The 141,197-nt window shown below is 42.4% G+C and overlaps 2 protein-coding genes, 1 long non-coding RNA gene and 2 pseudogenes across 4 annotated transcripts in view; 2 read left to right on the forward strand and 3 right to left on the reverse strand.

Moving 5' to 3' along the window:
• Positions 1-2,795: 2,795 nt before the first annotated feature.
• On the forward strand, positions 2,796-41,190 carry LOC146759831 (AF4/FMR2 family member 4-like; annotated as a pseudogene). The gene is made up of 22 exons (XR_014932063.1): positions 2,796-2,914; positions 10,001-10,127; positions 12,654-13,445; positions 14,716-14,760; positions 15,685-15,771; positions 20,281-20,317; positions 22,038-22,086; positions 23,396-23,416; positions 23,967-24,021; positions 25,027-25,064; positions 25,404-25,566; positions 26,082-27,017; positions 27,698-27,786; positions 28,878-29,115; positions 30,991-31,088; positions 31,661-31,724; positions 31,873-32,018; positions 32,412-32,483; positions 33,592-33,685; positions 34,200-34,243; positions 35,082-35,302; positions 35,879-41,190. The product of XR_014932063.1 is annotated as an AF4/FMR2 family member 4-like (transcript).
• A 565-nt stretch (positions 41,191-41,755) lies between these two features.
• LOC146759832 (liver-expressed antimicrobial peptide 2-like) lies at positions 41,756-43,641 on the reverse strand. The gene is made up of 3 exons (XM_085509703.1): positions 43,512-43,641; positions 42,972-43,108; positions 41,756-42,029 (listed from the first exon to the last, which is right to left on the reverse strand). Exons 1-3 carry the CDS (start codon positions 43,566-43,568, stop codon positions 41,993-41,995), a joined length of 231 nt encoding a protein of 76 aa, XP_085365829.1. The 5' UTR covers positions 43,569-43,641; the 3' UTR covers positions 41,756-41,992.
• Positions 43,642-47,370: 3,729 nt separating this feature from the next.
• LOC146759833 (cytochrome b-c1 complex subunit 8-like) lies at positions 47,371-48,094 on the reverse strand. Its single transcript, XM_085509705.1, has 2 exons — positions 47,899-48,094; positions 47,371-47,580 (listed from the first exon to the last, which is right to left on the reverse strand). The coding sequence occupies exons 1-2, from the start codon at positions 48,050-48,052 to the stop codon at positions 47,486-47,488; spliced, it is 249 nt and encodes an 82-aa protein (XP_085365831.1). The 5' UTR covers positions 48,053-48,094; the 3' UTR covers positions 47,371-47,485.
• A 1,097-nt stretch (positions 48,095-49,191) lies between these two features.
• LOC146759834 (growth/differentiation factor 9-like) lies at positions 49,192-52,024 on the reverse strand (annotated as a pseudogene).
• A 75,675-nt stretch (positions 52,025-127,699) lies between these two features.
• Positions 127,700-141,197, forward strand: part of LOC146759835 (uncharacterized) — a 14,260-nt gene continuing 762 nt past the window's right edge. Inside the window, exons 1-4 of the long non-coding RNA XR_014932065.1 lie at positions 127,700-127,804; positions 132,426-132,510; positions 133,804-134,021; positions 140,726-141,197. The exon at positions 140,726-141,197 is cut by the window's right edge and continues 762 nt beyond it. This is a non-coding gene — a long non-coding RNA (uncharacterized LOC146759835). The remainder of the gene's footprint in view (positions 127,805-132,425; positions 132,511-133,803; positions 134,022-140,725) is intronic.

Below are 141,197 nucleotides of genomic sequence, written 5' to 3' on the forward strand. Positions count from 1 at the left end.
AGAATATTAAAGATATCTTCAGGGCACAAGCACACCCCTGCAAATGCTTCTTCCTAAATAGTCTCAGAGACAGCATTTGGTCACAATGCTAGAAGGCGGCACTGGTGGTTTCTATTAAATTAAAGAAACCTGCAACTAAAAAGGTTTTCCTGTATTTTCTTTTGTTTTCTTCTCTATAGCAGGTACAAAAGAAATGCTTAAAAATAGAAAGGCTTCAAGCTGGTGCTTTTCATTCCAAAATGGAGGAAGACAGGCGTTCTATTTATTAGGAGAGTCTGATAAGAAAGTGGAAAAAGGCTTTTTACCAGGGTCTATAGCAACATAAGAAGGGGCAATGGTTTCAAAAGTGAAGAGGGTAGACTCAGTTTGGACATGAGAAAAGTTCTTTATGATGAGGGTGGTGATACACTAGAACAGATTGTCCAGTGCAGGTTGTGGGTGACTCATCATTGGAGTGTCTAAGGCCAGGCTGGATGGGGACCCTGGGCAGCCTCATTTAGTGAATGATGTCCCTGACCATGGCAAGAGGTTGGACTGGATGATCTTTAAAGCTTCCTTCTATACCCAAACCGTTCTATGATTCCATAGGGGAAACCATTTTATTACTGCCTCTGAAAACTCAGGAGATATTAGAACTGTTTTCAGAAATAAATAAGTGAGAAAAATACATTTCCTCACTATGACTTAATCACAAACAGAATTTAACCTTGACCCTCACCTGGCTTTTGCTGGCAAAGCAACTTACAGCTGTCAGCTTGTTTGGACAATTTAATGCCTGTCCCCTTGTATGAAACAGACTTTTCAATGACTGCGTATGCTGGTGTGCTGCTGGACAGTGGGGAAAGGGGTGTTTTTTAATTTTTGAAGATTTTGGAACATGATACTGGTGGAAATGAAAACAAGTTTAGGGCTATCTAAGCTGTTTTGGTCTGGCAGGGAGGAAGCTCTTCACTGGCAATTGACATAGTTCAGATGTTGGCATTCAGTTCATAGCACTGTCAGGAAATGTGGGTGGGAAAGCTGTCCTCAACGGTACAGTCCAAAGACTAATTTGGGCATTTGGGGAAGGCTGTGTAGAAAAGATTCATGTCTTAAATGTGCCCATTTGCCTTCAATTCCAGAAGCAGAGGATGCCTTTATCAACAAGCAGAAGGTGCAGAAGGTGGTGAAGGCTGCACCAACAGAAAATGCCACGCTGAGCTGCGAGGTGGCCCAGGAGAAGACGGAGGTGAAGTGGTACAAGGAGGGGAAACTGATCACCTGGAGCAAGAAGTTCAGGGTGGAGTCAGAGGGCAAACAGCGTCGGCTGGTGGTGAGCCAGGTGGAGAAGAAAGGTGCAGGGGAGTACAGCTGCGAGGCTGCTGGCCAGAAACTCACCTTCAAGATTCATGTCACAGGTAAGACAGGTGTTGTCTGAAATACAGCAGAGAACAGTAAAGTAAAATCTAGTTTCCATTATACAGTGATCCAGGTGCAGTAGTCTGTGCTGAGGTTTTTTCCCTATACTTGATTGCCTGGGTTTGTAGCAAGTATGTGGTTTTAGTATGGCACAAAGACCTGTTTCAGTCTGTAGAATAATAATTACTGATATATGTACAGTGGAAGCAATATTCAAGATATTATTCAAATCTCTCCTGTGCCTGAGATCCCAAACTGTAATTCTTGTTCACCGAAACATTTGACTAAGATAAGTATGTGCAGTGAGGCTGCAGTGCATGTTGTACGTGCAGCCTTTCATGGCAGGAGAAGCAGGAACTTCTCCTAGTAGTACACTGCCTTTTTACTATGCCTTTATGTTGGAGGCTGCATCTTGATAGGTGAGTCTGCTACTCACAGTAAGAGACCTGGTAGAGCTGACTATTGCCAGAGCTCAAAGTAAGATAGATATCTGCAAATCACACACAAAGAAGAAAGGACTGCGTTGGTGAGCATATTTCCTTTGTGCCTTTGACAGTCACAGTTGTGGCAATGGTAGATGCCATGAGGAGTCTGTTCAGGAAGCCAGGAGTACTGTTCTGGGTCATGAAAAGGCAGCCAGTGGTTTGACTATCACATGTTTATGTGTTTTGATGTTTCACAGTGGGTCTTAAGCAAAAGGAACTCAGGTTTTGGTTGCCTGCAGGACAGATGTTCTTTTGGGTTCAATATGTTTGCATAGTGACTTGCAACCATGGGACTGGTGTTCAAGGACCCTCTTGGTTCCTTCAGTTCCTAGGTTCTTTCTTGCCTAGATTTGACACTTTGTTTCAACAGAAGAGCTGATATTCTCTATGAAGGCTATTAGTTTGGGCACAAGTGGTAACCTAAACCTGTTCCAACCTGTACACACAAACCTGCAAGTTGGTCTCATTTCAGTCCATCAGTCAATACTTTTTCTTTTCTTCCCTCAGAGCCAAAACCTGTGTTTATAAACCAGGAGAAGGTGCAGAAAGAGCTGAGTGCTGCCCTGGCAGCAAGTGCCTCCCTCAGCTGTGAAGTAGCACAGGATCCAACCGAAGTAAAATGGTACAAGGATGGAAGACTGCTTGCCTCCTCCAGAAAGTTCAGAATGGAATCTGTGGGCAAAACACGGCGTCTGGTTGTGGAGCAGCTGGAGAAGAAAGATGCTGGAGAATACATCTGCGAGGCTGCTGGCCAGAAGATGACCTTCAAGTTGGAAACAACTGGTGAGCATTCGCTTTGGGAGCACTAAGCAGCTGTTTATGTGGCTGAGAGGAAGAGGAAGTGAGCCATGCCAAAGGAAAGGTGGTGTGGCACAGCAATGCAGTTGAGATCAAACCCAGCAAACATTTCCAGATTGATGAGGAAGGGGTCAGAAGAACCCTGACAATAAGAGGGATCCGGGCTGAGGATGAGGGAGAGTACTTGTGTGAGTCCAGAGATGACAAGAGCAGCATTACCATCACCCCCAAAGGTATGTCTCTGGAAATGAAGGCTGACAGTGTGGAAGGATCCTTGGCTTTCCTCATCAGCCATTACAACACTGCAAACCTGAGTTCATCTGTGTGTTTATGCGGTTCTCTGTGTTAACAACCAAGTACAAAACTTGTCTTTCTCTCTAAATAACTGTGGAACAACTGCTTCTGAAGAGCACAGCTGTTAAGTGGGCAAATCAGCCCTCAAGGCTGGAATTAAGCATCCCAAATGTAAGATGGGATTTATTTTACCCCTTCTTTGCCTCTTTTCTTCTTGCATCTTTGTAGATCCTTGCAAGGAGGATCTCCTCTACACGCAGGAGATGTGAGTGTGAGTTATGGTGATCACTTCCTGCGAGTCATAAAATCTGATGCTTCCAATGAAATCATTGACTCTGTTGGCTCTTTGAAGGTGCTCATATATAATATGATAGCAGGCTTTGAGTATATAAAAGGCTTTTAGAAAGTGGAAGCAAACAATCTGTTCTCTGTGCAGAAATTAGGGACTTCAATTGCAATGACAAAGATGCAAGTTCTACAACAGAAAAGCTTTTTAATGGTTGGATGAGTGGATAAGTCATTTGGAGGGGCTTTGAAGCCTTCACGGTGGGTTTCAGAAAAGGTTAGTGAAATATCTGGGGCACAAAGAGCTGAGCATGTCCTGGAGCAATGGAGAAGGGCTGGATGATTTTTGCGGGTATTTTCAGCCGTAGAATTTTGTGTTCTGGTGGTGTCAGTACATTCCTTCGTACCACATGGATGGGTTGGTTTGTTGCATTGGTTCAGACTTTTGTACTAGGAGCTCAGCAGTGGTTAAAGCTCACACTTCTGCAAAGTAAACAAGCTCCTGCAATTCGTCTCTACTCTGTTTTAGCTGTGGATTAGCTTGACAGTTCCCTTCCATAAGCTTTATGGTTCCCTTCTGTAAGTCTGCTTACACAGACTGAGTTGCTTAACTTTAAGTCTTGCTCCAGGATTTTAAGCATATTATTAGCAAAAAATATCACAAATAATTTCACCAACAATTCTCCCCACCCATCTGTAGCTTTCTTTTTTTTCACTGGAAGGTTTTACACTGGCAGATAGGGTGAGCATGTAGAAACAACCCCATTAATTCTGACGAAGCTCTGATTTCTCTGACTGGCCTTTGTTTTGTGATTCTGCATGCATGCCCTGTAGCTAAAGCCTGGATGTCTTCCCCAACACCTTCAGTCTCCCATCCTTACTTAAGTTACTCCATTGTAAATCTCTCTGCTAGTCCAAGAGAGTTTTTATTTTACCCCTTCTGTGAGGCAGCAGCTGGATGGGAAGGATGAGATGAGGACAAGGTTGTTTGGGTGGCTTTTTTTTTTTTTTTTTTGCCTAAGAGCCAACTGGGAATCAAAGATACCAAAAATTAAAGACAAACTGTGTCATACCGAGCAGGGTTTGTCAAATCACTGGCATGCACTGTTAGGACAACTTCATCATCAACATATTCTGGGCTGACAGTTGTCACAAAATTCTGCTTCTGTGTCCCAAAATGTGCACTTATCACTTCTATTGGCAGTTGCTCATCTTTTCTCCAAACTGAATGGTTGTAGGAAATAAAACAGACAAGCAAACAAACCAAACAACCTGCAGATATTAACTTGCAGCTGATTGTCAGTGCTGATCGTTGGGCCATGTGCAGCACTTCACATCCTTCTGCGGCCAACAGAGATTGGAAAATACATAGACCTTCAGAGACTACTTTAATTTCTAGATGCACTGAATTACCCTCTAGAGTGTCTTTCTGAATATAGAAGGAACCACGGGTGACTATGATCCTGATTTATATCTAGGTTCAGGCATACTGTTTCAGTTAGGTTAGATGAATAATAGTTCCAGAGAAGATAGGGAAATACAGCAGTTCATTGATACCACGTGTCGGAAGAATGCAGCTCAGTGCTGGGCAGTTTGCTGCTTCATTCCCTCTTACAAGTTGGACCCAAGGCTGGAAAAGACCACTGAGATAGCTGAGCCCAACCCAGCCCACCCTCACTGTACTTACTAACCACGTCCCCAGTGCCACATACCCGTGGCTCTTGAGCACCTCCAGTGACTGTGGTATATCAGTGTGGTTGCTTCAGCTGTGTGAGTTTTCACCACTGGATGTTGTTCTAGCGAGGCAAAAAACCCAAACTGATGGAACAGTGTCTATACAGGAAGCAACTGGCTGTCCTGATGGCTGCCAACAGTTTTGCACAAGGTGTGTCATGCAAGCTTGCATGAGTCTGGTTTAAAAACTTGCAGTTCTGATGGAAGGAGAGGATGTTGGTGCAGGATAACTGCGGGATTTGTGCTCTCCCGACATCCAGTTGCAATCCCAGCTTATTGTTGCTATAGAAAACAGCTTCTCTGTAGACAAACTGAGTTAGTACCATTAAGTGGCTGAATCCCTAAGTGATCCAAGGTGAAGCATGATCCAAACTGGAATTTAGCTAATTGTAGTAGGGAATCCAAGCCTTAATGAGCTGAGTTATTTAAAGTATGAGTCTTCCATCTAAAACAGCATTGAACTGTTACCCTGGTTGATGATAGAAGTGAGAGTTTAACAGCAGAAGTCTGAAGTTATGCTCCATATTTCTCATCACTCAAGAGAATATTTGAATATGTGAATTCCTTTGGCTATGTTAGAGCTCATAATGAGGTCAGCTGATGTTCTTTAAATGCTCGGAGTCTAGCAATGTGGGGAAGTGGACTGCTATTTGCTGTTGAGCTTTAGGCTAAGAAGCCTGATTTTAGAGAACAGTGGACTTCCCCTTTCCCTTCCTCTCTCCTCCCCTTCTCCCTGGACTGATCCCGCATGGTTTGTGAATGATTTCAGAGCAAGGTAAATGAGGAATAGCCATGTGAAAACCTGTTGTTTTACTGCACTGTAAATGACACTTAGTCAAAAGACAAGTGTGTGTTACAAGCTTATGATTGCAGGAGATCCTAGAAACAACTCAGCTGCTCAAACCTGTAGTCTGGCTGAATATTTTATTGTCAGTTTTGGTCAGGAGGAGATGCTTGAGTAAGACAAATAAAAGGTCATGGGTAAGTTGGTCCTTCTTGTGATATACTTCTAGGCTTTCGTCAGGGAAAAGCTTAATTAGTCCAAATAATTATAGCAGAAACCACACCAAGAACATGAGAGTGAAATTTCAACTTTCTTGACGTGACGGTAAATTTTACCCCATTCTGCCATTCCCCAAATGTTTGTTTCCTTATGTTATGGTTTTGCAATTTGGTTGGTGTTGGTATTCCACATCAGAACACCATGCTAATAATGGGAGTAAAGGGGACAAGTTTTTTTTCTGTGAACTGCCTTAATGGGCATGTGGGGTGGGGCACTGGAAGGGAAGTGAGGAAGGGGACGGCGTTGCTGGCGCGGCTCCCTGCGAGGAGACAACGTGGTCAGACCTTCCTGCCTTCCACAGCTCCACCAGTGAGATTGGGGACTTGGTATTCTCTTTGTTGATACTCTCTTGTTGTTTGTTTAGCATTATTAGGTTATTAAACTGCCATTCGTTCTCAGATCACCTTTTTTTCTCCCTCATTTTTTGTTAGACCTAATCGCAATCTCCCTTCCCTTCCCCGTCTCCCTAAACGCACGTGGCCGGGCCGGGCCGCGCCACACTGCTGCTAGAGAAAAGGGGGGGGGCTTTTGTTCCTGCTGCCCCGGGTTTGTGCCCACTGTCCCGGAGTGAGCTCTAGAGAGAACTTCGTGACACCTACAACAGCAAAAATAACTTCTAGTTCTAATTTTCAATCTTTAAAAGTTGCCTTGGCGTTTATAATAAGGCATTCCCATTAGCTTTGGAGTGTTCACCTGAAAGAAGTGATTGCTTTTTCCTCAATTCAGTCTCAGACTAAATATGTGCTACACTTTTTGGCATTTCTGGGATCGCTTTTGTGAAGGGATCTTGAAAACTATCCTAGTCAGTTACACTCCCTACTGGGTTTGTTTGTGTAAACACACACAAAAAAGCTTTCTCTGTCTGGTGTTCTGCCCTGATGTTGTGTGCTGGGCGCTGCACTGAGATGAGGCAATTGAGCTTTTTCCTATAGACTGAAGCCAAAGGTGTCTGTGATCTCTTTGATATTTCAGATGCTTTAGTTTTTATTTACGCACTTTGTCACTCCGACAGGAAATTCTCCAGTGACTCAAACAGTTAAATACCATTAGAAGGATTTACAGCTTTAAACAAAATGTTTCCATCTGACTGGGAGCTAACTCAGGCCCAAGCTACTGAGATTTCAGAATGTTTTTAAATTGTGGCATAATAAATATCCAAAGACATTTCTCATTTCCCAAGATGGTCATGTTTTACAAATGTTCAGATTCATCTTGATTTGCAGAAATGTTAAGGTCCTAGTTTTTCAATTTTAATTCTGCAGTTTTATAGGGTTTAAGTCTGAAATTCCATTCATTTAAGGAGGGTCCACAAAAGGAAAGATTCAGAATATAATTTTCTACAGGTATTCAGTTGGTTGTTTCCCAGGAAAACACTCAGCTAGCAGAGTGCTGTAGGTAACAGAAGAGTCCTACTATCTTTGTACTTCCATCTTATTCACTCTATATTACCATGTGAATTAATACGTATTTAGCAGTGTTTTGCTTTGGGTGGTGTGGTGCTGTACATGCAGAAAAGGATAAAGGGTATGGCTTACTCTCCTCTTTGTACTTTATGAGAAATATGGCTGCAGGAAAAGCCCACTTAAAAAGGTTAAGTACAGCTTCATGTTCCTTTATGCTGTTACAGAGTGTTTTTGTGTGCAGTTAAGCAGTTGCGATGTCCCACCCCAAGAATCCTACTTCATTTCACTGAATGAAAATTCATCAGGATAACAGAGGCCAGGTCAGGGTAGAAGCACTTAGCTGCACTGGCATGCGTGCTGTGCCTTGGAAGTGTTCACCCAAATGTTCACATGCTGTGGACATGACTCTGTATACAAGCCTCAAGACAAAGTCTTGGCTAAATATCAGATATTTTTCTCATTGTGAAGACAGGAAATCCTGGGAACTAAAATCATATTCTCCTATGACATTTGTAAACACAATGGTAATTTTGAAGGTTGGCATGGATGATTTTCAGCTTTCAGCTCTGGATCATTTCATGCATTTTTGACTTTTTAAGGAGCACTTCATTGCACAGATTCATGGCAGGCATTTGCTGCTTCTTCGCTCTGAAGAAGTTATGACTCTTTAACTAGGAATATAAATGTAGCATAATGCATATTGAGAGACCCAAGTGAAATGTACTGGGAGGAAAAAAAGGGTAACAGCATATTAAATCAAATTTTCCGTCTGTCTTGGGATATTTAGTGGAGAGCAGATTTAAACTGTTTTGCCTCTTTTGACCTTTTTACTCTTATACTCAAATAGTACTGTAACTCCCTTTATATTTGTTTTTATATCTTTGTATAGTACACTTGTTTTTTTCAACAGATGTTGATACAGTTTTGAAAGGTGATGCTCAGTGAAGATCCTCGTGTTAAAGTGTAACTCTCTACTTGTGAAGTGTAATTATCTTCTAAAGGGATAGCTGCATATGATTCATTATCTTAGTGCTTTTTATTGAATGAACTACCCACAGGTAGGTGTAGATACTCTGTTCCCTGCCAAACATTTTGCCTTTGATAGTAAAATGGCATAGATCCTAATGGTTGGCTTTAACAGGTCACTATCTGTGATTAAGTCTGACATTTGTTGCTGTTTATGTCTTGGATATGCAAGAAATCTGAAGGAGGAAAAAAGAAAAAGCTGTTTATACCTCCAACTTTCAAGGCAGGTTTACTTTCTGCCATCACTGTGAACATTGGTTGTAGTTTGTAGCTTGGCTGCATTGCAGCGTGCAGGGCCCTCCCTCAGCTGGCAGACTTGCATTCACTTGCAGTTGCATGAGTTCAACTGATTTTAGCACAATTAGAGAAGAAGTGATTTTCATATGTACGTTAAAAGTTAGCACATTCCTAGGCTCGATGTCAGCGTCACGTTGGATGATGCTGATGCTTTTAGCTTGCTTACAGTGCAGGTATCTCAGGGAAATGCAACAAACTCACACCCTAAAGCATCACACATTTAAACTTACACCGGGGATTTCTTCTGGTTTTGATGTGCCTGTGGGCAGAGCAGTAGGAAAAAATGAAGCCAAGTGAGTAAGAAACTGCAGTGAAAGGCTCAAATGATTTTAAGGTGAAAAGCACAAATAATGTTTTTTTAAAAGCTGAGTGGTAGGTGGAAGTTGTGCCCAGAATGGAACAGCTGGTTTCATAGAGCTTTCAGATGAGCTCTGTGGCAGGATTATGATGCTGTATTTCTAATAATCAGGCAGCTGTCTGAAAACATGAAATAATGACTTTCTGAGCAGACACCTTTTTCATTTTACACTTAAATTGGAATAGTATTTATGTTCTGGATGCACCTACCATCATTTTGTAGATCAAGAAGCCACTTTTATAAATCTCTTAATGCAAAGTACAGCATGACACGTACAAAAAAGAGTTAGAGACCTTATTTATACCTTATTTTGTTTACTCCTGTAAGTCCTGGTGCTTTATGAACCTCAAAGGAAATCATTGCTGACTTGTTTGTGGATTTTGCATTTCTGCAATTTGACACGTTGCTGTTAATGCAAGCAGCAAGGCCAGGCTTCCAAGGAAGGTTTGTAATATGTGAGATTTCTATGTTTTTGATCTACATTTTTGCAGTAGAGCACTGTAATGTGTGCTGTCTGTTGGGCTACCAGAGGGGCCGATCCTTCTGGATTTCCTGGAGCCTGGACAACTCCTGACTGCTGCATCGCAGTGCCAACAGAGCTGAAGGCTCCAACTTCCAGTTGTTTGCCTGAGGACTCTGTGATTTATTTATTTAAGTGCATAAACTGTCCCTGTCAGGAACAGATTGTAGGTTATAGCTGCTCTAAATGTGAAATGTTTTAAGCTGGACAAACTTCTTTTCAGTTTTGAGGAGCTGCAGTCAGCGGGGGGTTCTTGCCTGGGATCTCTTGCAGAACAGGGTGTGCTTCCATCCTCCTCTTTCCTTCTGTGACCAGGGAATTGTTGGTTGTTTTTTGCAGCAACATGAACCGTGAAGACCAAAATGTGCTGCGTATGAAAGAAAGGGAAAGGCGAAATCAAGAAATCCAGCAGGGTGAAGAAGCCTTTCCACCCAACTCTCCTCTCTTTGCTGAACCGTACAAAGTTGTGAGTTTCTGCCATTTGTACAAATGTGTTTTTTTGTTTTGTAGTGGAAATTGTAGGGAAATATGTGCTACAAATCTGTTTATATCTGAAATCTTTTCAGGTCCCAGTTGTCACCTTAACCAGCATTTAAGCAAGTATTGAAACTAAGGATGGACAGTTAGTTACTAATCATCTCCATAGGCAGATTTATGCTAATACTTATGAAGCAGGGACTATTTTCAAGGGAGGAAAGGGATAATGAGACAAGATAATTTATTTTTTGAAAAAACCTTTTTTCTGCTTCTGCTGCAGTGGTCATTAAGTGGTACCATTGAAGGTTTTCATTATACAGTTCAAAACTCACTTTGAAAACAAAGCCATTCCCTTATCTCTGTTTTGTTTGCGGGAGGTCAAACATTGCAGCTGAAGACTTTTCTCCCTCAGGGGGGAAGTTGTGAGTTTTTTGATTCCTGTCTTCCCTTCTGTTTGCTGTGCCTGATAACTAAAACCTACAAGTATGAAGCTAACTAAAGCTGGTGGGGATACAGTAAAACTGATTTGAAGGGCAAAAAAGAAACAACAGAAAAAACCCCAACTGGTTTTTCAGGAAAGAACCCCTATAACTGTGTTGGCAACAAGTTATTCCAGTATAAATACCAATTAAAAATTACATAACTGAGTGGTGAGGTTGAGCTGATGTTATTTTACTGCTAAGTAAAGCGTTGTCTGACCAATACATTATAGACTTTAAGGTGACAATGTCTACAGTTCTTAAAGTCTTCCATGCAGCTCACCTATACATTCTTTGAAGCACTGGTTAGTGTTTCAACTATTCTTGGTCAATTTAAGTGGTGCTGTACAGAAGTACTACTTAAAATCCCTGTTGAAACTTGGCTGAAGGCCTAGAATTTGGCTGCAGATTAAATAAATCCACTTTCTTTGCCCAGAATGAGAATTGGAATATAAGAAAATAACAGAACTGAGTTTATGAAGTGATTGATCCATTTATTTGAAGCCAGCTGTAATTCATCTGCCTCTCAGGGGAAAGAGGAAATTTGAGGGAGAAAAAGATGAGCAGAGGGAGGGAAAGAACTGCATTACTGTGGTTGGTTGGGGAGAATTGGGTCACTGTGACTCTTTGTAGGGGTTTAAGATACAGGGATCTTCAGGCCATTTAATTAGTATTTTTCACTTGTGTGGCTGCTTGCCTGTTTCCTTCACCTTCTAATGCATGGGACTAAAAACTCTATTGACTGTGTAGATTTTAACAACGGCTTCATTTTTTAGAGAATAAGCATGGATTGGGCATCAATAGACACTTTTCATTTGGCTTTCTTTCTATCAAAATAAGTGTAAACTGTCAAAATAAGTATGAAGTATTGCAAAGTATTTTGGTCTTTTTCCTTCTCTTCTCTGCCTGTAGGGATTTAGTCATTATTTTCTATGAACAGGTGTCTTCTCAGCCTCTGCTAAGACAGTGGTAATCTCCTCTGTATAGGAAATCCTATTTGACGTGCAATCAAGAGGGCAGTTTTGAAGGGGCCTGTATGCAGAAGAACACATAGAAGTGGTTTTTTATTTGCTAATGGCAGTTCTTTCATTCAGCCCTTGGTAGTCTTTGATAAATAGATATGGCTGACATTTTAGTTTGCTTCCTTTCACCTGCCTCCCTAAAAAGCAATGCTTTAAATAATGCTTTTCTTAGAGTTCTGTGTCCTGGGTGTTTTTGTGTCTTCCCAGGCTGAAGGATAAATCTTCTTCACAGATACTTTGTTGGCCATATGAAATAAAATGAGAAAATGATAACTGGGCAAAGTTGCATTTAAATTTGATCAAAGATTTTAATAGAGTTGTTAGTTACTTCTTTGTTTGAAGCACACAGACAGACTACTTTTTAAGTTATCCAGCTTTTCAACATTTAAGAATTCATGATGAAAAGGAGAGAATAAGGATTAATGAAAAGAAATAAAGATCAGAAACAGACTTTGAAAATAAATACCTTCCAATTTTCAGATAGTCAAATAGAGAAATAACTCAGTGGTGCTGTTGACCCTTATGGTGAGTTTCTGTCAGCAGAGGAAGTTGGGCAGCTTATCTGCCATCTTTCTGAGATGGTGTTGGTGTACACTGGTGCTGTTTTTATAACACTAAAAGGTTTAAGAATGTGGGGCATAATCTGTTCCTTACATGGCTCTGTTATTATGGATAACTATGGGCAGTCAGTTCATACTGGGAGCAACAGCTTCTCCCATAAAAGGGTGGGGAAGGTGGAAAACACCAGTGTGATTTTTCAGTAATTAGAGATCAGCATAAGAAAAGGATAAGTGCTACTGAAGTACATCTTTTCTTCATGCCACAGGGAGTGAAATTACTGCTTAAAGAACAAAACCTGGGAATTGGGAGCACTAACAAAAAAAGACTTGGATGTTAGCCATGATTTTAGCCTTAAAGTTTAGATTAATTACAATAGTTGTCAAGTCAATTAACCAAAAATGAAATTGTGTATTTTAAAGCTGTGTTTTGCATTTTCTTTAATGTTTTTCACAGACCAGCAAAGAAGACAAATTATCTAGTCGCATTCAGAGCATGCTTGGTAATTATGATGAAATGGATGATCTTATAGGAGATAGATCGCTACCAAAGCCTGTTGGAATTCCCAAACCTACCGTACCATCAACAGCAGATGAAAAATCAAACCAAAGTTTCTTTGGTGATCAGAGACATAATACTAGTTCACATCAGAGTAGCAAATGGACTCCTGTAGGACCAGCACCCAGCACTTCCTCGCAATCTCAGAAACGGTCCTCGGGTTTACAGAGCGGCCACAGCAGTCAGCGTGGCAGTGGCAATAACACTAGCAGTAGTGGCCAGAGGCATGACCGTGACTCGTACAGTAGCAGCAGCAGTCGCAAAAAAAGCCAGCATGGATCGGAACACTCCTAATCCCGTTCTTCCAGCCCTGGGAAACCTCCTGCTGTTTCTTCATTAAGCTCCAGTCATTCGAGATCTCATGGAAGCGATCATCACAGCAAAGAACATCAACGCTCAAAATCTCCCCGGGATCCGGATGCCAACTGGGACTCCCCTTCACGTGTACCCTCATTTTCAAGTGGACAGCACTCTAACCAGTCTTTTCCACCTTCACTCATGTCCAAGTCCAGTTCAATGTTACAGAAACCCACTGCTTATGTAAGGCCAATGGATGGACAGGAATCCATGGAACCAAAGTTATCCTCCGAACACTACAGTAGTCAGACTCACAGCAGCGGTGTGATTGAGCTGAAGCCTAGCAGCAAGGCACATCTAACCAAGCTGAAAATACCTTCTCAACCACTCGATGTAAGTTGTTATCTATTTACTGGATTCTTGAATGTCAGTCCCTTTGGGCTGGGATTTTCCAGCTTCTTTAAAATCCCAATAAACTTAGTTTATTGTAAATTTTATATTTTGTTAAGTAAAGCATCTTAAATTTCCACAGTGAAGGCCTGTATTTTCACTGGGAAATGCACAAATGCTTCTTCCATGTGGAGATTGTGGCTTTTGTTAAGCAAAGCCGATGAGATGTAGTGAGAAAGGCTAACCTAACCCAGACTAACAAGTTTTCCTAGAGTACTTTAAATTATAGTCAGAAGTTGGTAAAATAGTAGGATACTCACAACTATTTTGACAACCTGTATGCGTGTATTGTCTTCTCTGGGAGCCATGTTGCCCTAGACAAGAGATCCTCTGCCTAACTCAGAATTTCATTTGAAGAATGTAATAATTTATAGATAGCCTCGCCTAAGCAAACTAAGGTAACCCCAAAGCACACCAAACTGAAAAAGGTTCAGACTTCTCATAAGGTGTGCTGAATACAGAACACTGTTGGGCACAGAAATTGACTGTAGCTCACATACAAGGAGAGTGCCTTAGTAATAAAATGTCATTGCATCTTGTACTGTTTGACAACCATTTGTTTCTGGAATTTCAATAAAGAGCAAAATAAGATCCAGGAAACAGATAAGGAGAGCTGAAAAATAAATTATTTCCATATTCTGGAAGACTTCACATGTTAACATTAGTGCAGTAAAATGTGCAGTAACTTTGCTTCCTTTCTGTTTGTAGTGTCAGGGATGCAAATGATTTATAGTTTCATAGTTATTGCTGTTTCTAGTTTCATGCTGTCATCTATGTTTTACTTGATAATGCATTTTGTCATTACTGCATATTCATGGTCATCCATTTGAGTTCAGATATTATCCAGTCGCGTCTTAACAGGAATGATTGAAAGCTATGAATTTTTTCCCCCTCTCACAGAAGTTTTTAGTGTCTCTGACTGCTTAAGATCACTTTAACTGTCAAATGAAAAGTAAGAGATTACTGTGGCAGTTTTATAGATCTGATGTATTTGCTTTTCATAACTGGATGTGACTCATCCTGTAAAAATCTGAATCTATCTGATATTAAAATTAATGTTGCTGAAAAGAATTAGCAAGATCTGTTTGTATCTCTATAGAGTCTAGATGAATCATGATAAGGACTGAAGTTTATTTTTAACTGCTTCATACCCCTGGGATCTTTTAAAGAAGGTCTATTATAGGAGACATTAATCTTGAGTTTTGATTTCTAGGCATCAGCATCTGGTGATGTGAGCTGCGTGGATGAAATTCTAAAAGTAAGTTCTCTGGGCTTTGTTCATAACTTATTTGTTGAATACACAAACGTTACTAAGGAGGTGGAAAGTGCTCTGCAGTGGATTAGTACCTTTCAAATTGGTTTGACTGCAATTCATTACAGGAGGACTCCTCAATCAATCCTCTAAAGTAGGTAGACTGGGGAACACTGGAAGCAGAGCTGTGTGTGCTGGGCATAATCATCTCCTGGGTTTCCATGTTGAATTGCATTTCTTCTATCCCAGCCCTCTGCTATTATACCCAGAGTTAAACATTTCTTCCACCAAAGTAGAGTGTTTACATTCCAGTATCAGTTTAGATTATAATATTTTTTTTCTATCCAGCAGCACACCCTTCTTCTTCTACCTGTGTTATTTTCTCAAATCTTTTTATCCCTTGTGTGACCCTTGTTCATGTCTGCTGTCACAAAGGTGTCACTGGATGCCCTGTGAGCATTTGCATCACTGACTTGCTCTGATCTTCATTACTCCACGGTTATTGCAGATGCTCTGAGTGAACACAACACACTTTCTTTCTGGCTTCAAGCTTTTGATTTATCACTTTTCTCTTCAAACTTTCTGTGCTTCCCTTTTCCAGGTTTCTTCTTTTTACCCTTAGTCTCACATATGTTCTTCACAGCCTGAAGTAATCAGACTTTAGTTTCTGTTTGGGCAAATCAATTCCATTGATTTGTGCCTTTCTTGTTTGGTTGCTATGTCTTAACTATCTGTTCTCATGGGTAGAAATTCTTTTTATGCAAAATCTTCATTATACATTTGGGAAATGAAGATTTGAATATAAAGCTTAGTGAAGTATGAACAGTGAACTGCGAATTGAGAGGTGGTTGCTGTTCAAACCAGGATTGTAACTTGGAATCTTTGTGCTTTTGCTTTGCTAATAGCTGTTCTTTTTTGTTCTGGTTACAGGAGATGACCCATTCTTGGCCTCCTCCGCTGACTGCTATTCATACACCATGCAAAACTGAACCATCAAAATTTCCTTTTCCAACGAAGGTCAGTGTTGTGGTCAAGTACTGAATGCTGTTAAAAGAATAGATCCTTTTAGAGGTCAGGATTTTGGAACTCTTTTATATTGAGTTCTGTGTAGTTCTGTGTTTGTTTCCATACCTGGAATCTTTTTATCTTCACAACATTGTCGCATCTTCACAACAATGTTCTTACAAAGAATGTTGTTTTGTTTCCTCTGGTTTACACACACAGAGTGATTTGCAAAGACACATGTGGGGCAGCTTTCCTTTTTGTATTAAATTCTGTTTCATAAATTCAAGCCTTTTAAAGGTAACTGTGAAATTTTAAAATGCCATGGAGCCTTTTTCTTTGTAGGGGGAATACTTTGTACCATTGTGTACAGAAGCAAGTATTGCTTACCTCTATCTGGCAGGCAGTGGTAAATACTAAGAAATCTAAATGTACTTTTCTGCTTAAACTGAACTTTCCTCATAGTTTCGAAGTCCTCCCAGGGCTGGGTCTTGCACCCTCAGCAGCAGTGCTTTCAGTCACACTGGCACTGGTGATTGTTTGCCTTGAAAAGCTGCTCTGTAATCTGAAGTATTTTGTTGGCTGATGAGTGTGCAGGGGAGATAGTTGTGGGTTGCAACTTTAGCAAGTACAGTTTGGTTTGAGGCAGCTGACTAATATATGAAATCATGTTTTACTTCCTGTATCTACTGATTATCAGCAGTTGATTTAAGTTGAGAATAGAATTCTTCTCAAGACTCAACATATCTCTGAAATGGGTTGCTGATGTGGCCTAATGCTGTATTGCAGAAGTTATGGATGCCTTTTAAAACTTGCCTTCCTAATCATGAAGGCTCCACTGTTCCTGGTTTTGAAGCACCATTTCACTGCTCTTTGTTTCCTGTTTGATCCAAGTTATTCCCCAAACCATTCAGTGAAATACTTTAAGATTTTCTCCCTGAGATCTCTAATGAAATGTTGTAACAGTTTTTGCTGTTACGTAAATGCTCTGTCGTCAACTTTCTAGTCCTCTTAACATGGGGATGTTTTTGAAATTACTTTCCCATTTGAAAATCAGCTTTAAACCCCCAAATAAACAAGTTGGATTACTCTTTAATAACAATCCAGTTTAAAAAGAAAGTTGTTCTGTAATTTAGATTGTTTGGCCACAAGTAAATGTTCTCATGAGTGCCTCATAGCAGTTATCTCAGGGTGGGAGAGATGTTGGAGCTGGTGATGTACCAGGAGAGCAGTGTGTGAATGGAGCTTTCCAAAAGGCTCCGACTACAACTCATGGTTGCTTTTTGGCCAAATGTTCCAGGCTGTGTGTTGTAAGTGCACATCCACCAAAGTGCCACAGGCTGACAGAAGGTTGGATGGTCCTGGTACTGTCACTGCCTGGGTAGCCCAGAGCTATGGGCAGCTTTGGTGTCAGCAGCCTGTGTTGCCTACGTTCTTCTCTCAGTGGCTGTTTGATTCAGGGGGGGAAGGAAAGTGTGCAGAAATACAAAGGCCTTTGTGCTGCAGATAGGAACTGCATAATATTGCACAGCCTTGTTGACGTCTGAACACAAAAGGGAGGCTGTGTTTTTCTTTCTGAATCTGTCAACCTTGGATTCTGTTTCTTCACAAAGTTTGCGAAAAAATTCCATGTATGGCTGCCCTGAGCCTTTCAACTTTCTGCCAGCCTATTTATTTTGTGTGCATACATCTTAGCCATGGAACTTTGTCAAATTCTCTGTTTCCAAAGTCTGTAATTTCCTCTGCCTTCTCCCCTCTGTCATTCTTGGCAGTGGGATTTCTCCAAATTCCAGCAAGTTAGTGAGCCGTAGGCTTGTACAGCCTAGACCCGGAACAGAATTCAGAAGGCTGAACACAGCGCTGGTTTACTTGAATCAAGCCACACTGTTCTAGAAAATCTTATTCTCCTTAACTTTCTATTTATTTACAAGTTATATGCTGCAGCATCTCACAGCATTTCTCTTGTGTGCAGAAGTCTGGTACACTTTGCCTACATGTAGAAAATGAGGCTCGTTTTGGTGGATGGGTGGATTTTATGTCTAAGATTGCTGGCATAAGATCATTTTCCCTGTGTGCAGCAAGTGTTTGCAGGGACCCAAAATCCTGACTGGGGCCTGTCTGCATTACTATAAATATATCTTATAATTATCAGGAAGTCTTTGAATCAGAAGATAAAACTTCATGAAAATAGGTCATAAAAAGTTTTATGGGTGCTGTGAAAAACAGATTCCTGACTCTTGATAAAAATGTTATCCCATCACCTAACGCTCTGTAATTTCATCCTGTGTAAGTCTTTAAAGCCAGGGGTTCACAGTCAAAAACTGCAGAGCAGGAGGACTGGTGTGTTTGTAAAATATATTCAGAAATGCAGCTGTTTCTTATTGGATGGAATCTTTCCATCATAGAACAGGGAGTGTGATGTCACTGACAGCTGTTATGTCTGTGTACCTGAGCGGTGACCTGCAGACATCTCTGAAGAGGTGCACTGGTCTCTGGGTTTGCTCAGTGTCCCGTGCTGTAGTAGTTGTGAAGGCAGCAGTCAGTTGCGTCGATCCCTTGTGATCCTTGTGATCCAGAAACTTTATTCTGAGAATTAAAAGTGAGGTCTGACCTGGGTTGTCAGATATTAAATGGAAATGGATCCTATTCACCACAGCCAAACCAAAAATGGACAGGTAAGAATTATGTACCTGACTACCATTCTAATCACCATTTTGTGTCAGAGTCCAAGCAATGGTTTCTTACCTGTTGAAGTGTCTTCCACTTAACTTCAGCAATCTGCTGTGCTTTTGTGAAAAGCATTTCCATCCTTCAAAATGTTTCTTCTTTCTCAAGAAATTGGACTTGAAAAAATATATATTTCTGTTTATTTCTTTATTAATCTTTGAGTTTCTGAGAGACGTGTATTCAGAGGCAAAATAGATGGTGAGTTATTTGGAAGAAGTTGCACATTTAAGCATAACACCTCGTTAAAGTGCCCTTAACTGGAATACTGCCTTAGAAATAGGAAGCTGGCTGAGGTAAGCACTGAGGCAGACACTTTCTGTAGAATTTATGGTATGTACATTGATGAGAACAGTCCCAGTTACTCATCTTGTGCTCAGCACAGCGCAGTCATTCTGCATATGTGGTATTTTGATTACTGTAGGGTCTTTTTTTTGGTTTTACCTACATTTTATCAGGTACTTTTATCAAGTATTTACCTACTTGTCTTAGTTGACAGGAAAAAGGAAACTGAGGAATCATGCTTGTACTCATTGAACCTGTGTGAAAGATAAGAATCAGTTTGTATTCTGAAGAGAGTACGGCTTTTGCTCTCTGTTGAAGTAAGAAGACTTCTGCAACTTGATCTTGACTTTGCAGTTTAACCATAGGTTGATTTTAATGTCTCTTCTTTCAGTCAGTAAAGATGAAGGGCATTGGGAACATCTTAAAGTTCCCTAAGAGGTTTTGTTTTTGAGAAAATTGCACTCTTTCTCCATTCCACTGACAATACTCATTCAAGTCATGATTTCAACTGCTGCCACTTTTGAAATAAAAATGTTAAAGGAAGTCAGATATATGTAAGTATGCCTTGCCATGTAGAGCTTTTGTGTGTTTATGAAGTTACAATTGGAAACTGCATTTATAAATTGCATCACGTCACTGAGCTGGCTGTTTGTGAAGACTGCTGTACAGCTGTGCCCCAAACCCCTGCAATTCACTGTCACAGAGTACATCTATCAGCTTGGTGAATTGACTCAAACATTCTCTGTTTTTATGCGTAAGGTCAGCAGTTGTCCTCATTTTAAAAGGAGGTCAGGAAGGTCCTATTTTAAAATGGCACACTAGCTTAGAAGTAGGTTTTCAGTAACACAATACTCTCTGATTATTTGTTGATTTATTTATTTTTTAACATTTCAAGTGTTTGATAACGTACTGTGTTTCAGGAGGCAGAATTGGGTTTTCTGGAACAGGAATACAGAGATCTTACCAGTGCTAGAATTGGCGAGGCTCTGTCTTTCAAGGCTAGTTTCATAGACAGCAAATCCACTGTATATCGAGGCAGGTATTTATCACTGTCTGTTGGCTTTTATACAGCCAGGTTGCTCAGTTACATGAGGATTTGGATGAAGGTGAGAAAGGGAAGATAGGGTTTGCAGAAGTTGCACAGTTTCTGGAGATTCAGGTACTGTGTATGACAACTGCACGTGGCCCATCTTCCAAGCAAGCAAGCAGGGACAGATGGGTCAGTGGGACAGATGAGCTAAGGATGCTCTTCCCATGTACTCGCTGCTCTGTCACTGCTGGGGAAGGCAGCTTGGGCCCAGGAAAGGGCTCCCTGTTTCTGTTTGGTTGTTACCACTGGGTTTTGTTTTTAGCATGTTGGTTTTCTTTGGGAGTAGGTGTTGGTTTTGTTTTGTTGTTGTTTTTTAAAGGATATGTGCCATCCTTTAAAGTCAGAACAATAGCTTGATTATGGCATGATTTTTGAGATGTTAAAATTCCCTTTGAAAAAACTCCTGTGATCTTTTGTTCCCTTAGGAGTCTCAACAGTCCAGTTTTGGCACTGGAGAACAGAGTAAGTACATTAAACTTCCTTTCCTATGTGCAGTGTTTTTGTTACAACTGAGTATTCTTAGTACCCCTTAAGAAGTCAGGCCATTAGATCATGAGACCTCTCCAGGCTGGTAATGGAAGGGGTTGCACGTAAAAATTGTCCGTATTTTCTCAAGACTTATGAAATAAACACTTGATTTTATTTGTGGCTTCTTGCTGAGAACTGGAAAGTTAATAACTGTTGTGTAACTCACTCATAACTTCTAGAAAAGGGGAAAAAAATAAAATTGTTTCTTTAAATTGTTGTTATTTTTTTAATTCTCGAAAAATAGGCTTCCTTGGTTGATATGATTGAAAATAGCTGAGTGTGAAAACACCCACAGAGAAAACCCCTGGGTATGCTGGAAAGCAACGAAGTTCATATTTTAATAGAAAAAGCACAATGCATTTTCTTCCTTTTTCTTGTCCACTTTCGCATTATGGATATGAAAATTGAAGAGAACTGCTCAAGAATTGTTAATATTCTTGAGTGTATTATCCCAGAATGTATTTCCAAAGTCTAGACAAATGCACCTTTTATTCCTATTTGACTGTGTCTTCATTTTGAATATTACTGAAATGAAGCATTTAACCAGGTAACATATCTGGCAAAAATGAATTAGATTTGTGCTGTTGCCTTCCAACAGTCTTACCAGTCCCTGTCAAAGTGATTAAACAGATTAAATAGTAAAAGCGGAATGGTTTATTCTTAGGTATTCACAAGCAGCTTAATCTAAACTCCTAATACAGTGGGGAATTAAGGAAACAAATTAAAACTTAATTCCATAAGGCTAGCCAATAGGTTACATTCTGGAAACAGCTGATCTTTAGGTATGTCATCAGGGAGGCCAAATAGATAAAAACACAGAACCATTTCTCAGCTCCATTTTCAGTTTTCTGTGACACTTCCAACAACCTCAGATATTGTTTCTGTTGTGCTATGTTTAGTAATTTACTAGAACTAAAGAACAGGGAAGGAAAAAGAAGACAAACCAAAAAGCAGATTATATCACAGTGTTCTAACTGTAGGGTTTGGTTTATGAGTTTGCTTTTTGGATTTAAAGACTTTTCATTCACTAAAAAGCTGCGTAGGAATGCTGAAACAGATTAAAAACTTGATTTAATTGATCTCCTCAGCATGTAGAGGGTAATAGAATAATTTTCATGGGAGGGTTTGGGCTCTAAGGTCCCTTAGATGCCATCCAGTTCCAAGCTTCCCCCCAGACCAAGCTGCCCAGGTCCCACCCAGCCTGGCTTCAGGGATGGAGCACCCACAGCTCTCTGGCAGCAGTGCCAGGGCTTCCCCACACTCTGACTAAAGAATTTCTTCCTAATAGCTAAGCTAGACCTATCCTCTTTTACTTCAGGATTGTCACTTGTATCCTACCTTGATAGAAGCAGAAGTTTTTCACACCTTCAGAAACATATTAAGTGTGTGTTGGTTTAGACAGCAACGATTTAAAAAAGCCTTCTAGATTTTCTTGATTAAGGTCATTGCTTCTCTTGGCAGTCTGTCTCTGCTCCTCTCTCACTTGGTCAATGTGTGAGAGGCTGCACCTGACGTCAGCTGGTCCCTCTTTCTCCTGTTCACTCCGCCATTCTTGAGTTTGTTTGGCTAAGCCTGTTTAGTTCTGTCCACTTTGCAGTGACTGTTTTGCTGTCTGTGTTCAAAAGAGTACAGCGTTATTTCTTTTTCCTTCTAGAACGATATAATCCTTCATCAAAAACATCCAATGGCCATCAATCCAAATCGTAAGTAGCAGTTGAGAAAACATTTCTCACGTAACAGTCAACTTTTAAAAGATTCTGGAAGTAGCTGTTTCTTTACCAGAATGTGTCAGTTCTTGCACACTCTTTGTCATGCTTTACATTTAACTGACAGGAGAGGGAAAAAAAAGTTGATTTCAACCTATTTTCAGGAATAGTAGGGCAAATAATGGCACACCGGTGTAACAGGTGCGCTGTGCCTTCCTTCCATCCCCCTGCTTTCTTCTCAGCTGTAGGATACTGAGCAGGAGTTTGGCCCTAGGAATTGGCTGGTGAGCTGGAAGTGTATCAGTGTGTGAGAATGGGCAGGATGGGACAGGATTTACTAAACGTGCATTGCTAAGCTGTCAGCTGGAAGCAGCTTGTTGCAGTTGCACAAATAGGATGAGGAACTGTTCTGTTATTAGAGGAGACAGTAAATTAAGTTTGAGATCTAGTTAAGTTTGTACGAGTAGTTACTCATTCTCTTAAGTGACTGACAGGCATTTTTATTAGTTGCGTACACAGACCTAACATTATGCTTCATTAATCAGACATCAGAAAGAAAAAATAAAAAAGCAGCAGGAAGAATCTAACTGTCTTCTGCCCTATTCATACCTGAAAATTGATTACATTCTGTTTAAATACAATTTCCAAACAAAAAATGCCCATTCCACCTGATGGAATGTTTACTGAAAGCAACTGCAGATTCTGAAGGTATTCTAAGTTAGTATTTGTGATGCAGTTACGAAATGAAGTTTAGTTTTTCTGTTTACATTTTTAGTATTAATAAGATTAAAAAACAAATCATCTGTGAGAAAGAAATGAGAAATAATTGAAGAGTGGCTTGTTCATTTATTTATTTATTATAGACTATGTCAGTTCCTTAAAACATGAGGTTTCAGATGTTTATACACAGCCACTTCAATAAGTGGTAGCAGTAGGAGTTCATCATTTGGCTTTTCTTTTGTTATAGCAGTGTAGTCCTCTATGAAAGGGCTGTGCTGGTTCCAGAATGGGAGGGTGTAGGAAGGTGCAAGAACTGGAGTTAGCACTTCACATTAGTTAAAGTGAGGTGCATGGGAAGAGGGGTGAGGAGATGTTTGCTGTGTCAATAGAATTTCCGATAAAGCGATTGTGCTCTGTTAAGAAAGCGTTAAAAAGTGAGATAAATGCATCTTTTGATAAGGGTAGCAGCTGAAAATAGATGTCTAAGTAGATTCTCGAGGTTGCTGTTTCTTTTCAGATTATAAGTAGAACAGCTGTACTGTGAAATTGGGAAGTATTCTAATCCTTTCTTATCTTCTTTCTCCAGATGTGAATTGAACCAGACAGAGTAAGACGTTTTATTTTTGTAACGAAGGTGTTTTTAAATAAGCACAAATACCCCACTATGTTTTCTTTGTGTTCCTGTACTTTCAGTGTCATGAAATAGTATGTGTATGTATGACTACCCTAAATAGGAGCAATTATACCTTTGAAGAATAGTAGAAAATTTATGATGTCGAACAGTTGGGATTTTGCCACTAGACATGAAGCAATCACATTTCTTAATTCAATGGGAAACAGTATTCTTGTCCGTGGTGTGTAAGAGGTTGAACGCAGATGTTTTAGCTCCACCTGCATTAGTAAAACGTGTCAGAATTCCTTTCTAAACTTTAAAGAACGAACAAAGGAATCAAAGCACTACAGCCCGTAGTTTTCTTTAAAGAATGACTTAACTTGCCATTCTTAGACATTAAATGTTTTAAATGGTAACTTGTGGATTTCACCCACACACCCAGCTCTGTAGCATAAACAGTAACTTGTTGGAATATAGTAGAGTGCTTTGAATGTAATTAAATTACAAAAAAACTTGTCTCACTTTCTCCCTTTTACTTACTTAGTATGTTGAAAGATGACTTAAAACTTAGCAGTAGCGAAGACAGCGATGGAGAGCAGGTATGTTCACAAGATACCAAAGATTCAGTAGAATAAACCAAGTGTATTGATGGTTTGTTACATCAGCAATGTTCAGTAGTCCAACAGCAAACTGAACAGCTGAAGGAGAATTTGCAATTGAGCTACGAAAAACAATTAGCAAGTTTTCAAACAAACTTCAGGTACTCTAAAATGCAAATGTGAGGAAAATGATCTGGTTTTGTGAGAACAGTACTTTTTTTTTTACCTAGGGACTCATGCTTTGATGATTTCAAATGGGCTTTCTCTAAATGTGGAATGGAAACAGAGTCAGTTTCCTAACACACACAATGGGCTGCCACCTAAGGGAGAGCCCCTCATGTTCTGTGCTGGCTAAAGAGTGCATGGCACACAGATGTCCATGCAGCAACTGTTCGGGATAAGAGCTGCTGTGTGTGTCTTTTACTCCCAGGTTGTTTCTGTAACTATAAGTCTAGCAGCTCCTTTATTTTTATCGTATCTTTTGCTCCTTGGCAATATTAACTGTGCATCTCCAGCCAGAGATGGTGTTCAGCCTGCTGAATTAAACATACCTCTTGAGTCTGTGCTACCCAGCAGAAGTCCATGCTGCTTTTTTTGCTGTTCTCAGTTCCGCTGTTTGTTATTTTTTCACATGGAAAACTTGAAGATGGTGCATTTAGTTGTTTAATTACTGGGGCATGGAACATTTCTGGAATAGCACAGTAAAAATTTGTATCATCTGGTTCTAAAACATGGCATGGGGGAGTGGAGAAAATAGGAAATCTCAGAACTACTATCAGAATATGGAGGGTTCTGAGATGACATGTTTGTGGTAAAAGCTTGGATAAAAGAACTGTGATTTATTTTTCCTTTTGTACAAGCCAAAGGCAGGCAAATTTAAACCTCTGTATTTCTGAATTAGAGCACTCTTCAGGCTAAGTATTTAGAATCTTTAAGACTTGATATCAATACTTTGCAGTGTAATTGCATATGCTTCTAGAAGCCTCATGCTCTTCTTAATTGCAGGACTGTGATAAAACAGTTCCAAGGAGCACACCTGGAAGGTAGGCATTCCTTTACTTTCTATGCTGCAATCCAATGGTAGTGATGTTTGGTCCAGTCAGCGCTTCTGGCTTGATCTCGTTTCTAAAATCAGTGTTAGTTGTTTGTCTTTGATTAGACCAGAAGGTGATTAGAGTTTAATCAGTGGCCAACACATATTCTGCAAATATTATACTGACAACATTGTGAAGGGGGGAGGGGAACAAGGTGAATTGTGCTCAGTTGAACTCTTTAGCAAATGTTAGTTAAAATATTACATTTTATTCTTCCTAATGGAAGAACTTCCAGGATGCCTTTGCACTGAGTAATGTTTGTTTATTTTTCTTCCTTTTTGTTTTCAGTAGTTCTGAACCTTCACAACATAACAGTGAAGGAGCAGATAATTCAAGGGATGACTCAAGCAGCCACAGTGGGTCTGAAAGCAGTTCAGGATCTGACTCTGAAAGTGAAAGCAGTTCCAGTGATAGTGAAGCTAATGAACCATCACAGAGTGTATCCCCTGAGGTAGGATTTGTCACGCATTTGGGCTGTCATCAGGCATTAATCCTGAGTTTTAAAAGCAGAAAAAAATGAACATGTTCTCGGTCTCTTTGTTTTTTTTTTAACAAAAACTTGTCAAGTGTAGAATTATTTCCACATATTTCCACATATTCTTTTGCTAAAGTACCTGTAATTTGACATGATAACTATATTTTCTATAAGCACACATTTGCTATTTGAGGTGATTTTTACCATAGTTATCTGTTGGAGTGCAGAAGACATGGGAACAGTAGCTTAAAAACCAGTAGCTTTTAGTCTGGAATGCCATGGCAGCAAGTGCTTCCTGTGGACTGCAGTTCTTCTGATTGAAGGAAAAAGCAGACCTGCTATCTGTAGTTATATGCATTTTTCATTAGTTACTGACCTCAGATGCTCGAGTGCACCGCTTGCTTTGGCTTGCAGCACAGTAGGGCTGCAGAAAAGATGGAAGCCACGTGAAACACTGTATCTAACAGTGCTTTATTGAAATTTGTTTTTAGCCGGAGCCACCGCCAACAAACAAGTGGCAACTGGATAACTGGTTGAACAAAGTTAATTCACATAAAGTGTCACCAGCTTCTTCTGTGGACAGCAACATCCCATCCTCACAAGGCTACAAAAAAGAGGGACGGGATCAGGGAACAGGAAGTGGGTACGCTGATCAAAGTGGATCCAAGGACTCGATTACTTCAACACCAGGGCGAGATTCCAAACCCACCCAAAAGGGCTCAGAGAGCAGTCGTGGCACGCAGAAATCACCTGCCCAGAGTGACAGCTCAACACAGAGGAGGACCGTGGGTAAAAAGCAGCCCAAGAAAGCAGAAAAGACATCTGTTGAAGAGCCTAGAGGAGGTCTTGAAATAGAAAGTGAAACCCCAGTAGACATGGCAACAAACATACCTTCAAACAGGCATAAGGCAGCCACTAAAGGTTCCAGAAAACCTAATATAAAGAAAGAGCCCAAATCTTCCCCTCGGCCTACAACAGAGAAAAAGAAATACAAGGCTTCAAGCAAATCTGCCCAGAAATCCAGGGAATTCATAGAAACAGATACCTCATCCTCTGATTCAGATGAAAATGAAAGCCTGCCTCCTTCATCACAAACACCCAAATACTCCGAGAGCAATAGGACTCCTGTTAAATCTTCCATGGAGGAGGATGACAGCTTTTTTCGGCAAAGAATGTTCTCTCCTATGGAAGAGAAAGAGCTTCTTTTACCACTCAGCGATCCTGATGAAAGGTACCCACTTATTGTGAAGTGGGTACCTTCACAAAATGGATACCTGAGCCTCTTATCAAGAATACCAGGGAAGCCTTACAAGGATGCTGATGTGCCCAAAGTGGAAAAGAAAAATGTGCCAGAGAAGCATGCAAGAGAATCTCAGAAGCAGCCTTCTGATAAGAGTTCCACAGAAGGCAAAAGGAAACATAAACAGGTAACAGTATCGTAAATAAAATCTTGCCTGTTATCTTAGCCTTTTAGTATCTTGCTAAAGGGGTTAAGCATATGGCCCAGTAACCAATGTCATACCTCACTGCAGTGGCTCAGTAATTTAGGAGATTACTTTGCCTACCTATTCTATGTAGAATAAATTGATCCTTCCTGTGCCGTTGTAATAGGGAATATTGGAGTTTTCATTCATGAAAGGCAGACGGTTGTACCTTTAGATGTGTTAGCACTGTAGCTTGCATTCCTGGAGGTAGCACAGATTGTGTATCCTCTTAAACTCTTCAACTTTAGGATTAGGTTTATATAAAAATCTGGTCTTCGACATCTCTTACAGACTCCATGGGTTTTACAGTTCCTGGCATTCATAAGACACCTGTGTTTGACTCCCCAGCATAAAATCTGATTTCGTACCAAAGCCTTTGGCAGATTTTTGTTATTTCATAGTGATATGCGTGTTATAAAATGAACAACTTGAGACTGCCACTTTTCAAATATATGATACAAGGTAGTTGCTTCAGGGGATGTTTCTGTAGCCTGTACAGGTATTATTCTGTACGCTGCAAGACGCCCACTGAATTAAATCCGTTAAATGTGAAAAATTACTGTCTTCGTGAAGCTGTAAATGTAGACATTTATCTGGATGTGTTTCTTGTTTGCTGTATTCAGAATGAGGATGAAAACAGAGCCAGTGAAAGCAAGAAAACAAAACTGGAAGAAAAAGCTCCATCAGGACACAAGACTTCTAGCAGTAGGGAGTGAGTATCTTGCCTGTCTTTTCAGCACTGAAGGCTCAGAGTGATCAAGGAGAAGACTCATGCCTGTATCCATCTCTCCCTTACCTTCTTCTCCTTCCTCCACAACAAAATGTCTCCTTACTAATCAGTGGGTAATATTTCATGGTTTCTGATTCTTCAGTTTGAAGTTTCCATTAGTTGTTGGTGGAAATTCATATCCATAACTGAAAATATTGACTAGGTAAACCCTACTATGAAGGGTTCACCTTTTTCAGATCAAACAACAGACAGCTGGTATAATTACATCATGGAAAAAAAAATTCTCTACAGCGAATATTTGTTGAATTACTGATGTGTGAGAAGCTGCAGCTTCTGGCTACAGATGCTAGAAGTCTTTGTGAGTTAAATGCCTTCTTTGTTTCTGTTAAGAAATGTAGAAAAAATGGATGCTCGTCTGTCATGTTTTTTTTCCTTTAGTCCTGATATTTTGTTTTGTTGCTGGTGTGATTTTCTGAAGGGCACTTGGTTAAATGCAACAAGATGGTTTTTCAAAAACTTCATGTAAATAGTTATTTTGTGTACTGTTCTCTGTGAAAAGGGATGCCAGAATTAGCAACTGGAATCCTCAGCAGCCAAGGTAAGACTGTACCAAAAGGCCAATGGCTTCTAGAGAACAGTTATCTGGGCCATCTTTTTTCTGAGCTGTTAGGCTGACTTGTCTGCAATAGACAGACTGGCGCTAACGCTGGCATTCATTTCTAACATTACAAGTGTTTAGGGTGTTTTTAAGAACTGTTGAGGGATGTGGTTTTATGGTTAGAACTTGCCTTCTGCGTTTTCAGGTCAGAACAGATAAAGTGGTGAAAACTAGTTTAATCAGGCTTCGTAACGTTTAGTTACTGTGGTGATAATTTCCTTCCTCTGAATCTGTCTTGCTATGTTTAACATTAAAAATCTTGTTTTATTATTTTTTTGGGGGGGGGGGGAAGGGAGAGGGAAAAGGCTTAAATGGGGGAAGGGTGTGGAGAGAAAAAAAGAAGTGATGCTGGATTTTTGTTTTATTTCTATTTTGAAATGTAAAAAACAAAACTGAATGTATTCATTTTGTCCAGGTCTTTAAAACCAAGTGCTGTTAAAGAGAAGGATTTACTGCCATCTCCTGCTGCCCCAGTCCTTCAGAAGGATTCCAAACAAGAGCACGGGTCCCGGAAGAGGACAGCCAGTCAGTCATCATCCTTGAAGTCAAGCAGCAATGTTAGTAAGGACAGCAGCAGTGGCAGTAAAAGCTGCTCATCTTCTAAACAGAGGAAGATAGAGGGAAAAGGTTCTGGCAGTGCTAAAGAAACAAAGGTAAAGGGCTTGTTCTGTGAATGCCTTGAACTTATTTCTTGGCTTTGCATTTTGACGTGCAGTGTCATCTAAATAATTTGCAGTTGTTGAAATGTAATTAGTTTCAGATTTGCCTTGTTTCGTACCATGGTGCTTAGACTCTAAATTGGAAAATAACTTAGGAGAGATTGTCGAATGCTAATGTTTATTCCTACCAAATATTTATGTTAATTACTAAAGTGCATTTAGTCATCTTTTGATGACAGATGCTGCGTATTTGCTGTTTAATTTGTTAATGAGAAATATCACTACAGATCTGCTCACACTGAATGAATAATGAGGTTACTCTTATGTCGCTGGAGCAAGTACAGATCTTGTCCTCGTTTTAAGGAGAACAGGAGCTGGGTCCGTGCACAGTGCTGAGATACAAAGCTGTGGCTCTCATTTTTCACCCTAGGATTCTAGAAAGGTTCATCTGATTCCAGATCAGGATGGTACAGAGCTCTCTGTGGTTAGAGTAGAGAAAACACTGTGGAAAAGGTGATGCAGAAAGTGTTTTTTAAGCAACTTAGATTAAGAACATATGTAGTTGAAGGGTTTCAAAAACATTATAAGATGATGATAGTGTAAGGTCATGATATGTAATGTGCTTTTTCATTAGTATATAAATGTGTATTACTGGACAGGAGTAAACTTGTGAGCACATCTGGGTATCTTCATAGAGTAATTTCTGTTGTATAACCAGATTTGAGTGTAATATGTTCAAGTTGGAGGGATTTCACCTTTATCTTTGGGATTCCAAATGTACCATTTCTCCTTGATTGCTCTGAAGTGTTCAGGAAGGGTAATTGATTTGGGGAGGAGTGAAGCAGCAAATTGCCATCGGCAGTGGCAGAAAGTAGCTTAGTCATTAGGGTGGAGTCCATGCAATATTTAAACTGGGAGACCTGCTGGATTAATTTACATGCCATTACTGTGAAATTTTAGAAACCTGGGAAGGTTGTGTGCATCGGTGTCTGCACTTACAGGAAGCCTGTAGATAGCAGATTTGCATCATAGACTGCTGCTCTGGCCTTTCCTTATTCATCAGCATAGAACTGTCCCTAAACCAGCTGTTAACTTGTTTGATGTTTTTCTTTTCATACTTTGGAAATGCTGCATTTCCCTGCATGTTTTGGTGGTGTTTTATGTTACACTGGTAGTTAGGGCATTGCTGTGCAAGTGCAGTGCCTCGCAACTTTGAGATCCTTCTGATTAGCAAGGATTAGATAATGGCAAGTTATTAAATACTCTGTGTAATTGGCCTTTGGTCACGATGACTCCAAAGAACTGAAAGCACACTGAAGCTGGGAAATTGCCTTATGCTGTTGATCTAGTGAGAAGAGATTCACTTAGAATTCACAAGATGTTTTGATGTCCCTTCTTTAGCCTGAAGTGTCACATTGAGCCATGTAAAATTAAGGGGAGCAAGGGCAGCGTGTTGTGAAGACAGCTGTTATTTCTCCTTGAAGTTGGTGTTTCTGAAATACTAATCTTTTCTACCCAGAGACATTCAGTAGTTTATTGTTGAAAGACATGAGAAGTCATAGAAGTATATATAGACTCTTTGTTCAGAGTGGAAAATCATGATTTAGCAATAAGGGAGATCTCCTAGTGTAGTAGGGCTCAGCTTAATTATAGCCTCTGTGTCATCCCCTGTGCCAGCATGAGATGAAAGCCTCAGGGAAACTGTGTTATTGTATGGTGAATGGCAGTTAAAGCAGCTACTAAACTGAACTTACTGCTTACAGAGTGTGAAATCATGGGAAAAATGTGTACAGTAAATTCCTCTTTGTCTTTGAGAATATAAAAATAAAAAAAAGTCTTGACATGATTCGGTGACCATTTTCCTTTCAGGAGAAGATTCTGAACAATTCATCAAACTGCCCTCCTGTTTCTGCTCCATCTACAGAAAGCTCAAAGTCCAGAAGAGCAAAACTTGTTTTTGATGACAGGTAAGAAAAGCAGAGGGTGCCTTTCCCTTTTTGGGGGTGCTAATCTTGCAGCACAGTGAGCTCTTCTGTGGAGAAGGGTTGTCCTGTTTGCTGCACAAAAGATGCTGAATACTAGTTCATGCTCTGGAGATCTGCATGCTGTTCTGCAGCAACGTGCTTCTCTGCCTGCTTTGTGCACCAAATATTTGGCAGATGGTGCACTCCTTGAGGAGAAACTCTAGTCTGCCCTGTGTGTTCCTGCAGAGCGTGGATGGACCAAACAGTAGATCTAAACAGTCCAGGGTTGTCCTGTTTTTAAGTGTTGATGTATCCATCACACACTTTCAGGATATCACTGCTGCCTGTTCTCTTTTAACAGAGTCTGCTTTGCCCATGGTGAGCAGTTGTTGTCTTTGGTAGCAAAGAGGAGCCTTCATTTTTTGAACCCAAATGGGATTGTGATGCAGTACCTCCTGTTATTGTAACTTGAGTTAGAGGGGGATGAAGTGAAAGCTGTAACATTAACAAACTTTTGTCATAAAGGGAAGTACAGAGTAGGTGGTCTGACTCCTTAAATGTGTCTTCTATTGTAGGACTTACTCAGCTGATCATTATTTACAGGAAGCAAAGAAGTTAAAACATAATGCAGATGCATTGGTAAGCAAATCTACAATGTTTATCCAGTATTTGCACATTATGCTGGGGTTTGTTTACTGCTTGTGCTGTGTTGCTGCCTGTCTGTACTAGAACTTTCTGGTATTTCCTCTCAATATTTTCCTTATTTTTTTTTATCCAATCTTCTCAGTCTGACAGGTTTGAGAAGGCTGTGTACTACCTAGATGCAGTCGTGTCATTCATTGAGTGTGGGAATGCATTGGAGAAAAATGCTCAGGAATCCAAGTCCCCGTTCCCTATGTATTCAGAAACTGTGGAATTAATCAAATAAGCGCTGTAAAGCACACACAGAACTCAGATGGTTGGGGAAGAGGGCTGGAAATCAAAGCTTCTGCATTTTACTCATGTTCTGCCACTAACTTTTGGAGTCCCTTGCTCTGCACTAAGAACGGATCACTAGCCACTTTGTTCCAGTTACTGAAGCTTCAAGTGTGTTCTTGAGGGCTGAGATCCTTTATTCCAAAGTTTGTGATGTCTTAACAATTTGTGACATGTGCAGAGCAGAACTATTCCAATTATTGCCTAGCCACGTTCTGTTTAGGGTCTGAGGGAAAGACCTGAAACAGTGAAGGAGTTGAAAGTTGAATTTCATAAGAACTTGGTGGCTGATAAATGATTGTATAATGTTTCATTTACTTGATAGTTTTCTTGTTGGTGATTTGTTTATAGGTACACTATGAAACTGAAGAATTACTTGGCACCAGATGCTACGGCTGCAGACAAAAGGCTAGCAGTGCTTTGGTACGTGTATCCTGAACTCTATATTACACACTGATTAATTACACACACAGATTTCAGTCTGTGAAATGCTGTCTTACACTGAGTTTTCGGGTGTTTTGAACCAAATAGGAGTTTTCTGTTTGACTGTTCAGTACCATTGATGCTATAGATCGATTACTGTAAGGGCTTGTTAACAACAGCAAAGTCTTTCAGCTATTAAGAAAATGACTGACTGACTTCAACTTTGACTTCCATAATGTTCAGTCAGTTACTGCTTTTATTTTAGAACGCGATGTCATTGGTAACTTGTCGCATGCAATGGAATTGTTAATATGGCTAAAAATGATAGAGGTGCCTTTGTGAATTTCATTATCCTTAGTGTTTTGATAAAGTTACTGTTGATGAACTGAGCTCTTCATTTGCTCTCTTTGTAAATTATAGTGTTCCAAAATAACAGACTACTGTTGAGTTGGTTGCATGGTCAGCTGATGTTGGGCTGTGACCTAAATGCTTCGGGAAACTTTGAGATTACATTAACAAGCAAACTGTTGTCTGGTCTTGGCTTTAATTTTAGTAAAATAACATAATCAGAGCACACTGCTTTACTCATTTGAATGAATTTCCAGTTCTGTTTTGAAACTTTCTTGGAAAGGAAATTATCTATTGGATTTGGGAGGAGTAGCAGAAGGAGGGTTTGGGGTCTTTGCTGTGTGTTCACACAGTGATATGGCAAAACTTGAAATGGCTGTTAAGAATTGTCATTTGCCTTCTGGACTAATTAAATGGCTGCAGCAAGCAGTTGAACAAAGCTGACTGTGTCAGGTGGAAAAGGGAGGGGTGACTATAGCAGCATGCACCAGATTCAGTGTGTCCTGACATGAGAAAAAAGTGAAGGCTGTATCAGTAAAGTCACTGCAACCTAGTTTCAGCTTAAGGCACAAAACTGTTCTTTACTTTCTTGAGAAGTAAAGGTGGTGTGGGACTGTGTCTAGTTACAGTTTGACAGTTGGCTGTTTAGTGTTGGGAGAGAAAAGCTTTTAAAAACATGGGTACTCCATTTTTGACTTTTGGTATGTTGTGATAAGCTTGACTTTAACTGGAAATGTTTTGTTGTTCTGTCTTTGGTTAGTCTTCGGTGCCAATCTCTACTATACCTAAGGCTTTTCAAACTGAAAAAGGAAAGTGCACTGAAATATTCTAAAACTCTGACTGAACATCTGAAGGTAATTGGATATATATTTTCTTCAAATATTAAAAAACTAATCAAATTGAAGCTCTACATTACTTAAAATTCCTCTGCCTGGTATTCAGATTGCTGCACGTGAGCTTCCAGTATGCCCTAATTTAGGAATGGACCTTGAAAGTACATTCAAGCTGAGCAGTTTAAAGCTGGGAGGATACAGCATGACTATGATGTCATCAACCCATTGGTCCTAATGATAGCTTCCTATTAATATTTTGGTGCAGCTTTTAGTAAATTTAGTTGGCTTCAAAGAGAATTTTAATTTTGTTGTTGATATAACAAAGTTAAAACTTTGCTGATTTGTGTCTTAGTCATCAGTGAAATGGATGCTTTTCCCAATTTTGAAAGTACTTTGATATTATTTAGGATATTTTGATATTATTATATGCTTAAAAGAAAAGCCATGAGAACTCATGTTCAGAAATGAGCAATTAAACAACCAGATAAAATATAATTAGCTGAGGTATAAACATACGTTTACTTTTTCCCAACAGAATTCCTATAATAATTCTCAAGCACCGTCACCTGGTATGGGAAGGTAGGTAGTGAAAGTTTACCTGTATTTCTATGTTTATAGCTCATTCTCCACATAAACTGTGAGTTTGAGGTGCTCAAAGAGCAGCTTTTACTTTCTTGAGCTTCTGTTGTTTTTGTTCTAATTTCTAATTGTTCTAAGGTCTAGATTTTGATCCCTTTGTTCAGGTAAGTGTTCTGATAAGAGGTTGAGAAATGTGCTGTACAGAGATATTCTCAGGCAACTCCTTGTTGGGAGGAATGAACAAAAAACTTCTCAGTGTGTCCTTAACACACAGGTCACTTGTCTCAGTGGTTTGTTGTTTTATGTAATGCTTTTGCTCTCAAAACAATAGCTTTATTAGTGCTGCAGTGATGCACTTGTAGCCCAGATGGCTACAAGTGCTTTCACAGTAAGCTCTTCCATGGTACAGCAGTTTACTTCTGTTCTTGAAACCTGACAACAGACTTTTTATAGATTACTCTATCAAAACAAAACAAAAACCAGAATTTTAGGAGGGCATTTCAGATATGCATCATGTTATTTGAAAATACAACAGCAGTATAATTGCCTTGCTTTAATTTTTTCATTATTACTATGTGAGGTTCAATTTATTTATACAACAGATTTGATTGAAAGATGCTGCATGTTGATTTGGCTGTGAGGCTAAAATACAGGAGCTGGAGGAACATGAGAGGTTTTCAAAAGCTCACTTGTTTTAGGGCCAGTCCTGAGTTCTCAGTGTGTGAAGTAGGAGTGCCTTAGCATCCCATGTTCTGAGCTGTAGGAAGACATTTGCATGACACACCTGACATATCTGTGTGCGTGTTTTACAATGTAATGTTTTCCTTTGGATAAGCAGCAAGCCTGTTGGTATGCCGTCTCCAGTCTCTCCAAAGCTGTCTCCAGGGAATTCAGGAAATTACTCCTCTGGGGCAGCCAACCCTTCAGGGAGTGGGTCTTCGGTGACGATCCCCCAGAGGATCCATCAGATGGCAGCCAGCTACGTCCAAGTTACATCCAACTTCCTCTATGCCACTGAAATTTGGGACCAAGCTGAACAGCTGTCTAAAGAACAGAAAGGTAAGGGTAGGCAAAGGCAAGTTGTAACCTAAGATGTATACATTGTGTTAAATTCTAACAGGTTTTCAATTTTGGAGTTAACAGTGCATAATGATAAATAATTGGGTCCTTTGTAAAAGAAAGATGGAAAGTAATTCCTTTGGTGACAGCGATGCTCTGGGCTGGCTGTCCTGGTTGTCAGGTGGTGTTGGAGATCTAACATTTCCTACCAGCTATGCTTAAAATAAATAAATAAGTCTTGCATTTCCTGCAAGTTTTTCTCTTTAGGAAGTAGAAGTTGGTGCATTTCCTTTTCTGAAATCCTGGAGTGAATATACACATTCGAGGGAGAAGGCCAAGAATGCTTTGTAACAGTTAGGCCACAGTGTAATTATGCTTACCTTCTGCAAAACAGTAAAGAAATGGGCTTAGAAAGGATCTCTTTCTCTTTCTTCTGCCATCTTCAGCCGTCTTTCATTTCTTTTGCCTTGATCTGCAATGTTTGTGCTGAGGTGGTGTTCTTTTAGGGAGAGCAATATTTCACTTACGGCAGCCAATGAGAACGACTGTGCCTAATTTGTGTTTCTGTTGTTTTAGAGTTCTTTGCCGAACTGGATAAAGCTATGGGCCCTCTGGTTTTTAACTCGAGCATCATGACAGACCTAGTGCGTTACACCCGTCAGGGACTACACTGGTTGCGCCTGGATGCCAAGTGATACTTCGAACTGAAGGAATGGAAAATTGAACACATTTTTCTTGCTGCCTCTGATTTATCTCCACAACACTGTGTCATGTCAATAAGGAAGACTGCCATAACACATTGCTTAGTTGACACTAAAAACAAAGAATGCTTTCACATGTCTCCCATCTTGATTTGTGTTTTGTGTTTTAACCCAAAACGATCTTGTTAATGAACTCCTTCAGTATTCCCTTTTTAAGTTATTTAAATATTTTTAAATTTGCGACATATAAAGGTGTATCTTGGCTAATCTATCATGGATGGATCTGTCATTGGAATTCCCGTCACAATACGTAAATAGTCGGTTTAAATCCTATTTATTTTAATTTTTTTAATTTTAATTTTGAAAAGCCCAGTTTTTGGGTAGTTTTTAGCTGTTTCTTCCCTAAATTTTACCCTTCCAAGTACTTAGGAAAAATTAAACATAGACACTTTATTTAAGTACTCTGTGAGCTTTGTTACTCTGTAATGTCTTGTGGTGGTAGAACCTGTAAAAGGAATTAGGATTGATAGGTTCTAACGTGTAGAAACACCATACTTTTCATGCCTAATGCCTATGATCAACTAATAAATGACAGCTAGAGTTTTATTATTGCAGAATTTGTACTAAATAGAAAAAATTCCAGATATTCTTCTACGTATTAAAATACTTCATTTAAATGAATTTTAAAGAAATTTATATGGAAAAATATTTAGCTGGTTCTGACTTGGGTTGCTTTCAAGGCAGTTTCAAACCATTGGTTAACACTATAGCAAATCATGAAACAATTTGCATTCAATGTAATATCAGAGTAATGGTGTAGGAATGAACTTCGGTCTGATAGGAAAGGCATATAGGAAAGGTTTCTGAAATGGACAATCTTGTGCTTTTTTTTTAATCTCTCTTCATTTAAAACGCATTTTGTTTGTCATTTTTTGACACTTGCAAAATCAGCAGTTTTGTGGTGAAAAAAACCAACAGTAGTTAAATTCCTACTAGAACTGCCATTTGCAACTTTCTCATTGACTGGAAAATCAGGAATCTTAAGTAGAGACGGAGGTCCATTTTTTTTTCTGCCTGAAAAAATGTCTGGTGGTTAATGGACACTACAGCATGACAGTGCAACAGCCATTGTGGGGTGGGGGAGCACACCTGCTATTACAGGGAAGTTGTCTAATCGTTTTGATGCAGAATGGATTTAAAACTTGTATTTACCCCATGTTAATGAAGGTCCCATTCGTGTTTGATGCATTTGATGGAGCAGAATATTCATTTGAGAGGGAAGCGAGTTGGTGTAACAGAAACAGTTTGTGGAGTTGCAGTCGACTGCTCTCAAAACCAAAGTACCTTTCCACATGAGGTGCTTGTCTGAGTCAAAGGTTTAAAATGCTACTGCTTTCAGTATTGCTTAGTGCCCCTAACATGTCTGGTGTGCCTTATGCCTTACTTTTAGATGAAGATTTTATGAACTGTTTACAAGATGTTTTACAGCAGGACCAGGTGTACTGTATGCAGTGGTCTTCTGCAGTACTTGGGTAAAATTCCATTTCTTTTTCAAAAGTACCAGTGTCTGTCATGCAAACTGACTTCTCATTGCAGTGGTCTTCTAAAGAGTCAAGCTCTGAATACTTTAGAGTGCAATTGTGGAATGCTGCTTTGTTTTATCTCCCATTTAACCCTTAGTTCTGTACCAGAGATGAACGTGCACGTTCAGGAAAAAATATTGCACTAAAGTTTTGTGTCGTCGTGGTTAAGTGCCAAAATCATGGCAACCTCGAAAGAAGGAATAGAATTCTACGCTACTTAGTACTGCAGTATGTCCTATGGGCTTTAAGAGTTTAGAAGTTTTGAAATGAGTAACCTACTAAAAGGTAGCTGCATATTCGTAGAGCTTCCTTTGTGTTCCAGCGTGTTTTGTACTTCCAGAAGAGCTTTGCTACATACAAACCAACATGTGTTTGGTTAGCGGACCTGTGACTTTTCCCGTTAGAGCTGAATCACTGATCAGGTCTGTTGGTTGGAGCATCCTTTTTATTAAATCACTGTGCAAGATCGCATTCTTTTCGTGTTTGCTGTTAGAGACAAAACTCTGTACCCTCAGACTCTGCATCCTGGTTAATAGGACACTGTCAACTAATTTTTCCTTTAATACTCTAAAGTGCCTAGCACTCTTTTGACGCTATATAAAAAATACCTTTGTAGGAGTTGCATTCATAGTTGTTTTTTTTTGTGTAGTGCTGCACCGGCCGGTCCGGCTGCTTCCAGCTTGCTCCTTTGTGCACCGTGACCATGACTGTAAGCAGGAATGGTCTCATCTCTGGGAATTTATTTTCTCTTTTTATTTCCTTAGAGTCCCACAAATACCTTTTGGTGTTACACGCAGTTGTCTCTTACAAAAATGTTTTGCTTGTCCCCAGGTCAATGGGTCTTTGGGTAACTGAAAGACTTCTTACATTGTGTTAAAATGTGGACCTGAAATGGCTGACAGAATCCGTCACAGGGAAACATTCCCTGGAGTGCTGCCCAGGTTTTCTGTCTGTATGGGAGATACACAGTGGTCTTGTTATTTGAAAAATGCCTTACTCATCTGTGGCTATTTCAATCAGAGACACTTAAATTTCACGCTTCCAAAAGCATATCTGATTTGGGCTTTACCATTGTTTCTAAGACAGAAGTTGTGTACTTTGTCAGATTTCATAGCAATTAAAAAAATGCAAATACTGAATATGCTTCCATCCCGGTGCCACGATGCAGACTAACAGTCCAACTCTGTCCTTTTGTTAACCTCTACACAACAGCAGTGGAAATGCAGACAGCGTCAGCACTAAGGCAGGCTGCGCTGGTGGCTGAGGAGGGGATCCCTCACTCCCAGCTTCCTCAACGATTCCCTAGATGATTGGATCTTAAGCACATATCAACACTGAGATCTTAATTCCCTTACCGAACGTGGTCCCAGTTGGTGAATCTTAAAAATGGCTTAATCAGACTAGGCTTGCTCAGATATCACTATTATTTGGATTTGCTGTGAAACTTGCAGGTTCCTAGATGGTAAGGTGCAACCATTTATACTTATAAACAAATCTTCAGGACACCAGAGTAAAACAGCCCGATACTTTTATTTTGATTTGAAACTATTAGCCATAAAGTAGAGCGTGTGAATGGCTCTTCTTGGCTTTTGATGGCAGTATGCAATTTGTATTGTATGTGTCTTTTAATATATATGTATATATATATGAAATCAGTCTGTCCAAAGTATATGTTATACTTGTTTTTAGATTATGGTGCAACTGACTATATTGATATATTATTTATTGAGTGCTGAGTCACCATCTTACTGGTGATAAATCTTGCATATTATACAGGAGTGCAATGTATATTCCTTTAGATTGCTGAGGCTTGATTGCTGTGATAACAAAGGAAAAGAAGAAGAAAAAAAAAGCCCTGAAATGTATTTATGAATGGCCCCAACATACAGAGTCAGTACTTTATGGGAATGATGTGCTTGCCCGGGGCAAGTAAAATAAAGCCGTAGGCAGATAATGATGTAGTTTTCCAGAATGGGAAACTATTGGAAAAAGAGACTACCTTTGCTGTATTTAATATTTCAGTTACCTAACAGATATTTACTGTCACCGCAGCGTTTATGTTAAGGGCCTGAGCAAGTCAAGTTTGAATTACCCACTGGGGAGTAAGCAACTTCCAAATTTCTAGATTTCTGACAAAAATTTTGGTCAGGGTTTAAATTATTCCATCTAATGAAACAGTGTTATGGAAACCTGTATGTTAATGCTGGATATCTTGAAGTGTGAAGACTAGCCAAAGCTTTTGGTGGCCAACTCAGACAAATACAGAGCTGTTCCAGGAGGCAAATCTCCACAGTGTGAAAGTTACCTAAAAGCAATCAATCAATCAGGGAATCGTGATGTATGTCAAACTCCATTACTTTTCAAGGAATTGGTTTCTGATGCCATGATGCCATTTGAAAGCAGCGGTATTGGGGGTGGGGGGAGGCAGGGAGGGAGGGCTTAGCGATGTAATAAGTACATTTTTCTCTCAATACGAGCTCTGGTTGTTGCTAGATCAGCTATCGACAGCATTAGTTCTTTGCTCTCTGCCGATCTCAGCTGAGTTTCAATCGAATACACTATACTGAACAATTTGAAACGCTGTGTTACAGCGTTAGGGTTTATATAGGCCATCTTTATGTAAAAGTTTTAATTTCATCTGGAAACTTAATGGAAACGTACCTACTCCTGTCATACCTCTCTGCGTTTGCTATTGGAGCTGATACGGGCAAATTGGAATGCAGTGTTCCCCGACTTGGTTTTTATATGCAGCCCGGGGAATCGGTGCTGTTGGGTGCACAGTACTTCTGCAGCGCTTCTTTTCGGCTGCATTGATGTTACACATCTGAAAACTCAACTCTAAGGACCAGGCGTGACTTTTGCAAGCACAGTTCCTGACATTTGTATCTGGTCCCCCTTTTAAATTGTTTTAAGAAATTTTGTATATGGAGGATAAAGTGCTTATATATTTATTAAAAATCCTTTATCTTAATTGAAATTATTATTTGATGAAGAAGGGTTTTTTGGGGGGAGGGTTTGTGGGTGAGGGAAGGTAACTTTTCACCTGTCTCTTATAAATGAAGCCCTTGTGAATCATACAGAAAGGTACTGCTAGTAACTAATGGGATGTCTCTGTTTCACACTTTGTACATGACGAGTCCATGTGTTACGTTTTGTTTCTATGGGAATATTTAGGCGTCCGTCTTCAACCAAAACCTAAAGAAACACACCAACTGTGATTTTATTTGTTGCAATACATTTGAAATTTCAAAGGGTACTTTGGGGCTCAAATTAGGATTTCTAAGTCAGTATGTGCATTTCACGTAATAAAGCTGTTAATGGTGAGCAAAGTATTATATACTAACTAGATTTTTTCCACATCTGTATAGTATATTCTATGTATTTTGTGGTATTGAGATTATAGAAAGTTTAGTGTCTGAAACATGCGTTTAATGTGTATTTTTAAACAAATTTATGGCAATTAAAATATTTGGAGAAAAGGGTATCACATTTCAATTTGTAAAGATCTTTTTAACTACTGTGTCATTAAAATGCTTTGTACAATGCAAAACTGTAACTGGAGAAACTAAGTTTAATAAATATCAAATAGATTTTCTGTATTAAACTTCAAAGTGGTCCTGTCTGTTGAAAGGGCTGCGTGCTCCCTGCTGCTGTATTTTTAAGCAGAGGTTTCTTTTTTGACCCCAGCACTCTGCATAACAAGGGAAGATACCATCCAGTATGTGAGGTATGTTGAAATAATGGGATTATTCAGACGGGGAGGTCAGCTTGGGACGTAGGCAATTTTGATTAGAAATAATTTAAAAGTAAATACTTCTTCCAGTTATCACCAGATATATTTAGTATATTGAATCTGCTAGCACTATTATTATCAGTTTGTTTGCTCTCTCTTCTAACAGGCTTTTATTTGAAGTCCGGCTAAGAGTTCAGCTATTGAGACTGAAATGAGACAGAAGCGTGATCAACTTTACACACTTGCCAGGTTGAACGATAAATGTCTAAAGACCACTGTGAAATAAGCACTTCTGCTTGAAGTGCCTGATGTGCCGTCAGCAGACACTGTGGTCACAGGATGCAAGGAAAAACCCAGGTAGTTTGCGGAATATAAACTTTTAATACGCACCTTAAAATAAATATATATATATGAACAATTACAAACAAAACAAACATGAGATGCAGAGTCCTTTTATTGAGCTTGGCCATCCTCAGTGCGTGCTGCAGAGGTACAACCCTGGTGAGCGAATGCTCTCCATCTTTTTGAAGTCCTTTTACCAGTTCCTGTGGCAGGAAAGTCGAATGTACTTGTTGCTGATTTGCTGTCGTAGCTTCTGAGTGGTCAATAAATACGTCACAAGTAGAGCTGAGCCGTGGCAGCAGTAACAGCAGTGGGTGTTCTTAGAGGCAGGTCACTCGGAGGCAGTTCTAAGGAAGCAGCGGTTCTTCCTGGAGGACAAAACATCATCAGGCACTGACAGCTCAGACTGGCGGCCATGTAGGGCTTACACAAGTCTATCCAGCCCTAGCGGTGCTCATCTTACTCAGCCATTGCAGCGGTGCTGCTGTTATCTCACTGACTTAATTCAGTTTGACTTTATTCGTTTTACATTCTTTGCTTCTCATGGTAACTGCAAAGAACAGCTTACCCAGGTCTGACCCAGTAGTCAGATAGTGGCGTACAAGTTACCCATAAGAGACACCTTTCTGTCTATTTATCTTCCTGTAGCTGCTGTTACAGTTCATCCATACTAGTTGGTAGAACCACAAGAAGCATTTCAAATGCATGCAAAAGAGGAGCCTGACTACCATTTCCTGTAGCATTTGCATCTAGATGATGTATATGTTCTGCTCTTCTTCCATTTGCTTTCTGGCAGTACAGTAGGTGCCACAAAATCAGCTTTCAGTCACCAAGTAACTTCAACATCACTTTTTATATGGATTTGGACAATTTACTCATACTTCGTGTGCATGGCAACTGAGGAATTTTTGCTTTAGTATTTTAGCTCTCTTCAAAATGAGAGCTGAACTAGTCCCTTTTAATTAATATATGCTTTAAAGTGAATTATTTTGGCCTTAAGGATTAATTTTTAAGGCCTCAGTACTTAAATTCAGTCTCGAACTCTGTGTTCTTTTTCTCTTTCTAAGATGACTTTTCTGGGGTTGCACTGCAATGGCTCAGGCCTGTCATCAAGGGCACTTGGACTCTGTTCTGTTGGTACTGCCAACAGAAGAGGTCTCAATCTATTGCTCCATCCTTATTCCTGGCATCTTTTTCTTTTATGCACAGAGTTAATCTCATATCTTAATTGATTGAGAAGAAGTAGGAACTTCCTCCACATAACACAGTATCAAACGTCTCCAAGCCATGATTTTGATTAGGGTTAGTACCTGCATAGCATTGTAATGCATTCACTGTTATCTCTACATGAGGCTCCAACGGGTCTCAGTGAGACTCCTCTCCAGAAAGGTGTCATCCGCTTCTGTCTCTGGAGGGGCTGTGGTTGGTGCAGGGAAGCAGAGTGTGCCTGGAACAGAGCAGCCAACTGTCAGCAACATGCAGCAGCAGTGGGCAGAGGGTCATTTTGATGCTCGGGTCAATCATCTTAAGCATTACTAAGTGAAGGACTTTAAATCTTCCTTGTTTTCAGACATTGCTCTCTTAAAGCATAATTGTTTGTATCCGAGTCCTAAAGAAATAGTTATTAAAAATCAGCATTTTAGTTACTTTGGGAGGGAAGGCACAATTACTCTGAAAAGTAACTGAGCAAGTGACCCATCTTCACTAGGCAGACACTCTGCTTCTTTGGGATGCTGAGTCCCCCAAAAGAGCTCTACCCACACTGCTGACTCCTGCCAGTTCCTCTCGTTCATGCACGTCTTTGCTGTCTGACGTCTGAACTAGCACTTCAAACAGTAATCTGTGCTTACCTGACTGAGCAGCAGTGAGAAGAATAAAAGGAATGCCATGCTTTTCCAACAGTGCATCTTCACAGGATGAGCTGCCACTTCAACTGTAGGAGCAGCTGTGGGTGGAGGAGGTTGGAAGAGCCCCGAAAAGAACTTCCCAAGCTACAGCCAGATTTTTATAGACTTCATTCTCTTATCGTTGCATCAGCTGTCAGTCATTACAGGAACAAAGTTCATTTAGGAGCAAGAGGGAATTACAAAGTTAGCATCTACTGAAGCGATCTGGTTCAAGGCCTATCTATCTAGCTAATGATTTACTCTCCTTCCACTTGTACTTTGTCTGGTCAGCTTACCAGATTTGCCAACTGTTCTTTCTTTAACACCTATCTAGCATGTTACCAGAACTCCCTTGTGTGCCTGCAAGTAAAAGTGTGGGTGGCCAACAGTCTCATGGTGAAGATCAAAAAGCCATAACCTTATTTGACTTCTGTGACATTCACAGCATGCACAGCTCTGAGTTTGCCAGCTGGGAGGTAAATACTGCTCTCCTGAGAGTATTTTGAGCAGAGAATCAAACTTTCGACTCTGCTTCTCATTCTTGGTGTGTGAAAGAATCACAAGCAAATAATTTAACCTTTATTCCCACAAAGCAGTACTTGAGAATCAGATATAATATTTTCCATGTGGGGTTTGGAATGTCAAAATAATGTTATTACTTGGTAGGTAAATCACAGATCTGTCCTTTCAAGGATCCTCATGTGCAGTTAATCTCTAGATAGCTAAGCAAAAAAGTAGAAGGGATGGCTGCAAGGATTTTATGGAGGTGAGTTGCTCTATGTAGCAAGACTGGTTTATGGAGATGAATGCTCTCTGCTGTACTCTGCCTCTGTATCTCATAGTCTACCTCACGATTCATCTTCTGAAAGGTGCCTACAAAACTCCCACTGATGTGGACAGGCAGACTGTAATTAAGGGAAATCTTAAACTCTTCTGTGGTGATAGAAGATTGCCAACAGCCCAGAGAAAATAATGTTTAAAAAGCACTACATACTGCTTCCCATTTCTTCCAAAATATCAAAGTTGAAACATGCTTCCCCCACTTGTCTCCCACTGAGACAAGTAGGAGTAGGTGTGTGTCTAAGATTACTACTCTGTAAATGCACCTTGTCACTATTTACTCCTTTTTGGCTGTGATGCTTCATGCACCCAGCTACCACGTATGTCCAGGTTTACTGTATCTGTCAAGGAAATGACTTTTTTCAGTTGCAGAGTAGCAGAACACCAGTATAGCTGTGTCAAGCTCTGCACGTAGATTTGGAAGCAGTCTGTTTAAAAACAAATATTTCAGGTACTGTACAAAATAATTGTGCTTCAGCTACATTATAAATCCAAATGTGAATGCAGTAGGCTACAGTTTTCTGTGATTGCCCAATATGGAGGCATAAGTGCCAGCGTGGAAGGCAAGTTACATAGATTAAGATAATGCCTGCTTGGTTGTCAGGTTCCAGCCTACAAATGATTACTGCGAAGCCCAAATTTCACTGGGATTAAATGAAAGCCCTTTGCAGCATATTGCCTCCAACCCACTGCAGGAAGATTTGCTCCTTTCCTGGCGTTCCTCTTACATTTTCCCACTTCCCCTTATTTGTCTTGCTTCCCTGTGAGGAGGAATCAAAACTGGTCTTTATTTTGCATTCTTGGGTCTCACATAATCACTGCAGATCAAATAGCTGAACTTCAGTGTTGGTTGGTTGTTTTTTTTACATTTTGCTGTGAATTTCTCAACTGTTTCTTCTACTGAATCCTTTCTTTACATACAACTGAGTTTTAATTACTGCCTTCACCTGTGGAGCACAGGTTTGAATGGCATCTCAACTCTAAGAGCAGTGCCTCCAGCATGTCATTGTTTCTCAGCATTTTTTGCTAGCTAAAACTAGTCGTGTGATGATACATCAAAATTGTTGTGTATTATAAGTTCTTTATAGTGTCTTTGTAGTTGCAGATCCCTTCTGGGCTGCATCTGTTTCATCTGTGCAAGAAAAAAAAGGGACTGATTGTTTCCATGTGTGCAAATGCAGTGCAGTCCAGATGTCTGTTGCAGGCCAGTAGATAGCCACTGCAATTGTTTAAACAATTGAAAAGAATGTAAAACATTGCTGTGTTGCCACTTTTAGCATTTAGTGAAGGAACATCAAAAATAAATGAGGGGACAGATTGATTTTCAGCTGCATTGTTCAGACTCTGAAATGCTGCTCAGCTGAGCTCCCACGTACCACCTGGCAGGTGGGAGCCATCACTGCAGCAGCATGTCAATGTGCCAGGTTTGCTTCTTGCTCCCTGCTGCACGGCTGGGCCCGCAGGCAACTGCAGAGATGAGAACAGCTCAGCGGGATTGCAGCAGGCGCTGCCAGCAGCAGGAACAGACAGGGAGCAGCTCCAGCCCAGCTGCTGACCCTGCAGCATGAAGGTTAAAAGCCAGGGCCTGGCAGCGGTGCTGTCGCTTGAAGCTCACGGGGCTGCTGGGTTGTAGGTAAACTCAGCAGTGGCAGCTGAACTTGCCACCTGTTTACAGCAGTCTAGCAGCTGGTCTGGACATAGTTCAGCTGTCTGTGAATGGGAGCAGAGACCTCACGAGAGGCTGGGCTCTGTTCTGAGCTGCTCATGCTCAACAGAACTGCTGAGAGGTACCAAAAAGGAAGTATTGACTCAAACTCCCACAGTACGAAACCTTAGATGTCCTGTTATTCAGGCTACGAATCAACTCCTGTTGCTGTTTGAGGGTAAGTAAATAAGACCCAAACAAGAGTTCTGAATGAAGTATGGCTGCCGACATGTTTGGCTGCTCAGAATTGGAGAACCCAGTTTATTCTTCCCTTGCTTAAGTAGAAATAGAACTGAAATAGATTATTTTTAGCAGAACTTACAGCACTGAGTAGCTTGCTTTGCTTGTTTCTGCCAACCTCAGACTGCACTTGGGAGTACAGAACAAGAAAGCCTGCAGCTATTGGAAGTGTATATTCACAGCTTGCTGAAGTGAGAGACTGAGCATCTTTGACTTCCAGACAGCTCAGCCCTTAACCCACAAAGGATCTATCACAGAAGAACGTCACACTCTCCAGATTAGATAAATTTTCAGTACCAGCTACAGGAATAGCGTGACAGGGAGATAAAGGTGTTACTTTGCTTGAATTTGAGGCAGACAGCTCAACACTAAGAAAAATAAAAGATAAAGGAATGGGCCAAATGTTCTGGACTTTGCAGAGGGAAACGTGTCATACATGTAAGAGCCCCGGGGTGAATTTTGTAGTCATGCATTTGAAAATTTAATGGTAGTAATAGAGTTCCTTAAATCATCTTTGGGTGTTAAAATAATCCTTTTACTTCCTTGTAGTTCCCTAGGAACTGCTTTTAATTCAGCCAGTTAACGCTAACCAAACATCAGAATTGCAGTTTATCATCTGATTATTATTAATAAATATGATAACCTGGTAACTGTATAAAGGATCAAAGCTCATATTCAATTCTGAACCATCAGTCAGGCTGGGCAATTTTTGTCAGTATCATATCAGACTGTTCTTCACAGGTACACAGACTGGAATATGTTCTAATTCAAGCAAAAAGTGGCCAGTGAGAGGAGGATAAAAGGATCAAATTGCTCACCAATGCTCTGCTATTTCTCATCACCTGTACTGTAGCCAGGGCTGCCTTCAACTGAATACACTGAGAAATGTATCTAGAAAATAGAGTCAGAGAGAAATGTGAAATAAAGCAATTTGAGCTTAGAGGATTTTAGTACTGTTATCTCTGTATGGCATTCACCTGACAGATAACGGGGTATAATTCACCTTAAACAATGTAAGACACAGACTTCATATAAAGATACAGGCCAAAGTTAAAGTTTATTAGGCATTATTATGTATTATCTCCCCGTCCCTCTGGTTCCGTGAATGAGCAATGGAACAAGTAACGCAGAGCGGTGACACTGAGCGGTGCAGTCACTGGTTGTTCTCATAGTCAGCAGGATTCTTCCTCTTCAGCCTCTCAAACTCTTGCATGCCCCACGAGTACAGCAGGTAGGCGCCCAGGAAGGCTGGAAACGGAAAGGAAACACTGACACAGGGCACGGCACAGAGCAGCACGGGCTGCCCGCTGTGCTTCTACGGCAACACAGCCATGACACCTCGCTATAAAGCCCCATTGCCACCATAAAGCCCCACTGCCACCGTAAGGCCCCATTGCCACCATAAGGCTCCATTGCCACTATAAGACCCCACTGCCACAATAACGCCTCATTGCCACTATAAGACCCCACTGCCACTACAAAGCCCCATTGCCACCATAAGACCCCATTGCTCACTGTGCCCCCCCGAGCTCCATCGGGCCCCCGCTCAGCCCCGCTCCTACTCACGGGGCGCCACCTTGAAGACCTGCGAGCTGAAGCGCCGCCACACGTTGGGCAGCCCGTCCGAGAAGACGTTGGGGATGGCGCGCTGCTCGAAGGGCGACAGGCTGTACGTGATGATGTGCCGCACCTGGGCCAGGTTCCCGAAGTGGATGCCCATGGCCGGACCGTGTCACCTTGTCACACCGCCCCGCTGCAGCGCGACTCAGAACGGAACCTCACATGCTGCTTCTGCTTCCTGGCGGTGAGGCGGCCCTTGGTCGCCATTGGTTGCAATGGGTGCGTTATCACTGCGCAGAGGATGCGCCCTCGGATCCATCACGTTTCTGATATGAGGTGATACGTTTCTGTAGCTGCCCCCATTACAGCTTCCACAGCCTGAATGCTTTGTCCTCCATTGACTTTTCCACACTCGTGATAAAGAGCGAATAACTTCACATCTCCGTGTTCGCTTCTGCTGAACCAGCTGCAGGGTGCGCAGCATCTTTAATCCCCTAAAAACGCCAAAACGCCCTAAAAACGGTGAGAAAAGGCACCACAGGGCGCTTCCACGATCTGTCACTGCTGAAAGAGCCGCAGCCACAATGTGAAAGGAGGCGGCTTCAAATACACACACGTTTGGCAGAGCTCAGCTCCCATCGTTTGGAATGGATCGGTGGGAGTGGCGTACATTCATCAAGCAACCCTTTTTAAAGCCAATCAGACACAGCACCAAGCTGAGGCAGGACTTTGTTTGACGTGGAACCATTTCGCCTGGAGCCCTTGGTGAGATGAACCTCACACAGCGCCAAAGTCAGCACTATTTTTAGTTCAGCAGCTTCAGGCCAACGCAATGGGCAGAGCTGGGCTGTGTCAGGCAGCACCGCAGCTCCAGGCTCATGCCGAGGGACTAAAGCACGTCTGCTGCCCTGCCAGTGCCCTGTGAGCCATGTACAGTCCTTGGGCTCCGTGCTGTCCCCACCAGGCTGTGCTCCCAGCCTAAGCCCCACGGAGCCGTGTGAGTCATGATCTAATGTTAAGGGCTGGTAGAGAACGGGAGTTTATGCAACAACATGCTCACAAATTGTTTTAAAAGCTATTCTTCGCAACTAAAAAAACCCCCACACTCAAAACAGCACCATATTCTATTAAAAAATCCCTACCAAAAGCAGCCCCCTTTGTGTGAGCTGCAGCCAAAGCTCTCTTAGCTTGAGTTGTTCTCATCCTGAAACAAGCATTTTCTGCAACATTCCTACTACAAGAAAAACACTGGGGGGGGGGGGCTGGAAATTTGGAAAGGAAAAAGAATGAAATACTGAGAATAATTTTAACATGAGCCTTTCCTCTTATCCAGAAGCTTAACAGAAGTGCCATTACAAAGGATTTCTTTATATAAAGTAAGACTAGCAGACACTGAATTCAAGTGATATGTGTGATAGGCACTCATTTTATTTATTATTAAATCTGTACCAAAACAGCTTAAAATAGGCACCTGGTAGTTGAAACCACTTCTGTTCAAATGCAACATTATTCCAATAAAAAGATATTTACATTTATTTCCACATTCTAGAAAGCCCGAGTGGCTACAAAAACAGTGCTATTATATAAACACCCACTAATTAACTCCATGCTCCTATTCAGTTTGAAAGAGCCGTCAGAATTACACAAACACCACAAATATTCTGAGATTACAAAACACCTAAAGCAAGTGTGAAGCAGGTTAAGGTGCACCCCCTACCGACAAGTGCATTTAGTAGCTATCATGTCCTCGTATTCTTTGTAGACTATGGAGCCATCAGGCTCTATGGTCAGGACGCTCAGAGGGCTGTATTCAGCAGGAACACAGGAGGGCCTGGGAACAGAGGAGTCCAGTTTCTCATATATGAGGTTCTGCACCATTGTATGTACAGGTGTATGTGTACACCGTATGTACACCATAACGGTGCCCAACCACCCTTGGACAGTCACCCTTGCAGTACTGAGGGCTGTATCTATGCGGTGCTATGATCCATTTGTCCCATTTTAACCGGCTGAAGCTTAAACGGAAGCTGTGAAGCTCGCACTCGTTTTGAGGAAACAGAAATTGTTTGAAATATTCACTCAGGTTTTGAGGCGGAGTTGCTGGAGCTTCCTTCAGATTCTCTTCCCTTCGATGCCTGGATGCCCTTTTAACCTGCGTGTTCTCTCTTCCTTTGTCACCTGTCACATCAGCAAACAGGCTGTTCCTCTGCCTGGGCCGCGCTGGGCTTTTCCTTCTGTGTCTAAGTGAGTTCCACCTGTGATAAGCTTGCTCGCTGGTATCGTTTAGGTAAAGAAGAAGAGAAGGGGGGACCAGAGCCCTATTAATGAGATTATCCTGGTTAGTGATATGTTGTGGGTTACCCATCAGACAAGTGAAGTTCACAGCCATATGAATATTCCTCCTGTTAGTAGCAATGAGAGGCTGCAGAAAAGAAGTCACATCAACCTCAATCCACTTGCGCTTTCTAACTTCAAAGTGCAGGCTAAAAGCTACAGAGTGTGAAATGCTGGGACATTCTTGGCTAGAAGAATCATGCTCCTTAACAGCCAAATGGCACGTGCACGTAAAGGAAGAAGTGGGAACTGAGGTGTCAAATGAGTAGAGCAAGACAGACTTGAGTAAGTGCTCGAGAGCAGTAACACGGTCCAGGTTGAAGAGCAGATCCACTGAGTGAAGGTCTCCTGAAAAGAGAAACAAAGATCTTGCACAGTTAATGCATCTTGATTTGCCACCGGTACATAAATGCTCTGACATAGTGGATCACCAGAAATTGGTAAGCAGCAGAAGAAACCAATTTAGATGCCCATATTTTTATTATATGGAATGTCTACTTCAGTCAGAACCAAAACTTATCAACAAAACCAAGAAGGCCCAAGGTTTCTAAGAGGCACTGAGTGCAGTTAAGGAACAGCACACAAAGTTGGCAGTTCCAATGGGGAAAAAGGAACCAGAGCCTTTGGACTGTGCAGGAAACCATGAAATGATGTAAGTTCTAACGGGTGTGCTGCCATGTTCCCTTTAAAACTTTAGATTTTTAGCATTAGCTGCAGTTATTGTTCCTACTCACACATTCCTGACCAACAGCTGCCAGTGATGCTGACTAACAGCAAAGCAGAAAGTCATTTCTGTCAGTTTGCTTCTCTCTCATGAAACAGAATGACAGCTTCCAAGCTATTCTGAATGCATATTTCTGTCTCATTTGTCCCTACTGTAGTACACGCTGTTTGTTGTCATTTCCCATGATGTTATTTGTATTTACTGCAATTTCTGTCTCATTCTGAGGCTGGTGAAGCCCCATGCTGGCCTTCTCTCCAGGTGTAGAGCTGAATGCTCAGCACGCTGCTTCTCTTACTGCTCAGCACTGCTGCTTTCCTGAGTTAGAGATTGTTCTTTGGTAGACACAAGTGCATTAAGTGATCTTCAAACACAGAGAAGCAAAGGGTTAAGAGTCAGATGTGGTCTCTGTGGATCTTAATAAACTTACAACTTTATGTTAATGATTTTTTTTTATCTAAAGTTATGAATTTCAACAGCAGCCTCCAAATTTGCTCCAAGTTGATTTGGATTCAGACCACTGCTTTAACTGCTGCTGTATTTAGGAGACATTGGCATGAGGCTGCCTGTTAAAAACCAAAACGCCTCCAGCAGCCTGTGCTGTAAATCACCTACCTGATCACCTACCTGTAATCAGGTCCCTGTGGCAGTGCTGGCACTCAGAACACGGGGTGAAAAGTCGAACAGTGTTATAGAGGTGGCTCTTGTGGGCCTTTGGGATTCCCTCCTTGGTGGCGTACATCTTATACAGCCTCTTCATGTACCGCAGGGCTCGGGAGTCCAGCTGGAGCCTGGGGGTCCCACGTTCCCAGCTCTGCCATCCCTGGTCGGACAGCACTTTGAGCAGGGGGGGCAGGAGCGCACAGCCTCGGCTCGCTCCCTTGGGCAGCCGCAGCAGCGGGTAGAGCTCGCGGAGCTCAGGAGCTCTCATAAGCCCGGAGCCCTTGTCTGGAGCTGCGCGACCCCTGGAGCGGGGGGAGCACTGGATGCTGAAAGAAAACCAGTGAATGCAGCAATAGAAACAAACGCAGACCCTCCAGGTACCCTCCATGCTCTTCAGAGCTGCAGCCTAACAACGCCTCCCCCAAAATATTCAAGAAAAACGAACACACACGAGTGCGAGCCCTTATATATGCTTCAGCTGTGACTCTAAAGGGAGGTTTCTTTGTGATTAGAAACCAAAGGGGAAGATCCGCAGCTGGCTGTGGAATCCACGTGCATGTGTGTGTGGCCGGGCTGAGTCTCTGCACGTGGAAGCGTCTCACCAACAAACGCTGCTTCTCAGGGTTAAACTTCTCCACCTGGTGAAAACTGCAGCGCACCATGTTCGTGGATCAGCCCCCAGGGGGAGCCGGGAGCCCAAGTGATGCCGCCGGTCCGGCTGAGTGAGCGCGATCTGCCGGCACTCCGGTATCAGGGTGTTAGCTGTTAAAGGAAGTTCAGCAACAGCACCAGTTATCATTGCTAAATATATATAAGATGCTAAATATTGTTGCTCCTAAAGATTCCATCTGGAGTAGTAGTGAGTGCTTGGTGTGTTTAGAAACTCGTTGAATGATGTAAGGAAAGGGGTGGAGTTTTGTTTTACTTAGTAAGGAAAACGTGTTTTCATGCCAGATGGTTTTAATTAGAGCTGTGCTATCGGTAATCTAGTGAAGTGTCACCTGTAATCTGGCTTTTGCATCTTAGGGCTTCTAAATAAGGTGTGCTTGTTCAGAGAATGCTTAATTAACTTACAGAATTCATTTGGAATGGAAGATTTAATTCAGATACCAATTTTGGAGTGTTATTGACAGCTAGTTAGCTGAGAAGGGTCATAAACACAGTGCAGCTAAACAAGCAGCTGTACCACCTGCAAGGACAGCAAGAGCAACAGGATGCCCTGTGATGGTGAGAAACTAGCCATGGTTTTGTGAACTCAGCAAGGGAGTAACTATCAGGATGATAACTCCAAGTTGCAAAGATACTTGGGGATGGTATGTAATTGGGAACCAATGATGAGCTCCGCTTTTGCACTATGTATGAGCTAATTATCTGTATTATAAATGTACACGCAGCCAAGCAATAAATGAGATTAGCTGATCATATGTCAATGACAGGTGTGGTCGTTTGCTTTTCTCCCTCCATCTCCAACAACCAATCTCTAATGTGAAACAACATAACCTTTTTGCTTAGATCTCTTAGAGCTGTTCTGACTGTGATGAGATAAGGGGATGCCATCAGGTCTAAGGCCATCTGTGTAACAGCGCTTTGGATGAGGTCGGTACTTCTGTTTGTTTTAAAAATGCATCCTTCAGTGACACCTGAAGAGCTGATCTGCTGCTCTCCTGTGCATGTAAACCATTCCCTCCCTGTGTTAACGTCAGACAAACATGATGATGGTTTCTGCTGTTTCATGACTATTAAAGCTGCTCTCCAATATCTTTTCTTTCTTCTTCCTTGGGAAACACCAAGTACCTCATTTGTTTCTCACAAACTAATGGCAATCTTTGAATTTCTATGAAGCAGAGAAGACTTGGTGCTTTGCCCTGTAGCAAGATAATGACATTTGTTTGTTTCCATGAGAGAGCGGAAGCATCAATTGCAGGTGCAGCTGTTCTGCCCCAACCAAGTGCTTTACTTGGGCTTGTTGGGCTGATTCAGAGTACTGTGAAATACAAGAAGCAACAGGTGCTCTCTGTAAGGTCCCTTGATAATGCTGTAGGTCTGTAGCTAACTACTTCTACACTGTAACTGTGAGCTCAGTGCCTGCTGTGGAGCTGTGTCCTGCTCTGAGTATGAAGCTTGCTGCACGCAGTGCTGTGATGAGCTGTGTTCTCCATGCCAGGAGCAAGGCACACTGCATAGGTGCACTGTTGCTCCTTTGGATGCATTACCAGCAGGAAGCTGAGCATGTAGCACAGCATTGAGAGACTGGGCAGTTTGTACCACTGGAATTAATAACTGTTCTTGGCAGGGTAGTCAGTCAGTTGGTTCATTTAGTAGAGTTCAGTGACTGAATAGGCAGCAATGTGAGAAAAGCTGTACTTCACCCTTGGTGAAAACAACTGCCTGGCACAGCACGGCCCTGCTTTGGCCACTGGAATGGAGCCTGGCCCTCCTCTGCTCGTGGGCTGCTGGGGCTGCTTGGCTTCATCCAGTCCCTTCAGTCCTGCTGCAGTGAAGGTATGTGCTTGTGGAGTGCTCACTTAGAGCTCTTCTGTACTGAAATCTTGGTTTACAACTCATCCACTCATGGCTTCCCATCAGCCATGTTATGTGAGGTGATAAATGTTGATACGTAGTGTTCAAACATGGCACTCACATCCTCACCCGTTCAGCCTATACTGCGTAGAAGCTGGTGGGTCTCTCCTTGTTGTAATCAGGTGTTCATTAAAAAAGAACGATGAGAGCTCATTCCTTGGCTGCTCAATCCAACCAGGGCCATGGGGCAGCTCAGGCTGTGCCCTTTGTTAAGGAGGAAGGCAGGAGGTGAGGTGGTGGCTCTGCAGTGCTGCTGTTAGCGTGGATTCTTTGTAGGGCGATACCATGCAGTGCTGTCATCAGCTGCATGGTCTGGGGAAAAGCACATGTGGTTAGAGTGTGCTGGTTGGTCATTAAGAACAACCAAAGTGCTCGTAATATATGCAGAGACAGGTTGGCAGAAGACCTTCACCCTTTTCTATTTTACTTTTTCTATATAAAGGGGAAGGACAAAAACCCAAATGAACCCCCTCCTGACAAGCCAGGAGGTGGGTGCTGATGCTTGGCTTTCTTCCTCCTGTTTTTGTGCTGCTACAGAGCTGAGATCTGCCATGTCCTCACGTTGGAAGGTACCTACAAGCAGCAGCACGGCACTGATGCTGCCGCTGTCACCTGGCGCAGGGCAGCTGATGGGGTAGGTAAATAACAGTACCCACGTGTGACGTTTTTCGGATGTTTTAAAATAGTTTTTAAATAAAATAGCAATTCCAGCCGTTCTGGCAGCCACCGGCTGGTAGGAAAACAAGGAATCGTTCGTTTTGTTGTGCTGCCGTGCGTGTCCTTGTGTGACCCTCAGCCATAAAAGCACTGGGCTGTGAAGCAGCCCCTCGTGGCCGCTCCGAACTCCACGGACCGGAGCCCACGCCGTTGCTCCGCCCGGCGCTGCCCGTTCCTGCGACTTCGGGGCGGCCGCTTCGCCCTTTCCCCGTGTCCGTGGGGGGTTCTCTTCCTCCTTTCTCCCCAGCAGCTCCGCTCCAGCCGCACGTGTCTCCCCGTGACCCCACCTCCGTGCCTCCCCGGGGCCAGGCCGGCAGAGCGCAGCGCTGCGGGGATTGGGCTGAGAGGGGTCGGCTCCGCTCCGTGAGTTGCGCCGCTCGGGTCCAATAGCTGAGAGCGCGTGTACCCATCTGGAAGCGATTTGGGACTGACAGAGGTAGACGGATTTGGGAAGGGCGGAGGGGGAGGGATCGCTTATGCAACGATTTGAGGGGCCGGTGAAACCCTGCAGTGCTTGGGGAAGTTCCGAAGTTGTGCTCTCGGGAGCTGCCGTGCGGGTGTTACTGCGCTGATTCCTGCCTGAAGTGGTCCTGGCTGGAAACGGACTCTCGGAAATCCCTCCCGGGGATGCTGCTCTCATCTGTACAGCGCTAAAGGTACGGCGTCCTGTTGTCTGCTCAAAATGGTCCTGACGATGATTGTGTCTCATGTGATGTTATCTCCGCGGTGAAAAGAGCCCTCTGTAGATTGAATAAGCGGCGTTACGTGGCTAAGGCGGCTCTGCCGTGCATCGACATGCCGTTCTCTGGGCTTTAAAATCTGTGTGGTCGCGGTCTGAGCCGCATCGCTAATTCCTGCGGTCACTGCGGGGTCTCCTCTGAGCAGCAAAGGTCTGAGCGCCGGGACGGGGCAGGGAGCGAATACACTGCGCTGCTGAGATCTGAGCACTTAGTTGTGTTGTGAGATGTTCGGATGTGCTGTGTTTAAGAAGTGTCTCTTAGCAGTGTGTGTGTGTGTGCTTCGGTGTGAAAGTCCAGGAGAAAACGTTAAAACTCATGAAACGATTTGAGCATGCAGCTGGAAAACAGGAATCCAAAGTGAATGAATCGGGCAGAGGTGTGGCTGGGAAGGAAAGGTGTTTGCAGGGGAGGGGAAGAAAATCCCAGCAGACTTTCCAGTGATTTGGGAGAGCAGATGCAAATGATTTACTTATGAATCTGCCTGGGAGGTTTCGTGTGCTCTGATGCTGCCTCTTGACTGCTGTGTTTGGTGCTGAGCTGCGAGTCTGAGCACGCGTAGGGCCGGGGATGTGGGAGTGCTGCCGTGCTTCTGAGCCACCTCTGTGCTTTGGAGTTGAACTCTCCTGTTCAACTTTGAACAGTGAAGTCAGCTTTGGAGTTGAACTCGCTCGCTGCCTTGTCCTGACTTTGCTGGAGTTTGTTTCAGCTGATAATTTGCACTCTGGTTGTTTACTCGGTCTGGGTTTTTGGGGCAAAGTTAGCAGAACAAACCCTGTGTCCCTAACGATGATCTTAGGGGATCAAATGCTGTCTTCCCTATTTTCAGTAGTTCTGAGCTGTCACTGAGCAGCTGCGTTTCCCATGATTTGGAGAAAGGAACTAATTTTTGTTTTGCATGGATTTGCATTAGGGATGCACCTTTTGTTCTTCCCTCTGAAGATCCTCCCAAGTCTGGCCAATTAATAATCAACAGAAAATGCACTCGCTTTGATTTTCATACCTTAAATGTCTGAAGATTGTCCTTATCCTACTGGAATCTCCAGGAGCTCCCAGCCATGGCTGGGCTGACTCTGGGCTCATCCCAAGAGATAAATGACCCGGCTGCCTCCAACCCGTGCCTTCAGGTGCAGAGCCCGACTGTCACTGTGGGCTCCTGGTGGGCATTGGCCACACTGGAACTGGGGGTTCTGACACTGTGCCCCAGGACCTGGCAGAGCTGAGCAGGTGGGAATGGGGCTGGGAGGGGTGGGGTGAACACAAATGGAGTAGGAGTTCTGTGAATGTTCTTTAAACATAATTATAGACGTGTATAATTTCCATACAGACAGCTGAAAGCAATGAGAAGGGGGGAAAAAAGAGCTAATCACAGTTAGTTCCTTTTTGTTTGTGATGTTTTCTTAACCTTAGATATTAAAATGAAGCTTTAATTTCTTTGAAAGTTATCTGCAAAGGAAAGACTGTGCTAGAAATATGGTTGGTGCCAAGTCTCAAACACACTCCAGTTTCTATCACCTTCCTCTACATCATCTGCTCTTGTGACATCAGCTCGCCATTACTGCAGGTGTATGGCAGACCTGGAGATCCACCTGAACTTAATGCTCCTCTGGAACTTAATTTTGTACATTTTCAAAAGTGATCAAATGTGTTTAAATATTTCATGACCTGACAGGAACGTTTCCTGATAGTCTTTGCTGTCAGAAGGGTGATGATTCTGTGGGTGAGGATTCAGGCACTGAATACTGGAGGGTGCTGAGGTGTCAGTGAATGGGCTGAGCTGGGGGTGAAGTTGGTCACAGCGCTCCTGGGGGTGTCCCGCTCTGGTAAGTTCAGGTTCCTCTGGCTGTACAGTGCACACCAAGCTGGAGTGGAGGGTGGGTAACGAGAAAATTATGCCCAAATACAGCCCTGTGTGTTGCCACAAATGATGCAGGATTTACATTTTTCGTTCTGTGCGTATGTATGAGCATAGGCTTTATGTTTGAGAATGAGATATTTGTGACTTTTTGATGTGCAGATGGTCACAGTGCCTGTACTCATTGTCAGGGGTGTGCAGTGTTACGGCAGCGCTTGAGCTTTGAGGCTCTTCATGAGGCGAATGAAAAACAGGATAAACATAAAGTGAATGAATGTAAATAATCAGAGTAAACAAGCAACTATAAGTCACTACAACTATTAACAACTACGGACTTGTCAATAATAGATGTGGTCACTTTCTTAGTTCCAAGTACTGATCTCTTTGCTTCCAAGGGGAATTCCAGGGATGGCCTTGGGAGCTGTGGATGGTCAGTATGTAAAGCTCAATGTTATGTCTGTAGTGATGTAATGTGATGTCTGTTTGGAGACCTCTGATACTCTTTAGAGTTTGGTTGGTAGAATAATAGAACTTTTACTTCTGGAAATGTGCTCGAGCTGCCTTGCATGATGGCTGGGTTTTCTTCAGAAGCCATGTCCAAGGGCCATTGGTTCCACTCCTACTGGGTTCATGTACTCATCCATTCCAGTGCAGTAAATTAAAGCATAATAACAATAAATACATGTTATCAGACGTCATCCAGTGCTAAACGGTACTTAATACCCAAGAATCTTCATGTTGTGTCTCTCTATGCACCCTGGGCACTTTTAGCCCTAAAGAACAGCAAGCTGCCAGCTCACACGGCTGTTTGCTTACCTGTGAGGGTGGCGGAGCTGCCCCAGCCAACATTTGGAACTTAATCAGGTAATGCTCCTTTTCTTTATGTCATCTGCTAGCTGCATTATTTATTTAGCCTCCCCACAACAAAGACACCATTGTTTTTGAGTGTTGCAAGAGAAAGCAGCATGCCTGCCACTGTCTGTGACCATACGGACACCCCTGAGCCCCTCATTTCTTCATTTCTCTAATGCAGGGGAGGAGCGTGTCCTGATGGCAGAACAGGCAGCAGCTGGGGGGCTGTTCTATGGGGATCCTGTCCCAGAGGGACCCTGGTGTCCTTCTCTGTTTACTTCTCTCACATTCTGTGGTGCCTGTGAGAGAAACAAATGGGCCACGATTGCCTGGGAGTGATGGAGCAGCATCCTGCACTGCTCCTCAGTGCTGCCACTGTGCAATCCCCAAGTGTTTCTTTAAATGTAGTGACAAGCTTCGTTTACATTCCGGCTCAGTAATTACCTGTGAAAAAAGAAAGCACAGAAGTTGTGAGCAGCAATGCTTTTGTTGGACAGAATGTCCCATGAGCTCCTTATCCATTGCTTCTCTGCACAAATAAGATATTGAGGTATTTGCACGGGATGAGCTGTGTTAAAAAGGGTACAACAAAAGGGTAAAACATATACAGATTATTCAATAGATGTATACCGTGTTCAGCATAATCTTATTAAAATGAGGTTTAGACATTAGGAAGAGGTCATAAATGTAGCGAAAAACTGAATGTGTTTTACTTTAGGGGATGTTAATTACTATCTTTTTCAATCCAGCCCCTGACAGCAGCGAGGTGTCTGCTATTTCCATTGGTATGGTTTGCACTTCAGTGACTGGAGCTGCTTCCAGGCTGTGGCTCAGGGGTCTCTGGTGGTGTGTGACAGCTGTACCCAAGGAAGTTCACTTAATTTAATAAAATATTAAACGGTATCATTGAGCCCATTGTATGCCTATCCAGGCTGCTGCAGCCCTTTGGTTAAGACACTAAACTGTCCCTGCTTGGGGTGATACAATGTTTGGTGCTCCCCAAAAATTCTTCTCCATAGGTTCAAAGAGATTGGGCACTGGATGTGTAGCATTTAAACATGCTTACAACTTGCTTTCAATTGGGAAACTTGTTCAGCTAAACGTTGTTGTAATGAGTCCTTCAAATATGATTTGATTGTTCTGACCTAAAGACCCACAATTACATATTTACTGGGAAGAAATCCCATAACCTGACCCAGTCAAAGCCCACAGCGGAGGTTTCTGTGGCTGTAAGTGTGGCTGTGCTTTCACAACACAAATCTTTGGCCTCAATACCGACATTTCAGGTAACTGGTATTGGTGCTCACTCTTCCCTGGCACACAGCTGTTTGCTTCTGCTCCACGCTGCGGCTGGAAGCCCTGTGTGCTGTAACTGCCTGTACTGCTGGAATAGGGAAACCATCCCCATGGGAACGAGGGCAGGGGAAGCCTGGCTGCAGAATGTGTTGTATGAAACTGGGGTCTGGAGGAGTGCAGGAGCATTGGTCTTTGATCCGGGGCACTTCTGTATGAATTAGAGCAGTGGTAGTGCCCTTTGTATTGCTTTTTGTGCATAACCAACCTGCTAACAAAAAAATTAACTATGTCTTAGGAAATGCTGGAGAGCTACTGATTATGTTTGCTGGAAGGTTATGCAGCAGGATTAACTCCTATAGGAATTACTGGGCAATGGTAAAAGGTACTGAGTGCGCAGCTGCAGCTGCACGGTCCTCTGCCCCTCTCACTGCTCTGATCGCTCAGCAGTGCAGCTGCCAGGCCTGGGGTTAATGAGGACTCTCAGTGAAATCATCTTCTCTGTTAGGCTGCTGTTATTTGGATGGTTTGGGTTCGTAAAGCCCAGGATCGTTATGTTTCCTTCCTCTCTCTGATACCATTGACCTAGTTTTTGAAGCTGGTAACTCTGAGCAGCCATCTGTAACCCAGCTGATACCAAGTAATGAAAATAACAGAGAGGTAACAGCCCGCTGGGTGGATTGAAGCTTTATGGGGAGCATTTGCTGTTTGTATTTCCACTGCTCCCCCTCTGAGTTTTGCTTTCTGACCTGTGGTGTGAGGCAGAGGGGGGGTCCAGGAGCAGCATGGGCTTACAGCAGCACTGCTGCTTTGGTGGTGTTAGTACTGCATGGTTTGTGCTAAAAGAGAACAACAGAGCATGAGGTGCTGGTCAGGTGAGCTGGCAGCAGCCACCTTTGTTGGCTGTTGCTGTTTTGTGCATTTTAACCAGAAATACAGCTCAGTGTCCTCAGGAGCTGCGTGCACGCACGGATTAATCCATGGCAAATTGCTGGGCTGTGCTTCCACCCCTGGGGTAAACGGTTCCAGGTATACTGAATACCTCTCCAGGTAAAAGCAAACTGTGGCCTACATTTTGCAGCCAATGGGATGGAAAAGAAGGCATTAGCAATAGCAATGGTGGCATACCACCTAGCTTCTTTTGACTCCAATTCATACTGGAGTTCTAGCATGTCTGGTACAGCAGCACTTAATGGAGGTGTAACTTCATTCAGGCCACGGTAATCTACCGTCAGCCTCCATTCCCCACTGGTTTTACGCACTGGCCATATGGGGCTGTTAAAAGGCGAGTGCGTTTTGATAATCACTCCCTGATTTTCTAATTGGCGAATTAGCTTGTGAATGGGGAGCAATGAGTCCCTATTGGTGCGGTACTGCCGTCTGTGAACCACTTTGGTGGTAATTGGTACCTCTTGGTCTTTTACCTGGAGCAACCCCACAGCAGAAGGATCTGACAGACCAGGTAAAGCTGACAGCTGCTTAACACCGTTTGTGTTAACAGCAGCTATCCCAAAGGCCCATCGATACCCCTTGGGATCCTTAAAATATCCCATCCTAAGGTAATCGATTCCCAGTATACATGGAGCCTCTGGACCAGTCACAATAGGGTGTCTCTGCCAGTTTTTACCAGTGAGGCTTATTTCGGCCTCCAACATAGTCAATTCTTGGGAACCCCCAGTCACTCCATGGATATATATTGGTTGTGTCCCTTGGTGACTTGAGGGCATTAGGGTGCATTGTGCACCAGTGTCCACCAAGGCTTTATATTTCTGTGGTTGAGATGTGCCAGGCCACTTAATCCACACAGTCCAGTATACTCTATTGTCCGTTTCCCCCCCCTGGCTGGGGGCAGGGCCCCTCTATTGTTTACCTCGTTGACTTGCAGCAACTGGAACTCTCCCCTTCTTGGAAGAGTTCACCTTGGTAGTTGTTTCACCTTGTAATTCTTTCACTCGTGCCTGAAGTGCAGAGGTGGATGAATTACACCACTTCTTCATGTCCTCCCCATGACTACAGAGGAAAAGCAACAAGGCAAGACGTGTAGTCTCATTGTTGATTCGAGGTGACTTATCATTGTCATTTGCTTGAATACGAGGACGTCTCTTTTTAATGGTTGAGATTTTCGATGATACAGGTCGAGAGGAACTCATGTTGTTTAGCTTCCTCAATAGGCGATTGTGGAAATCCTGGTTTCCATCATCTTGTACCACCGTGGATTCATCTACATCAGGCACATTAGCCAATTTGTCAATAATATCATTTTGTGTTCCCTCCACTTCGTTTAACCTTTCCACAATTTTGACAATGGCTGAAGTATACAGATTAACTTCTGTGGCGCTTATAAATAATCCAAGTTCCTGAAGTCTGCCAATTAGTTCATTCACAAAGGGTTTCCTGTCCCCTTTGCCATATACTAATGCAAGTGCACTGGCATGCTTTTCTGGAGCTGCTTTTGTAAAGTCACGCCACATTTGTCGTGGAACGCGGACTGCTTCAGGATCATGTAATTGGTCTGGATCATTACGATTGAACTCGCGGCTGTATAGCATTTCCACCAGAGCATTTTCTCTCAAAAATTGGATACCTTTCTCAATATCAGTCCATTTCTTTCTCTCAGGCTCCAAGTCCCATTTAAAAGGGGAGTCTATCTCTTACCGCTATCAACATCCGCTTCCAGAGGGTGTAGGACCGATTTTGGCATGTGCCAATACCTCTGTCCACACGTGAGTCCCTGGAAATGCTACCCAGTTGGCGAGCTTCACTGCCATCGAGCCACGCACTGTTGGCACCATTGTCCCAGCAGCGAAGTAACCAAGTGACCATATTTTCTTTTGGCTGACGTGTGTAATCCTTTCTTAGATCTCGAATTTCACTCAGTTTAAAAGATCGATCAATAATGGTCGTAATATTTTGCTCACCTTTTGCTCTATCAAGAGTCCCAGGTGTTGATGGTGGCAACTGTGTTGATGAGGCTGCCCCATCTATAAGTTTGGACTTGAGAAATTCTTGTAAAGAAAAAGTAGCTTTTGGCTCCTCTTCTGACTCTGACCCTGACCCTGATGCTTGTGTTATTTCCTCCAGGTAACCCTCCTTCTTTTTCCTCTCTCCTAACTTTCTCTGCTCCTCTAACTTCTTCTGCTCCTCTAACATCTTCTGCTCCTCTATCATCTTCTTATACCCCTCTAACATCCTCTGCTCCTCCAACTTCTTCTGGTCTTCTGACTCCCCCTGCTCTCCCGAGTCACCTGAGTCTCCTGAGTCCTGCTCTCCTAACTCCCTCTGCTCTTCTAACTCCTTCTGCATTTTCTCTAACTGAGTTGAAACTTGTTTTGTCTTTCACCCTCTTACAGGGGCAACCAACATTGTATCTGGTGTCCCCGATGGTTGGTCCAATTGGACTACATGTGCCCCCGGTGGCTGGTCAGATTGGACTACATGCGCCCCCAGTGGCTGGCCCAATTGGATTACATGTGCCCCTGGTAGTTGGTTAAATACATTCAACTCACCCTGGAGGGCACATAGCTGGTCTCGGAAAGTGTTCCGCTCAAACTGGACGGCACCAAGCTCAGTCTGGAGGCTGTTGTAGTTGGACTGGAGAGTGTTGTACCCGAACCAGAGGACGTTATGCTCGGCCTGGAGGGCAGTGTGCTCAGTCCGGAGAGTGTTGAGCTCGGCCTGGAGGGCATTGTGCTCGGTCTGAAGAGCGTTGTGCTCAGACTGAAGAGTGTTGTGCTCGGTCTGGAGGGTGTCACAATTGGGTTGAAAGGCATCGTGCTTAGGCTGGAGGGTGCCGCACTCAGACTGGAGGGCGTCATACTTGGACTGGAGAGTATTGTACCCGGACCGGAGAGCGTTGTGCTCAATCTGAAGAGTATTGTGCTCGGTCCCGAGGGCATTGTGCTCAGTCTGAAGAGCGTTATGCTCGGACCGGAGGGCATTATGGACAGACTGAAGAGTGTTGTGCTCGGACCGGAGGGCATCGCAGTTGGGTTGGAAGGCATCGTGCTTGGCCTGGAGGGTGCCGCACTCAGACTGGAGGGCGTCATACTTGGACTGGAGAGTATTGTGCTCGGTCTGGAGGGCATTGTGCTCGGTCAGGAGGGCATCGCGCTCAGTCTGGAGAGTGTTGTACTCGGACCGGAGGGCGCTGTGCTCGGACTGGAGAGTGTCGTGCTCGGACCGGAGGGCGCTGTGCTCGGACTGGAGAGTGTTGAGTTGGGATTGCAGGGAGCTTTTCTCATCCCAAAGTTTTTCTGCGTCAGCTCTAAGATTCTCTTTCTCATACCAGATTGAGTCTCGTTGGTACAGGAGATCTTTTCTCGCAGCTTCAAAAGCTTTTTCTCTCTCTACCTTCTCAGTCTAAAGTTTTTCTGCCTCAGCTCTAAGACTCTCCTTCTCGGCCCTGAGACTCTCTCTCTCAGCTTCAAAAACTTCCCTCTCAGGAATGGTATTGAATAAGGCCCGATAAGCATTAGCTAGGCCCAAAATCATTTGTGCCTCCTGAGATCTGCCTGAGCCACAACATTCCTGCCTCAAATATGCAATCAAACTCTCAGGGTTCTTCAAGTGTTCAGGAGTGAAGCTCCATAACACTGAAGATGTCTGTCCTTTGAGAATCTCTTCAATTCCCTGCCACTCAGTATTCTCTGGTTCTAGGGAAGTCTTCCTCCGGATGTTATAAATCCAGATACTGAGTGAGATTATTACAATAATCAACAGTAAGATCAGGGAGATTAAGAGTGTGGCCCACTGATCATTCAAAAACTGCATAAAGGATTCATAGAAAGAAAGAGGAGCACGCTTAAAAATCACCATTTCTGTATAATTAGTTGCATTAGTTGCTCCCTCTGGAGCTGTACGCAGATACGAAGTGAGCATTGCTAACCATGCTTTCAATCCATTATACAATTGTATAGCTCCATAAGAAAAAGTGGCTAGCTTAAACATGACCCAATATGTTCGGAGCGTCTCAAAAAAGGAACCAATGGCACACAGTCCCTGGTAAAACAAATTTAGTAAACATTTTTTTTTCCTTTTTTTTTCTTCAATAGAGAGGAAAAAAAGTAAAAGAAAACAAAGCTCAGCAGTGTTTATAAAATATACCGGAGTATTGGCAGTCCGCCTGGACTTTCAAGGTCAAGCTCGCAGGTGCAGAATCGCAAACCTGAGATAGCTCCTTAACAGGGAAAAAAACTCGTAGCTCTGTTAAAAGCTAAAAGAGCAACAGAAGAAAACACAGAAAAACAGCAACTCAATTTGCCCGCATTCAAAAGGGGAGAGAGCGTCAAGGATGGGGAAGCATCAACAGCTGTGCCGTTATCAATACCAACACCCCGTTCTCTCATGAAATTCTTTCATTCCTACGAGCCAACTTGTAATGTTTTGCATGCCATCTGACACTCCAGTTCTTCAGGCATTGTTGCCTGTAGGTAATATGAGAAGTAGTGGTTGTTGGTTGTTGAATTGTTTCATTTTTTAATGAATTCTGATGGCAAACAAGCAGCGTTCCCTTTGATGAGACTGTACACCAGGCTGTGACAGCTTGTGTTGTGATGTGAGGTGGAATTAGATGGAAGAACATTAGAAGGGGGAAGATTGAGTGAGGGACTGACTGAGTGTTGGAGCTCAGTATGCTTCATAGGGAGCATGGGAATGATGGTGGAGTTCTTTATTCCATAGTGAGGCTGGAGAACTTTCTGTTCACCAGATGTGCAGTAAACCAAGGGTACGTACTACCGTGTTTAAGAACCAGCTGTGTTGTCTTAGGAACGTGGTGTGAATAGGCACGGAAAGATTTTTGTCTGGTTTTGTCTTCTGTAGAGACATTTCAAATGCCTGCAAAGAAGGAAGTGTATAGGTCCCTACTTAAGAGCGGTTGTACAGGGATGGGCTGCGGATCTGGAGTGGTAGAACCGAATGGTCCACTCGTAATGGGAAGAAGCGTGTTGTTATCCCCTGTGCTGGGTAGCCCAGCTGCGGTCCCAGCGCTCCAGCTGTGACCTCCTCAGGGCTGAGCAGAGGGCGGGATAACCGCCCTTCACCCACGGGTGGCACCTGGCCTCACGCAGCCCAGGACAGCGTTCGGCAAGGCAGCCCGGGTGGGTTCCTTGCAGGTTCAGCCTGGTGTCCAGCAGGACTGGTGGTTCTGCTCCAGCTGGCTGACCCCAGCTGTAGCACGGCCTGTGGATGTTGGTCCCCAGGAGCAGAGGTTTGCCATTGCCCTCTCTGAAGCCCGTGGGGTTCGTGTCTGGAATGCAACAGTGGCAGCAGTTGCACGGCAGTAGGAAAAAGGGGAGAGAGCGTCAAGGATGGGGAAGCGTCAACAGCTGTGCCGATATCAATACCAACACTCAATACTAACACTTTGTTTTTCAATTGTTTTCAATGTTAATTTATTGTTTGCAGTCTTTCTGTTTTCTATTTGAGGTTGAATTGGACGGTGATGACAAGGGTCCGTTGGGGCCAGTGTGTGTCCCAGGTGCTGCCTGGCCCCCGCCTCCTCAGCTGCCCCATGGGCTCTTCTATTGCTGCCGGCGGGGTGGCCTCTTCATTGATGGTGCTGAGGCCTTAAGAAGGGTTTTTAGCAAGACTAAAAGGTAAAAACAAGAATAAAAGGGAAAAGCAAGACTAAAAGGGAAAAGCAAGACTAAAAGGGAAAAGCAAGACTAAAAGGGAAAAGCAAGACTAAAAGGGAAAAGCAGCAGTGAAAGCTAAAAGCAGCAGTGAAAGCTAAAAGCAGCAGTGAAAGGGAAAAGCAAGACTAAAAGGGAAAAGCAAGACTAAAAGGGAAAAGCAAGACTAAAAGGGAAAAGCAAGACTAAAAGGGAAAAGCAAGACTAAAAGGGAAAAGCAAGACTAAAAGGGAAAAGCAAGACTAAAAGGGAAAAGCAAGACTAAAAGGGAAAAGCAAGACTAAAAGGGAAAAGCAGCAGTGAAAGGGAAAAGACTAAAAGGGAAAAGCAGCAGTGAAAGGGAAAAGCAAGACTAAAAGGGAAAAGCAGCAGTGAAAGGGAAAAGAGTAAAAGGGAAAAGCAGCAGTGAAAGGGAAAAGCAAGACTAAAAGTGAAAAGCAGCAGTGAAAGGGAAAAGACTAAAAGGGAAAAGCAGCAGTGAAAGGCAAATGCAAGACTAACAGGTGTCACGGGTTACTTAGATCTACCTATGCCCGTGACATGGGAAGCCACCCCGTGGGCCCCCCCCCGGGGCCCGGTAAGTAGGGGGAAAAGGCGAGTGGGATAAAACAGCAACAATCTAAGGAGGAAAAACTTATTTTACTAAATATGATATCGAAATACAAGATAACACAATATAATATAATTGAGGCTAACAAATCGAATGAAACAGAGAGAGAGAGTCCCCGAAAACCGAGAGGCCTACTGTGAACTCTAGGCAACACGGCTGGAACGCATCCCACTCTCCGAGAAGTTCGAGAGAAGAAGGAGGGCACTCCAGCCTGGAAACGAGATTATATAGAGTCCTGGTCCCGTAACTTATTGTTACTCCTCTTGTTCTCTGGGATATGTAGTCTTCTTCTGTGGACTGCACATTCAAGAGAAGTATCAATACTTGACATTATGTTATGATGTGGAATACTGATAGCAAAATTACAAAATTACAAAACCATGACAGGGAAAAGCAGCAGTGAAAGGGAAAAGCAAGACTAAAAGGGAAAAGCAGGACTAAAAGGGAAAAGCAAGAATAAAAGGGAAAAGCAGCAGTGAAAGGGAAAAGCAAGACTAAAAGTGAAAACCAGCAGTGAAAGGGAAAAGCAAGACTAAAAGGGAAAAGCAGTAATGAAAGGGAAAAGCAAGACACAAAAGGGAAAAGCAGCAGTGAAAGGGACAATCAAGACTAAAAGGGAAAAGCAAGACTAAAAGGGAAAAGCAAGACTAAAAGGGAAAAGCAAGACTAAAAGGGAAAAACAAGAGTAAAAGGGAAAAGCAAGACTAAAAAGGAAAAGGAAGAATAAAACAGAAAAGAAAGACTAAAAAGGAAAAGCAGCAGTGAAAGGGAAAAGCAAGACTAAAATGGAAAAGAAGGAGTGAAAGGGAAAAGCAGCAGTGAAAGGGAAAAGCAAGACTAAAAGGGAAAAGCAGCAGTGAAAGGGAAAAGCAGCAGTGAAAGGGAAAAGCAGCAGTGAAAGGGAAAAGCAGCAGTGAAAGGGAAAATCAGCAGTGAAAGGGAAAAGCAGCAGTGAAAGGGAAAAGCAGCAGTGAAAGGGAAAAGCAGCAGTGAAAGGGAAAATCAAGACTAAAAAAGAAAAGCAACAGTGAAAGGGAAAAGCAAGACTAAAAGGGAAAAGCAAGACTAAAAAGGAAAAGCAAGACAAAAAGGGAAAAGAAGCACGGAAAGGTAAAAGCAAGACTAAAAGGGAAAAGCAGCAGGGAAAGGGAAAAGCAAGACTAAAAGGGAAAAGCAAAACTAAAAGTGAAAAGCAAGACTAAAAGGGAAAAGCAAGACAAAAAAGGACAAGCAAGACTAAAAGGGAAAAGCAAGACTGAAAGGGAAAAACAGCAGTGAAAGGGAGAAGCAGCAGTGAAAGGGAAAAGCACAGTGAAAAGGAAAAGCAGCAGTGAAAAGGAAAATCAGCAGTGAAAGGGAAAAGGAAGACTAAAAGGGAAAAGCAGCAGTGAAAGGGAAAATCAGCAGTGACAGGGAAAAGGAAGACTAAAAGGGAAAAGCAGCAGTGAAAGGGAAAAGCAGCAGTGAAAGGGAAAAGCAAGACTAAAAGGGAAAAGCAAGACTAAAAGGGAAAAGCAAGACTAAAAGGGAAAAGCAAGACTAAAAGGGAAAAGCAAGACTAAAAGGGAAAAGCAAGACTAAAAGGGAAAAGCAAGACTAAAAGGGAAAAGCAGCAGTGAAAGGGAAAAGCAGCAGTGAAAGGGAAAAGCAGCAGTGAAAGGGAAAAGCAGCAGTGAAAGGGAAAAGCAGCAGTGAAAGGGAAAAGCAGCAGTGAAAGGGAAAAGCAGCAGTGAAAGGGAAAAGCAGCAGTGAAAGGGAAAAGCAGCAGTGAAAGGGAAAAGCAGCAGTGAAAGGGAAAAGCAGCAGTGAAAGGGAAAAGGAAGACTAATAGGGAAAGGCAGCAGTGAAAGGGAAAAGCAGCAGTGAAAGGGAAAAGGAGGACTAAAAGGGAAAAGCAGGAGTGAAAGGGAAAAGCAGCAGTGAAAGGGAAAAGCAGCAGTGAAAGGGAAAAGCAGCAGTGAAAGGGAAAAGCAGCAGTGAAAGGGAAAAGCAGCAGTGAAAGGGAAAAGCAGCAGTGAAAGGGAAAAGCAGCAGTGAAAGGGAAAAGCAGCAGTGAAAGGGAAAAGCAGCAGTGAAAGGGAAAAGCAAGAATAAAATGGAAAAGCAGCAGTGAAAGGGAAAAGCAGGAGTGAAAGGGAAAAGCAGCAGTGAAAGGGAAAAGCAAGAATAAAAGGGAAAAGCAGCAGTGAAAGCGAAAAGCAAGACTAATAGGGAAAAGCAGCAGTGAAAAGTAATTAAGACTAAAAGGGAAAAGCAAGACAAAAAGGGAAAAGCAAGACAAAAAGGGAAAAGCAAGACAAAAAGGGAAAAGCAAGACTAAAAGGGAAAAGCAAGACTAAAAGGGAAAAGCAAGACTAAAAGGGAAAAGCAAGACTAAAAGGGAAAAGCAAGACTAAAAGGGAAAAGCAAGACTAAAAGGGAAAAGCAATACTAAAATGGAAAAGCAAGACTAAAAGGGAAAAGCAAGACTAAAAGGGAAAAGCAAGACTAAAAGGGAAAATCTGCAGTGAAAGGAAAATCAGCAGTGAAAAGGGAAATGCAGCAGTGAAAGGGAAAAGCAGCAGTGAAAGGGAATAGCAAGACTAAAAGGGAAAAGCAAGACTAAAAGGGAAAAGCAAGACTAAAAGGGAAAAGCAAGACTAAAAGGGAAAAGCAAGACTAAAAGGGAAAAGCAAGACTAAAAGGGAAAAGCAAGACTAAAAGGGAAAAGCAGCAGTGAAAGGGAAAAGCAGCAGTGAAAGGGAAAAGCAGCAGTGAAAGGGAAAAGCAGCAGTGAAAGGGAAAAGCAGCAGTGAAAGGGAAAAGCAGCAGTGAAAGGGAAAAGCAGCAGTGAAAGTTAAAAGGAAGACTAATAGGGAAAGGCAGCAGTGAAAGGGAAAAGCAGCAGTGAAAGGGAAAAGGAAGACTAAAAGGGAAAAGCAGGAGTGAAAGGGAAAAGCAGCAGTGAAAGGGAAAAGCAGCAGTGAAAGGGAAAAGCAGCAGTGAAAGGGAAAAGCAGCAGTGAAAGGGAAAAGCAGCAGTGAAAGGGAAAAGCAGCAGTGAAAGGGAAAAGCAGCAGTGAAAGGGAAAAGCAGCAGTGAAAGGGAAAAGCAGCAGTGAAAGGGAAAAGCAGCAGTGAAAGGGAAAAGCAGCAGTGAAAGGGAAAAGCAGCAGTGAAAGGGAAAAGCAAGAATAAAATGGAAAAGCAGCAGTGAAAGGGAAAAGCAGCAGTGAAAGGGAAAAGCAAGAATAAAAGGGAAAAGCAGCAGTGAAAGCGAAAAGCAAGACTAATAGGGAAAAGCAGCAGTGAAAAGTAATTAAGACTAAAAGGGAAAAGCAAGACAAAAAGGGAAAAGCAAGACAAAAAGGGAAAAGCAAGACAAAAAGGGAAAAGCAAGACAAAAAGGGAAAAGCAAGACTAAAAGGGAAAAGCAAGACTAAAAGGGAAAAGCAAGACTAAAAGGGAAAAGCAAGACTAAAAGGGAAAAGCAAGACTAAAAGGGAAAAGCAAGACTAAAAGGGAAAAGCAAGACTAAAAGGGAAAAGCAAGACTAAAAGGGAAAAGCAAGACTAAAAGGGAAAAGCAGCAGTGAAAGGGAAAAGCAGCAGTGAAAGGGAAAAGCAGCAGTGAAAGGGAAAAGCAGCAGTGAAAGGGAAAAGCAGCAGTGAAAGGGAAAAGCAGCAGTGAAAGGGAAAAGCAGCAGTGAAAGGGAAAAGCAGCAGTGAAAGGGAAAAGCAGCAGTGAAAGGGAAAAGCAGCAGTGAAAGGGAAAAGCAGCAGTGAAAGGGAAAAGCAGCAGTGAAAGGGAAAAGCAGCAGTGAAAGGGAAAAGCAGCAGTGAAAGGGAAAAGCAGCAGTGAAAGGGAAAAGCAGCAGTGAAAGGGAAAAGGAAGACTAATAGGGAAAGGCAGCAGTGAAAGGGAAAAGCAGCAGTGAAAGGGAAAAGGAAGACTAAAAGGGAAAAGCAGGAGTGAAAGGGAAAAGCAGCAGTGAAAGGGAAAAGCAGCAGTGAAAGGGAAAAGCAGCAGTGAAAGGGAAAAGCAGCAGTGAAAGGGAAAAGCAGCAGTGAAAGGGAAAAGCAGCAGTGAAAGGGAAAAGCAGCAGTGAAAGGGAAAAGCAGCAGTGAAAGGGAAAAGCAGCAGTGAAAGGGAAAAGCAGCAGTGAAAGGGAAAAGCAGCAGTGAAAGGGAAAAGCAGCAGTGAAAGGGAAAAGCAAGAATAAAATGGAAAAGCAGCAGTGAAAGGGAAAAGCAGGAGTGAAAGGGAAAAGCAGCAGTGAAAGGGAAAAGCAAGAATAAAAGGGAAAAGCAGCAGTGAAAGCGAAAAGCAAGACTAATAGGGAAAAGCAGCAGTGAAAAGTAATTAAGACTAAAAGGGAAAAGCAAGACAAAAAGGGAAAAGCAAGACAAAAAGGGAAAAGCAAGACAAAAAGGGAAAAGCAAGACTAAAAGGGAAAAGCAAGACTAAAAGGGAAAAGCAAGACTAAAAGGGAAAAGCAAGACTAAAAGGGAAAAGCAAGACTAAAAGGGAAAAGCAAGACTAAAAGGGAAAAGCAAGACTAAAAGGGAAAAGCAAGACTAAAAGGGAAAAGCAAGACTAAAAGGGAAAAGCAAGACTAAAAGGGAAAAGCAAGACTAAAAGGGAAAAGCAATACTAAAATGGAAAAGCAGCAGTGAAAGGGAAAAGCAAGACTAAAAGGGAAAAGCAAGAATAAAGGGAAAAGCAGCAGTGAAAGGGAAAAGCAAGACACAAAAGGGAAAAGCAAGACTAAAAGGTAAAAGAAAGACTAAAAGGGAAAAACAAGACTAAAAGGGAAAAGCAAGACTAAAAGGGAAAAGCAGCAGTGAAAGGGAAAAGCAGCAGTGAAAGGGAAAAGCAGCAGTGAAAGGGAAAAGCAGCAGTGAAAGGGAAAAGCAGCAGTGAAAGGGAAAAGCAGCAGTGAAAGGGAAAAGCAGCAGTGAAAGGGAAAAGCAGCAGTGAAAGGGAAAAGCAGCAGTGAAAGGGAAAAGCAGCAGTGAAAGGGAAAAGCAGCAGTGAAAGGGAAAAGCAGCAGTGAAAGGGAAAAGCAGCAGTGAAAGGGAAAAGCAGCAGTGAAAGGGAAAAGGAAGACTAATAGGGAAAGGCAGCAGTGAAAGGGAAAAGCAGCAGTGAAAGGGAAAAGCAAGAATAAAAGGGAAAAGCAAGACTAAAAGGGAAAAGCAAGACAAAAAAGGACAAGCAAGATTAAAAGGGAAAAGCAGCAGTGAAAGGGAAAAGGAAGACTAAAAGGGAAAAGCAGGAGTGAAAGGGAAAAGCAAGACTAATAGGGAAAAGCAGCAGTGAAAAGTAATTAAGACTAAAAGGGAAAAGCAAGACAAAAAGGGAAAAGCAAGACAAAAAGGGAAAAGCAAGACTAAAAGGGAAAAGCAAGACTAAAAGGGAAAAGCAAGACTAAAAGGGAAAAGCAAGACTAAAAGGGAAAAGCAATACTAAAATGGAAAAGCAAGACTAAAAGGGAAAAGCAAGACTAAAAGGGAAAAGCAAGACTAAAAGGGAAAATCTGCAGTGAAAGGAAAATCAGCAGTGAAAAGGGAAATGCAGCAGTGAAAGGGAAAAGCAGCAGTGAAAGGGAATAGCAAGACTAAAAGGGAAAAGCAAGACTAAAAGGGAAAAGCAAGACTAAAAGGGAAAAGCAAGACTAAAAGGGAAAAGCAAGACTAAAAGGGAAAAGCAAGACTAAAAGGGAAAAGCAGCAGTGAAAGGGAAATGCAAGACTAAAAGTGAAAAGCAGCAGTGAAAGGGAAAAGCAGCAGTGAAAGGGAAAAGCAGCAGTGAAAGGGAAAAGCAGCAGTGAAAGGGAAAAGGAAGACTAATAGGGAAAGGCAGCAGTGAAAGGGAAAAGCAGCAGTGAAAGGGAAAAGGAAGACTAAAAGGGAAAAGCAGCAGTGAAAGGGAAAAGCAGCAGTGAAAGGGAAAAGCAGCAGTGAAAGGGAAAAGCAGCAGTGAAAGGGAAAAGCAGCAGTGAAAGGGAAAAGCAGCAGTGAAAGGGAAAAGCAGCAGTGAAAGGGAAAAGCAGCAGTGAAAGGGAAAAGCAGCAGTGAAAGGGAAAAGCAGCAGTGAAAGGGAAAAGCAGCAGTGAAAGGGAAAAGCAGCAGTGAAAGGGAAAAGCAGCAGTGAAAGGGAAAAGCAAGAATAAAATGGAAAAGCAGCAGTGAAAGGGAAAAGCAGCAGTGAAAGGGAAAAGCAAGAATAAAAGGGAAAAGCAGCAGTGAAAGCGAAAAGCAAGACTAATAGGGAAAAGCAGCAGTGAAAAGTAATTAAGACTAAAAGGGAAAAGCAAGACAAAAAGGGAAAAGCAAGACAAAAAGGGAAAAGCAAGACAAAAAGGGAAAAGCAAGACAAAAAGGGAAAAGCAAGACTAAAAGGGAAAAGCAAGACTAAAAGGGAAAAGCAAGACTAAAAGGGAAAAGCAAGACTAAAAGGGAAAAGCAAGACTAAAAGGGAAAAGCAAGACTAAAAGGGAAAAGCAAGACTAAAAGGGAAAAGCAAGACTAAAAGGGAAAAGCAAGACTAAAAGGGAAAAGCAAGACTAAAAGGGAAAAGCAAGACTAAAAGGGAAAAGCAAGACTAAAAGGGAAAAGCAAGACTAAAAGGGAAAAGCAGCAGTGAAAGGGAAAAGCAGCAGTGAAAGGGAAAAGCAGCAGTGAAAGGGAAAAGCAGCAGTGAAAGGGAAAAGCAGCAGTGAAAGGGAAAAGCAGCAGTGAAAGGGAAAAGCAGCAGTGAAAGGGAAAAGCAGCAGTGAAAGGGAAAAGCAGCAGTGAAAGGGAAAAGCAGCAGTGAAAGGGAAAAGCAGCAGTGAAAGGGAAAAGCAGCAGTGAAAGGGAAAAGCAGCAGTGAAAGGGAAAAGCAGCAGTGAAAGGGAAAAGCAGCAGTGAAAGGGAAAAGCAGCAGTGAAAGGGAAAAGCAGCAGTGAAAGGGAAAAGCAGCAGTGAAAGGGAAAAGCAGCAGTGAAAGGGAAAAGGAAGACTAATAGGGAAAGGCAGCAGTGAAAGGGAAAAGCAGCAGTGAAAGGGAAAAGGAAGACTAAAAGGGAAAAGCAGGAGTGAAAGGGAAAAGCAGCAGTGAAAGGGAAAAGCAGCAGTGAAAGGGAAAAGCAGCAGTGAAAGGGAAAAGCAGCAGTGAAAGGGAAAAGCAGCAGTGAAAGGGAAAAGCAGCAGTGAAAGGGAAAAGCAGCAGTGAAAGGGAAAAGCAGCAGTGAAAGGGAAAAGCAGCAGTGAAAGGGAAAAGCAGCAGTGAAAGGGAAAAGCAGCAGTGAAAGGGAAAAGCAGCAGTGAAAGGGAAAAGCAAGAATAAAATGGAAAAGCAGCAGTGAAAGGGAAAAGCAGGAGTGAAAGGGAAAAGCAGCAGTGAAAGGGAAAAGCAAGAATAAAAGGGAAAAGCAGCAGTGAAAGCGAAAAGCAAGACTAATAGGGAAAAGCAGCAGTGAAAAGTAATTAAGACTAAAAGGGAAAAGCAAGACTAAAAGGGAAAAGCAAGACAAAAAGGGAAAAGCAAGACAAAAAGGGAAAAGCAAGACAAAAAGGGAAAAGCAAGACAAAAAGGGAAAAGCAAGACTAAAAGGGAAAAGCAAGACTAAAAGGGAAAAGCAAGACTAAAAGGGAAAAGCAAGACTAAAAGGGAAAAGCAAGACTAAAAGGGAAAAGCAAGACTAAAAGGGAAAAGCAAGACTAAAAGGGAAAAGCAAGACTAAAAGGGAAAAGCAAGACTAAAAGGGAAAAGCAAGACTAAAAGGGAAAAGCAAGACTAAAAGGGAAAAGCAATACTAAAATGGAAAAGCAGCAGTGAAAGGGAAAAGCAAGACTAAAAGGGAAAAGCAAGAATAAAGGGAAAAGCAGCAGTGAAAGGGAAAAGCAAGACACAAAAGGGAAAAGCAAGACTAAAAGGTAAAAGAAAGACTAAAAGGGAAAAACAAGACTAAAAGGGAAAAGCAAGACTAAAAGGGAAAAGCAGCAGTGAAAGGGAAAAGCAGCAGTGAAAGGGAAAAGCAGCAGTGAAAGGGAAAAGCAGCAGTGAAAGGGAAAAGCAGCAGTGAAAGGGAAAAGCAGCAGTGAAAGGGAAAAGCAGCAGTGAAAGGGAAAAGCAGCAGTGAAAGGGAAAAGCAGCAGTGAAAGGGAAAAGCAGCAGTGAAAGGGAAAAGCAGCAGTGAAAGGGAAAAGCAGCAGTGAAAGGGAAAAGCAGCAGTGAAAGGGAAAAGCAGCAGTGAAAGGGAAAAGCAGCAGTGAAAGGGAAAAGCAGCAGTGAAAGGGAAAAGGAAGACTAATAGGGAAAGGCAGCAGTGAAAGGGAAAAGCAGCAGTGAAAGGGAAAAGCAAGAATAAAAGGGAAAAGCAAGACTAAAAGGGAAAAGCAAGACAAAAAAGGACAAGCAAGATTAAAAGGGAAAAGCAGCAGTGAAAGGGAAAAGGAAGACTAAAAGGGAAAAGCAGGAGTGAAAGGGAAAAGCAAGACTAATAGGGAAAAGCAGCAGTGAAAAGTAATTAAGACTAAAAGGGAAAAGCAAGACAAAAAGGGAAAAGCAAGACAAAAAGGGAAAAGCAAGACTAAAAGGGAAAAGCAAGACTAAAAGGGAAAAGCAAGACTAAAAGGGAAAAGCAAGACTAAAAGGGAAAAGCAAGAATAAAGGGAAAAGCAGCAGTGAAAGGGAAAAGCAAGACACAAAAGGGAAAAGCAAGACTAAAAGGTAAAAGAAAGACTAAAAGGGAAAAACAAGACTAAAAGTGAAAAGCAAGACTAAAAAGGAAAAGCAGGACTAAAACAGAAAAGCAGCACTGAAAGGGAAAAGCAAGACTGAAAGGGAAAAGCAAGACTGAAAGGGAAAAGCAGCAGTGAAAGGGAAAAGCAAGAATAAAAGGGAAAAGCAGCAGTGAAAGGGAAATGCAAGACTAAAAGTGAAAAGCAGCAGTGAAAGGGAAAAGCAGCAGTGAAAGAGAAATGCAGCAGTGAAAGGGAGAAGCAGCAGTGAAAGGGAGAAGCAGCAGTGAAAGGGAAGAGCAGCAGTGAAAGGGAAAATCAGCAGTGAAAGGGAAAAGCAAGACTAAAATGTAAAAGCAGCAGTGAAAGGGAAAAGCAGCAATGAAAGGGAAGAGGAGCAGTGAAAGGGAAGAGCAGAAGTGAATGGGAAGAGCAGCAGTGAAAGGGAAAATCAGGACTAAAAGGGAAAAGAAAGACTAAAAGGGAAAAGCAAGACTAAAAGGGAAAAGCACGAGTGAAAGGGAAAAGCTAGAATAAAAGGGAAAAGCAGCAGAGAAAGGGAAAAGCAGTAGTGAAAGGGAAAAGCAAGACTAAAAGGGAACAGCAGCAGTGAAAGGGAAAAGCAGCAGTGAAAGGGAAGAGCAGAAGTGAAAGGGAAGAGCAGCAGTGAAAGGGAAGAGCAGCAGTGAAAGGGAAAAGCAGCAGTGAAAGGGAAAAGCAAGAATAAAAAGGAAAAGCAGCAGTGAAAGGGAAAAGCAGAAATGAAAGGGAAAAGCAGCAGTGAAAGGGAAAAGCAGCAGTGAAAGGGAAAAGCAGCAGTGAAAGGGAAAAGCAGCAGTGAAAGGGAAAAGCAGCAGTGAAAGGGAAAAGCAGCAGTGAAAGGGAAAAGCAGCAGTGAAAGGGAAAAGCAGCAGTGAAAGGGAAAAGCAGCAGTGAAAGAGAAAAGCAGCAGTGAAAGGGAAAAGCAGCAGTGAAAGGGAAAAGCAGCAGTGAAAGGGAAAAGGAAGACTAAAAGGGAAAAGCAGCAGTGAAAGGGTAAAGCAGCTGTGAAAGGGAAAATAAAGACTAAAAGGGAAAAGCAAGACTAAAAGGGTAAAGCACCAGTGAAAGGGAAAAGCAAAACTAAAATGGAAAAGAAGGAGTGAAAGGGAAAAGCAGCAGTGAAAGGGAAAAGCAGCAGAGAAAGGGAAGAGTAGCAGTGAAAGCAAAGAGCAGCAGTGAAAGGGAAGAGCAGCAGTGAATGGGAAGAGCAGCAGTGAAAGGGAAAAGCAGCAAGGAAAGGGAAGAGCAGCAGTGAAAGGGAAGAGCAGCAGTGAAAGGGAAGAGCAGCAGTGAAAGGGAAGAGCAGCAGTGAAAGGGAAGAGCAGCAGTGAAAGGGAAGAGCAGCAGTGAAAGGGAAGAGCAGCAGTGAAAGGGAAGAGCAGCAGTGAAAGGGAAGAGCAGCAGTTAAATGGAAGTGCAGCAGTGAAATGGAAGTGCAGCAGTGAAAGGGAAGAGCAGCAGTGAATGGGAAAAGCAGCAGTGAAAGGGAAGAGCAGCAGTGAAAGGGAAGTGCAGCAGTGAAAGGGAAGAGCAGCAGTGAATGGGAAAAGCAGCAGTAAAAGGGAAAAGCAAGACTAAAAGGAAAATCACAAGTGAAAGGGAAAATTAAGACTAAAAGGGAAAAGCAGCAGAGAAAGGGAAAAGCAGCAGTGAATGGGAAAAGCAGCACTGAAAGGGAAAAGCAGCAGTGAATGGGAAAAGCAGCAGAGAAAGGGAAAAGCAGCAGAGAAAGGGAAGTGCAGCAGTGAAAGGGAAAAGCAGCAGTGAAAAGGAAAAGCTGGACTAAAAGTGAAAATCAAGACTAAAATGGAAAAGCAACAGTGAAAGAGAAAAGCAAAACTAGAAGGGAAAAGCAAGACTAAAAGGGAAAAACAGCAGTGAAAGGGAAAAGCAGCAGTGAAAGGGAAAAGCAGCAGTGAAAGGGAAAAGCAGCAGTGAAATGGAAAAGCAGCAGTGAAATGGAAAAGCGAGACTAAAAGTGAAAAGCAGCAGTGAAAGGGAAAAGCAGCAGTGAAAGGGAAAAGCAGCAGTGAAAGTGAAAAGCAGCAGTGAAATGGAAAAGCAGCAGTGAAAGGGAAGAGCAGCAGTGAATGGGAAGAGCAGCAGTGAATGGGAAGAGCAGCAGTGAATGGGAAGAGCAGAATTAAAAGGGAAAAGAAAGACTAAAAGGGAAAAGAAAGACTAAAAGGGAAATGCACGAGTGAAAGGGAAAAGCAAGAATTATAGGGAAAATCAGCAGAGAAAGGGAAAAGCAGGACTAAAAGGGAAAAGCAGCAGTGAAAGGGAAAAGCAGCAGTGAAAGAGAAAAGCAGAAGAGAAAGGGAAAACAGCAGAGAAAGGGAAGTGCAGAAGTGAAAGGGAAGAGCAGCAGTGAAAGGGAAAAACAGCAGTGAAAGGGAAAAGCAAGACTAAAAGGGAAAAGCAAGACTGAAAAAGAAAAGCAAGACTAAAAGGGAAAATCAACAGTGAAAGGGAAAAGCAGCAGTGAAACGGAAGAGCAGCAGTGAAAGGGAAAAGCAGCAGGGGAAGGGAAAAGCAGCAGGGGAAGGGAAAAGCAGCAGGGGAAGGGATTAGCAAGAATAAAAAGGAAAAGCAGCAGTGAAAGGGAAAAGCAAGACACAAAAGGGAAAAGCAGCAGTTTAAGGGAAAAGCAGCAGTGAAAGGGAAGAGCAGCAGTGAAAGGGAAGAGCAGCAGTGAATGGGAAAAGCAGCAGTGAAAGGGAAAATCAGGACTAAAAGGGAAAAGAAAGACTAAAAGGGAAAATCAAGACTTAAAAGGGAAAAGCACGAGTGAAAGGGAAAAGCAAGAATAAAAGGGAAAAGCAGCAGAGAAAGGGAAAAGAAGCAGAGAAAGGGAAAAGCAGCAGAGAAAGGGAAAAGCAGTAGTGAAAGGGAAAAGCAAGACTAAAAGGGAACAGCAGCAGTGAATGGGAAAAGCAGCTGAGAATGGGAAAAGCAGCAGAGAAAGGCAAGTGCAGCAGTGAAAGGGAAAAGCAGCAGTGAAAGGGAAGTGCAGCAGTGAAAGGGAAGAGCAGCAGTGAAAGGGAAGAGCAGCAGTGAAAGGGAAAAGCAGAGTGAACGGGAAGAGCAGCAGTGAAAGGGAAAAGCAGCAGTGAAAGGGAAAAGCAGCAGTGAAAGGGAAAAGCAAGACTAAAAGGGAAAAGCATGACTAAAAGGGAAAAGCAAGACTAAAAGGGAAAAGAAAGACTAAAAGGGAAAAGCAAGACTAAAAGGGAAAAGCACGAGTGAAAGGGAAAAGCTAGAATAAAAGGGAAAAGCAGCAGAGAAAGGGAAAAGCAGTAGTGAAAGGGAAAAGCAAGACTAAAAGGGAACAGCAGCAGTGAAAGGGAAAAGCAGCAGTGAAAGGGAAGAGCAGAAGTGAAAGGGAAGAGCAGCAGTGAAAGGGAAGAGCAGCAGTGAAAGGGAAGAGCAGCAGTGAAAGGGAAAAGCAAGAATAAAAAGGAAAAGCAGCAGTGAAAGGGAAAAGCAGAAATGAAAGGGAAAAGCAGCAGTGAAAGGGAAAAGCAGCAGTGAAAGGGAAAAGCAGCAGTGAAAGGGAAAAGCAGCAGTGAAAGGGAAAAGCAGCAGTGAAAGGGAAAAGCAGCAGTGAAAGGGAAAAGCAGCAGTGAAAGGGAAAAGCAGCAGTGAAAGGGAAAAGCAGCAGTGAAAGAGAAAAGCAGCAGTGAAAGGGAAAAGCAGCAGTGAAAGGGAAAAGCAGCAGTGAAAGGGAAAAGGAAGACTAAAAGGGAAAAGCAGCAGTGAAAGGGTAAAGCAGCTGTGAAAGGGAAAATAAAGACTAAAAGGGAAAAGCAAGACTAAAAGGGTAAAGCACCAGTGAAAGGGAAAAGCAAAACTAAAATGGAAAAGAAGGAGTGAAAGGGAAAAACAGCAGTGAAAGGGAAAAGCACAGTGAAAAGGAAAAGCAGCAGTGAAAAGGAAAATCAGCAGTGAAAGGGAAAAGGAAGACTAAAAGGGAAAAGCAGCAGTGAAAGGGAAAATCAGCAGTGACAGGGAAAAGGAAGACTAAAAGGGAAAAGCAGCAGTGAAAGGGAAAAGCAGCAGTGAAAGGGAAAAGCAAGACTAAAAGGGAAAAGCAAGACTAAAAGGGAAAAGCAAGACTAAAAGGGAAAAGCAAGACTAAAAGGGAAAAGCAAGACTAAAAGGGAAAAGCAAGACTAAAAGGGAAAAGCAAGACTAAAAGGGAAAAGCAAGACTAAAAGGGAAAAGCAAGACTAAAAGGGAAAAGCAAGACTAAAAGGGAAAAGCAGCAGTGAAAGGGAAAAGCAGCAGTGAAAGGGAAAAGCAGCAGTGAAAGGGAAAAGCAGCAGTGAAAGGGAAAAGCAGCAGTGAAAGGGAAAAGCAGCAGTGAAAGGGAAAAGCAGCAGTGAAAGGGAAAAGCAGCAGTGAAAGGGAAAAGCAGCAGTGAAAGGGAAAAGCAGCAGTGAAAGGGAAAAGGAAGACTAATAGGGAAAGGCAGCAGTGAAAGGGAAAAGCAGCAGTGAAAGGGAAAAGGAGGACTAAAAGGGAAAAGCAGGAGTGAAAGGGAAAAGCAGGAGTGAAAGGGAAAAGCAGCAGTGAAAGGGAAAAGCAGCAGTGAAAGGGAAAAGCAGCAGTGAAAGGGAAAAGCAGCAGTGAAAGGGAAAAGCAGCAGTGAAAGGGAAAAGCAGCAGTGAAAGGGAAAAGCAGCAGTGAAAGGGAAAAGCAGCAGTGAAAGGGAAAAGCAGCAGTGAAAGGGAAAAGCAAGAATAAAATGGAAAAGCAGCAGTGAAAGGGAAAAGCAGGAGTGAAAGGGAAAAGCAGCAGTGAAAGGGAAAAGCAAGAATAAAAGGGAAAAGCAGCAGTGAAAGCGAAAAGCAAGACTAATAGGGAAAAGCAGCAGTGAAAAGTAATTAAGACTAAAAGGGAAAAGCAAGACAAAAAGGGAAAAGCAAGACAAAAAGGGAAAAGCAAGACTAAAAGGGAAAAGCAAGACTAAAAGGGAAAAGCAAGACTAAAAGGGAAAAGCAAGACTAAAAGGGAAAAGCAAGACTAAAAGGGAAAAGCAATACTAAAATGGAAAAGCAAGACTAAAAGGGAAAAGCAAGACTAAAAGGGAAAAGCAAGACTAAAAGGGAAAATCTGCAGTGAAAGGAAAATCAGCAGTGAAAAGGGAAATGCAGCAGTGAAAGGGAAAAGCAGCAGTGAAAGGGAATAGCAAGACTAAAAGGGAAAAGCAAGACTAAAAGGGAAAAGCAAGACTAAAAGGGAAAAGCAAGACTAAAAGGGAAAAGCAAGACTAAAAGGGAAAAGCAAGACTAAAAGGGAAAAGCAAGACTAAAAGGGAAAAGCAGCAGTGAAAGGGAAAAGCAGCAGTGAAAGGGAAAAGCAGCAGTGAAAGGGAAAAGCAGCAGTGAAAGGGAAAAGCAGCAGTGAAAGGGAAAAGCAGCAGTGAAAGGGAAAAGCAGCAGTGAAAGGGAAAAGCAGCAGTGAAAGGGAAAAGCAGCAGTGAAAGGGAAAAGCAGCAGTGAAAGGGAAAAGGAAGACTAATAGGGAAAGGCAGCAGTGAAAGGGAAAAGCAGCAGTGAAAGGGAAAAGGAAGACTAAAAGGGAAAAGCAGCAGTGAAAGGGAAAAGCAGCAGTGAAAGGGAAAAGCAGCAGTGAAAGGGAAAAGCAGCAGTGAAAGGGAAAAGCAGCAGTGAAAGGGAAAAGCAGCAGTGAAAGGGAAAAGCAGCAGTGAAAGGGAAAAGCAGCAGTGAAAGGGAAAAGCAGCAGTGAAAGGGAAAAGCAGCAGTGAAAGGGAAAAGCAGCAGTGAAAGGGAAAAGCAAGAATAAAATGGAAAAGCAGCAGTGAAAGGGAAAAGCAGGAGTGAAAGGGAAAAGCAGCAGTGAAAGGGAAAAGCAAGAATAAAAGGGAAAAGCAGCAGTGAAAGCGAAAAGCAAGACTAATAGGGAAAAGCAGCAGTGAAAAGTAATTAAGACTAAAAGGGAAAAGCAAGACAAAAAGGGAAAAGCAAGACAAAAAGGGAAAAGCAAGACAAAAAGGGAAAAGCAAGACAAAAAGGGAAAAGCAAGACTAAAAGGGAAAAGCAAGACTAAAAGGGAAAAGCAAGACTAAAAGGGAAAAGCAAGACAAAAAGGGAAAAGCAAGACAAAAAGGGAAAAGCAAGACAAAAAGGGAAAAGCAAGACTAAAAGGGAAAAGCAAGACTAAAAGGGAAAAGCAAGACTAAAAGGGAAAAGCAAGACTAAAAGGGAAAAGCAAGACTAAAAGGGAAAAGCAAGACTAAAAGGGAAAAGCAAGACTAAAAGGGAAAAGCAAGACTAAAAGGGAAAAGCAAGACTAAAAGGGAAAATCTGCAGTGAAAGGAAAATCAGCAGTGAAAAGGGAAATGCAGCAGTGAAAGGGAAAAGCAGCAGTGAAAGGGAATAGCAAGACTAAAAGGGAAAAGCAAGACTAAAAGGGAAAAGCAAGACTAAAAGGGAAAAGCAAGACTAAAAGGGAAAAGCAAGACTAAAAGGGAAAAGCAAGACTAAAAGGGAAAAGCAAGACTAAATGGGAAAAGCAAGACTAAAAGGGAAAAGCAGCAGTGAAAGGGAAAAGCAGCAGTGAAAGGGAAAAGCAGCAGTGAAAGGGAAAAGCAGCAGTGAAAGGGAAAAGCAGCAGTGAAAGGGAAAAGCAGCAGTGAAAGGGAAAAGCAGCAGTGAAAGGGAAAAGCAGCAGTGAAAGGGAAAAGCAGCAGTGAAAGGGAAAAGCAGCAGTGAAAGGGAAAAGCAGCAGTGAAAGGGAAAAGCAGCAGTGAAAGGGAAAAGCAGCAGTGAAAGGGAAAAGGAAGACTAATAGGGAAAGGCAGCAGTGAAAGGGAAAAGCAGCAGTGAAAGGGAAAAGGAAGACTAAAAGGGAAAAGCAGCAGTGAAAGGGAAAAGCAGCAGTGAAAGGGAAAAGCAGCAGTGAAAGGGAAAAGCAGCAGTGAAAGGGAAAAGCAGCAGTGAAAGGGAAAAGCAGCAGTGAAAGGGAAAAGCAGCAGTGAAAGGGAAAAGCAGCAGTGAAAGGGAAAAGCAGCAGTGAAAGGGAAAAGCAAGAATAAAATGGAAAAGCAGCAGTGAAAGGGAAAAGCAGCAGTGAAAGGGAAAAGCAAGAATAAAAGGGAAAAGCAGCAGTGAAAGCGAAAAGCAAGACTAATAGGGAAAAGCAGCAGTGAAAAGTAATTAAGACTAAAAGGGAAAAGCAAGACAAAAAGGGAAAAGCAAGACAAAAAGGGAAAAGCAAGACAAAAAGGGAAAAGCAAGACAAAAAGGGAAAAGCAAGACTAAAAGGGAAAAGCAAGACTAAAAGGGAAAAGCAAGACTAAAAGGGAAAAGCAAGACTAAAAGGGAAAAGCAAGACTAAAAGGGAAAAGCAAGACTAAAAGGGAAAAGCAAGACTAAAAGGGAAAAGCAAGACTAAAAGGGAAAAGCAAGACTAAAAGGGAAAAGCAGCAGTGAAAGGGAAAAGCAGCAGTGAAAGGGAAAAGCAGCAGTGAAAGGGAAAAGCAGCAGTGAAAGGGAAAAGCAGCAGTGAAAGGGAAAAGCAGCAGTGAAAGGGAAAAGCAGCAGTGAAAGGGAAAAGCAGCAGTGAAAGGGAAAAGGAAGACTAATAGGGAAAGGCAGCAGTGAAAGGGAAAAGCAGCAGTGAAAGGGAAAAGGAAGACTAAAAGGGAAAAGCAGGAGTGAAAGGGAAAAGCAGGAGTGAAAGGGAAAAGCAGCAGTGAAAGGGAAAAGCAGCAGTGAAAGGGAAAAGCAGCAGTGAAAGGGAAAAGCAGCAGTGAAAGGGAAAAGCAGCAGTGAAAGGGAAAAGCAGCAGTGAAAGGGAAAAGCAGCAGTGAAAGGGAAAAGCAGCAGTGAAAGGGAAAAGCAGCAGTGAAAGGGAAAAGCAAGAATAAAATGGAAAAGCAGCAGTGAAAGGGAAAAGCAGGAGTGAAAGGGAAAAGCAGCAGTGAAAGGGAAAAGCAAGAATAAAAGGGAAAAGCAGCAGTGAAAGCGAAAAGCAAGACTAATAGGGAAAAGCAGCAGTGAAAAGTAATTAAGACTAAAAGGGAAAAGCAAGACAAAAAGGGAAAAGCAAGACAAAAAGGGAAAAGCAAGACTAAAAGGGAAAAGCAAGACTAAAAGGGAAAAGCAAGACTAAAAGGGAAAAGCAAGACTAAAAGGGAAAAGCAAGACTAAAAGGGAAAAGCAAGACTAAAAGGGAAAAGCAAGACTAAAAGGGAAAAGCAAGACTAAAAGGGAAAAGCAAGACTAAAAGGGAAAAGCAGCAGTGAAAGGGAAAAGCAAGACTAAAAGGGAAAAGCAAGAATAAAGGGAAAAGCAGCAGTGAAAGGGAAAAGCAAGACACAAAAGGGAAAAGCAAGACTAAAAGGTAAAAGAAAGACTAAAAGGGAAAAACAAGACTAAAAGGGAAAAGCAAGACTAAAAGGGAAAAGCAGCAGTGAAAGGGAAAAGCAGCAGTGAAAGGGAAAAGCAGCAGTGAAAGGGAAAAGCAGCAGTGAAAGGGAAAAGCAGCAGTGAAAGGGAAAAGCAGCAGTGAAAGGGAAAAGCAGCAGTGAAAGGGAAAAGCAGCAGTGAAAGGGAAAAGCAGCAGTGAAAGGGAAAAGCAGCAGTGAAAGGGAAAAGCAGCAGTGAAAGGGAAAAGCAGCAGTGAAAGGGAAAAGCAGCAGTGAAAGGGAAAAGCAGCAGTGAAAGGGAAAAGCAGCAGTGAAAGGGAAAAGCAGCAGTGAAAGGGAAAAGCAGCAGTGAAAGGGAAAAGCAGCAGTGAAAGGGAAAAGCAGCAGTGAAAGGGAAAAGCAGCAGTGAAAGGGAAAAGGAAGACTAATAGGGAAAGGCAGCAGTGAAAGGGAAAAGCAGCAGTGAAAGGGAAAAGCAAGAATAAAAGGGAAAAGCAAGACTAAAAGGGAAAAGCAAGACAAAAAAGGACAAGCAAGATTAAAAGGGAAAAGCAGCAGTGAAAGGGAAAAGGAAGACTAAAAGGGAAAAGCAGGAGTGAAAGGGAAAAGCAAGACTAATAGGGAAAAGCAGCAGTGAAAAGTAATTAAGACTAAAAGGGAAAAGCAAGACAAAAAGGGAAAAGCAAGACAAAAAGGGAAAAGCAAGACTAAAAGGGAAAAGCAAGACTAAAAGGGAAAAGCAAGACTAAAAGGGAAAAGCAAGACTAAAAGGGAAAAGCAAGAATAAAGGGAAAAGCAGCAGTGAAAGGGAAAAGCAAGACACAAAAGGGAAAAGCAAGACTAAAAGGTAAAAGAAAGACTAAAAGGGAAAAACAAGACTAAAAGTGAAAAGCAAGACTAAAAAGGAAAAGCAGGACTAAAACAGAAAAGCAGCACTGAAAGGGAAAAGCAAGACTGAAAGGGAAAAGCAAGACTGAAAGGGAAAAGCAGCAGTGAAAGGGAAAAGCAAGAATAAAAGGGAAAAGCAGCAGTGAAAGGGAAATGCAAGACTAAAAGTGAAAAGCAGCAGTGAAAGGGAAAAGCAGCAGTGAAAGAGAAATGCAGCAGTGAAAGGGAGAAGCAGCAGTGAAAGGGAGAAGCAGCAGTGAAAGGGAAGAGCAGCAGTGAAAGGGAAAATCAGCAGTGAAAGGGAAAAGCAAGACTAAAATGTAAAAGCAGCAGTGAAAGGGAAAAGCAGCAATGAAAGGGAAGAGGAGCAGTGAAAGGGAAGAGCAGAAGTGAATGGGAAGAGCAGCAGTGAAAGGGAAAATCAGGACTAAAAGGGAAAAGAAAGACTAAAAGGGAAAAGCAAGACTAAAAGGGAAAAGCACGAGTGAAAGGGAAAAGCTAGAATAAAAGGGAAAAGCAGCAGAGAAAGGGAAAAGCAGTAGTGAAAGGGAAAAGCAAGACTAAAAGGGAACAGCAGCAGTGAAAGGGAAAAGCAGCAGTGAAAGGGAAGAGCAGAAGTGAAAGGGAAGAGCAGCAGTGAAAGGGAAGAGCAGCAGTGAAAGGGAAAAGCAGCAGTGAAAGGGAAAAGCAAGAATAAAAAGGAAAAGCAGCAGTGAAAGGGAAAAGCAGAAATGAAAGGGAAAAGCAGCAGTGAAAGGGAAAAGCAGCAGTGAAAGGGAAAAGCAGCAGTGAAAGGGAAAAGCAGCAGTGAAAGGGAAAAGCAGCAGTGAAAGGGAAAAGCAGCAGTGAAAGGGAAAAGCAGCAGTGAAAGGGAAAAGCAGCAGTGAAAGGGAAAAGCAGCAGTGAAAGGGAAAAGCAGCAGTGAAAGAGAAAAGCAGCAGTGAAAGGGAAAAGCAGCAGTGAAAGGGAAAAGCAGCAGTGAAAGGGAAAAGGAAGACTAAAAGGGAAAAGCAGCAGTGAAAGGGTAAAGCAGCTGTGAAAGGGAAAATAAAGACTAAAAGGGAAAAGCAAGACTAAAAGGGTAAAGCACCAGTGAAAGGGAAAAGCAAAACTAAAATGGAAAAGAAGGAGTGAAAGGGAAAAGCAGCAGTGAAAGGGAAAAGCAGCAGTGAAAGGGAAGAGTAGCAGTGAAAGCAAAGAGCAGCAGTGAAAGGGAAGAGCAGCAGTGAATGGGAAGAGCAGCAGTGAAAGGGAAAAGCAGCAAGGAAAGGGAAGATCAGCAGTGAAAGGGAAGAGCAGCAGTGAAAGGGAAGAGCAGCAGTGAAAGGGAAGAGCAGCAGTGAAAGGGAAGAGCAGCAGTGAAAGGGAAGAGCAGCAGTGAAAGGGAAGAGCAGCAGTGAAAGGGAAGAGCAGCAGTGAAAGGGAAGAGCAGCAGTGAAAGGGAAGTGCAGCAGTGAAATGGAAGTGCAGCAGTGAAAGGGAAGAGCAGCAGTGAATGGGAAAAGCAGCAGTGAAAGGGAAGAGCAGCAGTGAAAGGGAAGTGCAGCAGTGAAAGGGAAGAGCAGCAGTGAATGGGAAAAGCAGCAGTAAAAGGGAAAAGCAAGACTAAAAGGAAAATCACAAGTGAAAGGGAAAATTAAGACTAAAAGGGAAAAGCAGCAGAGAAAGGGAAAAGCAGCAGTGAATGGGAAAAGCAGCACTGAAAGGGAAAAGCAGCAGTGAATGGGAAAAGCAGCAGAGAAAGGGAAAAGCAGCAGAGAAAGGGAAGTGCAGCAGTGAAAGGGAAAAGCAGCAGTGAAAAGGAAAAGCTGGACTAAAAGTGAAAATCAAGACTAAAATGGAAAAGCAACAGTGAAAGAGAAAAGCAAAACTAGAAGGGAAAAGCAAGACTAAAAGGGAAAAACAGCAGTGAAAGGGAAAAGCAGCAGTGAAAGGGAAAAGCAGCAGTGAAAGGGAAAAGCAGCAGTGAAAGGGAAAAGCAGCAGTGAAATGGAAAAGCAGCAGTGAAATGGAAAAGCGAGACTAAAAGTGAAAAGCAGCAGTGAAAGGGAAAAGCAGCAGTGAAAGGGAAAAGCAGCAGTGAAAGTGAAAAGCAGCAGTGAAATGGAAAAGCAGCAGTGAAAGGGAAGAGCAGCAGTGAATGGGAAGAGCAGCAGTGAATGGGAAGAGCAGCAGTGAATGGGAAGAGCAGAATTAAAAGGGAAAAGAAAGACTAAAAGGGAAAAGAAAGACTAAAAGGGAAATGCACGAGTGAAAGGGAAAAGCAAGAATTATAGGGAAAATCAGCAGAGAAAGGGAAAAGCAGGACTAAAAGGGAAAAGCAGCAGTGAAAGGGAAAAGCAGCAGTGAAAGAGAAAAGCAGAAGAGAAAGGGAAAACAGCAGAGAAAGGGAAGTGCAGAAGTGAAAGGGAAGAGCAGCAGTGAAAGGGAAAAACAGCAGTGAAAGGGAAAAGCAAGACTAAAAGGGAAAAGCAAGACTGAAAAAGAAAAGCAAGACTAAAAGGGAAAATCAACAGTGAAAGGGAAAAGCAGCAGTGAAACGGAAGAGCAGCAGTGAAAGGGAAAAGCAGCAGGGGAAGGGAAAAGCAGCAGGGGAAGGGAAAAGCAGCAGGGGAAGGGATTAGCAAGAATAAAAAGGAAAAGCAGCAGTGAAAGGGAAAAGCAAGACACAAAAGGGAAAAGCAGCAGTTTAAGGGAAAAGCAGCAGTGAAAGGGAAGAGCAGCAGTGAAAGGGAAGAGCAGCAGTGAATGGGAAAAGCAGCAGTGAAAGGGAAAATCAGGACTAAAAGGGAAAAGAAAGACTAAAAGGGAAAATCAAGACTTAAAAGGGAAAAGCACGAGTGAAAGGGAAAAGCAAGAATAAAAGGGAAAAGCAGCAGAGAAAGGGAAAAGAAGCAGAGAAAGGGAAAAGCAGCAGAGAAAGGGAAAAGCAGTAGTGAAAGGGAAAAGCAAGACTAAAAGGGAACAGCAGCAGTGAATGGGAAAAGCAGCTGAGAATGGGAAAAGCAGCAGAGAAAGGCAAGTGCAGCAGTGAAAGGGAAAAGCAGCAGTGAAAGGGAAGTGCAGCAGTGAAAGGGAAGAGCAGCAGTGAAAGGGAAGAGCAGCAGTGAAAGGGAAGAGCAGCAGTGAAAGGGAAAAGCAGAGTGAACGGGAAGAGCAGCAGTGAAAGGGAAAAGCAGCAGTGAAAGGGAAAAGCAGCAGTGAAAGGGAAAAGCAAGACTAAAAGGGAAAAGCATGATTAAAAGGGAAAAGCAAGACTAAAAGGGAAAAGCAAGACTAAAAGGGAAAAGCAAGACTAAAAGGGAAAAGCAAGACTAAAAGGGAAAAGCAAGACTAAAAGGGAAAAGCAGCAGTGAAAGGGAAAAGCAGCAGTGAAAGGGAAAAGCAGCAGTGAAAGGGAAAAGCAGCAGTGAAAGGGAAAAGCAGCAGTGAAAGGGAAAAGCAGCAGTGAAAGGGAAAAGCAGCAGTGAAAGGGAAAAGCAAGACTAAAAGGGAAAAGCAAGACTAAAAGGGAAAAGCAAGACTAAAAGGGAAAAGCAAGACTAAAAGGGAAGAGCAGCAGTGAAAGGGAAGAGCAGCAGTGAAAGGGAAGAGCAGCAGTGAAAGGGAAGAGCAGCAGTGAAAGGGAAGAGCAGCAGTGAAAGGGAAGAGCAGCAGTGAAAGGGAAGAGCAGCAGTGAAAGGGAAGAGCAGCAGTGAAAGGGAAGAGCAGCAGTGAAAGGGAAGAGCAGCAGTGAAAGGGAAGAGCAGCAGTGAAAGGGAAGAGCAGCAGTGAAAGGGAAGAGCAGCAGTGAAAGGGAAGAGCAGCAGTGAAAGGGAAGAGCAGCAGTGAAAGGGAAGAGCAGCAGTGAAAGGGAAGAGCAGCAGTGAAAGGGAAGAGCAGCAGTGAAAGGGAAGAGCAGCAGTGAAAGGGAAGAGCAGCAGTGAAAGGGAAAAGCAGAGTGAACGGGAAGAGCAGCAGTGAGAGGGAAAAGCAGTACTAAAAAGGAAAAGCACGAGTGAAAGGGAAAAGCAGCAGTGAATGGGAAAAGCAGGACTAAAAGAGAAAAGCAGCAGTGAAAGGGAAAAGCAGCAGTGAATGGGAAAAGCAGCAGTGAATGGGAAAAGCAGCAGTGAATGGGAAAAGCAGCAGTGAATGGGAAAAGCAGCAGAGAAAGGGAAGAGCAGCAGTGAAAGGGAAAAGCAACAGTGAAAGAGAAAAGCAACAGTGAAAGGGAAAAGTAAGACTAAAAGGGAAAAGCAGAACAGAAAGGGAAAAGCAAGACTGAAAGGGAAAAGCAGCAGTGAAAAGGTAAAGCAGCAGTGAAAGGGAAAAACAAGCCTAACAGGGAAAAGCAGCAGTGAAAGGGTAAAGCAGCTGTGAAAGGAAAAAGCAGCAGTGAAAGGGAAAAGCAGCACTGAAAGGAAAAAGCAGCAGTGAAAGGGAAATGCAGCAATGAAAGGGAAGAGCAGCAGTGAAAGGGAAAAGCAGCAGTGAAAGGGAAGAGCAGCAGTGAAAGGGAAGAGCAGCAGTGAAAGGGAAGAGCAGCAGTGAAAGGGAAGAGCAGCAGTGAAAGGGAAGAGCAGCAGTGAAAGGGAAGAGCAGCAGTGAAAGGGAAGAGCAGCAGTGAACGGGAAGAGCAGCAGTGAAAGGGAAGAGCAGCAGTGAAAGGGAAGAGCAGCAGTGAAAGGGAAGAGCAGCAGTGAAAGGGAAGAGCAGCAGTGAGAGGGAAATACAGTACTAAAAAGGAAAAGCACGAGTGAAAGGGAAAAGCAAGACTAAAAGGGAAAAGCAGCAGTGAATGGGAAAAGCAGCAGTGAAATGGAAAAGCAGCAGAGAAAGGGAAAAGCAGCAGAGAAAGGGAAAAGCAGCAGAGAAAGGGAAAAGCAGCAGAGAAAGGGAAAAGCAGCAGAGAAAGGGAAAAGCAGCAGAGAAAGGGAAGTGCAGCAGTGAAAGGGAAGTGCAGCAGTGAAAGGGAAGTGCAGCAGTGAAAGGGAAGTGCAGCAGTGAATGGGAATAGCAAGACTGAAAGGGAAAAGCAATATTGAAAAAGAAAAGCAAGAATAAAAGGGAAAATCAGCAGTGAAAGGGAAAATCAGCAGTGAAAGGGAAAATCAGCAGTTTAAGGGAAAAGCAGCAGTGAAAGGGAAAAGCAGCAGTGAAAGGGAAAAGCAGCAGTGAAAGGGAAAAACAGGACTAACAGGGAAAAGCAGCAGTGAAAGGGAAAAGCAGAAGTGAACGGGAAAAGCAAGACTAAAAGGGAAAAACAGCAGTGAAAGGGAAAAGCAGCAGTGAATGGGAAAATCAGCAGTGAATGGGAAGAGCAGCAGTGAAAGGGAAGAGCAGCAGTGAAAGGGAAGAGCAGCAGTGAAAGGGAAGAGCAGCAGTGAATGGGAAAAGCAGGACTAAAAGGGAAAAGCAGGACTAAAAGGGAAAAGCAAGACTAAAAGGGAAAAGCAAGACTAAAAGGGAAAAGCAAGACTAAAAGGGAAAAGCAAGACTAAAAGGGAAAAGCAAGACTAAAAGGGAAAAGCAAGACTAAAAGGGAAAATCTGCAGTGAAAGGAAAATCAGCAGTGAAAAGGGAAATGCAGCAGTGAAAGGGAAAAGCAGCAGTGAAAGGGAAGAGCCGGAGTGAAAGGAAAAAGCAGCAGTGAAAGGGAAAAGCCGCAGTGAAAGGGAAAAGCAAGACTAAAAGGGAAAAGCAAGATTGAAAAAGAAAAGCAAGAATAAAAGGGAAAATCAGCAGTGAAAGGGAAAATCAGCAGTGAAAGGGAAAATCAGCAGTGAAAGGGAAAATCAGCAGTGAAAGGGAAAATCAGCAGTGAAAGGGAAAATCAGCAGTGAAAGGGAAAATCAGCAGTGAAAGGGAAAAGCAGCAGTGAAAGGGAAAAGCAGCAGTGAAAGGGAAAAGCAGCAGTGAAAGGGAAAAGCAGCAGTGAAAGGGAAATGCAGCAGTGAAAGGGAAAAGCCGCAGTGAAAGGGAAAAGCCGCAGTGAAAGGGAAAAGCCGCAGTGAAAGGGAAAAGCAAGACTAAAAGGGAAAAGCAAGACTAAAAGGGAAAAGCAAGACTAAAAGGGAAAAGCAAGACTAAAAGGGAAAAGCAAGACTAAAAGGGAAAAGCAGCAGTGAAAGGGAAAAGCACCAGTGAAAGGGAAAAGCACCAGTGAAAAGGGAAAAGCACCAGTGAAAAGGGAAAAGCACCAGTGAAAAGGGAAAAGCACCAGTGAAAAGGGAAAAGCACCAGTGAAAAGGGAAGAGCTGCAGTGAAAGGGAAGAGCTGCAGTGAAAGGGAGGAGCTGCAGTGAAAGGGAAGAGCAGCAGTGAATGGGAAGAGCAGCAGTGAATGGGAAGGGCAGCAGTGAATGGGAAGAGCAGCAGTGAAAAGGGAAATGCAGCAGTGAAAGGGAAAAGCAGCAGTGAAAGGGAAGAGCCGGAGTGAAAGGAAAAAGCAGCAGTGAAAGGGAAAAGCAGCAGTGAATGGGAATAGCAAGACTGAAAGGGAAAAGCAAGATTGAAAAAGAAAAGCAAGAATAAAAGGGAAAATCAGCAGTGAAAGGGAAAATCAGCAGTGAAAGGGAAAATCAGCAGTTTAAGGGAAAAGCAGCAGTGAAAGGGAAAAGCAGCAGTGAAAGGGAAAAGCAGCAGTGAAAGGGAAAAACAAGACTAACAGGGAAAAGCAGCAGTGAAAGGGAAAAGCAGAAGTGAACGGGAAAAGCAAGACTAAAAGGGAAAAACAGCAGTGAAAGGGAAAAGCAGCAGTGAATGGGAAAATCAGCAGTGAAAGGGAAGAGCAGCAGTGAAAGGGAAGAGCAGCAGTGAAAGGGAAGAGCAGCAGTGAAAGGGAAGAGCAGCAGTGAAAGGGAAGAGCAGCAGTGAAAGGGAAGAGCAGCAGTGAAAGGGAAGAGCAGCAGTGAAAGGGAAGAGCAGCAGTGAAAGGGAAGAGCAGCAGTGAAAGGGAAGAGCAGCAGTGAAAGGGAAGAGCAGCAGTGAATGGGAAAAGCAGGACTAAAAGGGAAAAGCAGGACTAAAAGGGAAAAGCAGGACTAAAAGGGAAAAGCAAGACTAAAAGGGAAAAGCAAGACTAAAAGGGAAAAGCAAGACTAAAAGGGAAAAGCAAGACTAAAAGGGAAAAGCAAGACTAAAAGGGAAAAGCAAGACTAAAAGGGAAAATCTGCAGTGAAAGGAAAATCAGCAGTGAAAAGGGAAATGCAGCAGTGAAAGGGAAAAGCAGCAGTGAAAGGGAAGAGCCGGAGTGAAAGGAAAAAGCAGCAGTGAAAGGGAAAAGCCGCAGTGAAAGGGAAAAGCAAGACTAAAAGGGAAAAGCAAGATTGAAAAAGAAAAGCAAGAATAAAAGGGAAAATCAGCAGTGAAAGGGAAAATCAGCAGTGAAAGGGAAAATCAGCAGTGAAAGGGAAAATCAGCAGTGAAAGGGAAAAGCAGCAGTGAAAGGGAAAAGCAGCAGTGAAAGGGAAAAGCAGCAGTGAAAGGGAAAAGCAGCAGTGAAAGGGAAATGCAGCAGTGAAAGGGAAATGCAGCAGTGAAAGGGAAAATCAGCAGTGAAAGGGAAAAGCCGCAGTGAAAGGGAAAAGCCGCAGTGAAAGGGAAAAGCAAGACTAAAAGGGAAAAGCAAGACTAAAAGGGAAAAGCAAGACTAAAAGGGAAAAGCAGCTGTGAAAGGGAAGAGCAGCTGTGAAAGGGAAGAGCAGCAGTGAAAGGGAAGAGCAGCAGTGAACGGGAAAAGCAGCAGTGAAAGGGAAAAGCACCAGTGAAAGGGAAAAGCACCAGTGAAAAGGGAAAAGCACCAGTGAAAAGGGAAAAGCACCAGTGAAAAGGGAAGAGCTGCAGTGAAAGGGAAGAGCTGCAGTGAAAGGGAAGAGCTGCAGTGAAAGGGAAGAGCAGCAGTGAATGGGAAGAGCAGCAGTGAAAGTGAAAAGTAGCAGTGAAAGGGAAAAGCAAGACTAAAAGGGAAAAGCAGCAGTGAAAGGGAAAAGCGGCAGTGAAAGGGAAAAGCAGCAGTGAAAGGGAAAAGGAACAAGAAAATGCAGCCCTGAAAGGGAGAAGCAGAACTGATAAAGAAAATAAGCAAAGAAAAGCAGCCCTGAAAGGGAAAAGAAGCCCCGAAAAGGAAAGGAACAGCATAAAGTAACACTCATAGGGAAAAGGAGTACATGAAGGGCAAAGGCAGCACTGAAAGAGAAAAGAAGCATGAAAGGGAAAAGCATCAAAGCAAGGGAAAAGAAGCACTGAAATGTAAAAGGAACAAGCACAGGGAGCAGGCAGGTAGGCACAGCAAAGCAGCAAGCAAAGCCCAATCTCTCAGAGGGGGCCTGCTAACAGGAAGCCCAGCTATTGCCCTCCCAAAGAAACTCCACCATTTTGACAGCCAAAACAGAAACTACGGTTTTGGTTCTCATGACTCTTCCCTGCGCTCCCAAATAAATGGTTTCGTGACATCCTCTACCACACTGCAACTGCTCTGAATAATCAAAATTATATCATTCATGACATAAGAAACTCACTTTTGCCTGGTGGCAACGACAGTCCATTCCCATCCTGTCCCTCCATGTAATGAACATTGCATTTGGCCTTCTAACAGCCTCCTGGATGAATCCACCAAAAGCAAGGAAGCACCCTGCCCTTACTCTGAAGAGAGAAAGAAAGCAAGGTTCATGGAAACAGGCACACAAGGCTCGCAACAAGACACGGTGCTCCAGATCATGACAGAGATAGGACTACCACAGTGCCAGAACATGATTTACCACTAAAGGAAACATCTGGGAGCACATTCACAACTTCAGCACAAGCTGTAACGGCTCAACATGTTTAGCTTTCTTATCGTTCAGCTGGAGAACGAGATACTCCGAAGTATCAGTCAGCAAACACTCGGATGAGCCTGCCCTCTGATTTTAACGATGACAGACATCATTACTGCCACCTCTGACACCTTACCAGGAGATGCTTCCATTTATTAGCCTGGTCTTGATTCCTTCCATCAGCAGCTGCTCCTAAACTGACCTCCATTCATACAGTGATACCATCAACTTCCAGCACGAGCTGACCTGCAATACAGAGAAGAGAAAGCAGGATGGCAACAAACACTGACTTAGCACAATCTAATATTCTTGAACAGCCGCAAAAGAGACAAAACAGGAGAGAAACGCATCCGCAGCAACACCCCAGTTCATAAAGAAATGCAACTCCAGCCTGGCCTCAGCAGCCCTTATATATTTCTTACACATTTGATTAAGCCAACTGCAATTTGAACCAGGAGAATTCACAGTCTCTTGCAAATGTCACCGTAAAGCAGAATAGGACACAGCAAAAAAAAAAAAAAAAAAAAAAGAAAAAGAAAAAAAAAAAGAAATATAAAGAAAAAAAGCAAGCCAAAAACCAGGGAATCAAAGTTTAAAAAACCACAGAAAACAAATAGAAAAAAAAACACATACTATCTGTAACAACAGAAAGACTAGCACAGTGTGAATATACTACAAAGGTAAGGAAAGAATGGCTCACCCACCACTGAGGATGGAAGTGCACAGAACAAACTCCACAGAGGAGAAACCATCAAAAAAAATTCCACCCAGGGGCAGTCAGCCTTCAAAAATGAGCTGTAAGAGAGGTGCAGCCAGGCTCCATCCCTTCCAGTCTCTCAGCTGCATTGCCCTCACCTGCACTAACCAGGGCTGACCAGGTCCCTTCCCTAGGTGATAATCAGTGGCTCAGACTGTGATCCAACAGTTCTCATACAGCGTATATAAAGAAAAATAGCAAAACATAGATGAAAAACACAACAACAAATAAACCATGAAGGATTTTAGGAAATAACACAGAATTAAAAAAAATAATAATAATAAAAGCAAAGAAAAAATAATAAATCAAACAAAAGAAAAAAACTAAGACAAGGAAAAACAGAAAAAAACTTATAAAAAAAACAAAAAACAAAAAACAAAAAACAAAACACGACATAGAAAACACCAAATAGGAAAGAAAACCATAGAACTGCAAAGGAAAAAAAATAACACAGCAAAGCAAAGCACAGATGATAAAAAACAACAAGGAAAACACACCTCCCTGACATGACATCTTGCCTCCTGAGCAGGTCACAGTGTCCCTCACTCAGATGTAGAGCAGGGAGGAAGATGAGACCCCATGTGTTCCTTGCTGAGCACTCCCATCTAAAAGGTCCATATGCTCCTTGGGAAGCACAATGCCACCTGGGGAAAAGAGAAAGCAGGAACAGGACATGCAGGCGGCTATCACCCAGCAGAAGGCCAGATCCTTCCATCTGTTATCCGCTCCTCTTTTTAGTCCTAACAGGGCCCCGAGGATACAGAAATAGCAGTGCTTAGCAGAAGGACTCGGAGAAGGACCGGTAGAAACTGTCAGGAGGACAACTGGCATCGTGTGGACACAAACAGGCTGTTGGTGCAAGGAAGGAAACAGCACCTGAGCATTTCACCAGACAGGTTCCCTCCTCTCTGTCTTCCTGCAAAGATACAAGGATAAAAACCTCATTTCCTCTGAGCAACAATTGGAAACAAGACCAGAAAATTATTAATTCAAAGGCACTTTTAGGAGATGTATAACAGAGTCCTTCCCAGTTACACGAGCTTACGCTGTGGCCTTTGGAGAAACAAGCTGCCTTTGTGGTCCTGAGGGTTCCTTTTTGTCATCTGTTGGGCACAGCAAGAGAGCTTTTCTTGTACAAATCTATGCCCTGTGTACCTTTCTCCATCCCAAAACCTAGAGTTGTGGTGCAGACACTGGATGCTGACCAGAGCAGTAAAAGAACAGAAGAGGGGAAAAGCAGATACAGGTAAGACACCTAAAAGAAAGGAAAAGAGCAGAAGAGAAGGAAGGATACGGTTAAGAACAAAGGACAGAAGATGGAAAGTGCTATAGAGGATTGGACTGGACATGAGCAGATCAGAGCTACACCAAGGTGTGGCTTCTCCCTGTGTCCCTGTCCACCACTGGCAACATCCCCCAATGACAGGGATGATGCTGCTCCAGCAGCTGATGGGGTTGTGGTCTGGGGTTACGTTCTATGCAGAGCCTCCACAACCTGCTACAGACCCCCAGTTCCCTGCCACTTCTTTTTTTTCCAGGTGTCTGCACACAAGGAACAGGTGTTCCCCATGCCCTGCATGCTGGTAATTAGTGTGGGCAATTACTGTGTGGGAATTGGGGGAGGGAAATTCAGGGGTGGGATAGTGAGGAGGAATTGGAGGGGGCTGGGAAATTGTTTGGGTGGGACTGTAGAGATCAGGCATGACTGCTAGGATGGGGGATATTTGGTTGGAAATACTGTCATTTCTATTACTCATTGCTTTGTATGATAAGTTATTAAATGCTTTATGTTCCCTCTGCTACATCTCTGCTTGCAGTCATTTGTGCAGTGACAAAGGTCCTCAGCTCTACATGCCCCTCCAGGGTAGGATGGAGCACCACAGATGGCAGTGTTCCACAGCTGCCACCAGCAGCCCCAGCTCGTCCCTCCACACCTGAGGTTTGAGTGGCTGTGAGAGGAATGTCTCTGTGGAAGTGCAGCTCATTCCTCCCCTCTGATGGGGGCAGAAGGCATCTGCATTTCCCTCATGGCTCTTATTTCCTGTGTTACTGTGGGAAATGAGCTCAGCCACTGTGCCTCCCTACTATGGCAAGCTCTGCAGCTCTGCCACTGTCTTTATACTCAGCTGTTCCTGTGTGTAAAGCTCCACACTTGGACCCTGCAGAGCCCAGAGGCCTCCTTGGCTGCTGTTACTCACCTGGACATTGAGGGTGCTGTGTCTCCAGTCTGTACCTGCTTCCAGGTGGCACTTGCAAGACACTGCGAGTCCACCTGGTTGGAACTGCAGTCAACAAACACAAATGTGAAAGAAATAAGAAAGGATTCTTTCATTTCACAGGCTTTCATCTCCATTGAAAGATGTTCTGCTGTGCAGCACAGCTGGGAGCATTTCATATGTGCAAAAAAGGGGGATAAGCCCTGGCTGTGCCCGGCCCCCTTCCGGCCCAGGCCCCAAAGCAGCCCCGACTGTGCTGGGTTCCCCTCTCACCTGGGCCCTGCAGTGGCCTCAGCTGTGCCTGGTCCCCCTCTGCTCTGGGCCCTGAGCTGGCCCCAGCTGTGCCTGGTCCTCCTCCATCCTGGGCCCCAAGGCCCTGCCTCTGCCTGCTCCCCCTCTGCTCTGGGCCCTGAGCTGGCCCTAACTGTGCCAGGCCCCCCTCTGGCACAGGCCCTGCCTCAAGCCCCGCCCCCTGTGGGCAGCAGTGCTAGTGCCTGTTGGTTTTGCTCTCTTCCCTCTTCTTTCCCTGTTCTCTTCACAAATGCTTTCAGATCCCCCAGGATGACGTGCACTGACACTGCTGCCTTCTTCCTGCACAAACTTTCTGGGCAGCTCAGCTTTTTCTACAGAGCAGCGTGCTTGGAGGATGTAAACTAACAGCAAGAGAACACTGAGCTCTTCTGGGTCTTTCTAGACATGGCAAAGAGACAGGAGAGAGTGCTCAGCCTTGAGTGGTTGCTTGTATGCAGAAATCACAGTTGTCAACATCTGTGCTGTTTTGCTGTAGGCAGTAGTGTGTGACAAGAAGCCTACAATTATCAATTTAGTGAACGTAATTAATTGTAACAGTTCCCCTTTCTTCTTCCCTTGACACTTGGGTTATGGAGTTCTCCTATGCTATGTGCCGGTGTAATACCTCTGAGCCACAGCACTGTTGCGTTTAGCAAAGCTCATGGCAACAGGCTTTGGCCAACCTCAGAGCTACGTAGATGATGAGAAGATATCCGATGATAGGAGAGAAAATGAATAAGCTCCAAGGTAAGTGTTGTTTTTTCCTTCTAGTCAGCACGCCATCGCTAAATCTTCCATGCTGTGACTTTTATCTTGATAGTGATGATCCCTTAACCTCACACCTTTAGCACTGCACTTTCTGTGGAGATTCCCACCAGTGACAAAGTATTAGTGACGCTTTTCTGCCTGTTTCTTTTTTGTCTGTATTTTCCAGAATGTGGGTATTTCTTTCATTGCCCACAAACACTGCCCAGTGCAGGAGGAGGCAGGGACAAGAGTCAGGAGCAAGGGCAGAATAGTTTCTCTGTTAGTGAATGGAATGCCAGTGTTTTCTGCATATGGACTTGCCATAGTGCTTCTTACAAGGCCTAACAGGGGGATGAAATGTGCCCTGAAGCAGGTGTGCCTTTTAGGAAGGCAAAAGAGAAATGCAGATAATGCTAAGGGGGGCCAGTAAGATGATCAGAGGGCTGGAGCACCTTTCCTATGAGAACAGGTTGAGGGAACTGGGCTTGTTGTGCTTGGAAAAGAGAAGGCTCCAGGGAAACCTCACTGTGGCCTTCTAGTATTTGAAAGGAGTGTATAAACAGGCAGGGGAATGGCTGTTTACGAGGGTGGATAGTGATAAAACAAGGGGGAATGTTTTTAAAGTGATACGGGGACGTTTAGGTTGGATATTAGGTTGATGTTTTTCACACAGAGGGTGGTAACGCACTGGAACCGGTTGCCCAGGGAGGTTGTGGATGCTGCATCCCTGGAGGCATTCCAGGCCAGGCTGGATGTGGCTCTGGGCAGCCTGGTCTGCTGGTTGGAGACCCTGCACACTGTGGTCCTTTTCAACCCAGGCTATTCTATGAGTCTATGGCTGTACGATTGTATCAGACCTCAGGGAAGTCACGTGGAAGAGACAAGCCTTTGAAATTAAGCTTGATTCACTTTGCCCCTCATACACCTGATCACTGCATCCCTTACTTGGCAAATGGTCTTTCTGTGGAGTGTAGATGAGGAAAGGGGAGGAGGAAAATAAAGCAGCTGCTTTGTCTTAGAGCTCTTGTTTCGTTGGGGTCTGGCCATATTTTCTGAAACTAAAAGACGATGTGTGAAAGAAGGACAGGGAAAGGCACAAGGAGGTTTTGGGTTTGGTGCTGACTCCAGCTCGCTGCTTGGTGCTGGGAAAGGCACACTTAGCTCCAAGGAAGGATGCATGCGTGGAAATCCAGTGGCCAGGGGTAAGGGGTACCCAGCAATAGAGGGCAACGAGAGCTGGGGTGATTTGCTTTTAAACTGCAGCCAGTGAAGTCCTGTCCCATTGGATCTGACATATGTCTCCCCATTCCCTTCCAGTTTGTGCAGAGATGGCATGAGACAGAAGGCATTGCTTTCTGCCAGACTGAAGGAGCAAAAGCATTTCAGTTGCCTAAATGGTTTGATTTCCTCATTGTGGTGGAATGGGGTACGCATAGAAGGAAGACTTCCATTCTTGGGGTGGATATGCACATGGGAGGCTGCGCAGGGAAGGCTCCATCCTGGCCAGTTCAGCCAGCAGCTGTATCCAGCTGGCAGAAGCCCCAGCCCATGAGGCCGGCACTGGCCCTGGGCCATAAAGCCACAGTAAGGGAAGCCAACATCAGCTCTGGAGCCTAAAGCCACAGTCGGAGAGGCGAGCACCAGCCTCGGGGCATACAGATGTGAACCCCTATTCATTCCCACTATCTCCCCTGGGACTCCATTGAGCGCTATGAGGCCACATTAGTCTTGACTGGTTTTTAATGAAAATTACAAAACCATGACATCTGCACAAGAGTCACCTTCAATTCCCTGTTGTCTTTTAGTCTTGCTTTTCCCCTTTTGTCTTGCTTTTCCCTTTTAGTCTTGCTTTTCCCTTTTAGTCTTTCTTTTCCCTTTTAGTCTTGCTTTTCCCTTTCACTGCTGCTTTTCACTTTCATTGCTGCTTTTCACTTTCACTGCTACATTTCCCTTTTAGTCTTGCTTTTCCCTTTTAGTCTTGCTTTTTTCTTTCACTGCTGCTCTTCCCTTTCAGTGCTGCTTTTCCCTTTTTAGGCTTGCTTTTCCCTTTCACTGCTGCTTTTCACTTTCAGTCTTGCTTTTCCCTTTTACTGCTGCTTATCCCTTTCAGTCTTGCTTTTCCCTTTCACTGTCACTTTTCCCTTTTATTCTTGGATTTCCCTTTCAATGCTGCTTTTCCCTTTCAGTCTTGCTTTTCCCCTTCACTGCTGCTTTCCCTTTCACTGCGACTTTTCCCTTTTAGTCTTGCTTTTCCCTTTTAGTCTTGCTATTCCCTTTTAGTCTTGCTATTCCCTTTTAGTCTTGCTTTTCACTTTTAGTCTCTCTTTTCCCTTTCACTGCTGCTTTTCCCTTTTAGTCTTGCTTTTCCCTTTTAGTCTTGCTTTTCCTATTCACTGCTGCTTTTCTCCTTAATCTTTCTTTTCGCTTTCATTGCTGCTTTTCCATTTTAGTCTTCCTTTTCCCTTTCACTGCTGCTTTTATCTTTTATTCTTGCTTTTCCCTTTCTTTAGAGAGTGTTTTTTACAGCTAGTTAGCTGAGAAGGGTTGTAATCATGGTGCAGCTAAGCAAGCAGCCATAACACCTGCAAGGACAGCAAGAACAACAGGATGCCCTGGGATGGTGAGAAACTAGCCATGGTTCTGGGAACTCAGCAAGGGAGTAGCTTTCAGTTGATAACAACAAGCTGTTAAGATACTCGGGGATAGTATGTAATTGGGAACCAATGATGAGCTCCACTTTTGCAATATGTATGAGCTAATTATCCGTATTATAAAGGTACACACAGCCAAGGAATAAATGAGATTCGCTGATCATATGTCAATGACAGGTGTGGTCGTCTGCTTTTCTCCCGCCGTTCTGCAACAAACACCTATATACAAATTTAAGAACACAACGGAGTAACTGTTACTGTTTATTAACAACCAGTTTTAATAATACGATAAAAGTATGTCCTGAGAAAGGGGAACAAACACGCTTCTTCAAGGTTTTTTAGCTGTTCTGGATCTCAGCCGTCGCTTGATGATCAGATGATCACTTTCCTTCTTTTGTTCCTCAGATTCCTGAAGAAAACATTTCAAAAGTTACTCATCTTTTCACACAAGACTGACAAGCTCTTCTTGACCCACGCAAACATATTTCTTCCCCTAAATGGATTTCAGAATGGAATTTGCTTATTATATTTTATTCAGAAAACTATGGGATACCGAGATCATTTTAATGCAGTTTAATCACTCCGCCAGCTTCCTCTGCTCCATATGTGCGCGTAGCAGTACCTGCTAAAGGAGCGCTGCCTCAACACCACGTGCGTGAAGGCCAAGCACAAACAGACATTTTCTGTTGGGGTGACCTTCAGTGAGAACTGACAACTGAGGAGTGAGTGCGAGAGCAAACCCGGGCTCTGTGGGAAAGCATCTGGCGTGAGTCTCTGCTGCCAGCCTGCACTGCAGCAAGCACAGCCGTGGCTGCCAACTCTCACAGAGGGTGCATTAGGGATTAGAAAGTGCAGGAAGAGAAGACAAAGGCAAGGGCTGTGTGCTTGCAAGCCCTTGCTGCCTGCTAGGGTGCAGTCTTGTGTAACTTCAGTCTTGTGATTGGAATAACACCCACTACAGAGGGGTGTAAGATCTAGGAATATAAAGGTATGCTAAAGGATTCAGTAACTTTCTAGAATGAGAAATATGAGTGCAGACAATCAGCATTTCTCTCTAATTTAGATAGGTGATCTGACCTGTCCTTTATCTGGCATGTAAGGCCATGAGAGGTAGCACAGTGGATTTTGCTGAAGAAATGGGCCAAATTTGGTTGGCTGCTCCACCTTTTATCTGTGAATTGCACGCATAGCAAGGCAAGGGACCCCAAAAGATGGGCAAAGAAGGAAGACGGACATCAGTTTTTATGTTGGTGCGCTGAGCCTTCACATGGGATTCTTGCACTTTCCCAGTGTCTGAACGGGAGTCTTGATTTCCAGACATGGGAGCAGATTTCCCATGGACATGTGGCTCACGGCTGACAGAAAGGCTGGTGTCCATGTGAGGATGAGCTTTGCTACAGAGGCTCAAGGAGATGCGGCAGTAATGGCGTGGCCCACCTCTTGTTCCCCTCTTGGCAGGCTCTCTGCCCTCTGATGAGATTTCTTTGGCTGGGGAACTGCACAATCACTTCTTCCTTACCCAGATGCTCTCCCAGAACTGGTTGCATCTGGCTATCCGTGGAACTTCCAACTTTGCTGGCAAATACATTCAAAGCTTCAGGAGGTAGGAGGGAATGCATATACTAACATACACTTATGTATATCCATTTGCTGCCTTGCAGGACAGTATCATCACAAGTGCTGTTTCTATGGAAACAAGACTAAAAATACAGAATAACAGAAATTAGAGACTCATCTAACAAGTGTTTTCTATCCTGGACAAGGTTATTCTCATTTATATACTGTGCCTGCACATGTTTGCATGGAGACGGGGTTTCATTTTGTTTTGTTGGTGCTCTCGTCTGCTCTTACATGCAGAGCCTCTCAGCAATAGTCCTGCTGTTATTTCTTCTGAAAAGAAATGCTGCATTGCATCAATATGTGCTGCTGAAGCACCTCAATGAGATCAAGAATTGACGTTAAGGATTCTTCCCCATCTCAGCTGCTTTGCAGCTGCGTCTCCAGGGCACTATAGCAGGTGCCCAAAGCAGGCAGCTTTTGCCCTTTGGCTCAGGGCAGCCACCTGCTTTGCTCCAGTGCTGGTGGTGTCGGAAGGGCACTGCAGGCACTGATCTGCCCTCACCTCACAGCTTTCCCAAACAGGCCTTTGGGGCAGCAAAGCACTGAAGCACCAACAGTGTGTTGTGTGAACCCCGTGCCCTTCCCCACTTGAGCTGCCTGGGCCCACTAAAAGCTTTAAAAACCCATGAAAGTGCTCTTGCAATTTGCATATAAGCAAGACTGCACTTCAGAAAATCTTACATTTTACTTCATAAACATAGGCATCTGCTGCTAATTAAAGTAGCAGCATATAATTATACCCTTTCTTATTAGTAGATATAGAGTCTGACAGTTGCTTAGATACAAAATAAGCAACCACGGATTGTCTTCTGCACTTTAACAAGCAGAGAGAGCAGGAACAATAGAAATGTAAACTTATTCTATATTATCTCTGGTAAGTGCGCCTGGGAAAAATGTTTAATCTCATTGGTAGCTTGTAATTTTAGCTGTAAGGTTCTTCAGCAACCCCTCTGTTTTCCACAGTAAAATACCAACCAGTTGGTTCCTTGCCCCATCCTTGGAGGTGTTCAAGACCAGGTTGGACGGGGCCCTGGGCAACCTGATCTAGTAAATGTGTATGTTTGGTGGCCCTGTTAGGCAGGGGGTTGGAACTACATGATCCTCGAGGTCCCTTCCAACCCGGGTCATTCTGTGATTCTGTGGTTCCTCTGGAGAGAGCAGTGAAGCTCCTTGGGGAAGGTGTCGGGCAGGAGGAGTGATAGTGGAGCTAGTAGACACCATTTTTCAGAGACCCCATCTTCTGGCTTTTTATTTCCAGGGAAGTAATGTCTGCTTCCTGATTAAAATAAAACCAGTGCAATCCAGGATTGTCACTGTAGACAGAGGCAGATAAACAGGAGCAAAGTGAACTGTGTGCAGAGCATAGGTAAGGTTTTTAAAAGGCGGTGATGTTGCCAAATGTGGTTGCCTTATTTTCTAATGGGTTAAGTTTGCAGCCAAAGCAGCCCGGATGTGACAAGATGGATCTTCAAAGTCCTTACTGCTTCTCGTCAAAATACTCATGACGCTGTAGTGAAAAATCACTTCCCTGCCCCACTGAATATGTCAGCTGCATCCTGAGAGGCACATTGCAGTGCATGACCTTTTCTTTCCTCTTGTTCTGCTAATAACCCCCAACTTTCCTTGCTCGCAAATCTAAAACTCTGTTGATACACCTACAGTCTAAGTGCTCTTGTTATTAAACTGTAGGGAAGGTAATCAGAGCAGCTAATGCCACGATAATCCCCCTGATCCATACTGTTATCTTTGGAGATATCAGAAATGATGCTGCCTGTAAAAGCGATGATGTATGTTCTGGTTAATTCTGCACTGGGAAACATTTGAAGCTAACCTTCAGAGTGTTACATGCTGGAGGCTGCAATGGGATTTCAATTGCCTTTCTTATTGACTAACAAAAAGTGCAATATTTCTCAGCAGAAACCACTGGCTTATTTCTAAAAAGTCATAGTGATAATAAGAAAGTTCATTTTGGGAAAGGTCCTTCTTCCCTCTGCAGTACTGTGACACCTAGGCAAAAGGCCAAGGCTCATAGGGATGGGCAGCAGCCTCCCTTCCTTCTCCCTGTGTGGGGCATTAGGAGTTGAAGAGAGACATGAAGCTTCCCTTTGCGATGTCAGCTGGAGCAGAATTTTGGGTATGGCTTCCCGTGCTCTGAAGACAGATTTGGTGGGCTGTTGCTGTTCTCTCTTTTCTGAAGCATCACCAGTTTTAGGTTCTGCGTTACTGTTTTGGCAATGATGCCAAGGAGATGGCACAAACACTTTGCCAGCCTACTTGGTGCTTTCCAAGCTGGCCAGATCTACAGCATGGGCATTGCTGGCACACCTTCTGGTTCAAAGTTTTTCTGCTATGGCAGCACTGGGATGCCAGTAGAGAAAGGCCAAGGCAACTCTTTCTCTCGCTGTGCCAGTCCCTGGAAACCACCTTGCCACCTCCTCCCAGCCTGCACACAAACCAATTGATTTGCTCCACTCTCTGAGCCTCCTGGCAGCCACTGTGAGCTGACACAAAGGAAGACCCACAGATCAAAAGAAACCAGCACAGAGACAAGGGGAAAGCATTACAGGAAAGCAAAGTGCTGCAGTGAAGTTCTCTTAGCATCTTTTTCCATCTCTGTTTTTGTTACTGGGCAATTTCCTTTTCATTCCCAGTGTGATAGAAACTTTATCATCCCAGTAACATTAATTTGCTATATCCACCCCTCTCTGAAAGACTCCTGACAAGAGGACTGCATGGCAAACTCCTGTGCTCTCTGCCTCCCCATCGAGTTTCTCAAATATTCTGATGTTGTCTCAGAAGTGCCTTTCTTCTGCTGTTTTTGTTTCTCAGCATGAACTTTATGGTCCCCAGAGGTAGATTCAGAGCTTAAAGGTAAGTGAAATGCAGTGTCACTGGGTGTGCTTCAGGCTCTTCCGCATGAAACGCAGAAACAACAACCTCTTCACCTCCTTCCAAGCATAACTAAAGCCCTATTTTCAATAGGACAAACTCATGCAAAAATTCCATAAGGTTCTTAATAGAGCCAGCTGAGTTTGCTGCTCACCCTTTCAATCCGTGGGCATTTGACAATTGTGAGATGATGTTATTTTAGCGAGTATCTGACAAAGCGTCTGGTAAATTTTGCCCCCCTATTTTTCAGGAAACCAAATTTCAAGGTAAGGTGATCTTAGAGGTTGCCTATTGCAGCCGTGCTTGACACTTTGGCTGCAGGCAAGACATGCAAGTGCACGGCTGTGCTGTGCCAAAAAGGTATTTCTCTTTTGTTCTTGGTGTGAAGTCTCATCTAACTCAAGTACAGGTGAAGAGGTTACCCAGTGTTAACAACAGTGGGCTTTCTCCGTGCCTGCTTGCAGGTATAGGTTCTACTAACAAACCATGGGAGACTCACATGTGGTAAGAAAAGCAACCTCCAATGAGCTTGCATAGTTTCTCTGTTCCTTACTATCCCGTTTTTTTCATGCACTTTTCATTACAGCTCCTTTTTTTGTACTTCACTGATCCCTCATCCTTTTTAGAAAGACTTTTTTTTTTAAATAGCTTTTAAAAATACAGCTTTCTTATAAGATGGGCTCCTCAGGCAGCACGCCTCCCTCGAGACAACAAAGTAGGCATCTCACACAGAGCCCTGAGAGGCTGTGGATGTCCTGCCCATCAGTTCACTGTTTGCTTTCCCATCACCCTGCTGAGGATTCTGCTACTTCAGTGATGCTACAGCAGCAAATAGACTTCGTCTGTTTTAGGCCTTCGCAAGGCAAAGGGTGACAGCTCCCAGCTGTCTGCACAGGGCTGCAGGAGGAGGCTCTTCATATGAGCAAGTGCTGCCCATGGATCAGCTGGTGCAGAAACATTGCTTCCACAGGTCCATGAGCTCTCTGTGCTGGCCAGTGTCTGTGTAGGCTGAGGAAAGGGGCCCAAGGGAGAGAGGCTGTAAGGTGGTTCAGTACCAGAATAGGAAGGGACGTCAGGGAGCATCATTTTGGCTGCACCTGGGGGCTCCTGTGTGGGCTGGTATAGGGCTGATACCACTTCACCACATGAAGGGGCTAGGCTGAGAGCCCCCACAGCAGATGTCTCTCCTTACATACACATTACAAGTTGCTGTAGATCCAGGAATGAGTTCCTAGTGCAATGTGTATGGTCTGGGAAGGAAGGTATCTGAGAGGTGGAAATGTAATCCTCCAGCAAGAGTGGAGGTAAAACATCAGTGTAACAAAGGGGTTTTGTACATCCCCATATATGCTGAAGCAATATTTAATTTGTGCTCTCACGAATGCACAGAGCTCATCAAAGCTGTAAATGCAATCAGCTTTTGTAAACTGACTCACAAGAAAGGAGGAAAACTGGGGACCTGGGAACTGCTCTGGAGACTCGGCATATCATCTCGATAAACTGCCGTTACCATCAGTGCATCAGAGAGCCTAGAGCAGGGTCCTGTTGGCAGTGTTTCTCTATTGGCTATGGGATATCTAAGAGCTACAGCTAACTGATTCCTTGCTGTACCTCAGTGTATCTAGCATCTCCAGCATTAGCAGTATGTCTGCTAAAAGGCGACTTGGAACAATCTGAAATACAATAAGTGCTGTTGTACAGAAAGCTGTTTTTGTGTCTGCAGTCCAGGCAAAATGGGTAAACACCTATACTGTCACAATGGGGTCATGTTGTTCCCTCAATAAAAAATAGGGTTTTCGCAGCATAGGTTGCTAAAATTTGCTAGTCACAGCATATTTGAAAAAGAGCCTCCAATTTCCCTGTTAGCTAGTGCTCTTTCTCTGCCATAAACAGTAATGCTCGATCAAACATCTTGATGCTGTTATAATGAGCTGTACCTAATACCTTAACGAAAACATCTGTGTAGGCTAAAAGGGAGAACAGACTTTCTGGCTGTCAGCAGATTTAGAGCTCTGTATCTGATGCAGTCCAGCCAGATAGTCTCTGTTCATATCTTTCCCTGTTGGCTTTCTTCTTTTCCTACATCTGCTCAGGTAGCACTGGGTGTCCACGACCAGTCACAAGTCACCAACCTATACAGATGTTCTGCTTAGGGCTGTGCCACCTGTGGAGAGGAAATCCAGCAGTGATGGGAGTTAGTGGTTTCTTTGCAAGCCCACCCCATGTGCCATGTTGTCCTGTTTTCCCCTTGAGTAGACCTTTGATTTCTCTTTTTTGCAGGCTGCTTTCAATATTCTGTTTCTCCAGATACTGGTGCCCTTCTCTTGCATTCTCTGTGTACCCCCATGCATGTAGTACCTCATGTAGTAGCACATAACACCTCATTCATAAAATTTCCCAGGCACGCTTCTAGACCCAGATAGCAAGGGCATTTGTTAACTGAGACAGGATTTCAACCTGTGTGATGCAGTATCTGTGGAGTTGACAGAGCCTGCGGAAAGCTGACAAGAGATTATTTCATTCAACCGTGAAGCCTTGAACCATGAAGATCGCAGCGCTGCTCATCCTTTCAGAGCACTGTCATCATTTGATAGATTAATCAGGGTTACTTAGCAGGGATGCTTACCTGGCAAGGCAATTCCTTAGCTTTTGTACCCCTTGAGTAAAAAACTCAAGAGCAATGAGCAGCTGCATCTGGCTCCAGCAGCACTATTAAACTCCAATACCAATGGGGTATTTAGTGAAGGGTATGAGGGCTCCATGTCTTACAGTTGATTTTTTTCTCCCTTGAAGATACCTCTGTATTTTGTCTTCGGTGAGGTGAAAATTTCACTGTAACCCGCATTGTTGCATCTGATAATATTTACAGAGCTTTCTGCCTTAGTAGCCTTGAAGAAATTCCTGTCTCTGGTTTATATTTGCTATGAGCAGACCAGTGCATGTTACCATTGTTGTTTAAAGGATATTTGTGCTTCAAGACCTTTTGTGTAGCATCTCTTTCCAGCTTTGGAGTCAGACTTTCTGCTCCTCCCCTGCAGGTCTTCATGCTTCCTAAAGCGTGCCCGTGGGCACAAGATGAAGCACACACGTACCAGTGTCCTGAGGCTCAAATGCTTTCTGTCCTCAGGAAAGATCCTGAAAAGCCTTTTCCTAAGTGAAGCTCTGGCCCTTGTTTGGGTTGGCTATGAGCTGGCAGAGACAAGATCCTTAATGCTACCTGCATGCATGCTTAGATTGGATTTTATGGCTTGTGAGCCTTCCTGCAGCCCTCTGTGTGGCAGCCTGACATTTAGGCTTCTTTCTTCTTCCATCTTAAAGAGGGGTCAAAAGCAAGTTAGCTTTCTGCCTTCTTTCTTATCTGATCTGGTCTTTGTACCATGATCTGAGCTTTTGTCACCTGCGTGGACAGCTTATATTAACACTGATTTTAGTTTCCAGCCTTTGATCTGCTCTCTTCTAGCTATTATCTCGTTCATCAGTAAGACTGCTTTTCCCCTGAGGGGAGATATTCTCTTCCTCTGCCCCGTTTTCCTTTATATTACTGCTACAGCATGTTTGCAGTGCCTGAACTTGGCTCTGCATTGTATTTTCTCTAACTTCTTGCTTACAGATGCAGATTATCAAATAACATCCCATCTGCAAATGGACTCTTAATTTAAGCTTCATAGTATCTGAATATCACCATGCTGCAATCACATCAAGACTGAAGGGAGAAACACGTTTTGCAGAATGGCAGTGTTGTATTTCAGATTGGAGTCAGCCTCTTGTGAAAGCAGCCAACACTTTTGCTCCAACTGGAGCATACTGATGCTTCTCTTCTGTGACTCACTTGAGGCTGCAAATCTAGCTCAGTAACATCTTATTCTTGGTAACAGTGGTCTTCAGAATCCCTCCAGTTTTGGAAGGCTTGTATCACATTTTTTTTTCCCCAAGGACTGAGCCATAGGTGGGCTATGGCTTCTAGGCTGCAGACCTTGTGTATGTTTTTATAAACCTAAAGGAAAGAACTAATGTCTTTCCTAAACAACTTAGTACAAGCTGTGCTACGTTACTTGAATACCCTTTCCAATTAACATCTTCTGTGTACAATTCTTGAACAGCCACTAATTTGTGTTTGCTCCATTTTAGTGTAGCACTGTTTAAGACATCAGTTTATTCATTTGATTATTTTAGCCACAGCAGTGGCACTCCCAAATATACTTTTGTTCCACTGTCCAGGTAGCTTGTCAATGTGCATATTGTTAATGCTTTTGTTTTCTTCTTTGCTTTCCCTTCTTTTTTTTCCCTCCTGCAGTTCTGCTGCAGTCAGCCCTAGAAATATCTTGAAGCATAGATTTCTTCTCTGTGCTAATTCTTTAAATGCCAAAAAGTCTTCCTGCTTCCATATGGAGGCTTTTAAGCTTTTTCTTATGCAGAAAACAAACATTTTCTGACAGCTGCAGAGGAATTCAGCCTGCTCTGGCATTTCAATACAGACACCTTTTTGCTTGCTAGATAACCACTTTGGGATGAGAGGTAGTCTTAAAAGTAGAATTGTATCGAGTATTTCCTTCCTTTCTCATAACAAAATTCAAAGCCTTTGGTCTACAAATACATATGACTTGTACCTGCCTCACTGCTGCTGAGTGTTAGCAGCAGGGTGCAATGAAGCCCTGTTTTCCTGAGTTACAGAAGGTCTTCTCCACCTGCACAGAGGCTTTTTCACCTCCCGCTAGTGCTGTGCAGTGGGAATCAGGGCTCATTTGGAGCAAGTGTAGGTGACCTCTGGGTGCTCACAATGCAATGAAAATACAGTAACCCCAAATACAGAGCTTGCTGTACCTAACACATTTACTTTGCAGATCCCTTTGTTCAGATTCCTGTTGCACAGAGTGATATGCTTTATCCTGCATAAAGATGGGTCACGCTGCTCTTGGGAGTGCAGGCTGTACAACTTTCCACTCTCTTCTGAGAGCATCGTGCCTGACAAGTCTCTCTTCGATCTCGCTAGACCCTCAGTAGCTTCCAGATATCCAGACAAGAATAAATGCCAGGATGTTCTTTCATTCTTCATTGTCAGAAAGGATTGCAAGATCATTTTTTCTACAGACTGACTGAACTTGCTCTATCTATCCAAGCCTTTTCCATCTTCATATTAAATTACTTCCTCATATTTCTACATCGGGCTATGATGAGTACAGCATATGGGAAAGTTAATAATGAAAAAGCAAAGAAGTTAAAAGTAAATCTGGAGTTTTAAATTTATTCACGTTAAAAAGCCAAGTGCTACTTTAAAAATTATTTCCTATGTTTTCACAGTGTTATTTCAAAAAATATCTCCACTAAGAAAGCTAAAAATCAAATGTGAGTTGAAACTTTTTTAGTTTCATATGATGTTAATGAAGAATCTGGGCAAAACAACAAACTCTGAACCCAGATTGCAAAGTCTGTACAACCAAAGGAAACAAGGGGGGGTACCTACTGGGGGTGATGGCTGACAGGCAAACCGAGAAGAACGTGAACCCCAAGTACTTCAGCCAATAGGAAAAGGGGGAAGGGCTCACTACTGTTGGGGTATAATGATAAAATAGAGGCTGTGTCCCTCGGTACTTTGAGACATTCCACAGGGGAATGCCCCAGTGAATTCAAAATGAGAGAGCTGAAGATTCGCCTCTGTCTCTTTTTGGGATGATTGAATAAGCCTGCTGGAGCAGAAATTTTCCAAACAACTGGTTCAATGGTTCACCCACAGGTCTTAGGAGAATGGGAGGAAACTGGGGAGAGGCTTATGCATTTCTTTCTGCCTTTCTCTTGCCTGTGACACAGAGGTAGTACTGCAGCATGCAGAAAGGCTGCTCTGCTGAAGAGTGCTGAGCACACTGCCAGCTGCAAAAAATGTCATAGTGTGAGATTTAAACAAGAAAAAACAAATTAGTTCTCCTCACCCTATCTTGGAATTTTGAGGTGTCTGTGGGACTATTTTCTAAGGGCTGGAGGGCTGGAGGTTGGTGTTCTCTTCTCTCCTTTTGCTTTTTAAAAGATAGCTAAATTTCCTGTGGGATTATGTGGCTTAAAAAGCCGTAAGAGAGGGAAGTCTGAATCCTCGGGAGCAGTCATTGCCCTGCACAATGCAGAATGTGCAGGCAGGTGGGTAGGAAGGCTGTTAGTGTACAAAGATTTGTCTTCGTGCATTTTCATCCTGTGAGGACTGTTCAAAAGCTGCTCTTGTTTAAGGCAATTGCAGAGATTATCATTGATGAAGAGTGATTTAACAGTTCCTAGGTGCCATACATTCACTGTGCTGGCAATCCGGGCTCTCCAACAGCCTCCCCAAGGGGGGGCCTACAGCTGGTAAGGACATGCTTAGAGGCGGCATTTTTTCTGACTACTAACTTGAAAAAGTGGTGAACTACTCCTTGGTGTGAGCAAAGGAGGGACATCAGAGAGTGAGGGTGGCTGCAAGACCCCTCCCAGTGCCACGCTGGCCCCTCTGCCCCAACAGCTGTGTGAGGCCTCACCTGTGGCCTTTACCCACCCCTGCCCAGGCCCTGTTTCAGCCCTTCTGAGGTCTGCACCAAAGGATAGCTGCTACAGATCATGCAGGTATGTGTATGTATGCTGTTTTGGTGGGTACCTAGCTCTGTTTAACACAAGTTTGGTTGGCAAAAGATGTCTGGGTGCCTCCTCTCTCCTGCTCCACCATGCAAGACTTGCGCTATGCAGGACACATGGCTGGAACTTGCCTGCTTGATGTGCTAAAGCTAGCCAAGTCTCTGTTGTGTCAGCTTTACAAGTCAAGAGGAGCTCCACCTGAGGCTTTCTTTTCCTTTCTCTGGCCAAGATATCTCAGCCCTGGAGCTGCCAGCTGGGGTGTGGGTGGTAGCCGGTGTGCAGGACTCCACCAGAGCTCGCTGCTTGCTTTTCCCAATGTTAGCAGGGTGAGCTGAAGAGTTTGAAAGGAAAGAGGATAACTTCCTCAGTTGGAAACTAGGGGTGTTGGTAACTCTGGGAGTCCTTTCTAGCCTTGTATTTCCCATCCCCTTCCCCTGTGGGAAACCTGAAGGAGCAGAAGTAATCTACTTCCCGCTGCTTAGCTGTATTTATTTTCCACTGCCTGCCTCTCGGCCTGCAGCACCACTAATATTCCCAAAGCACCTGAAGTCATTTATTTTCTACCTCTGCCTATGGCAGTGGTATTGCACCCTAGAAGGTTTTTCTTGAAGCCTTCTGGGCTTTGTTGGGTGCGCTCTAGGCATGTGAGAAAATAAATGGGCATAGAAGCAGTATGTGTTAAATCCACAGCGGGTGTCTAGACTGCCAAGGCTTGTATATGTTTTCACTTTTAATAAGTGTACATAGATATATTACTAAGTATCTAGTAGACAAACATACTCTAGATGCTGGAAACTTGCTGCTCCTATGGTCCTCACAGGAGCAGTTTGAACAGCATCATCTTCCCTTTATAAACACTGTAACATTTCTCTAAGAACTTAGATTACTTTTGATGCTCTCCATTTAATTAGGAAAATCTCTGCTTGTTTTACAAGCTTTTCTGGGTCATCCAAAGCCCTGTGTGAGAAAAGATGCTTGGATGTTGCTGGGGTTGTGCGGGTCTCCCTGCTCTGAACTGAGCTATGCATGCATAGACCAAGGTTCAGCATTTTGGTTAAGAGGAAAGGAGCCAGTCAGCTGCTTTTTCAAAGAATGATGAGGTTTAGAGTGATTAAATGTCTACAAGCTTCTAAGGTAACAAGGCTTCAATTCTTCTGTGATTATAAATGGCTGAGAGTCAAAATGGGACTATTTATTTCCATGAGTGACTGCGTAGGAAGTGCCTAGTTCATGCTGTGAATAACTTGTGTTTTTCCTCTTCTTCATTCCCTCGGCTTGTGATGGTCTCTTGCAGACGAACTTAGACACATTTCTATTAGCTGTCCCCAGCTGGTGTCACTGGCATCTCCTAGATCTACACCAGCAGTTTTTTGGCCTCAGTCATTAAAAAATACATGAGTAAAAATACAAGTCACTGGCTCCAAGGTGGACATAGTGAGCTAGGCTGCTTTCCCCAGTATCTAGCCAGTCTGCATCTAATGGTGAGCCTGCAACCAATAAAGTCCTGAGGAAGGCACATAAGATGTAAAGCCTTTCCCCTCTTATTTCCCTTGGACTGTTTTTCCCATCTTTCCTCATGTGTTTTGCTAGCAGAAGCACCTGTTGTTTGTCAGACAGCTACTTAAGACTTAGGCTGGAACAGGCACATGATACAGTCAAAACTTTTGTAATTTGAACTCCTATGTAACTTTCCTACTTACCACAGGGGAGATAAATCCTCTTACCCACCTGTCAGGTAGGCCCAACAGAGCAGCTGGAAAGAAGGAAACAAGCTGTGCATGACCATCCAATCCCTGCTGACCATTGCGGGTGTTGCTGGGAGCATGCTTTGCTTTCTCCTGTGTAGGAGATATTACCTGGAGCTTTACCTCTGGGGTCTTCCTAGGCACTCTGGTGCTGAAAAGTCCATTCTGCTCAGCAAAGTCATCAGAGGTGAAAAAAGCAGTTTGAGCAATTGATAGAGCTTAAAGTTACAGATGAAAAGGGAACTTCTCATCAAAGGCTTCAACTTTTTCTATAATGTTGCTGCCCCCAGGCTTGCTCTGCTGATGACTCTCTGTTGGCCTGTGCTCCTTGGGGTCATAGGAAAACTGCTTTGTCTGTTGAAGATGGGGGTGGAGGATGAGAAAATAATAAGTTGGTCTTTCTTTTTTCTTATTTTTTTCCTCTCTGGAATTGAAAAACATGCAGTTTTAGAAGACATTATGCCAGTCTGTTCCTGCTACGGAGCAAGATTAGTGTTGTATACAAATGGAGATGTTAGGAGAAAAATGTAATGCAAAACAATGTCTTGTTCCCATGCAAGCTAGAGTGGCTGCATAATAAATACAAGGCATCCAGTCTGTGTTTAACATGCTTTTTTGAAGCCATGAAAAAACCTTCAGTAAAAGTCTCCTAAAAAGCTATGAAATGAAAAAGTAGCAGCTGATTCTTACAAATGTTTCTTCCTGGAGGTTTATGTTTATCTTCAGTATTTTTGTTTAGGATTGTTTGACCCTCACACAGCCCTGTGCAGAGGGCATATATAAAATCAGAACAGCTCCATTTTGAAACACGTGGGGTGGCTTCTGAGCTCACTGGCTCTGCTGTAACTAACACTGCAGCACCTCTCTATCTCTCTCTTAAAACTGAGACATCAAAAATGTTTTCTCCAGCCTCCTCCTCCTGGCCACACTTCACCAACATGTACCTTGCAGAAGATGAGGGATAGCAATCCATGAACTTTACGGCTTCAATGCTGGGGTTGTTCCTGGGCCAGCTGCTCCTCTGGGTCCTGCTGATGGTCAAGGTATGCATCTCTGGAAAAAGCTGGCTTCTGAAGCAAGAGGTATAGCATTGAGACCTATTTGAGATCCGTTCAAGTGCACTGATGAGCTGCAAAGCAATAAGGCATCTAGTAGGAACACGTAAGTTGGTATTTCAGCACTTGCCAAGGAAGGGCATTTATCTGCTATTAAGTCAGCACCCATCAGGATAACAACTAATTGAAACCAAAGGGACCGCTCACAGCGTAATATACCAGGCAACGTGAATAATGATAATACTATTTGGCCCTCAGTTAGTCATCTACAGTTTCCTTCTAGAGCTAGAGAGCTCTGGCTGTATCTCCTGCTGCTGCACGTGGGCTCTGTGTGGATTAATTTGTGCCTCTGAAGAGGGGTGACTGCTGCTCATGTCTGCAGGTGTTTGGCCCAATCTTACCCCTTCCATTTAAGAACTGAAAAATCAGTTATTTTTTTTCTTCCTCCTTTACCACAAACTATCTGGGGTCTCTCAAGTGTCTCAAATAAATCTTTCTGATTTCTCTTTGTGCCTGCTAAATTATGGCATCTTTACTGCAGGATAACAAGCCTGGCTGCCTCCCAGCTGGTTTCTTTGCTGGTTGTCCAGCTGTTAGCCTGACCAGAAAGGTGACATGGATGTCTGTCACAACGCAGGGTTTGCCTTTTCTTTCACATTACTTATGTTGCTGTAAGTATACTTGATGAGGTTCAAACACATGAAGTCTGTGGGAATGAAAATTCCTTGTTATTGCCCATTAACATCTATGCAGGGAGACTGGTACTCAACAGTACCAGTGGATGGGGATTTTTTTTTCTTACTGCTGGGCTTGTTTCTTTTTGTAATATATCTTCCTGGAAACTGATTTTGGTTCTCCCGTTGCTGTCTGTGAACTTTAACAAGTAGACAGACTACTGTGATGGCTGCTGCTGCTGAACAATATTGGATGAGCAGACAGGGTTAGTGCTAAGTTTTGGAACACACTCAGCATGTGCCCCTTGAAGTCTGGATTCTTTCCTGGGACTTGAGGTCCTTCTGTGGACTGCTGCTGTGGCATTGCCTCTGCTCATTAGATTTGATACTTCTGTAAGTATAGAAAGGTGGCTTACTGTTAATAAGCTTCTCTGTTAATCTCAAGCGTGTCCCCTTACTGTGTAAAAGCTCCTTGCAAACATAGACTCTCATCTTGGCTGTGCTTCTTCGTTTCTGTTTGTGCCATGCATTGCAGTAACGTATCATTTTCTGAATCCTGCCAGGAAGAATGTCTGCTATTCTTCATAGTCTTCTTTATAAGATGGCTTCTGTAGTGTTAGTCCTTGCCTGCTCTGGGAAACAAATACTTTGCTGACAGTGTTTTTCACTGATACATCTTGCTGTACTATTTTTGAAAGCTGGTCTCGTCTTTGCACTTGGGCAATTCTCCCTTTAGAAAATGTGACAATGAAACCCATGTGGCACCTTTTGTTTTCGCCCTAGCTGCTGATGAGTCATTGGTAGGAGACGCTCTCAATGAATTTTAAGTTTGCACAGCACCAAATGAAAGTACTTATTTGGACACTTCCAGTCGATGTTGTGCTCAAGCACAATAGCAGCAATTAACTTGAATGTGATTATTGTGATTTCTGGTTTTGATCCCACCAAAGATGTCCTCAAACACATCCTGCACTGTGAGCTACCAGATCTGAGGGTGGGAGGGCAAAGCACAAGGATGTGTATTTTGGCCACTTCTGAAAACAGAAGCATCTGGATGTAGATTCTGTCTAAAGGTCTCACCCTGCAAAAATGTCAGCCATCATAGTACCAGATTAGATCTTCACTTAGCTCCAGTATGTTTATCAAACTGCAAGGTTTTGCTTTTCCCATTCCCCTGCTTCTGCAGTCTAAAGCTGCTGAGGAGTTTCATAAGAATATGTAGCTGTAGTTCCTGTAAATGGGTGAGAAAAATGAACTGCCAACAGTCGTATACTTTATCAATTAGCAGACTGGAGCTGGAAAAAAGAATTATGCCCACTTGTCCTCAACAGTTTCCTGTTTACTGGATTTATTGAGCCCATTCAACTTGACTGAAACATACATCTGGATATGCAGGACTGCTGCTTAATATGTGTGAAGCGGGGGATTTAAAAATCAATCATATTGAGGAGCAACTATTTTCAATCCTTCACTCTTTCACATTTCTGCCTTTTCATTGTGTTCTCCAAGCTGTGAAAGCTTTTAATTTCAGTGTGTTTGACTGACACCCCAGAGGATGTGACTCATGAGTTAAGGGATGGACAGGAAGTGTTCAGTGGTTTCTCAGTAGGGATACATCTGTCCTGAGGCAGTTCTCCTTTTTAAGTGGCAGGGGGCTTTAGTGGGAAGAAAGGAGGTTTTGACTAGGAATTATAAAGGGTATCTAGTAGAGGCTTCTAAGAAAAATGCTCACATAAATTCTTTTAATTCTGTGCTAATAGGGACTTGTCAGTGAGCATCCAAAGGTAAAGTTTGGCCAAGTTTGATCAGCACAGAGAGCAGAAAAGGATGTGGCAGCCCAGAGTGCCTTCTTTCCCCAAGTTTCCCTGGTTGGAAGAGCCACTTCTCTGGTCTTGACAAGAGGTCTAGAAAGAAAAAGATTCTGCCTACACTAGAAATAAAGCTATGCAATATGCCTACGTTCTGACACAGAGCTCCATGGGCAGTTTTCTGTGGGCAATTTCTTATTCTTTCCTTGCTTCCTTATGCTGTTCTCTTTGTCATGGTGTCAAGATGTCCTGTGGATTTTATGACTTGAATTAGCTCATGCTAAGTAATTTACCTGAATGTTAACTATATAATAACACAGGGGAGGTTCAGGTTGGATATCAGGAAAAGGCTTCAGCCATGGGGAGGCTGGGCACTGGAACAGGCTCCCCAGGTCAGTGGTCATGGTTCCAGACTGCCAGAGTCTTAAAAAGGTCTATTGGTCAGTTTAATCCTACAGCCTAAGCTGACTAGAACAAGATATGTTGCAACTATAATGAGTCTATTTATTTCAGTGTATTCTTATTTATTTATCTTTCTGTTCCATAGGTTCAAACTCAGCTATAGCCCTAATCTATTTTATATATGGTTTTCCCTGGCTTCAAAGTTTTGGTTCAGACCCCTAGGAAAGTGCAGAGAGTTTCTCCAGACAGAAATCCGTTCAGCTTTCTGATGTGTCATGGAAAGACTTTTTTTGGGTGCTCATATGTGGAGCCAGTGAAGCGTTTTGAAGCATCCCTCACCTGCAGACCACTCTTCTGACTGCTTTGTGAGGGAGACGCTGGGTAAGGGATCTGTGAAAAGTAAAGCAGCTTGAAGCTTTTCTTGTGATCTTGCCAAGCGGGATAAATGGCTTCCCCATTTAAACAGGTCAGCCTCTAGGAGGTTTCTTTTCCAATTGGCTGCTGTGTTAGGGCACTCTGGGAAGACATTCTGTGATGTCTCGGAAAAGTTCAGAAAATGCATATAATGTTTCTCAGTGTTAAATTCTTTCATTACCATTGAAGGAACTTCTGGGATTTTGCTTTTTTATTAAAGAAGACTACAGGTGTGTAGGAATCAAACTTCATAAGCTTATGAACTTGAAGCAAATGAACGCATTTCCTCCAGTTTCCTATGGCTCTAATCTCAATAGGCTTTGATAATATAAGAACAGGGAAAGGACAGCTTGTGGTGATGGACAGTTTAATCTCACCTGCCTGCTGTGAAATACACTGGTCGATCTAGAGAACTGCAAAGTATAAATTGCCTTTTTAATACTGATAAACAATAAAGGGGTAAACAAAAACTTAAGGAAATATTACATCCTAATTGTAGTTATCTGCTGGGATCAACAAATCTGGTTCATCCCACAGCTTCTGCTGTTTATTGAGTCTCTCAGCCCCACAGTAATTATTTCCTTAGCCCTTAGTTTGTTTGTGCTGTAACAATGGCTTGAGGATGAGAAATTCTGTCCATGTTTATTATGCAACCAAAGCAGCTGACCAGCTAAGTATCTGTCTGATTTTTTTTTATCAAGGAGTTTGTTAGCAAACTTATAATCTAAATTATGTCCTGATGTAATGTAAAGAAAGGGAGGTGATGGATAATCCTCTACCCCTCTCCATCCCATTCCTTACAAGTCAATAAGCTGCATTCCGTGCTACTTCAGGCTGTTTGCATGGAAAAGAGGTAAAGAGGGAATAGACTGAAATTATGTAACTTGTTTAATCGTAGAATTATAGGGCTGGCAGCAATGCTTCAAGTCTCCCTCACACCCAGCCTTTACTTGTGCCCTCAGAAGAAGCAGGATCCTTTCAGAAACTCCGAGCTGAGTCTCGCCTCTCTATCACAAGGCAGAGATGGATCTTACCAGATTTTCAGGCTGATCTGATGAAAGAGAGATGGAAAAATGCTACATCCTGTCAGTTTACAATCAGGCAGCCTCCAGGTGCCACAGCTTGGGAGTACAAACACCATGAAGAGCATCTGTTTGAGAAGATCTAACACAGGGAAAGAGAATGAAATTGAGACTGGGAAGAATATCAGAGCAATGTTTCACATCAGTGAGGACTACTGAGTATGACTGGGAAAACAGCAGAAATGATCTTAAGAGTGGGGTGATAACTATGAACCAACCCATGCACACTGCCCTGTAAAGGAGGAGGAGCTTGTTATCTGCCTGGTGGGGAAACTGTACATCAATTGGTTGTTTGCAGTCTAATGAAGGATCCAAGTGTGCTGCCCAAAGGTGGACATTTTCACTGATTTATGCCAGAGGAAGACTCCTGGTAGCACTTCAGCTCAGTCTGATTTCAGTGTGTTGCACTCATGTCTTATTCTAGTGAATTAGGCCAGAGTGGAGTCCTTTGTTAACATAGGGTGGTCAATTGTATTTTGCCTGTAAAGCTTTATTTTTTATGCCTTTTTCTCCTTTTGCTTCAGGATCCCAAGTCCCGAAGCATTTAGAAGAGCAGGCTCAGTTACAAGCACTGTAAGGGCGGTGGAGATGTGTGGCTGCTTACAACTGTCATGGACAGATGTCATGGGAGCTCAGCATTTTGAACAAGAGACAGGCAGAGCTGTGCTGTCATGTCTAAGGAATATGATCCCCGTAAGAGGAATGATATCTGCTATCCTGTAGGGCATCATGTTGATGGGTGATGTTAGCCTCTGAACTGCTTTTCATGACACTTGAGTGGGTCACTGGTAGCTCCCCAAAGAATTAACTGCTGTGGTGAGGTGGGAAAAGATGTCTGACCTTGGATAGCTGGCCTTTGTGCCTCAAGCACAGCAGCTGGTGCCCTCCCTCTGCAATTGTTTTGTGGGAGTCTGGGAGGGCAGGCAGGCAGGCATGGAGACATCCCTTTCACAGAGCAGAAAGGGGCTTGTCTGGCTGTGCTTGTATGCTTGAAACGTGGAATGAACTTAAATATCCCCTTTAACTTTCTTAGAAGAAATCCCATTTGCATGTTACACCATTATTAGCAGAGACAATGGGACAAACACTGGTATCCTGTTAATTATGGGCATGCTAATGATATATACTTCTGCAGTCAAATAGCTCTGTAATTCTATTTCCTGTCTTAATTTTGTGCTTTGCTGTTTGAAATGTTAATGAAGCCAGAATTCTCAAAGGTCATCCTCTGAATATATCGGCTTTTTTATTTTTTATTTTTTTATTTTTAATTTTGTTTCAGAACAATTTAAATGAGGTTTTGTTCTTAATGTTGCTAACAATGTTAACTTTTCTGTTTAATTAATGAAGGTGTAGGAATATGCCTTGGCCCTGGTCAGCGAGCTAAATGAGAACAGCTCTGTGTTCTTCTCTAAACCATTCCCTGCCATTTTCTGCCCTGATATGTTTCCTGTTGCCCTGTTTCCCCCAGCAGCCCCTGCCTCTTTCTCTTCAAAGATGACATGGAAGAATAGTTAAAGGAAAAAAGAAAAAGAAAAAACAAGAACAAAAAAAACCCAACAGAAAAGTGCAAATTTAGCAGAACTGAGCATTGCATTTTCCACGAGGCCATTTATCATCCTCAGAAAGTTTAGGTTCTTCACAAATAATAAAGCAAAGAACTGGTAATTGCAGTTTTCGGCTAATTGGCAGAACTGTGTCATGCAAAAAGGAGAATTTCTACACTGCCTTTGCTGACGATACTTGAAGGTTGTTTTAAACTTTCTACTAAATTAAGTGATTGTCCCTTGTCCGGGTTCAATGTTAATCCAACAGGTGGGGTTTTCATTTGTTTTTAATACTCTTAGATGACGGGGAAGTGGCAAGTGTAAGAGGTTGTTTCCACCAACTCGATTTGTGTGATAAAGCTCTCCAGGTCTGTTGTATGCACCTTCATATTGTAAGCTAGGTTCTGCTTTCTTTTTCACTGGAAAGCAAATGGAAGCTCTGGGTTATTTGGTGCTTTTGTACATGACCATACAGCTTTTTGGTGCCTTAAATACCTCTCATGCAGCCAAAGCTTCTCAGTGGTTAGAAAATGCGGGAGCCGTTTGTCTGGCTTTTTTCAGTCTGAACTGCTGACAGTTTCCAGCTTTAGGAAGCTCTCACCTGGCTCCCAGTGTTTAAGTCTCTGATACAGTGGGGCTGAAAAGGAACTGGCCAGGGGGAGGATATGCAGGTATTTGTTTCTAATGAATTAATCGAAACTGGATCAGAAGGGAGTGGTGGAATTTTTAGCTAGCTAATCTATCAGCTGTACTTGCATGTACCTACAAATCTGTGCATGAGAGGCAAGCCAAGAGCTTCTGCAGTAAACTTGCTATTTTTCACATATTTAGATAGCGTGATCATCCTGCATGTGGAGGGCAAATGTGTGAGTGGAATTTTACCTGCTTCTAATATAATCAACAGAGAGTTTGCTTACTTCTCTCATACAACGTGAAGGTGACTTTGGTCTACCTCTTACATTTCTCACTTTACAACTGAGATTGTCAGTGTCTTTTAGCTTCACTGCCTAGGGCTGGATAGTTCCTCAAATATTATTTTACAGCAAGTGTTTCCACCTACAGCGCTGAATTTGCATGCAAGAGCACTTCAAGGGCAGCTTCCCAGCCTACAGACCCTGCTGTTCAGGTAGATAGAGGACAGTTAATCAAGTGTCTGAATGGAGTTCAGCAAGCTTTGCACAGGTATTCCTGGTGTGTCTCAGTGTCAAAATGGGGCAGTATTTACCCTGTGGTGAACAACCCTGGATGCAGATATAACAGCTGCTTGGGGAGGAGTCTGTGGCATTTGTAGCTCAAGAACACCCACTAGCTTAAAACCAGGGTTGTGGCCACATAAACTTCTAATCTAACACAACTGGAGAGACTATAAGCCTCTTAAACCAGCTTTTCCTGGTTTGTGGACATCACTTGTCCATCAGCCATGGTAGTAGAACTGCCCCAAAACTGGGGAGGAGAACCATGCTACTGGTTAATGTCTCCTGCAACACTGCTGTTCTGGGGGGTGAGGCAGTTCGATTATCTGAATGCTTACTACACTGATATTGCCAACTTTTCTTTTTTTCCTCCACTATTATAGATCTAATCATAAAGTCCAGCTTGTACCCAAAGCACTAGCACATCCATCAAGACGCATTATGTTCTCTAGGGCTTTTTATTTTTATTTATTTTTTTTAAATAAAGACTGTATATTTGGCATTATATAAGAAATCAGTTTTGAGAGAAGATTGATGTTTTCAGCAGATTTTGGTATTTTATGATATTTACAAAGCCCAGAGAAGTGCAGAGGGAGAAAAATATGACTAACTTTTCTTGAGTACTCCAAATAGTTAAATTGAAGTGAAGCTCTTTGTTGTTCCCCAGCAAAACAAAAACAAAAGTCTCTTTTGTTTTGTGTGGTAATTATGGATTTTCATGAGCACTCCCTGGTAATCAGGTTTAATGACACCAAACCCAAATCACATTATAGTCATTTTCCAAGGCTGTGTTGGAGACATGCCACATTAACCCAAAAGAACAAAGCTTTCGACGACAAGAAGAGTAAAAAGACAAAGGGAAGCAGCAAAGAAGTAAGATTTTTCTTACCTGTGACTGTACCCTTTGCACAATGGGATGCTGCACTAGAGGAATAAGCACTGATAAAAATATTGGAGAAATAATGTTGTCCTTGGATATCTTGGGAATCTAAGGGATAAACTTGTGTAAGGATTTACTCTTAATTTTATCTTCTTTACTATCATGTCTATTTGATTAAGCTAATAAAAAAACCGTGCTGCAGGTTGCATTATGTTATTTTAATATGCTCTTTTTCTTCTTGCTTGCTAAGCCTGACTTAGCTCAGTTGTCGAGTGCCAAGGGTTATGGGTTAGACTGTTCTGTGAGCTCATGAGCTGCAGAAAAAGGTTGGGGCTTGGTGGGTTGGAGGAACTTTCTATAGGAAACTAATGGGGGAATCTCATGTCTGCTGTGATGAGTAATGCTTTAGCAGATGCGCATGAAATGATGGAAATAGATCAACTGTACCACCACATTGAGCACTGAAAATAATTTTGGAAAGCCTGTCTATCCAGGCTATCCAAATAAAAACTTGATAGGAATTTCATTGCTGAGCTGAGGAGGGGATGTGGTCAAGAAGTAGGTAACTTAAAATTCATACAGGGAGCATGCTTTAACATAAATGCATGTTTTGAGTTCTGGTAAGATATGAAGTGTGCACACTGGCACACTTGTATCCATTTTTCTATTATGTCATATGCACTTATTAGTGAAAACCTCCATGTTATTTTTTAATATGTGCTGAGTGAGTAAGATAACTCTCAGTGTGAATTTTCCTGCACTATAACTTTTGCTTTCTGGCTTCCACAAAGCACCGTAAGGACTTCATCTGTAATTAGTGAGTTGTTCGCATTGCTGTAAAGTGGTAACCTGCTGTAGCTATTGTCTTCTTGGCTGTACACAACTTTCAAAAATATGGTCTAGGATGTCATTATTCTTTTCTTTGTGGTTCAGAAAAGAAATCCATTTTCTTTGATAAAAGACCCATTGATCTTTGTGATCTATAAATCATTCTTTCAAAAGAAGCCCTTTGAAATATCAATTCAAGGTATTCTCACAGAATATAACTTTATAGCTTTTTCTAGTGATGGAAGATAATCCTTGCGCCTATCAAAAAGGAAAATCCATACTATTTTTCATTGAATTTTGTGACTTTAGTTGAAGCTTTCTGAAGGCCCAACATTACCATCTCTAGCCTTGTATACCATATGAAGTCAAAGCCTTTGTGTCAAAACAGCATTTCCTTACCTCCAGCAGAGCCTGAGATAATTGAATTAAAAACAGGACTGTACGAAACAGCACTCCTTGCAGCACTGCAAAGGCTTAGCACCTTTCATGAGGAACACTTGTGCTGTGTGTGATTTCTTCCTATTTCTATTTTTATTTTATTTTATTTTATTTTATTTTATTTTATTTTATTTTATTTTATTTTATTTTATTTTATTTTATTTTATTTTATTTTATTTTATTTTATTTTATTTTATTGTCTTTTAAGGAACTGGTTTTCCATTACTGTAAACTGCTTTAGGAGCCCTGATAAACTCTCTCCATAGGATGCGTTTCTTAGATGCCAGCTTGAAAGTGTCTTACATCCAGTGGAAATACCTGATCTTGCATAAACCTGTCCTGGACAAATCTGCCTCTACCAAGGCTACAGGCCAGGGTCTGCTAAGACTGTCGTATTTGGTGAAACAACTGGAGGGGAGGTGGTGAGTGAGTGGTGTCATCATGCTCTCACACGAGCTGTCAGTCCTGTAGCTATCAAGTTTTTTGGCATAAGGGTGCATTCACGTTTCTCCTTATGCAATAAAGGACTGAGACTTTTCTTTGTATAATCTGAAAACCATGGCCACATCTTCAAGGAAAGCACAATGTACGATAACAATGCTGGCTCTATTGCTAGTGGAGGCTAGAGAGCGGGCCTGGGGTGGCTGCCTTTCAGTGCTATAAGTAATGAGCAGTCCTTAAGTGAACAGTTTAGAATTCCTCAGAGCCGTTCAGAAACCTGCTGCACAAACCAAGGAATAAACGCAATGCAGCTCTTTTACATAAATAATCCTTTCTGCTTCTAATCTTCTGATTTATTCCCGTGGTGGCATATTGTTTGCGGTGTTTATCTCAAGGGATTGCTATTGATCTCTATTGAAGTGCTGAGGAAATGCATTTATCTGCATGAACCTGTGTCACTGTAGAGGCGCTCTGTGTCTGAGTGTACAGTTCTCCTCTTCGTGGTGATCACGCCTTATCTTTATTTCTCTTTTCCCTCCTCAGTTTATCTTTTGGGTGGCTGGCGCAGAGCAGTGGAATGCTTGGTGTGGTTTGTGAAACTGATTTAGGAAGTCAGCAGTGCTTCTAGTCCAGATCTTACCTCTTCAGTCTGTGACCTGACTGTGGATATAATGTGATTTGGTTTGGTTTTTTTTTAATAACTTTCTCACAGAGACATCTATACTTCAAGCATGTTCAGTGAAATTGGGGCACTCAGTAGAGGAGGGGAGAAGATGGTAGTGAGGAAATACTACCCAAACTGCATCCTTATTGAAGCTAAATAGGGTATTCCCAAAGGTTGAGAAAAGGACCAAGATCTGAAAGTAGCTGGAGTGCCATGCAGAAGGGGGAGGATTTTGTAGCAAATGTGTCCCTCTGTCTGTATTCTCCTCTGAGAATGTGAGGTCTGAAGGATTCTTCAAAGAGCAGAGCCTTCATCACAGGGTTGTCTCGTCTAAAACTGCAGAATAGAGTGAGAAACCTCTTAGGTCTGGTCCTCAAATGAGAAGATTAAAGAGAAAACCACACTTCTATTTTTGTTCATTTGTCCTTCAACATTAGAAACAAGGCAAATGTTAGATTTCTGTTAATTTTTTTTTTTTCCTGTTATTTTTTTTTTTAACCTGGCTTGTATTATAGGAAATGTCAAGGTAACTGACCAAAGCTTTGGTATCATTCCTATGGGTTTTCCTGCCCCTTGAAAAAGGCAACTGAGCAGTTTTTGTGAGACCTAACATCCTGAAGATCCAGATCCAGAGCAATCAGATATGTCTTTGCCCCATTGCACAGGCTGTCACAGCAGCTGGCTTCAGGGCCTTAGGCAAAAAAATCTCCTTGGTCTTCAGCAGGATGCTGTGGAAGGAGTCTGAACTCAGATGAGTTCCTTAAAATCACCCGTAGAGTTCTCCTTCACATTTCTGTAAGGAGTTCAGATGCCATTTCACTGTCTTCCTTGGGATAAGTCAGCTTTGCTGTGGAAATCAGTGAGGCAGGCCATATCCTTGCTAGTTGTTCTGCAGAACCAACCTGCTTGTTCCTGTTGGCTGGGTGAATGGGATTTTGGAAAGATGCTTAATGTCTTTGAAGTATTTTTCTGGTTAAATATTGTTAATCGTCAGAACTATTCAGTTCTTAAGGTAATTTGTGGGTTTCTTTTTTTCTTTCTTTTTTATTTTTTATTTTCTTTAAATCCATTAAAGGCATGAAATGGAAAAAATTCTTTGGTTCAAGATTATTCAATGTAATTAGAACAGTGTCACTCATCTTAGTAAAATCCTCTATAAAAGTGTTTTTTTTTCCCCCGCTCTCGTTAAAACTTAAATCCATGATACATAGGAAAAGATACAAGTTATTGTTCATTTACTCTGTACCTCGCCATATAATATATTCCTAGAAATAGGAGGCTCTTGGTTTTAGTTTTATAAGTTGAATGCAGCTACTGCTACTATAGGTTGCTGCATGTATGGGAGGCCTGGAAGTGCTTTCTGCTGGTATCAGATTAACTACCTCTGTAATGTATGAAATCCTCATGTAAAGGATGGCTGTGCAAGAAGTGTGGCTGGGATGTGAAATATGGATTCACTGGACACCATTAGGCAAGGCAAGCTGCAACGTTATTATCTGCTTGTAGATTGTCTTTAATACCGGAATACATGTTGAGCATCCTTCTGGCCATCAACCAGATGCTGATTGTGACTTGTTGATTTCTCGATTCCAGCTTCAGCCATGACATTCCAGGCTATGAGGAATAAGTTACTCTTACTACCAGTGCTCGGGATGATAAAGAAACTGTTATTGTTTTTCTTCTTCTCTGCTTTTGTCTTTAATTTGATTGCATAAAACCTTATTTTTCATTTTCTATTTTGTTCCTGTAGATCTCATGGTTCAGTGGAAAAGAAATCATGGGATGCTGCTTCCTTCTGCAAGCTCATCACTTTAAATTTTGATCATTCGAGTTAGTATTATTTCAAGGACTGTTCATTAATTAGGATTTGGATTGCCAAATGTGACATTGTGCCTTGTGTAATCATGTATCAACATATCAATGACTGTGCTGTTCAGCAAACTCTAATAGCCATTTTGGGCAGATAAAAATTACAATAGAAATTAAAAGCAGATTTAAGTAGTTTTATGCTTATGCTTTATGCTTATGGCTGCATATATCTAAATTTTCCAAGTGTTTCATTTGATTATTCTGGACTCATCTATTATTATTGAAAGATTTTTCCCCCCTTTTCTATGCTTCTCATGACTTTTTTTTTTTTTTTTAAGTATCACCATTTGTTCCTCTCTCTGTGTGATGAAGAGACCTCCTCCTAGTTTTCTTCACAAAAGTTTGGCTTGCTCTCCACTTGAATCCTAGGAATGAATTTCATTTGTAGCCTGAAGATCCATAATCATTCTTTGTCTACATAGCTCACACCCTGTCAGAGGCTGCTGTTTCTTACAAATTGCTGAATACCTGCAGTGTTTTGCCTTCTTTCTGTTTGTAATGATTGTGTAACAGCTTCCACCATTCCCTAAGTGCTATTACTGTAGTCTGTTCTCAGTTTTCTGTGCTCAGTCTTGCACTTCAGCAAGCCTTTGATATTTCCAGTTGTCCCATGTGAAGTCTCCAACAGGCCTGATTTTACCTACCAAATACCCATTTTCCTTGGCTTTGTGAGTTACCACTCATCTGACAGTCTCTTAGATGGAACTCTATCCCTGTTCCTTAGTGAGGTTGGTGCACCTGGCTGGATTGCCAAAGAAGTTTAAAATGAAACTGTTATTTGGAGACATTTCTCTCGCTGTGCCATAAACTGAGGTTTCCCGTGAGCCCATGAGAGGTTATTAACAACAGGCAGTCATGGAAAAGTCTGTTTCGCAGGACACAAATAAGTTCTATGAAATATAGTCCAGTACATTATTATTACTGTGGAGCAAAGGAATCAGGTTTTATTTGTATGATCTGGAAGCTTTGGTTTTTGGCTGGATAGAATGACTGGAAGATACTGGGAGAAGCTAAATACCAGTAATAAACACTCTTCTTTAGTGCTTCGAGCTTGTATTATATTTTTCTGTATGTTTGTCGGTTTGATATGATTGTCATAACTCAAATCCATTTGTTCTTAGGTGTTTAGGAACTGCTGTGAGCAGCTACAAGTATCATCCATTTATTTGCTCTCCTACAGGAAGGTGTGTAAGAATACGAAGTTGCCTGAAAGAGACCTTTCCTGAAGTACTGATTTTGGTTCTCACTCTACAATGTGACAAAGCCACCTTCCTAAGACCTTCATCTACAGGTAATATAACATCAGCTGAGTCCATGGTGCTGCTGTTAGATGCAGCCAAATTGAAAATGTATCGTAACTAACAATGCACATTGTACATCAGCATACTGAATACATGCATATGACACAGTCTGTAGCTTGGGATCTCTGGATTCCACAGGTTGGAGTATTGGGCACCATCACAGGTTGTTTACTCACCTGTATGTAATGTATGCTCACTATTTAGCAAATATGATAAATCTGGTATCAAGTTCAATGATATGGTTGGTTGAGAGAATCAGGCTCAAAGAAGAAGAAATGGTATCAAAACCAGCTGTATTCTGAAGTGCTTTTGGGGTCCTACAGTTGATAGTTTCTGAAGTGCCCAAGCAGCAGGTTGTTTTTGTTTACTTTAAAGCTTGTTGCCTTCTGATTATTTTCTTTCTCTGGTCACTTTTTCTTAAAGGGAAATAATCTGAGTACCAGGTTTACCCACTGTATTTGTTTGTGCGTAGCTTCTTTGCCTTGTTCATGTTTTTGCTTGAGGGGAATGTTGTCTTTGGACTGACTAGGTACTTAGATATTTCTCCTATGTTAGATGAAATATTGTATCCTTTACAGGGTGGGGAGTGCTACCATTTAAGACGATGGAATCAGTCTGTTCCAAAACTGTTTTATATGCATTAGGATCAAGTTAAAGAAGTTTTTTTTTCTGTTGCTATGACCAAACTGTTTCGGTAGCTTTGGACCATTTGCATCCTCATCTTTGTATATTGTCATTCTGAAGTCAGTGTTTTCTACTGCAACACTGGAGCTTTTACAGATTTTGTATTGAGAAACTCTTCCTCAGTCTGGGAACGTATTTCTTGTACAGTCCAAATTATATTCACAAATAACTTGCCTTTGTGCGAGCCCCTACCACCTCCGTGCCTCAGCATGCACCGTACTTTTACAGGATGAATACATTAAAATGCTTAGGCATTCACGGCTGACATTTGTTCTGTTTAATTGAAATAATTTCATCACCTTCTAAACTAAGCTTTTATGACACATCAAAACTTTGGAACATTCTCTTTTCAATTATTTATAAGCCTTACAATATATTTCTAAATTTCTAGTTTAGTTGTCTCAAATCATGTTTTTATGTTTTCTCATAACAGCCTGCTCTTCATCTTAAGAATGCTGTCTAACCTCTAGCTTTCTAGAAAATGTGTCTCCTATGAGCTGTAGGATGAACACACAACACAATCCACTCCATTAAAATGCACACACCATAACAATGCTAAGCTTTTGATGCAAGAGTGCTTTCAAGAAACCCGTGTTTCTTTGTGCTATAACATGTCCATTGCTGAAAGTGGTCTAGTACCTAGAGCTGCCTAAATGAAGATTGTGTTGTAGCTCGACTATATTACAATGACAGTAAATGAAGGACATATTTTGTATTCACTTACCGTGTTTTTTTTTCCAATTTACTGAAATCATGGAAGTATTTATGGTTAGGTTACCTTAACTGAATGGTATATAAGCCCACTATATGGTGGTACATCTATTCTAAGAGTCTGTAATTGAATAAAGTAGGAAAACAGGGTAAGAGTTTATTGACAGAAGAGTGGTTCTGTGTTCACAGACTTCTGCACCATCTTGTCTTATTAACTGAAATGTTGTTTCCCTAGCATATAGCTGTTCTATGGTTGTCTTAATCATTTTGCTCTGTAGCCTCTAACAGCACCCTCAATGTGCTATTAGCAGCAGGGTCGTTCTGTAAATGAATAAGACAAAATATCTGTTTTTTTTTCTTTTTCCGGTGAAATTTCTCTGCCTACACAAGTTCTGTGTCCCTGGGAGCTGCAAGGAGTCAATCTTTGGTTCAGGTTGGGAGGAGTTTTATTTCTTTTTTTTCCTTCCTCCTTTTTAAATGTAGTTCAGCCAGCCACTTGGAAGGTGAAGATGAGATAGCACTGAGGTTGTCTGCAGACTCAAGTCACGAGGACTTGTAGGCTTCTCTCTCTGCTCACAATATAGTGTTGCAGCGGGCACTTCTTGGGATCCATGATGGTGTATATTTGATTCTAGTTTCAGTGCTTTTCTCTTGGTTTCTGAAGCTGTGTTCTTGCTAAGCAGGAAGGTGTTTTTGTAGTGTTAGAATTAGCAATCAGTGTTGGAACTAATACCTTTGCTGTGAGCTGGGCAAGAGCACTTCAGAAACAGCGCGTGGTTGTCATTAAATGCAGTGAAATGCGGCAGTGTCTTCTAAAAAAATTAACTTCCAGGATTTCCTGTGGAGCTGACTATTTTCTTGATCTTCATGTAAGTGCTCAGAATTAGTGCTCATAAAAAGATTTTAGTACTAATCCTCCTGTAGGTTCCTTTGAAATACAGTGTTAACTTTTTTTTTCTTTACTCCCGTAAAAGTTCTTAATGTGCCTCCTACGCTTCTTTCAGTGAACACACAGCCTCTGATTTATTAATGCACAACGTGTCCCAGAAATCAGTTTAACTGATTCCCATCCATCATTCAGCACCATTTCTTCTATTATGTTGCAGAGCAGGTGTCTTTGAAGCCCTATTTTGTATACACTGGGTGATAGTTCCATCTAACTTTTCTGAAAAAGAGATAGAACTCACCAGTTTTATTATTTATGATTGAAGGGTGCATTAGTAAGAGCAGAGCCAGAAACCTACTTTCCATAAAAATGTTGAATACTGTTTTTCAGAAGCTGCCTTTCATTTACGCTTCTTAAGTTTTAGGAAATAAATTTAATGATCAAGAAAGGACTGACAGCACCAGTTCAAACAATGTTTAAGGCCAGGTCTGTGTACAAAAGCAAGGTCTGCAATCATACATTGTGCATTACGAATTAATCTAAACTGGAAATGTTATTTCTTGAAGGCCTGGAGCAAAGATGATATTTATTCCAGGCAAGTACCTTCTGTTCTGCCATGTTGTGTCTGTCCATTGCTCTTAGCTGCCTGTCATCTCTGCTGAATGCAAAATACATTGATTGTCACTTCTGCCCTCTGACATTATTGAAGCCTAAATAGAAGGATGTAGAGCTAGTATTTGTTATGCTACATCAGCCATAACATACTTCCTGTACCAAAACAGTCTCGTAGTCTCTGATGTTCAAAAGTAAGCAATGTCAGGGAAACAAAGACAAGCCCATCACTTGGGGACTTGTTTTATTAGCCTCCTCTAGCTAAATACTCCCTGACCTACATCTGGAGCTTGTCTGCAATTAGGAAATAACTATGTCTGCTGTGTTGAGCAAATCAGGAGAGAAGCTCTCAAAACAAGTGAGCAGTGGGTTATGCCTAAGCTGGGGATATTTAAGGCAGAATCCTGAAGTTCACATTCAAGCACGGAAAGTGAGTGACGTGGTAACTTTCTGGTGCGCAATCCTACACCCTGGTCAGAAAGGTGACTGAAAGCAGCCCTCTGTGGGTTTGCTGATGGAAAAGCTGAGTTACCAGACTTTGATCCATAATCAGCACCATTATTCACTGAGACGGTTGGGATGGCCCATGTTAGAGTCAGGCAGTCTCTAATCTTTAAGTAGGAAGTTTGCAAAGCCTTGGATCAGTTACATTCTGAGTAGGAATAAGCTCTGTTTTTTTGTGGGGATTGAATATCAGTAAGACTCCACCAGCAGGGCTCCCCTTTGCTCCCACAGTGAGGGGGTGTCCACAGCTCTGTACCTTTTCCCACATTTCATGGTGTCAGTGTGGAGTTTTTAACAATCAGCAGCACTTAAGTTAGCTAAGAGGCAGGCAGTGTGTTGGCACTGCCAAGAATGTCAGCAAGCAGTTTGTGGCCACCCCACATAACTGACACATCAGTGCGTTATTCAGAGTTTGCTCCGTACAAACTGTTAAACAATGAGTTAGGATTGCCAGCAAGGATAGTCAGTTTGGGAGTATGAAAATGTGTGCATCAGCATCTCTAAAATAAGAGAAGAAGAAGCAGCTTTGAGTCTGGGAAAGATTTACAGGTAGGCAGCACCCACTTGCTTTAATTAAGACTGAAAGAGAAGAGCTGAAGGTGGCCTGTAGGGGTATAAATGAAGCTGGTGTGTGTAGTAGCAGAATAGGGATTAAAAGACCTGAGGAAGGGAACTGACTATCAGTGTTTGCTAGTGAGGAAGAGGAACCTGCAGCTTTTGGATGAGTACAGAGCTCTTCACTATTGAGTAAGAACCCAAACAGATTGAATGCAGTTTCCTCCTTTCTGGCTAAACAAAGACTGATGGAATATTACAATAAACTTCAGCCTTTTACTGCTTTAGTCAGTATAAAATTATAGAGAACAGGTCAGCCCTGTGAGTGCAGAGGAAATAGGTCAGGGGTAAAGCATATGAACAATAGCATCTCCATTTTCATAAGATATATTATTCCTGTTTTGAGGCAGATTCTGGTCTTTGTGAAGTGCCAGAGGGCATGTGTTGTGAACTCTGGAACAGGTAGATGAATGGTGGCTGAATTTAACTAATATAAGGAAGCCTTCATTAACTAATGAACTGAATAAGTACAAAGAGAAACTGAGCTTGAATAACTCAGCTTCTCCTCTGAAAAGAAGAACAATGGCATGGAAATCAAATAACATACTCCTTACGTGGGAATAAATTTCTGGCCAATCAGTCCTTGATTTGTTTTCCAGGTTGTACCCGTGCTGGCAAGCTTCATTTCTCATGAGTTGCTGGTAGTTGCTGGCTCTGGGATTCGTGGGTGGTTTATGCCAGAAGGTGAGTCCCAGTCTTGGCATTTGAGCTCTGTGTTCCACATGCAATGTAGTTGTCAGCATTTGGGCTCATGACCTTATTCTGACTGACATATCCTGTCCTATGCCCTGGAAAACCCATATGTGCACAATCCACTGTCAAACAGAGTTCATAGAGAGGACACGTTATTCATATAAACCTTGTTTTGAAATCTTTGGTCTTTGCCCTTTACCTGTTTATCTGTAAGTTTATTTACAAGACTGCTCTGTGTCCATTTGTGTCTAGATGATAAGTGACAAAATCAGATCTCACTTAAGGCTTACACTTGTTTACTTCTAGAAGATGGTGTGATATAGGTGCTAGGAGAGGTGAATCTATTGCAAAACAAAACAAAAATATTTCATTCAAAATTGAGCTTAGATACTTTCTTCTTGTAGTTCAGACTCTTTTACAAGGAATACAAATATGCAATCAGGTAATAGTGCAATCTGTGTCTTAATCAAAGTCAGGGGTCACTTGCTAGATGATCTCTTCGTTTGACACAAGTAGTAGGTGGCCAGATAGATAGTAGAGGACAGACAATTGCTATAGATAAAGAAACAATACAACCAAAATCAATTCAAACTTTTTTACTCTTATGACAGCAATATGAGTCATGCTGAAAAAACCTTCACAGCACACCTTTGTTTGTTTTTTTTTTCCCTGGTAAATGTTTCAAAGGCTGAATATGAAATTTGGGTACAATTATTATTCCATTAAAAATAAAGATGTACTGCATCTGATTTCACTGTGTATCCAAACAGTTTTTAACTTTTTTTTTTTTTTTTTCCAGAACAAAATTGCACCAAGTAAATTTGTGCTAGAAACTTGCACTTAACACAGGAAAGAAACATTATTTTCTGGGCTGAGTGTACAGATGCTGCTGCTTTGGTACACGTGAAGTTCTTTTGTGTTTTATAGTCAAGTGTGTGATTTTTTTTTTTTCCACGTAGATGTACTTTTCTTTTGAAATGCCATAAAAATGTATTTTCTCCGCTTCCAAACAAAGATCAACAAGTATGTGATGCACTGACATGTCAGCAGTTACACAGGATAATTTTCCATGAAAAGGATGCTAATTAAACTTGAATCAAAATGAATTTGAACTAGAACTTGCCTTCTGGTGGGTGAAGCATGTAACAAAAGTAATAGCCTATGAAAAAATGGGACACGTGTATGAAGGTTTTTCTTTTGTGGTGTGGCACTCAGGAAAATACTCTTCATGTTGTGGAATTTCACGGTGCAGTGGTTGGTAAGTTTCTATTTCATTCCCCATAGATACTCTTGAAGCAGAACTGCTGAGTCACAGCCTGCACCAGTGACGGAGCTCCTGGTGGGAAGGCAGGGCCTACCCAGGGGAGCTTAAGTGCGTGTAATGTGTCTGAGTGATTGGAAGGGCTGGAGCCAAGATCTACCCTTTCCAACACCTCATTTGAGGGTTGGTGAAGGTGAGGATATCTTGTTGGAGATTCCTGTATACCTGAGGCCTTCTCAAAGTAAGTAGCTACTTTTCTTTATTTCTGTGTCTGCTGTGTTTGAGCAAATCCTCACTTGTTGCAGCCTGTGATCTTGCTCCTCTGCTGTTGTAGTTGTGCTTTCTGTTGTGTTACAGCCCTAAATTGTGCTCTTAGTCTGTGGTAGCTCTATGGGCTTTTTCCAGACCTTATTTAAAAACAAATGGAAAATGGGCAAAGTGGGTGTGAGAGTCAGACGAAAAAGTTTGGGTTTCACAGTGTCAACAACATGTATTGCCTCCTTTGGATTCCTTGACAGGTGACAAAAGATCAGAATTTCTATATTTTTCGCTGCACTATTTGTTACAAGGCTATACTACAAAAGGAGAACTGTGGTTTCTTTTTCCTATTTCCATTTCTTTTCTTCCTGTTCATTAAACTTCTCTTTGTAGAACACAGTTTATCAACTGGATGTATATGAAAGGATGCAGCCTTTTCAGCCAGAAATTTGACTCAAGCACTGCTGTTGAGAGGAGAATGCCAGTTGTGCTTGACAACTTAGTACTCTGTTGAGTGTGGAGTAGCTTTTGATTAGTTTTAGTTTTAATGTAGGCATTCTGCAGGTGAGAGGAGGTTCATGTAGAATCAAGGTAAATGTTTTTGAAAGGCTGTTTCATTTCATCAAGCAGCAATAATAAACTTGCAATTGTTGCATATATATTTCTAGGCAAGTCAGTAATTTGCTTCCAAAGTGATTTGGTTATGTTTGGCCACTCATAATGAAAAGCCTTATTCTGATTAATCTACAGCACATGTCAATTAATCTCTTGTGTAAGACTGAACTATAGTGCCTAATGTGGTTCTTCAAAGTGATAACCCTCTTATGCTTTGCTAAAAAAGTACTTGTCTTTGCAGTTCTGAAATAGATTAAATTAAATTTCACATTGTTGCTGTGAAGAGAGGAGGTAGGAAGAGCCCAGTCTCATAGAATCATAACTGGAAAGCAGTTTTGCTCTTCATGAACACTCTTGTAACCTCACTGTACTAACCTATGGGCAGAACCTAAAGGAAATGACATAAAATCCAATTTAACTTCAGACTCTTTCATTTTATAAGCAAGAAGAATTTGTGAATCTGCATAGATGCAATTGAACAAAATATGTAATGCAAGCCCTTTTTCATTGACTTAATTTAACCAATTTCAGCCACGTGTCAAATCACATGAGGGGGATGCTCTAGAAACTAGTAAAGTCACAAACCTCTTAACTAATCTTGTTGATGCTAATTTAAATTCTTGTAATAAATTTCTATTATAAAAATATCAGAGGGAAATAGGAAATGCTGGTACATAATGCTCAGGAGATATGAAAACTAGTCTGATTGGCTGGGAAACTTGTGCCTTTCAAAATTCCACACTTACGAGCAGTCCTATGAATGTTTTGGTCAGTTGCTGGCATTTAATGAAACCTGCAGAATTCATGGCATCTCTAAGAGTCCCACATTGCATTAGTTGATGATGGGGCTTGGGCCAACAGGCTCAGTGTCTCTGGATGATGGATCTCAGGTTGAAAATCACTGTGCTCGCTCACCCTTCTGATCATCCTGGACGTCAGATTCATGGGAAATCAAAGTTGCTTTGTTATGCTCATTTCTGAATGGAAACGCTTTGCATGCCTTTCATGTCTACATCTGGGCTTTGGGTCAGATGCTTTGCACACTCAAGATTTCATTCAGTAGCTGTGGCAGAGTGCATCATGTTAGGTTTTCATTCGTCAGTCCTGGGTGCTTGAAACTGTAAGGAAGATCCATTCTCACAATATGAGTGAGAAACCTGAAGTTGTGGGGTCCTCAGCGCATCAGCTGCAGCTGACTAGCTAGTTAAAGATAATCTGGTCTTTCTAATTTAAAAATGTAGTGTAAGATGATAAGTTAAAGGGAACACTGTTACGGTTGTACATGACGCTAGAATAGATTTGTCCTCAGTGCTGTTACAAAACAAGTCTCCACAAACAAATTTTAGTGTCTCATTAAAGACTGCTTTATTGAGAGCATAGTGAACAATGGATATTTAAGGTTATTTTTTGAGAGCAGAAATAATTTACGTTTAAAGAAAACTTTGACTTTATTTCTTGACCATCTTAAGCTATAAATCTTAAGCTGTGTTTTACTTGCTCTGTTATTACCAGAAATGCAGTGTAGTAAAACATGAAGTACTCAAAAAAAACCCCGCAAACATTATTGAAGTCTTATATGGGCACTTAATGTTGAAACATCTTTACTACCAGTTTATAGACACTTAAAATATCATTGTCCTATAAGGTCAATTGCTCTTGCAACTTCACTAATGGCAGTTACACTGCCTACCCTGTATTGCATTAAATCTTCGTGTACTTATTTAGAGTCATGTGCTTCTTCCACTTTCAATGCTCTTACATATGTTATAGGAATCAGAACTTTTAAAGCAGGCTTTTAAAAATCGGATGTAACTTTTAAATCATATGTGCCTTCCTTTTGTTTATTTCTAGAGCTGTTAGAGACACAAATGAAAATGCTTTTGTAATATAATTGATGTCTGACTATAACATGAATCTTGTCATATTCAACTTTTACCTCTGTTCTTGTACTTGTATCATTCTGCTCTTTTAGCAGAATTGAAGAGGATAGTGTCTGGTCTTGATAGCTTGGGATACAAAAAGGGATCTATGGCGAGTCCTAAATGAAATCATTTATCTGCTTTAAAACTATACTTCAAGGACTGTTATGCCTTCAGCAGAGATTTGCAGGGGAGGGGAAGAGATCAGAAGGAAAAACTGAAGCGATGGGTCATCATGACATAGTTGCGTACAAGCATCAATAAATACACTTCTTAGGGGCAGTTGCTGGTACGTCTTCCTCCCAAATATGAGTACAGAGGTATGGTGTCTGCCAGCACCCACTGGGCAGCTCAACACACAGCTACATGCCACACACACTCAGGAGAATGCACAAAAGGTAATTTGTGTAGGCATAAATATATGTACCGAGAATATAATTCCTTAGGAGCAGGCAAGCTGATTGTTTGATTCAAATTGTTTCTTAATTGAAACACAAAACAGCTCCTCTTTAATCTTCAGAGTACTTGAAATCATGTCTAGCTGGGAATATATGAACAACAGTATATGAACTGCATCTTTGAGGAATGATGTCTCTACTTTTTTCCAGTAACAGATGCCATTTGGATTAACAAATAGGGATTCTCCTCACAGCAGCAGTATCTGATGGGGTTATCAAATTCTCTGAAACTAAAGAGAATGTGACAGTGACATCAATCAGATGTTATTGCTGCACATACAAATTCATTTGCTAGCCCAAGTGGTAGTTCATTTTTGTGCAGCTGGGAAATTCCTTTCAAGATTTGGTAATAGCTCAGCAGTGTGTATGAGTGGATTTGTATACATAAATGACATATATGGGTGCTGTGGCAGCAGTACAAAGCCATACAAATCTGGAGCTGTTTGTTCCTGATTTGAGGCTTTCCATCATCAGAGCTTTGTCTTTTTGGCCTGTGTTAAACATGGGGAGCATAACATCAAGTTGAAACTTGCCGTGGTAGATTCACAGATGTTTCACCTATGTATTTGTTAAATTAAATGTAGGTCTGTAGTGACAAATTTCAGTCTTGATTAAACCTACGTCGGATTATAGTCTGGTGCTGCAGTTTTCACGTTCATTTTGTAGTGGAGTAGGTATCAGGCTTAAAACCTTAACTTATATCCATAATATTTAGAGGATGTTCAACACTAGACTTCTGTTATAACATTGCCTTTATGGTTTTAAATGGTAATTGCCCTAGTGGCTATTTTATGCACTCAAGTATAAGTTCTCTATATGTGTATAATACCTGGATTTAGTTGTCTTTGTTCAGAGCCATATCAGGCATAGCAACAGCTCCTGTGGGTCAAAAGCTTTTGCCTTTTGAATACCCTCCGTGCCTCTCTGAGTTGACCTTCTCTTAGGAAATAGGTTCACAATAGGGCTGAAACGTCCTGCATGCATTTCTCATTTCGTAGTGGAGCATTGCAACTGCTATGTCCTCTTGGGCTTTGAGCTTTGAAGAGCTCCTCTTCCTTATGGCTGCTTTTAGACAAGAAAAAATATGCCAGCAGACTCTATATCTTTGCGTTAGCACTCCATGTACTGCATTCCCTTTCTGGGCTGTTGCATTAATTTCACAGTGTTTTCCAATATCTAGTACCTCTGAATCAAAAGAATCTTGGTCTTTTCTGTTTCTAGCAGTTCTGGATTTAGAACAGTCTAGAAATTAAACGATGTCCTAATCTTTCCTTAGTGGCAAATGAGGGAAGAGTACTTGTCTGTGTGGGCATGGCCAAATTGTGGCACTGGGACTTACAGTCCTGATGTTAATCCATGGAGAGAACATCCTCCTATCCACACTGTTATTGGGCCATGAGAAATTAGTTTATTATGAACAGGATTTAGGAAAAAAAATTAATGAAGTGTCATTAAAAAAAAATATATATATATACACATATATATTTTTTCTTAAAGCACCCTGTAAAGTAAAAGCATGAATTCAGTTTGTTGGTGGTGCAGAGGCATCTCGATATGTATTCGCACTTGTTAATGAAGGGGGACAGCTGCCTGGAGATGCAGAAATTGTAGTTGAAAGGAACTCTGAGAAACACTTATAAGTGTATGTCTATGTATTTTTAGATAGTCTTTTGTACAGATTTGTATCTATTCACTGTAAGAGAAACGCTATCCTTTTACAGTCTCCATTGAGTGGTATTGGCTTTGAAAGGTATATTCCACCCCTGCTTTGTTCACATATGCACATTATTTCTATTTTAAGGTTTGCTGTGAGTAAAAGCAATCACTGGGTAGGATTCATCTCCTTACAACTATGTCTCTTTAGAGTCAGTGGAGATCACATCAGGACAGTCAGTAGATTCTCGAGTGCAATTCCTGCTATCTTAAAGCAACACTTAAATAGGTCAGATTAATTGTGCCTGAGAGGTTTATTTCTTTCCACTGATTATGGAGGGAGAGTAGATGTTTGTATCACAGTCATCAGCTCTGAAGCTCAGTGATGTGCATCCCACCTGTGGTGTCAGCACAGAGTGGTTCCTGCAGTGAGGTGCTTCCCATCTACTGGCCTCCCGCTCTGCATTTCTGTGGTTCTGCTTTCCTGCACACCAGTATGATTTTTGCCTTGACATTAGAGTTCATAGATGTGAAAATGTAGTCTCCAGATGTTTTAATTCTGCCTGTCAGCACAAGAACCACATTCTAAAACACTTCGTTTGACATAATGCATAGGAGAGAAGTGGAGGTGCTGTAGGAGACTTTGTCAAATGGGTCCTTTGCTGTTACAACTAGGGCAAGTTAGCCCTGTTTTGAGCATGGTTGGATTATGCAACCTCCAAAAGCCTCTTCCAGTCTGGTTAATTCTATGACTCTTCATCCAGAGTTTTTCAAATTCATGGTTATTAGTGGCAGGTTTTAAGTCGGGCAATCTGTCTTTTAACAGGTCATAACATAGCAGCCAGTCTTGGGCCTGTACCTTGCTATCTGACCTATTCCTGGGGCTGGATGAGGAGAGCTGCCTGGATTTTCTCCATGAAGTTAGGCAGGATCTTCTGTAGGTACTCAGCAGAGTATTGCTTGGCAAACTTTTTTCCCCCTTTCCTTCCTCTACAAAGAATAAGTATATAGAATAAAGTGAAAGAAGATATTTTTCTGTTCTGCTAAGGCAATTTTGTAAGACCTGGCGTGAGTATCCTGGGAGTCTAAGCTAAAGATGGTGAACATATGGGAAAGCCCAGGAGGAAGCACAGAGTTTTAGTTTTCAAACCTCACTCTTGGATTGCTACAGTAATGTAATGAAAGGACATTAAATGAGCTGAAGTTATTAAACCCTAAAGGTTACAGAGTCCTATTGGGGGCCACATTCAAAATGTAATTAAACCAAGTCCAGATATTTTAATTTCTAGCTGGAGATTTACACAACATAAGTAGATTCTTCTTCCAATTCTAAACTTTATTGAAAATAAGCTTGTTAATTTGTTTATTTCTCTTTAGCAGTAACTGAATAGACATTGTTTAGAGCCACTTGGCTCTAGTAAAACAGTAGGTACCAGTATCAAAGAGTCATGGTTCAAATCAGATCATGTATCTGGGAAAACAGATGCTTGCACTCTGCTATTAAAGTCTCACTCCCCCAAAACCATGTAGTCTGCAAATGGTTATCCATTCTGATCCTCCAAGGCTCTCCCTGCCTGTTGTTCCAGATGGTCCATTGCTGGTATAATGCTCTCCATTACAGTGTGTGAGAGAACAATGGTCCTAGAACTGTTAATTCTGCTTATTAGGAATATAGGATTACACTTATAAGAGGTTGTTTCCATCTAAAACATTCCGATTTCATTGTAAAATGAACTTGAGTGAGTTTAACTCTTCAAGAACACTATCTTTAAAAAACAAAACACAAGAACAACAACAACAAAAAGTTCACCAAACATGAACACCACTGAGAAAAATCCTTAAAACAAGCCAAAATCCAAAACCAAGGACATATCTTTATGGATTTGACTTGGCTTCCTATTGCTGGATTGGCTCAGCTTTTAGTAGTCCCTTCTCTCCTTCTGTCTGACTAGCTGCTCTTCTCTGAAGGAGTCGGATTGGCTCTGCTATCTATTTTCCTCAGGGAGAAAGCTGGCATGTGGTTCAGGTGCCTTGTGCTGCAGTTTGCAGGTCTGTGCTGGAAAGCTGACTCTTGAGATGACCTGGGTGAAAAAGAAGACGTCACTCCCTCTGCCCCACATCAGTTTATTTCTTGGACTAATTCTGTGACCTGTTTGGGCATTGTGACTCCAAACAAGTTTATTCATGAAACACATCTTGAGTGTGTCCTGTGACTGCCTTGGAGCTGGGAAGATGATTTGAGGGGGCAAGAAGCCAGCAGTCTGCCTTGGTGAGTTGTGCGCACACTAGCTAGGGTTTGAGTGACCTGGAATGATCAGGCACTGGCAAGGTATACCTGGGTGCTGTGAAAAGGTGTGGATTAGAATTCTTAAGGTGAGGGGAGACTCAGTCCTAAAACTCGCTCCTTGGTTGTTTGTCTTGACTGTTGGAGGCAACGGGCTGGCACTGAAAAAATGCTTAAGTTTTAAATTCAGAACAAAAACCTGCAGCAAGCCAAATCACCTTATTTAGAAC

This window comes from Coturnix japonica, chromosome 9 (assembly GCF_054131305.1).
Source record: "Coturnix japonica strain WE chromosome 9, WE-NBRP24, whole genome shotgun sequence".
NCBI lineage: Eukaryota > Metazoa > Chordata > Aves > Galliformes > Phasianidae > Coturnix > Coturnix japonica.

What these genes read in the sequence shown, in the direction of transcription:
- LOC146759832 (XM_085509703.1), bottom strand. Translation starts at nt 43,568, where the DNA reads ATGCACTGTTGGAAAAGCATGGCATTCCTTTTATTCTTCTCACTGCTG. An exon ending in TCTCACTGCTGCTCAGTCAG is followed by an intron (nt 43,109 to 43,511) that starts GTAAGCACAGAT and finishes GCTCTGTTCCAG; the next exon opens with GCACACTCTGCTTCCCTGCA. An exon ending in TGCATTACAATGCTATGCAG is followed by an intron (nt 42,030 to 42,971) that starts GTACTAACCCTA and finishes TTTGTCCTCCAG; the next exon opens with GAAGAACCGCTGCTTCCTTA.
- LOC146759833 (XM_085509705.1), bottom strand. Translation starts at nt 48,052, where the DNA reads ATGGGCATCCACTTCGGGAACCTGGCCCAGGTGCGGCACATCATCACG. An exon ending in GGTCTTCAAGGTGGCGCCCC is followed by an intron (nt 47,581 to 47,898) that starts GTGAGTAGGAGC and finishes TTCCGTTTCCAG; the next exon opens with CCTTCCTGGGCGCCTACCTG.